General features: G+C 41.4%; 2 protein-coding genes, 1 non-coding gene and 1 pseudogene across 8 annotated transcripts; 2 read left to right on the top strand and 2 right to left on the bottom strand.

Moving 5' to 3' along the window:
• Positions 1–6,875: 6,875 nt before the first annotated feature.
• On the bottom strand, positions 6,876–6,982 carry LOC114229868 (U6 spliceosomal RNA). The gene has a single exon (XR_003615766.1). It is a non-coding gene; the product is annotated as a U6 spliceosomal RNA (small nuclear RNA).
• A 5,150-nt stretch (positions 6,983–12,132) lies between these two features.
• LOC103286764 (40S ribosomal protein S16-like) lies at positions 12,133–12,976 on the top strand (annotated as a pseudogene).
• A 37,413-nt stretch (positions 12,977–50,389) lies between these two features.
• On the top strand, positions 50,390–69,032 carry RBBP7 (RB binding protein 7, chromatin remodeling factor). Of its 2 annotated transcripts, none has more exons than XM_028130317.2 (12): positions 50,390–50,701; positions 51,513–51,657; positions 54,787–54,932; positions 58,383–58,529; positions 59,539–59,654; positions 63,364–63,524; positions 64,130–64,256; positions 64,368–64,445; positions 65,052–65,128; positions 66,810–66,867; positions 67,469–67,579; positions 68,573–69,032. In XM_028130317.2, the coding sequence occupies exons 1-12, from the start codon at positions 50,686–50,688 to the stop codon at positions 68,639–68,641; spliced, it is 1,251 nt and encodes a 416-aa protein (XP_027986118.1). In that variant the 5' UTR covers positions 50,390–50,685; the 3' UTR covers positions 68,642–69,032. The 2 variants fall into 2 exon arrangements, with proteins under 2 accessions (XP_027986118.1, XP_008153162.1); XM_008154940.3 differs by having other exon boundaries at positions 58,356–58,529.
• An 816-nt stretch (positions 69,033–69,848) lies between these two features.
• Positions 69,849–117,342, bottom strand: TXLNG (taxilin gamma). Of its 5 annotated transcripts, none has more exons than XM_054720578.1 (11): positions 117,188–117,253; positions 115,748–115,902; positions 95,998–96,301; positions 94,182–94,273; positions 90,853–91,023; positions 89,073–89,267; positions 86,461–86,580; positions 84,890–84,964; positions 76,412–76,504; positions 74,262–74,381; positions 69,849–72,915 (listed from the first exon to the last, which is right to left on the bottom strand). In XM_054720578.1, exons 2-11 carry the CDS (start codon positions 115,805–115,807, stop codon positions 72,583–72,585), a joined length of 1,563 nt encoding a protein of 520 aa, XP_054576553.1. In that variant the 5' UTR covers positions 115,808–115,902; positions 117,188–117,253; the 3' UTR covers positions 69,849–72,582. The 5 variants fall into 5 exon arrangements, with proteins under 5 accessions (XP_054576553.1, XP_027986111.2, XP_027986109.2 ...); XM_028130310.2 differs by having other exon boundaries at positions 115,748–115,869; XM_028130308.2 differs by lacking the exon at positions 115,748–115,902 and having other exon boundaries at positions 117,188–117,341.
• Positions 117,343–119,430: the final 2,088 nt, after the last annotated feature.

The following is a 119,430-nucleotide window of genomic DNA, read 5'->3' as shown; positions in this document are numbered from 1 at the left end:
AAAAGCCAAATATGAAAAACCCACAGCCAGCCGAAACCGGTTTGGCTCAGTGGATAGAGTGTCGGTCTGCGGACTGAAAGGTCCCAGGTCAATTCCGGTCAAGGGCATGTACACTGGTTGCGGGCACGTCCCCAGTGGGGGATGTGCAGGAGGCAGCTGGTCGATGTTTCTCTCTCATCGACGTTTCTAACTCTCTATCCCTCTCCCTTCCTCTCTGTAAAAAATAAATAAAATATAAAAAAAAGAAAAGAAAAACCCACAGCCAACATCATACTCAATGGACAAAAACTAAAACCTTTTCCCCTAAGAACAGGAACAAGACAGGGATGCCCACTCTCACCACTTCAACATAGTACTGGAAGTACTAGCATTGCGATCAGACAAGAAGAAGAAATAAAATGCATCCAAATTGGAAAAGAAGAAATAAAACTGTCCTTATTTGCAGATGACATGATATTGTACATAGAAAACCCTAAAGACTCCATCAAAAAAATTATTAGACTTAATAAATAAATTTGGCAATGCACCAGGATACAAAATTAATGCCAAGAAATCTATGGCATTTCTATACACCAACAGTGAACTTACAAAGAGACTAAAAAAGCCATCCCATTTACCATCACACCAAAAAAATTAAGATACCTAGGAATAAACTTAACTAAGGAGGTAAAAGACCTATATGCGAAAAACTATAGGACACTGAAAAAAGAGATAGAGGAAGACATAAATAGATGGAAGAACATACCGTGTTCGTGGATTGGTAGAATCAGCATCATTAAAATGTCCATACCACCCAAAGCAATCTATAGATTCAATGCACTCCCTATTAAAATACCAATGGCATATATCACAGAGCTAGAAAGAACTCTCCAAAAATTCATCTGGAATAAAAAAACTAAAAAAACAAATAGCCACAGCAATCCTGAGAAAGAAGAATAAAGTAGGAGGGATCTCATTACCAGACCTCAAGATGTATTACAAAGCCACTATTCTCAAAACAACCTGGTACTGGCACAAGAACAGACGTATAGACCAATGGAACAGAATAGAGAACCCAGAAATCGACCCAAACCACTATGCTCAATTAATATTTGACAAAGGAGGCATGAACATAAAATGGAGTCAAGACAGTCTCTTCAATAAATGGTGCTGGGAAAATTGGACAGATACATGCAAAAAAATGAAACTAGACCACCAACTTACACCATACACAAAAATAAACTCAAAATGGATACAGGACTTAAACATAAGATGGGAAACCATAAAAATACTAGAGGAATCCACAGGCAGCAAAATCTCAGACATATGCCGAAAAAACTTTTTCACTGATACCACTCCTAGGGCAATGGAAGCTAAAGAGAAAATAAACAAATGGGACTACATCAAAATAAAAAGCTTTTTTACAGCAAAAGAAACCATCAACAAAACAACAAGAAAGCCCACTGTATGGGAGAACATATTTGCAAATCTTTTCACTGATAAAGGTTTAATCTCCAACATCTAGAGGCAGTTTATACAACTTAATAAGAGGAAGATAAATGATCCAATAAAAAAATGGGCAACGGACCTAAACAGAATATTTTCAAAAGAAGACAGAAGGAAGGCCAAGAGACACATGAAAACATGCTCAAAGTCACTTATTATCCGAGAGATGCAAATCAAAACGACAATGAGGTACCATCTCACACCTGTCAGAATGGCTATCATCAACAAATCAACAAACAAGTGTTGGTGAGGATGCGGAGAAAAAGGAACCCTCGTGCACTGCTGGTGGGAATGCAGACTGGTGCAGCCACTGTGGAGAACAGTATGGAGTTTCCTCAAAAAACTGAAAATGGAACTCCCACTTGACACAGTGATCCCACTTCTAGGAATATATCCCAAGAAACTAGAAACACCAATTAGAAAGGATATATGCACCCCTACATTCATAGCAGCACAATTTACCATAGATAAGATTTGGAAACAGCCTAGGTGCCCATCAGCAGATGGGTGGATTAAAAAACTGTGTACATTGCCCTAGCCGTCTTGGCTCAGTGGATAAAGCGTCAGCCTGCGGACCGAAGGGACCCAGGTTCGATTCCAGCCGAGGGCACATGCTTGGGTTGCGGGCTTGATCCCCAGTGGGGGGTGTGCAGGAGGCAGCCATCAATGATTCTCTCTCATCATTGATGTTTCTATCGCTCTCTCCTTCTCCCTTCCTCTCTGAAATCAATAAAGAATATTTTTTTAAAAAATAAAAAACTGTGTACATCTACACAGTGGAATACTATGCTATGATAAAAAATAATAATAATAAGGAATTCTTACCATTTGCAACAGCATGGATGGAACTGGAGAGCATTATGCTAAGTGAAATAAGCCAGTCAGAGAAAGATAAATGCCACATGATCTCACTCATTTATGGAATATAATGAACAACATAAACTGATGAACAAAAACAGATCCAGAGACAGAGAAACATCCATCAGACCAGCAAACCTCAGAGGGAAGGTAGGGGTAAGGGAGAGAGATCAACCAAAGGACTTGTATGAATGCATATAAGCCTAAAGAATGGACACAGACAACAGGGGGGTAAGGGCATGAGTGGAGGGCATGGGGAGGGGGGATAATGGGGGAATAAGGACACATATTTAACACCTTAATCAATAAAGAAATTTTTTAAAAAGATGCATCATTCCAATCTCTTCCTGCAACTTCATATGGCTTTCTGCATGTCTCTCTGTATACATTCTCCTTTTGTCTTTTATAAGAATCCCTATCATTGGATTTAGAGCCCACTGTAATCCAGGATGACCTCATCTTGAGATCCTTACTTTAATTACATCTCAAAGGCCCTTATTCCAAATAAGGTTGCATTCTGAAGGTCCAGGTAGACATATCTTTTGGGGGACTCCATGCAACCCACTACACAAGGCCTAATCTGTCTTTTTGGAGGGAGACCCTACTTTAACTCAGACTTGAACTCGGGCTTATGAAATCCAGGACATTTGAGAAAGGGCTTCTTTTGAATCTACCATAGTCCCTGTCCAAGCTTCTATGTTATAGGGCAGTGAAAAGCTAGAAAAATTCCAGGGCAAGTGGAATGGGGAAACTGAGGCAGGAAAATTAAAACAAGGCCGAACAGTGTGGGCAATTTGCAGCTAGCTTGTAAATAGCAAGCCATTATCTTCCCCAGCCAAGGACACTTGAGAGAAAATGGTTAAAAGCCTCCCTACCCAAAGAATGCAGGAAAGGAGCGGGGGGGGGGGGGGGGGTAAAGGAAAAAAAGGGCAGTTTTACTCCCTAAGCAGAGAAGCCAGCAGTCTCAAGGCTTGGCAAGATAAAGTTGCCAGGTGCTTCTCGTGGGTTCTGGGAAGGCCACAACAAAGTTAAAAGGGACCTTGAGAATGAATCTGTACCAAAATATTTAGCCGAGACATTTTTGAAATTTATAGACAGAAGAGTATATAACGCCTCAAATCCCCACCCCACTTGCTCTTCAAATTAGTTGAGAGGCCATCTGCGCTACATAAGCCAGATGTATAGATTTGCTTGCCTTGCTTCTTTAATACAAGTGCATGCTTTAATTGCTTTAATCAAATCAGCTTCCTCACAATGCAATAACTGGAGTTTTCCCATCTAAATTCATTTAGATGAGAAAACAAGAAGGCAGGTTGGGAATAGCCCTCTTCCTCCAACTCAGGGGGCTGCCTGGTGTCTGTGAGAGGTGCCTCTTATACCTATTTCCCTATGAAAGCAAGGGGGAAGGTCCACTTGTTCCTTGCCAACCTCAGCTTCAGGGATCCTCACAGCGACTCCTGAGGTACATCACGGTCTGTCTTCAAGTATCCCTGTAGCCTCCCTGTCAGAGGAGGACAAAGTCCCTACCATTACTGACCCTTACCCCTTGGTCTTCCCAGCAGGCCTGGATATATAATTTTGGGACCCTGTGCAAAATGAAAACACCGGGCCCCTTGATTTAAAATGATGAAGAATCTCAAGAGAGGACCAGCAAAGCATTAAAGCAAGCACAGCTCTGTGCAACTACAGGGGTCATTCGCTCATGAAGCCACCCTGCTTCCCAGTCTCCAAGACGCCAGCTATCCCTCTGCGCTTAGCCAAATCCATTAAAATTCCCCCCTCCACTCCCTGTTCCTCTAGGATTGTGAACGAAAATAGAAGTTCTTACCTCCCTCCTTTTGGGGCCTGGAGAACGCAGTGCCTGGCTGGCCGTAATGCAGGCAAGGAGAAGGTTGTCTTAGCAGTTAATCTTTTTGATGAGTCACAGCACAAAAACCGGATAAAATACAAAACAGCATACAAATTAACAAAAAGATGATTTAAAAGTAAACATGTCTAGGTGTTCTGGGGAAGCTGGAAAACATTTGTGGGGGTCTAGACGGTAAGAACAAAGAAAGAAACAATATAACAAAACAAAGAACGCGTTCCTACCAAAATATCACATTACTTTATGTTCTCTGTGCAATTTAAATGACTTTTTTTTTAAGTTCTTAAATATTTGTCTGCCCTGGCCAGTGTGGCTGTTGGTTGGATTGTCCTCCATGCAAAGTCCCTACTGTGTGGCTGATTCCATTCCTGTCAGGGCACATACCTAGGTTTTGGGTTCCATCCTTGGTCGGGGTGCATACAGGAGACAGCCATATGTTTTCTCTCTCACGCTGATGTTTCTTACTCTTCCCCCCACTCCCTTCCTCTCTCTAAAGTCAATTTTAAAAAGTCCTTAAATGAGCTGTGGAATAGTAAAGTAACTGACCAAATTCTTCTGGATTATTTTTTAAAAACTGTCACGGAAGAAAATGTCAGTGTTGTTATAACTCTTAAAAGGTACCCGCTCTAAAGAAAATTGACAAAGTTTTAATTTTTCCACCTAAGTAATTATTCCTACATTTAATATGTCATGTCAAGCTGAGTTTTGGTTCTGTTAGGCAAGAGAATTATATATTTCTGCTTTCAGTATAAGTAATAACAGATCTTTTCCCCACAAAATTTGCTATGAAGTTTTCAGAATTTCAAGCTTGTTGTTTGCAAAGTAAATAAAACAAAATATATATGATTTGAAAACATGTTTGAGTTAGTCTTTTAATATATTCAATCCTACAACTGTGTTATAACTCAAATAAAAGTAAACTTATCCCATGAGAATCATGAAAGTATAAACATGTATATGAAAAAATGCTTAATATTACCACTTATCTCATGAGAAAAATGTACAAGTGATATATATTTATATGAAAAATGCCTGATTTTACTAATGATCTTAAAATGTACATTTTTTTTCTTTTTGTACAGTTTTACCAACTTTTTCCTATTTTCCCACCACCCACCACCCACCCAGCCCCTGGCAACCGCTTTTCTTTTTTTTCCTTTTTCTTTTTTTATTATTTTTTTAATTTCTTTATTGATTAAGTTATTACATAAAATGCCTGATTTTACTAATGATCTTAAAATGTACATTTTTTTTCTTTTTGTACAATTTTACCAACTTTTTCCTATTTTCCCACCACCCACCACCCACCCAGCCCCTGGCAACCGCTTTTCTTTGTTTTCTTTTTCTTTTTTTATTATTTTTTTAATTTCTTTATTGATTAAGTTATTACATAAAATGCCTGATTTTACTAATGATCTTAAAATGTAAATTTTTTTTTCTTTTTGTACAGTTTTACCAACTCTTTCCTATTTTCCCACCCCCCACCACCCACCCAGCCCCTGACAACCACTTTTCTACTCTCTGTTTCTATGGGTTTGACTTTTTCGTTTTAGATTCCACATATATGATACCATGCAGTATTTGTCTCTGTCTGGCTTACTTCACTTACTATAATGCTCTCAAGATCTATCCATGTTGTCACAAATGGCGGGATTTCCCTCTTTATTGGGCTAAATAATATTCCACTGTATATATTTACCACATCTTCTTTACCCATTCATTCACTGGTGGGAACTTAGGTTGCTTCCAAACCTTCCCTGTTGTAAATAATGCTGCAATGAATGTGGAGGTACAGATATCTCTTCAATATCCTGTTTCTATTTCCTTTGGATTAAATACCCAGAAGCGGGATTGCTATATCATGTGGTAGTTCTGCTTTTAACTTTCTGAGTCATCTCCACAGTGTTTTCCCACCAACAGTGCACACTGTTCATCTCTCTTCTTTTCCACAAAAGCCATTTTTACAGGTGTGAGGTGATATCTCATGGTGGTTTTGATTTGCATTTCCGTGATAACTAGTGATGTTGAGCACCTTTTCATCTACCTGTTGGCCATTTGCATGTCTTTTTAAAAAGTGCATTAAAAACAATTTATCCAAACATTCATCATCTAATAATTGCCAGCTAAGATTCTAGAGATATAAATACAAGAAAGATATAGTCCCTGCTTTTGAGAATCTTAAGAGTCTACAAAAAGGGAAACAGGCATGTTGTTAACAAGCGAATACTAACTTTATGTAGATATCAAATTAGAAATCTGTACATTGTTCTACGGAATCCAAAGAAGGAAAGGTTCCAAATCTACCCAATGGGCAGGATGGGCTTTCTTTTATTTTTATTTTTTTCAATATATTTTTATTTTTTGAAGGGAGAGGGAGAGAGAGATAGAAACAGCAATGATGAGAGAAAATCATTGATCGGCCGCCTCCTGCGCGCCCCACACGGTGGATCCCGCCCGCAACCGCTCACCCCGGGAATCAAACAGAAGGGAACGGTGACCTCCTAGTTCATAGATCCAGGGCTTTTTTTTTTTTTTTTTTACCATGTAAGAGGTTTTATCAAGGAGAAGACCACTTTGTCTTCCCCCGATGACGAACGCTCTGCTTTGCTTTATGAGGCGGACAGCAGCCCCAAACCACGGACAGGTTGGGACCTGAGCAGGCCTCAGGAACATGGAACGCTTCGCGAATTTGCGTGTCAGCCTTGGGCAGGGGCCATGCTCATCTTCTCCGTGTCGTTCCAATTTTAGTGTCTGTGCTGCCGAAGCGAGCACGAGAATGGGCTTTCTTAAGGACGTACACCCTTTTCTGTCTTGAAAGATGTTCCAAAATCAATGTGAGATTAGTGTGTGGGCCCTCAGAGTGGGTGACTGGACTCCAGTTGAATCCACAGAAGCAAAGACGTAAGGTAAGATATATAGTAAGGTGTGTTCAGATCATTATAAAAAGCTCATTTGCCTGGTACTGAGGTAGAGGAAAGGAACAGGTAGTCATATGTCAGAGCTGATAACTCTCAACTTTACCTCATAGGGACTCAGAAGATGCAGAGGGGGTATTAAAATCAATGTGCGCCATTATTCCCTTCTCCGCATCTATGCCTGGACTAGTCCCCTCCCCCTCTGACTCCGGGCTTGGCCTCCTGGCTTGCTTTGGAAAATGGAACAATTACAAATATGAAACTTGAAAAGTGTTCGCACTGTGGAAAAGTGCCGAGCCTCGCCCCTCGTTCCGCTGCCCAGCCGTCTGGCCCCGCCGACCCGAGACCTGCCCGCTCACTACTCACCGGCAGGTCTGCCCAGCTCCGCTCTCGCGGCCACCACGTCTGCTTCCTCCGACGTCGTCCCCGCTATGAGCCCTGGCCTTTGGGGGCTCAACCGTTAGAGCGTCAGCCCGCGCACCAAAAGGTCAAGTGTTTCATTCCGGGTCAGGGGCGCATCGGTTACAGGCTCGATCCCAGCCCCCAGGTGGGGAATGTGCGGGAGGGCGGCAACCAACAAGTGTCTTTCTCTCTCCTTCTCTCTCTCAAACTCAATGGAAAAAAAATATCCTCTGGTAGGATTAACAGAAAACAATGAAAAAAGAAAGTGCTTCCACAGTTCCGTCTGGTGCTAGGCAGATTTAGATTTGAAACAATTCCGTCTGCAGACTGCTCAAAATGACCCCCTGCCTACTGAAGTATCTTTAGCGAGAACCAATCCCTGCAGACCCCACAAAGTCTGTTCTTTTTTGTAACAAAATGAATCTTTGAAGGCGTTCTAAACCACTTCTCATGAGCTGGTGCAGAGAGCTCAATTTGAAGCCTGTGCAAAAAGCTTATCCTATAACATGTGCCATACTATACAAACTTCTGCTTTTGTCAGTCCTTAACACCGACCTCTCTGAAATTTTCATGAATTTCTATTTCACAAGGATAATTATTTTATATACACTGGCATCAGCACACAAATAAAATACACAGTATTAAAATACTGTCGGGCCTCTGGGGGAGGGTAGGGAAGGGTAGAGGTAAAGGGGAGAGATCAACCAGGGGACTTGTGTGCAGGCATATGAGCCTAACTGGCGGTTAAGGACAACAGGGGGGTGGGGGCAGGTGTGGGGAGGGGGGTGGGATGGGAATGGGGGGAACGAGGACAAATATGTGATACCTTAATCAATAAAGAAATTTTAAATAAATAAATAAATAAATAAATAAATAAATAAATAAAATAAAAAGAAAAGGAAAAGTGTTTGCACTTTGGAGCTCTCCCTGGGAACCATGCAGCCACCACTATGTGATTGAGTCCAGGCTACCTGTTGGAAACACATAACCCATTGCCCCGATTGCCCTAGCCAACACCAGCACCCACTCCAGACCTGTGAGTGATGCCATACTAGACCAATAGTTTCTCTTAATACATACTCATTAAGGGAAATCAGAAAATAAAAAGAAACATGTCACTTAGAGTTGTACTACCTAAATATAGCCATTATAACCTTTTTAAAGGATCTCTATTTCCAGTCTTTTTCTCTGGACAGATTTCTTTTCTATAAGGTGATAATAATTCTATATGGACAATTTTGCACTGTGCTTTTTATTTTATTTTATTTTTTAAATATATTTTTATTTCTTTCAGAGAGGAAAAGAGAGGGGGAAGGGAAGATGGAGAAGGACACGGGAGAGGGAGAAGGAGAGGGAGATGGAAATAACAATGATGAGAAAGAATCATTGATTGGCTGCCTCCTGAATGCTCCCTACTGGGGATCCCGAAATCCCAGCATGTGCCCTTGACCAGAATCGAACCTGGGACCACCCAGTCCGCAGGCCAACGTTCTATCCATTGAACCAAACCAGCTGGATCTGTGCTTTTTAAATTGTATTTTAAAGTAGGATTTTTTCATTTTTACTCTTCAAAACTACCATCTTTAATAGCTGGATAATAGTCCATCTAATGAATGAACCACAATTTAACTGTTGTCAAGCAATTAGGTATATACCACAATGGCTCTTTTCCTATTTCAGATTCTTTCCTTAGAATATTCACATTAACTAATTGGATCAAAGGATATGAATATTTTTTAGAGCCAATACATATTGACAACTATTACAAAGGATTTCAGACTAATGTACACACACATCAACATATTCTGAGTATCCATTTCACCAAAGGCTCAAAGGCCCAATGCAGTTTTTGTTGTTCATTTTGTTTTGTTTTCCATCTTTGTTATTTGGGTGAGAAATGAATTCTGGATTCCATTTTTAAAAAATTGTTTTTTAATATTTTTTTTTATTTCAGGGAGGAAGGGAGAGGGAAAGAGAGCAACAAATATCAATGATGAGAATCATTGATCAGCTGCCTCCTGCACGCTCCCTACTGGGGATTGATCCCGCAACCCGGGCATGTGCCCTTGACCATAATTGAACCTAGGACCCTTCAGTCCACAGGCCATCGCTCTATCCACTGAGCCAAATAAGCTAGGGCCTGGTTTCCACTTTAATTATTTCTTCAATAATTAATAAGATTGAAGAGTTGGAAAGACATTTCTCGGTGCCTATCACAGCACTGGGTTAATAGATTTCTCAAAGTAACTTTCTTCTTATAATCCACACAACAGCTGCTTGCAAATTTCTACAAAGGAAACTATCCAGAAGTAGCTATCTGTTTGAATCTGTGTTTGCACAGCAATTTACAAATACTGAGAGCATGTCAGTTGTCCATATCTAAAAACGGGCCTACCTATATGAAGATTAGTAGTGGGAGGCCTTAAATTTCCCCCATGCTACCTGTTGGTATTGTTAAAGGCAAAACAGGGCTAAATAGCAGTTAAAGTGGTAAAAACAGATTTTATTCAACTCTACTGCAATAGAGGCCAGGCCAGCGTGGCTCGGTGATTGAGCTTTGACCTATGAACCAGGAGGTCACAGTTCGATTCCCAATTCCTAGTTGGGGCATATGCCTGGGTTGTGGGTTTGATCCCCAGTGTGGGGTGTGCAGGAAGCATGTTTCTGTCTCTCTATACCTCTCCCTTCCTCTTTGAAATCAATATAAATAAGTTTTTTTAAAAAGACGACTGCGATAGAGAAAGGAGACCTCATATTGAATGGGGCTTGATTCTGTATACAGCATGGGTAAGTGGGAATCTATAACCAAGGAGCAGGGTGGGATTGGGGGAGATGGCAGGGGATGGGAAATTACTAAGAGGAAACATCAGGGTTAAGGAAGATTCTGGTTAAACTGACCTAACTGGATTCCTTGCTGAAGAAAAGCCAGGGTGATCAGACATCACTTAGGAGATGGTGAAGATGTGGGACCTGATTAGATATTGAGAGGGATCCGATGTGGAGGTTAGGAGATTCTGGTTAATCTGACTTAGCAAGGTTCTTTTTTTTTTAATATCTTACTTTTTTTAAAATATATTTTATTGATTTTTTTACAGAGAGGAAGGGAGAGGGACAGAGAGTTAGAAACATCGATGAGAGAGAAACATCGATCAGCTGCCTCCTGCACACCCCCCACTGGGGATGTGCCTGCAACCAAGGTACATGCCCTTGACCGGAATCGAACCCGGGACCCTTCAGTATGCAGGCTGACACTCTATCCACTGAGCCAAACTGGTTTCAGCTAGCAAGGTTCTTGCTAAAACTGCATTTTACAAAGAAATGCACAGATGGGCTTAGAAGAAGGTTCAGGAGCCTGATTACATTTTGATCAAGCAAAGAATCCTTGTCAGCATCACCGGGGAATTCACACAATATTGCTGTAATTTACAGGTGCGTACCCTAAGCCTTGGAGATTTTAAGAAACTTGCTCAAGTCCCATCGATATATAAACATTATAGAATGTAAATAGAATATCAGGGCAGGGTGGATGGGAGTCCTCAGTTCCCAGGACAAAACTAAAATGAAGTAGTAAAAAGAATAATATGTCATTATATCTTTCTCATATATCCAAACCACAGTCATCTCACCAGCACTACCAAAGTAGTTGGTTAACTAGATCCCCTGATCCCGCCCACGCTCCTCTATAGTTCCACATATCTCCTGAATATTTTAGCAATCTTCGTGTTTCCTTTTATTTTATTTTTTAAATATTTTTACTGATTTCATGCCCTAACCGGTTTGGCTCAGCGGATAGAGCGTCAGCCTGCGGACTCAAGGGTCCCAGGTTCGATTCCAGTCAAGGGCATGTACCTTGGTTGCGGGCACATCCCCAGTAGGAGGTGTGCAGGAGGCAGCTGATTGATGTTTCTCTCTCATCGATGTTTCTAACTCTCTATCCTTCTCCCTTTCTCTCTGTAAAAAAATCAATAAAATATATTTTTTAAAAATTTTTTTACTGATTTCAGAGAGGAAGGAAGAGGGAGAGAGAGATAGAAACATCAATGATGAGAGAGAATCACTGATCGGCTGTCACACACACACACACACACACACACACAAACACCCACTGCAGATCAAGCCCACAACCCAGGCATGTGCCCCAGCCAGGAAACCAATCATGACCTCCTGGCTCATAGGCTCAACCACTGAGCCACGCCAGCTGGGCCATATTCCTTTTATACACTTGTCAGACAAGTAAACTTGCATCGATAATTCTGGTCAGCCTCCTCTCACAACCTCTCAAAGGAAAAAAGAACGAAAAGTGTGTAAGCACAAGTTGATCCATCCTCTACCCGCAGGACTTAGACCTGGCCCATGCCTGGATGAGAACGGCAGCCTGACCATTGTCTCAGCCACCTTAAATAGTCTCCCTCACTCTCCTTGATCAATTCCAAGCCTGTCTCCATTTCATTTTTCTTTCCATAAATCTTGAGTATCTGCTATGGGACAGGTGCTGTGCTCTTTACTAGGGGCAGGACAGTGAACACGACACAAACGGTCCAAAAGCGCCTGCGCACACCCTGGAAAGCCGCCGGTGTGGCTTTGAGTTTCCCTTTTCTGGTGTCGGCGCCGCGGGGTGAGCATCTCCGGTGTACGCCCGCAGTCATGCCATCCAAGGGACCTCTGCAGTCTGTGCAGGTCTTGGGACCCAAGAAGACGGCCACAGCCGTAGTGCACTGCAAACGGGGCAACAGCTTCATAAAGGTGAACTGACGGCCCTAGCTGGTTTGGCTCAATAGAGCGTCGGCCTGCGGACTGAAGGGTCCCCGGTTCGATTCCGGCCAAGGGCACATGCCTGGGTTGCGGGCTCGATCCCCAGTGGGGGGCATGCAAGAGGCAGCCGTTCCATGATTCTCTCTCATCATTGATGTTTCTATCTCTCTCTCTCCCTCTTCCTTCCTCTCTGAAACCAATAAAATATATTTTAAAAGAAAAGAAAATGACAAGAGCACATAATTGGCCTGGTCTGGCCTTTTTTTTTTTTTTTTTTTTCCTGGTTTGGCTTAAAAAAAAAAAAAAAGGTGAATGGACGGTCCCTGGGGATGATCGAGCAGCGCACGCTTCAATACAAGCTGCTGGAACCTGTTCTGCTTCTTGGGAAGGAGCGATTTGCTGGCGTGGACATCCGAGTCCGTGTGAAGGGTGGTGGTCATGTGGCCCAGATTGATGCAATCCGTCAGTCCATTTTTAAAGCCCTGGTGGCCTACTACCAGAAATATGTGGATGAAGCTTCCAAGTAGGAGATCAAAGACATCCTTATCCAGTATGACCGGACCCTGCTGGTAGCTGATCCCCGTCGCGGTGAATCCAAAAAGTTTGGTGGTCCTGGTGGCCGTGCTCGCTACCAGAAATCTTACCGATGAGCTCATCTGGGTTCACCTTTCTAATAAACAATGGTCGTGGGATTTAAGGTTTAAAAAAAAAAAAGACACAAATGGTCCTAGTATTTTGGAGCTTACAGTCTAGCAAAGGACACTTTGTAAATAAAGAAAAAGTTCACACAATGAGATAAACACTAGGAAGAAAGCAGCATGTTATAGTCTATTAGAAAACAAGAGAGAAGGGGCTGACCTACGTGGTTGGCAAAAGTCTTCCTGGGAAAATGACATTTAAGCTAAGAATCTAAGAAAGAGAAGGAGGGGTGGGGTTGGGGTGTGGAGAGGCAGAAAGGGACTAAGTTCAAAAGCCATGAGGTGGAACAAAAGTTGGCAAGATCAGTAAACTGAAAGAAAACCAGAATGTTCTTGGTGCACAGCAAGCATAAAATTTGCCTGAGAGGTAATCAGGAGTCCAATTACGCATGACCTTAGAGACTGCAGTAAGGAGTTTGGATTTTATTCAAAGTACAATGGGAAGGTACTGAAGAGTTAATTAGGAAAGAGAAGTAATCAACTGTCTCTTGATGGTTTGTTGGAAATGGATTGGGATGGTTAAGGGTGATAGTGGGAAGACCAGGTAAGAGACTGTGTTTCTGGTTAGGTGAGGGATAATGGAAGTTGGAACTGGGCTGGTGGCCATGAATATGGAAAGAACTGGAGGGATCTAAAGATGTATTTTGGAGTTAGAATCAAAAGAAACTATTTTGGTTTTTTTTGTGTGTTTTTTTTTTTCTTTATTTCAGAGAGGAAAGGAGAGGGAGAGATAGAAACATCAATGATGAGAGAGAATCATTGATCGGCTGCCTCATGCATGTCCCACACTGGGGATCAAGCCTGCAACCTGGGCATGTGCCCTGACCAGAAATCAAACCATGACCTCCTGGTTCATAGGTTGATGCTCAACCGCTGGGCCACACTGGCCAGGCAGGAACTGCTTTTTAAAAATCCAGGGGGTGGGGGAGCCTAACTGGTTTGGCTCAGTGGATAGACCATCGGCCTGTGGACTGAAGGGTCCCGGGTTCGATTCCAGTCAAGGGCATGTACCTTGGTTGTGGGCACATCCCCAGTACGGGGTGTGCAGGAGGCAACTGATTGATGTTTCTCTCTCATCGATGTTTCTAGCTCTCTATCCCTCTCCCTTCCTCTCTGTAAGAAAATCAATAAAATATTAACCTTTTGCACTCGGATGTCCAGTGTGACTCAACACGGTTAGCATTAGAATAAAGGAATCGAGAAAAAAGCAAGCGAGTGCAAAGGGTTAAAAAGTAAAATAAAAATAAATAAAAATCCGGGGGAGGGGGGAGAGATCAACTGAAGGACTTGTATGCATGCATATAAGCACAACCAGTGGACACAAGACACTGGTGGGGGGTGGGATGAGGGCATGCGACAGAGGGTAGGGGAGGCTGGGGGAAGGTCAATGGGGGGCGGGGGGAAGGAGATATATGTACTACTATGTGTAATACTTTAAACAATAAAATAAAATTTTTTAAAAATCCACTCTCACCAAATAGTAATAAACTCATTTGTTTCATCAGTAATAAAAAACATGAAATATACCTATATCAATACTAGAGGCCTAGTGCACGAATTGGTGCACAGGTGGGGTCCCTCAGGGTGGCCTGCGGGCATCAGGCCCCAGCTGGCACCCCAGCCTCATAGCCCTGCAGCCTTGCCTGGCACCCCACCTTGGCCTGGTGCTGCCCCCTCACCTGCTCCACCATCCCACCTACAGGGTGATCAATTGGGCCAGGCCCCCTGCCCAGCTCCCTCAGTGCCTAGGAGCTGGGCGGCAGCCCCAACACCCCACCCTCACCCCCACTGCTGCCGCTGGTCAACATCTGCGGGGCGATCAGGCCCCTACTCACACCGGCCTTGGCCTGGAGCCGCCCGCTCACCTGCTCCACCATCTTGCCATGGTCCTGCTCTTGTCAGGGCCCATCAGGGCCGGCAGCGCCTCCACTGCTGCCCACTGCCAGCACTGTGTCACCAATGCCTGCCATGTTCTGCGCCACCCCCTGGTGGTCAGCACACCTCATAGCGAGCAGTCGAACTCCTGGTCAAGGGGACAATTTACATATTAGGTTTTTGTTATATAGGATGGCAAAAAATGTAGAATATTCTAGAAAGAAAAGTTAAGTTATATTGTCATTTATGACTTAGATATAAAGAAATTATTCTGGCCCTAACCGGTTTGGCTCAGTGGATAGAGCGCCGGCCTGGGGACTGAAGGGTCCCAGATTCGATTCCAGTCAAGGGCAATGTACCTTGGTTGTGGGCACATCCCCAGTGGGGAGTGTGCAGGAGGCAGCTGAATCGATGTTTCTCTCTCATCAATGTTTCTAACTGTCTATCCCTCTCTCTTCCTCTCTGTAAAAAATCAATAAAATATATTTTTACAAAGAATATATGGTAATGTTTAATTTAAAAAAATATATCCTGAAATGTGGTATTAAAACTCTATATGCCCCTAGCCAGTTTTGCTCAGCATTGGCCCACGGACCAAAGGGTCATGGGTTCAACTCCCTCCCCTTTACTCTCTCTTTAAAAAAATTCAATGGAAAAAATATCCTAGGGTGAGGATTTAAAAAAAAAAAAAAGAAAGAAAGTAGGCTATAAAAAACATCTCTATATGAACTATTGTATAAATGCCATCAGATTTGGGAAAACACATCATTCTAATTCACTTAAAATTAGAGGAAGTTATATTCAGGCACTTATAATTGGATGACTGATAACTCACAAAATGTTTGCTCATTTAAAATATTTTAAGCCAGTTTGGCTCAATGGATAGAACATTGACCACCGACTGAAGGGTCCCAGGTTCAATTCCAGTCAAGGGCATGTACCTTGCTTGCAAGCTCTATCCCTGGTCCTGGTCAGGGCACATTCGGGAGGCAACCAATCAATATGTCTCTCTTACATCAATGTTTCTCTCTCTGTGTCTCTCCTCCTCCCTTCCACTCGCTCCAAAAATCAATGGAAAAATATCTGAGGGTGAGGATTAACAAAAAAAGAAAAATTGCTGATTGAATTAGATGTAGAGAAGGTAGAATCAAGAATGGCTCCAAGATTTCTGGTTGAGCAGTCACTTGGTTGTATTGACTTTTAATGAGATAAGGACAACTGAGCAGGGCATGAAATAAAGGTTGTACAGAGGGATTAAAAGTTCAGTTCTGATCTCCAACACTTGTTATTGCTTGTCTTATTGATAATAGCAACTAACAGGTGTGCGGTGGTATGTCATTGTAGTTTTGATTTGCATTTGCCTAATTTCTGGTGAGGTTGAACATATTTTCTATATCTATTGGCTGTTCATATGTCTTCTTGGAAGAGGTGTATTTTCAGGTCCCCAGCCTACTTTTTTATTAGATTGTTTGTTTGGTGTTGAGTTTTACAAGTTTTTTAAAATATATTTTGGAAATTAAACCTTTGCCGGAGCTACTGTTTATAAATAAAATAAAATAAAATAAAATAATAAAATAAAATTAAAAAATAAAATAAAAGTTCAGTTCTGGAGCCCAGGCAGTGTGGCTCAGCCAATGTGGCTCTGTGGTTGAGTTTTGACCTATGAACCAGGATGAACTGATTGAGTTTCGACCTATAAACCAGGAGATCAAGGTTCAATTCCCAGTCAGGGCACATGCCTGGGTCTCGGGGCTTGATCCCTGGAAGGGGGCATGCAGGAGGCAGCCAATCAATGATTCACTCTCATCATTGATGTTTCTATCTCTCTCTACCTCTTCCTTCCTCTCTGAAAACAATAAAAATATCCTTTTTTTTAAGTGCAGGCCCTAGCCGGTTTTGCTCAGTGGATAGAGCGTCGGCCCACCAACTGAAGGGTTCCGGGTTCGACTTCGGTCAAGGGCAGGTACCTCAGTTGCATGTTCAATCCCCGCCTGGTCAGGACAGGTGCGGGAGGCAACTAATCCATGTGTCTCTCTCACATCAATGTTTCTATCTCTCCCCCTTCCTTCTACTCTCTTTAATAATCAATGGGAAAATATCATCAAGTGAGGATAAATAAATAAATAAAGTTCTGGACGTGTTAAGTTTGAGATGGGTTTAGTCTGCTTTCTTTTGAATTTTAATTTACTTTATGTTATTTTTCAAATACAATTATCCTGTATTAGTTTCAGGTATACAGCATACCAGTTAGAAAATCATGTACTTTACAGAGTGATCCCCCAATGTTTCAAGTACCCACCTGGCCCCATACATAGTTATTATGATATTATTGACTATATTCCTTATGATTTAATCTACATCCCCGTGACTATTTTTAACTACCAATCTGTACTTAATCCCTTCATCTTTTTCACCCAGTCCCCTAACCTCCCTCCCCTTTGACAAAAGTCTGTTCTCTGTTTCTGAGTCTGTTTCTATTTTGTTTGTTTGTTCTTTAGATTCTACATATAACTGAAATCATATGGTATTTGTCTTTCTCTGTCTGACTAAGGCCATCTGTGCTATCACAAGAGGTAAGATTTCACACAAGATGGTTCTTGATGAAAATAAATGTGACCTAAAATTACACAACAAATTGAGAACTAATGACAGAGAAAAAAGATGGAAATTGGTGTAAGACTTTCAAAAAATAAAAGTACCCAGAACTTTGTGTTCCTTAGAGAATTTATTTCAAACTTGTAAATAATAACACCTTATGAAGTAGATACAGGATTACTACTCTCTTATCGGTGAGTAAAAGTAAGGAATAGAAGCTTTAAAAACTCATCCAACTACTCAGAAAATAAGGGGAGGAGTTAGGATTATATAAATAGTAATAATTTCTGGTAAATGTAGGAAATGATTGCCTCATTTCTCTATGACCTATGTCAGCAGTTTTTGTCTCCAGCTCTAAAATCAGTCTTAGCCGAAACCGGTTTGGCTCAGTGGATAGAGCGTCGGCCTGTGGACTGAAAGGTCCCAGGTTCGATTCCGGTCGAGGGCATGTACCTTGATTGCGGGCACATCCCCAGTAGGGGTTGTGCAAGAGGCAACTGATCGATGTTTCTCTATCATCGATGTTTCTAACTCTCTATCCCTCTCTCTTCCTCTCTGTGAAAAATCAATAAAATATATTAAAAAAAATAATAATAAAATAAAATAAAATCAGTCTTATATTCTGGCTCTTGGAATCTGCAAACCACATCTCTGCCAGTAGGGGGAGCTAGAGCGAGAGACTGAAAGGCTGGAAAGGGAAGAAGAGACTTGCTTGCTGCACTCTGTTTGATCCCTACACCTTGACAGCAGCAGTTCCTCCACACAGCTGCATCTGAATCCATATGGCAGCTTTTCCAACATTTTCTGAGCCCACTTCATTGTCACTGCACCTTAACCCCAGAGAAAGCAGCCCCAGGGGGCTGCACCACTCCCCTGAGGTCTGGGTCCCAGTCCCCTCATCTAAATTTCTAAGTTTTAATAATTCCAACCTCTACCTTTTGTTCATTCAGCCATGACATCTTAGAGTCCTTTTTATCCTTTCCTAGTTAATGATTTTCTAAATGAAACTATTTTTATATTACAATCTTTATTTACTTTATAACTCAGAGTTATAAGATGTCCCTTTAACAGTGATTTCCCCAGATTATCTTAAAACTAAAGGGATTATTGCAAATTCTCAAAAAATTTATTGTATAAAAACTTTCTTTTGCCCAAATTATATAATACAACTCAATTTGGATTCCATACATAAAGAGAGCCCTCTTCCAAGTGATCTTTATTTTCCTCCAGAACTTATTTTGCATAACTGAAACTTAGTACCCTTTGACTAACACCTCCCTGTGTCCCCCTCCTCTTAGCCCCTGGCAACCACCATTCTATTCTCTGCTTCTATGTGTTTGACTATTTTAGATTCCACATGTGAGATCATGCAGTATTTGTCTTTTGCCTAAATATCTGATGTGGTTTCTGTCTCCTAACTAACCCTGGTTGATACAGGCCTGAAAAATGAAAATTACCAGCCAATGCCAGTTATGACTACACATGCTAAATCTTAAATAAAATTTTAGTAAAGTCAGAAGCAAAACAGCTAAGGTACAGTCTGAGGCCATGAAATGGATCCAGTAGGGCATGAATCATTAGCTAAACTATTCATTTAATATATTCTTATGGAGCACTGCCTATATTCAAGACATAATCAGGAAGAGGCCACAAGATTGGGAGAAAATGCTAGTAAATAATGTATCAGATAAAGAATTCTGTATCTAGAATCCTATATAATAAAAGGCTAATATGCAAATAGACCAAACGGTGGAACAACCGAACAACCAATTGCTATGACATGCGCTGACCACCAGGGGGCACGTGTGGAACATGGTGGGCGTGGGCCACAGAAGGATGGTGGAGAAGGTGAACAGGGGTGACAGACCAAGGTGGGGTGCCAGTCGCTGTCATAGGGTAAGCCTCTGGTGGTTACTGAAAATTCTTTGCTCCCATGCACCACAGTCCCACCCGGCACTCACACTTGCTGCCAGTGCCAAAGCCGCCACTTGCACCCACTGCTGGTGCCAAGCTATCAGTGCCATCAGTGGGTGCGAGCAGTGGCTGCCGGCCCCGATCACCCCTCAGAGCTTCTCCACCTCTCCTGAGGGGCAAGCAAGGCAGCAGCTGCCCCTCACACCTGCTGCTGGTGCCAGCCCCAATTGCTCCATGCCATCAGCTCCTTTCAAGGTGCACGAATTCGTGCACTGGGCCCCTACTATATAAATAATTCTTACAGCTCAATAACTAGTCAAATAACCCAATTTGAAAATGAGCAGGAGATCTGAACAGACATTTCACCAAAGGAGATAAATGAATGGCCAATAAGTACACGAAAAGATGCTCAACATCATTAAGGAAATGCAAACTAAAACCACAAGGACATACCACTTCACACCCATAAGAATGGCTATAATAAAAAAGACAGTCTTAGCCGGTTTGTCTCAGTGGATAGAGCACTGGCCTGTAGACTGAAAGGTCCCGGGTTCGATTCTGGTCGGGGGCACATGCCGGAGTTGCGGGATCAATCCCCAGTGTGGGGTGTGCAGGAGGCAGCTGATCAATGATTCTCTCTCATAATTGATGTTTCTCTCTTGCTCCCTCTCCCTTCCTCTCTGAAATCAATAAAAATATATTTTTTTAAAAGACAGACAATATCATATTGGCCAGAATGTGGAGAAATTGGAACCCCCCCCATAGATTGCTGGTGGAAATGTAAAATGCTACAGCTTTGGAAAACAGTTTGGCAGTTTATTTAAAAGTTAAACATAAACTTGCCATGTGACCCAGAAATTCTACTCCTAGGTGTGTACCCAAGAGAAATTAAAAACATGTCTAGCCGAAACCGGTTTGGCTCAGTGGATAGAGCGTCGGTCTGCGGACTGAAGGGTCCCAGGTTCGATTCCGGTCAAGGGCATGTACATTGGTTGCGGGCACATCCCCGGTGGGGGGTGTGCAGGAGGCAGCTGGTCGATGTTTCTCTCTCATCGATGTTTCTAGCTCTCTATCCCTCTCCCTTCCTCTCTGTAAAAAATCAATAAAATATATTTTTTTAAAAAAACATGTCTATACTAGGACTTGTATTCAAAAGTTCATAGCAGCTTTACTTATAATAGCCAAAAACTGGAAATAACAAATATTCACCAACCAATGAATGGATAGACAATATGCAGTATTCTGAGGTACAGTTCATTGAGGAAAGCTGGATAAATTATTTTTCATTAATTTGCCAGCTTTAAAAATAGTCATTTGATTTTCTAATATTCACCAAAGGTGACCAATTAATTTTTAGTGTTATTTTTTCAAGTAATCATGATGAATTCATTGATTAATGAATATTTGATGTGTTTAGTTTCTATTCTTAATAGCTTCCAAATTAATACCTGTGTATGTAAAATACAGACAAAAATTTAAAAAGTCACCTATAATCATATGCACCAGAGGCAACCACTATTAACATTTTGTTTTGTTTCCTTCCTGTCTTTTTTCTACACACATAGTTTTATTGGGTGAGACTGTACCAGATTCCAAATATTTAGCATTTCTTTAACACAAATGTAAACAATACCATTTGCTAGTAAGCACTAGGGAAAGGGTGAAAGGCCAGTCTTTAGCCTTCCAAGTGCACACATAGCACAGTGGTCCTATTATCTCAAATTGACAATAATACGCAGTCATTTTCCCATGAATCCTGTGCTCCAGAAGTCTGAATTCTAGCAGGGAAGAAAATCCTATCTAATAAAAGAGTAATGTGCAAATTGACCATCACTCCAACACACAAGATGGTTGCCCCCATGTGGTCAAAGATGACTGCCCCCATGTGGACACAAGATGGCCGACACAAGATGGCTAGCAGGGGAGGGCAGTTGGGAGGGACCAGGCCTGCAGGGGAGGGCAGTTAGGGGCAAACAGGCTGGCAGGGGAGCAGTTAGACATCAATCAGGCTGGCAGGGGATTGGTTAGGGGGTGATCAGGCTGGCAGGCAGAAGCGATTAGGGGCAATCAGGAAGGCAGGCAGGCGAGCAGTTGGGAGCCAGCAGTCCTGGATTGTGAGAGGGATGTCCGACTGCCCGTTTAGGCCTGATCCTATTAGGAATGGGCCTAAATGGGCAGTCGGACATCCTTTGAAGGGTCCCAGATTGGAGAGGGTGCAGGCGGGGCTGAGGAACACATCCCACCATTCACGAATTTCGTGCACCGGGCCTCTAGTATGAATATAAATAGCTAAAATTCAAAGTAAAAATATTAAGTGACCTGAAAGGAAAATTCTATGGGAGTTGAGAGGAAGGAAAGATGATTTCTACTGAACATGTTCCTATCCCAGGACACTGCTTTCCCCAGCTGAGTCACCTCTGCTCTATAGCATCTCATAAGATCCTATATAATAAAACCCTAATATGCAAATAGACTGAATGGCGGAACGACCATCACTATGATGCACACTGACCACCAGGGGGCAGACACTCAACGCAGGAGCCAGAAGCCAGGCTCACGGTGATGGGAGCCTCTCCTGCCTCCGAGGCAGCGCTAAGGACCCCTCAAGGGATGTCCGCCTGCCGGCTTAGGCCCACTCCCCCGAGGGGTCCTGGACTGCAGAGGGCACAGGCCGGGCTAAGGGATCCCCCCCCCCCAGTGTTGTGCACTGGGCCTCTAGTGTTGCTATAATAGTTGATTGCTAGATCTCTCATGAGAATTAACATTCTCCATAAGGACATGGGCCTGGTCAGTTCTGTTCATTGGTTTATCTTCATATCAGAGCAGAATAGGTGTTTACTACATAATTGTTGAATGAATGAGTGAATCAATCAGTAAATGGCAGACCAAGATGGATTTCGTGGAGTGAAAGGGCAATGCTTACTGATGAGACTTCCTGGCTGAGACTCTTGTGGTAAATTGGAAAAGATAACTCCACTTTCTTACCCTTCCACTCTAGCACAATTCCAGAAAACATCATGCAGCCATACAGGATTTTACATGGAGCTCTGATTGTTACTTCATATCATTATACAGCTGCTTATCTGCTAGTTCATGATTTTGACTTACCCAGCCTAGTTATATAATACGTATAGCCATTAGGTGAAGCAGAAGTTGTCCACAAGGGTTGCCATTGTTTGAGAAGTGAGTGAGAGTTCCTTTCGCACATATGTCAGTGTGGCTTCATGGACACAGAAGTTCCTGTGCTGGGGGCCCTTCCTGACCTCTCCCTATGTACCTCTTCATCTGGCTATTGATTTGTATGTTTTATAATAAACTGGCAAGTAAAGTGCCTTCCTGGAAAAAAAATTGGGGGTGAGATCAGCATTTTAAAAATTCCCCAGAATTTTTATTCCAATGTGCAACCAAGGTTGGGAATTGACTTTTATTGTATCCAAAACCCTCTGCTAAATTCTATGCAGTACTGTATATGGAGTACCAGGTATATACAGTACCTGTATATGGAGGCACTCGCTTTTTTAAATTTTTTATTTTTGTGGGTTTTTTTTAAATTTTTTCAATTATAGTTTACTTTCAACATTATTTTGTATTAGTTTCAGGTGTACAGCATAGTGGTTAGACAATCATATACTTTACAAAGTGTTCACCCTAATATATATACTTTACAAAGTGTTCACCCTAATATTTTCAGTACCCACCTGGCACAGCATTTCACTTTTTAATAGCATGCTATTCTTACATAAAGTAATTTTCTTGTGCATTTCTGTCTGTACAAGCAATTAAAGATAAACAGGTTGGTCATTTTAACTCATAACTATTTGTACCTTATTTATTGCCTACTCTAACAGAACTAGTGGAGTTAAGATGCAAATGGAAACTGCAAGTTCAAAGCTATCAGAAATTAATGATTTACCCTCCCTGTTGTTGCAGAAAGATGACTATTTGATAACACTTGTGCTTATTTTGAAAACAAAAGAGATGCCTGCTATAAATAATGTTCCAGTCTCCACTCCTCTAAGCTACAAGTTTGAAATTGTAGCTACCTTTTTAAAAATAATGTCAATACAAAATAATGTTTGATTGTGAAATAATTTCAAATTTATAGAAAAGTTGTAAAAATAGTACGAATAATTCCACACATCCCCTTCACCCAAATTCAATTGTTAACATTTTTCCACATTTGCTTTATCATTCTCTCAATAGGTAGATAGATAGAAGTAGATAAATGCAGGTAAATATAGTTTTGATCCTTATGAGAGTAAGTTTATCATACATCTCTACCCCCTAAATACTTCAGAGTGTATTTCCCAAGAATAAAAACATTCTCTTACATAACCACAGTTCAATCACAAGAATCAGGACACTTAATGTTGATATAATACTATTATTCAATCTACAGTTCATAGTCAAATTTTCCCATTGTCCCAATAGTGTCCTTTCTAGCACTTTTTCCAGTTCAGGACCCAAACCAAGAGCACTACACAAGGCATTTAGTTGCCATGTCTCTCCTGTCTCCTTTCATCTGAAACAGTTCCTCAGCCTTCTTTGTCTTTCTTGACATCGACAGCTGTGAAGAGTACAGGCCAGTTATGTTATGGGAGGTCCCTCAATCTGGGTTTGTCTGGTGTTTTCTCTCTTTTTTTTTTTTAAGTATGTTTTTATTGATTTTTAGAGGTAGAGGAAGGGAGAGGGATAGAAAGATAGAAACATCGATGAGAGAAACATTGATCAGCTGCCTCCCGCATGCCCCCTACTGGATAGAACCCACAACCTGGGCATGTGCCTTCATGGGTAATTGAACCGAGTTCTTGGTTCGTGGGTCCATGCTCAACCACTGCACAACACTGGCCGGGCTGGTTTTGTCTGGTGTTTTCTAATGATTAGATTGAGTTTGGCATTTTTGGATGGGGATACCACATGAGATCTTTAGCACGTTAGGAGGATCATGAAGTCAGCTTCTCCCATTCCTGGTGAGGTTAACTGTGAAAAGTGGTTAAGGTGGGGTCTGCTATCTACCAGGTTTCTCCACTGTAAAGTTACTAATTACCCCTTTGTAATATCCTTGGGGGCTTGCAGGACCAGGACTAAAATGTGGTGAGCATGGTGGGGCAGGCAAGTATTAGTCCAGCCCCTGATAAGGAGATACTAGTCTTCCTTTTTGAAAACACCTTGTCACATTGAAGCATAGTAACCTCCATCTTGTATTAAAAAACTGCTGTTTGAAACTCTCTGCTATTGTTAGATAGTCCCTAGTCCTGTAAACTCTGTCACTGAAAACTATGTCATTGTAAACTCTGTCACTTTAAGACAGTCTCTATTCTATAAAATGACTTTGTTTTTAGTTCGAATAATAGAAAAAGATAAACTTAACTGTCTGACCTTGCAAGCTAGCCATCCAATGTAATAAACTAATACTGATAATAATTATGCCAAGTACACACTCATTATGTATTCAAGTTTACAACTGTCTGTAACAATAACTCACACAGAGCCCTTTGTAATATCTGCAAACAAAGAGGCTCGAAAAGTATAAATACGGGAGACTTCCTGTATGTGTTGCTCAGAGATTTGGAAAAGACACCTCCCTCTGGGCCTCGCGCAATAAACGACTCCTAATTAATTGGCTCATGAAGGCGTCTTGTATCTCATTCATTGATACGATAAAACAACATAAGCGCCGAAACTGGTTTGGCTCAGTGGATAGAGCATCGGCCTGTGGACTGAAAGGTCCCAGGTTCGATTCCGGTCAAGGGCATATACCTTAGTTGCGGGCACATCCCCAGTAGGGGTTGTGCAAGAGGCAGCTGGTCGATGTTTCTCTCTCATCGATGTTTCTAACTCTCTATCCCTCTCTCTTCCTCTCTGTAAAAAAAATCAATAAAATATATTAAAAAAAAACAACAACATAAGCAATTCATCTGCCACCTTTTTAAAGATATATTTTTATTGATTTCAGAGAGGAAGGGAGAGAGAGATAGAATAGAAACATCAATGATGAGAGAGAATCATTGATCGGCTGCCTCCTGCACGCCCCACACAGGGATTGAGCCCTCAACCTGGGGTTGTGCCCTGAGCGAATGGGAATCAAACCATGATCTGGTTCATAGGTCAACGCTCAACCACTGAACCACACCGGCAGGGCCATCTGCCATCTTTATCAGGTTCAGGAGGCAATCTTGCAAATTTAAAATTATATTATCAAATTTGAAAAACAAAATTGAAATCAAAGTTGATCTAAATGAGAAGAGGAAGCAGGAAGCACAATCCGGGTGGATGAGGATAAAAACAACAAAAGCAAAGCAAATGGGAAAGGGTGTGTTGGGCAAAATGTCACTGGTGCTGGGAGCAGAAGGTTCAGGTCAGGATTACTGTGCAGGCCTCCTAACTGGACGCCCTAAGGCCATTGCTGTCCTCCATCCTGTCACTCCTCTTGTTCTGCAAGTGAAAGGCTAATCGCTCACCAGACCCTGCAGGAACCACCCTCACCCACGTGTCTGCCTTCTTCTCCCACCATTTGCCATAGATCACTGAGCTGCTCTGCTAGAACAAAGCAAGCTCAGCCCACTTGGCTGGGGGACTTTGGGCCAATTCCCTGGCCTGGGACATTATGTCCCAGATAGCCCTGTGGCTCCTTCCTGCCCCTCCTTCAGATTTGTGCTCAGCGGCCTCGGTAAGGTCTTCTCTGACCACCCAAAAAATTCCTCCCAGCACACTCCCACTCCCTAGCTCCCTTTCTCTGTTTTAATTTTCTCCAGAGCACTTATCACCATTACAAAAGTGTTTCTTTGTTTCATCTACTCCACCCTCACCACCAGGGGAAGGATTTTTGTCAGTTTTGTTTACTTCTGGACCCCCAGTGCCTAGAACATGCCTGGAACATAGAGCTCAGTAAGTGTGTGTGAGTGTGTGTGTGTGTGTGTGTGTGTGTGTGTGTGTGTGTGTGTAAGGTTGAGAGGTGGGTTGGAACTCGATGCTACTGACTCCACGACTCTACCAGGATGGATTTATCTTGAAGTTAATGAAGCTTAAGGAAAGGTCCTAGCAACGTGTTTGCATAGCCACATGTTTAAATTTGCAAAAGTAAAATGCTCAAGCTGCAATCAGTGAAAAACACCATCTCTTTCCATTCCAGTGTCCCCTCCCTCACACTTCCTGTAGTAGCTTAGATCTGCATCAACTTAGCTAAACTGGACTATGTTTTTTATCTTCCCTGTATCGTTCCAGGTTAGCACTGGCCACTGAAGACGTGTTGTGGGAGGCAGATGCGAACCAGCAGTCCTATTTTTGAAGTTCTGAAGCCAGTCCAGGGTGCCAGGCACCATGGCAGCTCGCACGCAGTAGTGTCACTGATCTGATCCCCCACTTGGATGGCACTGGGCTGCCACCAGATCTCCCACGTTCAGCTCTCCTCCCCAACTGCTGACTGTAACGACTTCCGCTCAACAACAGACACTGGCAGCAGCCCACAGCCTCGTCCAGCAGCTCCCACAGCTGCCAAAGATATGTCCCTGAGTGACATACTTCCCCTCGTGCTCAGGGGCACTGGAGTGGCCACAGGCATTTGGGGGGCCCAGCTAAGGGGAAGTTGAGTTGGAGATTCGTTTCACTGGGTTTCAGATATCCTTACAGGGTTTGCAATCACTTCCACAAATGGTTAGGTCACTGCCAGCCATCCCAAGCAGGAAGGGCTCCCAAGAATGTGCCTATGGCCCACTGCCAGCGGGCATATGGCAATATGATCATGTCTTAGGGCACCTGGCACCACAAGTGTGTGGGTAGTGGACAAGAAACAAGGTTTAAAATGTACAGAGCCGAAGCAAGTCTATGGAAAGTTCTTTCAAATGTATTATGTGATTTTTTTTTCAAATGTTGTGATGTTTCTGGTATTTGTCAGTTTTTTTTAACATTTGCAATTTGTTATGCTTTCTTTTCTCACTCCAAATAATTATTCCTTTTTGTACCCAATGTTGTATTATTAAGTGGGTATGACTGTTCTTAAAGAGGGCCCCCAAACTGCATAAGGATTGGAACCCATGAGATTTGGATTGTCCCCTGCCCTTAAATATCAAGCCAGAAAAGTTGGCTTTTATCCTGGAGGCAATCAGAAACCGTCCCAGGATTGTGGCAGACCTGTATACTGGAGCAGGGTTACATTGGCTTGAGAGAGCTGTCAAATTTTCAGGAATTTTACAAAGTGGTAGACGTCATATTGGTAGCTTAAAATCAACCACTGTGGGAGTATTTATACCACAGAAATTGACAACCGCTACAAATCAGGCCTTCCTCCACCCCCATTCCCAGAGAGCCAGTTGTAAAGTATAAACCAATACACCACTGGTACCAAGTGATTTCCTTGGTCATAAATCTTCATGAGAAAATATGCCCAGAATTAACTCACTCTCAAGTGTAGCTGATAGAGATAGGGGTTAGTGGGGGGGGGGGAGAGAAAGTATAGAGGGCATCACAGAGGAAATGATGCTTAAGAGCTTTGAGTACCTGAAGAAGATAATTTTTTAAAAAGGATGGGAAACTCTCAAGACAAACAAAACTGCATCCACCCTTCAACTTGGCCTAAGATTAATCTGGCAGATTTCAATTCGATGTAGCAGAGATTTCTGAGTTTGTGTGTTGCATGCCATGACTTGGCCACTTAAGAACCGATTCTGACATATGCAATTTAATATTCTAAACTGGATTTAGAATCACAATAAAAGGTCATTGTCCTTGCCTCTGGGGGATTTCAAAGTGTATATTAATATAAATATTTTCACTAATATTCTAAAATTACACAGACCACCAGTATGCTCTCCCTTGCATTCCATGTGAAACGTAGCGCTGAGCGACTGAGGCCGCAAGCGAAATGCCAGTGGCCGTGGGTCCCTATGGACAGTCTCAGCCAAGCTGCTTCGACAGTGTGATGCTGAGCTTTGTGATGGGTTGCGCCGTGGGCATGGCACATTTTCCTTTTTCAGGATTGAAATGTGGGTTCAGGAGCTGATTGGCAGCATTGGGAAAGCCATGATGCAAAGTAGCAGCACCTTTGTCATATTCATGGCTATCGAGATGGGCATCCAATGCTAATCAGAGCAATTGTTGCCCACATCTACCCCATCCCATCAGTCCCAACCCATGCACTATAATAAAAAGACTTGGAGTAAAAATAATCTATAATAATAGAAGTGTAATATGCTAGTTAGACCGGACAGCTGAACGACCTTCTGGATGTCCTTCCAGACAAAGCCGTGGCAGCAGGGGCCGAGGCAGAGGCAGTTAGGGGCAATGAGGCAGGCAGGCAGAGGGTTAGGGGCAATCAGGCAGGCAGGCAGAGTGGTTAGGGGTGATCAGGCAGGCAGGCAAGCGGTTAGGAGCCAGCAGTCCCGGATTGCCAGAGGGTGCAGGCCGGGCTGAGGGACACCACCCCCCATGCACGAATATCATGCACTGGGCCTCTAGTAATAATAATAAATTTAGCCCTAACCAGTTTAGCTCAGTGGCTAGAGCGTCGGCCTGCGGACTGAAGGGTCCCAGGTTTGATTCTGGTCAAGGGCATGTACCTTGGTTGCAGGCACATACCCAGTAGGGGGTGTGCAGGAGGCAGCTCATCGATGTTTCTCTCTCATCTATGTTTCTAACTCTCTATCCCTCTTCCTTCCTCTCTGTAAAAAATCAATAAAATATATTTTTTAAATAATAATAATAAATTTCAAAAAATAAAATTACACAGACCATATTTCATTTAGTCTAAGGGGCATGATTATAAGATACACCATTATCTTATATATACTAGTAAAAAAAATCTAAGAAAAAATGCTGCCAACTTTACTCTGAAGTGTCACTGACTGTCAAGAAGAAACCTGATGTTAAAATGTGAAAAATAGCCCTACCCTGTTTAGATCAGTAGATAGAGTGTCAGCCTGCGGAGCCAAAGGGTCCTGGGTTTGATTCCCATCAACGGCACATACCTCAGTGCAGACTTCTCCCCAGTGAGGCCCTGGTGGGGCACATGCAGGGGGCAACCAATCAATGTGTTTCTCTCACATCAATATTTCTCTCTGTCTTTCCCTCTCTTCCACTCTCTCTCTCTCTCTCTCTCTCTCTGAAAATCAATGGAAAAATATCCTTGGGTAAGGATTTTAAAAAAATTTTTTTCTCCCCCCCCTTAAAAAAAATTTGAATGTGAAAAATGTGAGTCTCAGAATCAGTAAAATTTGAAATAGCCCTTGGAGATATCCTAAGCTAAAAGCTTGATTTGAGAAATGAGGAAATTCTAGCTCTGGAAAGGCAAACCATCTACTTAAGGTCATAGGCCTAGTTAGTGACAGAATTGGAACCCAGTTGCCCCCCTACCTAGATCAGAGTTTACAGTGATAGAAAATGTCATGCATCAGAGATAGTGCTCAGAGTTACCCTGGAGGTTCCTTTCAACTCTGAGAACATGATGTGAACAAATGTACGAATCATCCTCAGATAAATCAGAAAATGCTACATTGGACAGAATGATAACATTTGCTAAAAAAGGTCCCCATATCAAGTATCGGTTCCTATTACAGATTTCCAGTGTCTATAATAGTGCCTAGATGGTATATTTATTGGTCCATTGTAGGTTCTCAAAAATATTAGATGGGCCGAAACTGGTTTGGCTCAGTGGATAGAGCGTCGGCCTGCGGACTCAAGGGTCCCAGGTTCGATTCCGGTTAGGGGCATGTACCTTGGTTGCGGGCACATCCCCTGTAGGGGGTGTGCAGGAGGCAGCTGATTGATGTTTCTCTCTCATCGATGTTTCTAACTCTCTGTCCCTCTCTCTTCCTCTCTGTAAAAAATCAATAAAATATATTAAAAAAATACTAGACGGGCATATCTGGCTCAACGACTATCTTGATGACTTTGGGCCAGTTACTTCATCACCCTGGAGTCTACTTCTTCACTCATAAAAGGGACACACTAATATCCATCTCTCAGGTGCCAGTAAGGGTCAAGTGAGATGGATCTAGAAGTATGCCCGGCACAGTAGCTGGTCAATAGTAGGAACATCAGTATTAGTTTCCTTTACCTCTTCAGTTATTGTTAGATTCAGTTATTTAAATGCCAATATCATGAAGCCATTCAGAAAAACCTATATTCCTATATTCTAGTACTCTAGACTTACACAGTCCAATATGGCAGCCACCAGCCCCATGTGGCTATTGAAATGTATCATCAAATTAAAACTTCAAATTAATTCCCTTGATCGCATTAGCCACATTTCAAGGGTTCAACACCCACATGTGGTTATCCAATTGGACAGCATAGACACAAAACACTTCCACGATCGCAGAAACTTCTATCAGACAGTGCTGCTCTTCACTAACTAGAGTACAATAGTGCTCATGGTTTTTCTTCTCAAACCCAAGTAAGGATCATCCCAAACATTTTATACAAAACTTCACTTGATAAATGTATTTGTGCGCCCTCCTGTGGCTAGAGATGAAAACTAGTCCTGTGTCTGTGGTGAAGCAGCACATTTCATAGCCAAGATAGTTCAGAAAGCTTTAGTAATGTGACGGCTAGAAAAAGTAACATAAAACACACGTATATGCATTATGAATTCTCTAGAGACTACTAAGGAAAATCTCTTTGAGAAGGTCTGATAGCGTAATCATCCTAAATCTCCGTATTTTTTGAACTACCCACATTTGCGGGCACTCCCTGTTTAAACAAAGGACAATACTGTATAACTGTTTCAGTGAGGAGAGACAAGCAGGATTATTCGATGAATGATCCCAGGCGCTCTCAGTGACAGCTGGCAATAAACAAGCTGGAACGTATGGCTCCCCCAGTGCAGATGGGGGGAGTGTGCATGCCTACCAAACTCAGACTCAACTTCCCACTGAAGGGGCGCCGGTTTCTGGGTGCCAGGCATGTGGTCCTTCCCAGCTGGCACCCAAGCTCAGCCTGTTTGGTTTCGGATCCCAAAAGTGTACTCCCCATCTCTCCACTCAGCATGCCAGGCAGTTCTCACGCTTGCACAATAAAACCCGAGACCAGTGGCGACAGGTGGGGCCTCCCCTGGAGCAGTTGACGCCAGAGTGCCTGGCCCAAGCACCCTCGCCACTGGATGCACAAAGCAGGGGGGGCCAGCGCAGCCACTGACTCTTCTGCACAGGGTTTCAGCTTCACAGGGTTTCTGCAGTGTGGAAAAGAAAGAAATTAGCCCTAACCGGTTTAGCTCAATGGATAGAGCATTGGCCTGCGGACTGAAAGGTCCCAGGATCGATCCCGGTCAAGGGCATGGACCTTGGGTGCCGGCACATCCTCAGTAGGGGGTGTGCAGGAGGCAGCTGATCGATGTTTCTCTCTCATCGATGTTTCTAACTCTCTATCCTTCTCCCTTCCTCTCTGTAAAAAATCAATAAAATATGAAAAAAAAGAAAAGAAAGAAATTAAACTCTTTGTAAAGACTTACTTTTCCTGAAGACAACATTAACACCCCCTCGCCCCCCCAAAAAAGTGACAGAGCTTCTAGGTTGGTGAACACGTGGAGATGCTGGGAGGGTTTCCCTCTGGGAGAGGTCATGGAAGCTCCAGGCTCCTTTCCCCACACCTTGCCCTACACATCTCTTCCATCTGACTGTTCCTGAGTTTTATCTTTTTATAATACAATAGCAATCTATAACAGATTATTCCTATACTCAGCTAGCAGTTTCAAATTATACAAAAGCATGGAAAACTCTCTAATTCATTTTATGAGGACAATGCAACCCTGAAATCCAATCTTAAAGACTATAGTGGAAGAAAAGAGAGACCAGAAAAACCAAGGTGCTAGATGAAAAACTATAAATAAAATAATAGATAATAGCAAACAGAACTCAATACATGAATAGAATCATTCACCATGACCAAGTAGGATTTAGCCCAGGAATGCAAAGAGTTTTGTTTTTCAGATCATTTTATTTAAAAAGAAATAAAATCTTATAGATTAAAAAAATCAGAAAACACAGAGAAGTATTTTAAAACAGATCATCCAGTGCACCTAGAGAGTATTATGTTAAGTGGAATAAATCAGTCAGAGAAAGACAAATGCCATATGATTTCACTTATATGTGGACTCTAAAGAACAATATAAATGAACAAACAAAAGAGAAACAGGCTCATAGACACAGAGAACAGACTGATGGTTGCCAGAAGGGAGCGGGTGGGAGGGTCTGGGTTAAAAAGGTGAAGGGATTGAGAAGTACATATTGGTAGTTACTAAATAGTAATGGGGATGTAAAGTACCACATAGGAAATATAGTCAATAATGTTGTAATAACTATGTACAGTGCCAGATGGGTACTGGAAATATCAGGGGGAACACTTTGTAAAGTATGTGATTGTCTGACCACTATGCTGTATACCTTAAACCAGTGGTCGGCAAACCGCGGCTCGGGAGCCACATGCGGCTCTTTGGCCCCTTGAGTGTGGCTCTTCCACAAAATACCACGGCCTGGGCGAGTCTATTTTGAAGAAGTGGCGTTTGAAGAAGTTTAAGTTTAAAAAATTTGGCTCTCAAAAGAAATTTCAGTCGTTGTACTGTTGATATTTGGCTCTGTTGACTAATGAGTTTGCTGACCACTGCCTTAAACCATATAAAATAATATTGAATGCCGACTGTAATTGAAAAAAATTTAATTTAAAAAAGGAAGAAAAGATCATTCAGAATCCTATCACCCAAAGAGAATCACTTACTAATACAGCTAAATATAAGGTCACACTACACATTATAGTATTCCCTTCCTCACCACACACACAATTTACTTAACTTTAAAAAAATATGCACTAAGCAATCCATGTGGCCAAAAAGCAGCTGCCTCCTGGGGTCTGGCCAGGAGGTCAAGAGAGCTTCAGCGTTCCTCCACCACAGGAAGCAAGCTCAGTTGCAAGAGTTGGGTTGACCTCCTGCAGAGCACTTCAGCTCAGGGAAGCCACCCCCTTGGATTCAGCACCTAAATGCAACTATGTTTGGTGCATTGTCTCTGGGAGTAAGTGCCAAGTCACATCCCCCTACTGCAGCTGCAACTCATCAATCAGGGGTTTCACAAAGAATGTTTTTGAAAACCAGGTACAAGCTGTGCAGCAAACAGTCCACACTTATCTTAGCTTGCCACATTCTACGGAGCAAATACACTTAGTGTTGCTTTTTTCAAAATAGCTTTGAGATACAATTCACATGCTGCACAATTTATCCATTTAAAATATATTATTGACTGGGTTTTAGTATATTCACAGGCTTGTGCAACTATCACCACAATCTAATTTTACAACATTTTAGTCTCCCTAAAAGAAACCTGGTCCCATTAGCAGTCACTCCCCATTTCCTCCCAAACCTCCCAACAATCACTAACCTACTTTGTATCCCTAATGGATTTTCCTGTTCTGGACATTTCACATAAACAAATCAAATCATACAATGTGTTTTTTTATGTTTGGCTTCTTTCACTTACCATAATATTTTTAAGGTTCATCCATGTTGTAGGGTGAATCACACTTCATTTCTTTTTATTGCCAAATAATATTCCACTGTAGCATAAACCACAATTTACTTATCCATTCATCACTTGGTGAACCCTTGGTCATTTCTACTTTTTGGCTTTATGAATAATGTTGCTATGACCATGCTTGTACACCTTTCTGAGTGAATAAGTGTTTTCATTTCGCTTGTGCACATACCTAGGAGTGGATAGTTCTGTGCTTAAGTTTTTTGAGGAACTGTCAAACTGTTTTCCAAAGTGGCTGCACCATTGTACATACCTACAAGCAATGTTTAAGGTGACGAGTTTCTCCATGTCCTTGCCAACACTTTTTACTGTTTTTGTCTTTTTTAAAATCTATCTATTTTTGAAAACATTACAGATTTTCCCCATTGCCACCCCCCCTCCAACCCCTTCCTCAGGCATTCACCACACTATTGTCTGTGTCCATGAGTTATGCATATCTTATATAATAAAAGCCTAATATGCTAAGTGTCAAGTAGACCAGTAGGCCGTTCAACCAATCAAAACATAATATGCTAATAATATGCTAAGGCCGCTCAACTGCTCACTATGACGTGCACTGACCACCAAGGGTCAGATGCTCCAACCGGTAGGTTAGCTTGCTGCTGGGATCTGGCACATTGGGACTGAGCGAGATGGGTCAGACACACCCTGAAGCCCTCCTGCGGTCCCTCCCCAGCTGGCCAACCTCCCGCATCCCTCCCTGGCCCAAATCGTGCACCTGTGGGGTCCCTTGGCCTGGCCTGCGCCCTCTCACAATCTGGGACCTCTCGGGGAATGTTAGAGAGCCGGTTTCGGCCTGATCCTACAGCCCAGGCCGAGGGTCCCCACTAGTGCACAAATTTGTGCACCAGGAATAGTATGTATATAAGTTATTTGTTTACCCAGCCTGCCAGTGTAGCTCAGCAATTGAGCATTGACCCAGGAACCAAGAGGCCACTGGTTCAATTCCTGGTCAGGACAGGGCACATGCCTGGGTTGTGGGCTCAATCTTCTGTGGGAGGCGTGCAGGAGGAAGCCAATTGATGATGTTGCTCTCTCATCAATGTTTCTATCCTCTATCCCTCTCCCTCTCTCTCTCTCTCTCTAAAAAAAGTCAATAAAAACATATTTTTAAAAAATAAATTATTTGCTTAATCTCGTCCTGCCCTGTTTCTGTCCTTTTTTATTTTAGCCCATATTGTGGGTGTGAAGTATCATCTTGTGTTTTTTATTTGCACTTCCCTCTTCATGTGCTTGTTGGTGACAAGGTTCAGGATACACTACCCCAGTTTACTATTCTTAGCTCATACCCTTTTTGTCTTATCACATTTTTCCATGACTCTACTCTTCATCAAACCTAGCATGAAAGCACTCAGGTTTAACTGCTTCTTCAGGTCTTTATTTCCTTATAAAAGCTCCTGTGTAATGCAAAACTTACATTAAATAAATTTGTATGCTTTCTTCTTGTTAATTTGTCTTTTGTTACAGGTCCCTCACCCAAGAATTTAAAAGGGTACAGGGATTTTTTTCCCCCCTCCTCTACATTGGTCATTTTTACATTTTCATTTAAGAAATTTCTATTCAGATCTTTTGCCCATTTTCAAATTGGGTCATTTGTCATTTATTATTGTTGTAAGATTTCTTTATATATTCTAAATACAAGTCCCTTATAAAACATACAATTTCCAAAATTTTTCTCCTCTTCTGTGGGTTATTATTTCACTTTCTTGATGGTATTATTAGCAGCACATAAGTTTTTTATTTTGATGAAGTTCAGTTTATCTTTCTTTGTCACTTGTGTTTTTGGTATCATATCTAAGAAATCATTGCCTAACCCAAGGTCATGAAGATTTATTCCTGTACTTTATTGAGAGTCCTACAGTGTGAATCCTCCAACTTTATTCAAGATTATTTTGGCTTTTCTGGGTCCCTTGACCTTTCACAATTATCCACTGTTTTTGTAAATGTACTAGAGAGACCTAGCTTGTTTGGTTCAGTGAACAGAGCATCGGCCTGTGGACTGAAGGGTCCCAGGTTTGATTCCAGTCAAGGGCACATACCTGGGTTGCGGACTCAATCCCCAGTAGGGGGCATGTGGGAGGCGGCCAATCAATGATTCTGTCTCATCATTGATGTTTGTGTCTCTCTCTCCCTCTCCCTTCCTCTCTGAAATCAATAAAAAATATATTTTAAAAATAAATAAATAAATGTACTAGAGGCCCAGTGCACGAATTCATGCATGGGTGGGGTCCCTCAGCCAGGCTGGCAATTGGGGCCGATCAGGGCTGTCTCGCCCAGTCCCGATTGATCAGCCAGCCAGGGGGAGGGACTTCAGGAGGTTGGCCAGCCGCAGGAGGTTGGCTGTGGGAGCACACTGACCACCGGGGGGCAGACGCTCAACACAGGAGCTGCCCCCTGGTAGTCAGTGCGCTCCTACAGTGAGAGTGCCACTCAGTTGACCGACCAGTCCTGGCAGCCCACCAGCCTGGCAGCAGCCACTCACTCCCTCAGTATTCCTGCAGGTCCACTCTCTGGAGAATAGGCCAGGCATTGACAGACCAGCACCGCTGGCATCCTGGAAGTTGGCCTCAGGCACCATGGCCACTTCTCCTCCCTAGACACTCTGCAAGGAAGAAACGATATAAAAGCAGCCCCCAGGTGGCTCCCAACAACCTGCGAGAATGTCAGCTGGATGGATCCAGATCCCAAGCAAGCAAGGGTGTCCCACTGCTCGCCCAGAAGGCCGATTGTGTCCTGCCCTCCTCCCCTCGGGACGGGCACCAGATGCAGGGCTCATGGCTGGCAAGCACTGCTATGGTGACATGAGCCTCTCCTGATCAGGACTGACTGAGTGTGAGCCCACAGCAGGCGCAGTGGGGCCGGGATGAGCAGGAGTGGCAGGCAGGAGCAGCCAGTGGCATTGGACTGCCGGTTTCAACCCAATCCCTGCAGGCCACACCGAGGGACTCCACCCATGCATGAATTCGTGCACTGGGCCTCTAGTTGATTAAATAATTAGAAAACATACTGGTCGTACCAAGATGAATCAGACATGTATCCTATTTGTGTGTTTTTTTAAATATATTTTATTGATTTTTTTTACAGAGAAGAAGGGAGAGGGATAGAGAGTTAGAAACATCGATGAGAGAGAAACATCTATCAGCTGCCTCCTGCACACTCCCCACTGGGTATGAGCCCACAACCAAGGTACATGCCCTTGACCAGAATCGAACCTGGGACCCTTGAGTCTACAGGCCAATGCTCTATCCATTGAGCCAAACCAGTTAGGGCCATGTATCCTATTTGTAAAAAAAAAAAAAAAAAAAAAAAAAAAGCTTTCCACCTAGGAAGAGAAATAAAGCATGAACATAACTGTATTCCAGGAGAGAGAGAGAGAGAGAGAGAGAGAGAGAGAGAGAGAGAGAGAGAGAGAGTGCTACCCCCCAAAAAATATTACAGATATGAGGAAGGAGGTAAAGCTTCCACACAAATATAGTCATTTAGCTAGACTAGAATTTCTTAACCTTAGCACTATTGACATTTGGGGCCTACTCTTTGTGGTGGGTGCTGTCCTATGCACTGTAGGATTCTTAGCAGCATGCTTGACCTCTACTCACTGGATGCCAGTAGCACTCCTCTCCCCCAGTTGCAACAACCCAAAATTTCTCCAGACATTGCCAGATGTGCCCTGAGAAGCAAAATCCGCCCTGGTTGAGAACCACTGAGTTAGACCTGACATCATTTTTAATGGCTGTGTAGTATATCCCAAAGATTTTCAACAATTTATGCAACTAATACCCTATAATTGCACATTCCTGTTGTGTCCAGTTATCCACTGTTTTTATAAATGTACTAGAGGTCTGGTGCACAAATTCATGCATGGGTGGGGTCCCTTGGCCTGGTTGGCAATCAGGGCCAATTGGGACCATCTTGCCCATTCCCAATTGGGGCTGATCAAGGCCGGCTGACCAGGGGAGGGACCGCAGGAGGTTGGCTATGGGAGTGCACTGACCACCAGGGGGCAGCTCCTGCATTGAGCATCTGCCCCCTGGTGGTCAGTGTGCATCATAGCAACTGATCGACTGGTTGTTCGGTCAACCGGTCGTAACGGTGGCTTAGGCTTTTATATATATAGATGACATCAGCTACTTAGGGTAAATAGCTACGTCATGCTAGATTTTTTTTTACTATAAAAGTTATACATGTTAAAATTATTTTTTCAATAAGTTTGGAAGATCAAATAAAAAGGCTCTATCTCAAAATCCCACTCCCCAGAAATATAGTCTGTAGCATGTCAATTGTGATTCAGAAGTGAAGTGGTAAAAGCCTTCTTTTAATATATTATTACATGTGATAGTGTGTTGTATTCACTCCACATTTCATCCAGAGCTCTCTAAACCACGTTTTTTTTTAAACTGCAGGTTTTGTCTGTTAGTGAAATAAAATTAGAGGATCATGATCAACATTGTTTTAATGAAATAGAATAGATCAGATCAGAGTGTACTACACATAAAAGAATAGGTATACTTTGTGAGAAATGTGTTTCAGTAACATAGAAAGATAGCAAGAGCCCTAGCCGGTTTGGCTCAGTGGATAGAGCGTCGGCCTGTGAACTGAAAGGTCCCAGGTTCAATTCCGGTCAAGGGCACATGCCCAAGTCGTGGGCTCAATCCCCATTGGAGGACTTGCAGGAGGCAGCTGATCCATGATTCTCTCTCATCATGGATGTTTCTATCTCTCTCTCCCTCTCCCTTCCTCTCTGAAATCCATAAAAATATATTTTAAAAAAATAAAGATAGCAAGATATGTACATATATATATGGACACAGACAATAGGGTGGTGAAGGCCAGGGGTGGGGGCGGGGTGGGCTAGAAGGGGTTAATGGGAGGGAAAGGGGACATATGTAATAGTTTCAACAATAAAGATTTTTTTTAATAAAAAAGAAAGATAGCAAGATAGATACATAGACGGGTACATATATAGATACATAGGTAGACACAAAAATAATGTGAAATGTATATGTTACTGTGAGTTGAAGCCAAGAAAAACTTTAAAGCCCCTGCTTTAAGCAATCTAAATATATATTTAACATTTTTTGCTATAATGAGAATGAAATGTTTGATGAGCAAGCATTTTTCTTGACTAGAAGCAAAACTATTTAGTATTAACAGTTACTCCCCAGAAAACCAAAATTGATACCCACAATAAATCAATATTTAATAAATAAACAATATTAATGTAAATTTAAAGTCATGGCTCCATCAATTAAAATTCCCCTGACTTCTTAGAAATTAAATGATCCAATAAGAATCATATACAACATTTTTATATGTTTGCAATTTAAGAAGCATTGTGGTATACATTAGGATAGTTGCCGATGTTTTTCAATCTAGTTCTCTTGTACGTCTTTCTTCACTCAGTTTGGTTCATTAAACATTATTATTAAACATTTATGAATACCCGTAGGGAACATGGCACACAGGCTTATATAAACGTACCTCCCCGCCCTAGCTGGTTTGACCGTCAGCCTGTGGACTGAAGGGTCCCAAGTTGATTCCAATCTATGGCATATGCCTGGGTTGCGGGCTCTACCCCCAGTAGGGGGCATTCAGGAGGCAGCCAATCAATGATTCTCTCTCATCATTGATGTTTCTCTCTCTCTCTCCCTCTCCCTTCCTCTCTGAAACCAATAAAAATATTTTTTAAAGAATTTTTTAAAAATGTAGCTCCCCTCAGTGCTAGAAGTCAGATTGGCTTTATTTCACACCAGGATAACACAATAAGGTTTGTGACCTGTCAACTTTACATCTCTATATATAAAAGGCTAAGTGACTGACCGTCCATCTGTCTGACAGACCGATCAGCCAGTAATATGACGCACATTGGCAATTTAAAAATAAATGTTGACTCGTGCATGCTCAATACATATAAAGCTATCACTGGCACCAATCACACATGTGTTTTAATTTTATAATACTATATTATATATACTATTTTGACATGTAATTTTTTGCAGTAACGTAATTATCGCACGAATCTTTCTTCTAATGAATTTCCTTTCAATGTGCACAAATCCGTACACCGGGCCACTAGTTATTAGATAACTCTTTATGTTCATTTAAGACTAAACTCTTGTGATATTTAGTTATAAGGCATGGTTAATGAAGAATCTCACTGAAATTATAATATAATCTAAGATTTCTCCCAAAAATCAGAATATTTACTCTAACTTGAAATGACCATCATATTTTCAAAGTCATTGAAGCCAAACTTGTAGACAAAATGGCTTTCAAACTAACATGGACAGGAAATATTTGATAGAGAAGGAAAAGTTTTTCCCTAAAGTTTTATTTACAAGTTCACAAGCCCTAGCTGATTTGGCTCAGTGGATAGAGCCTCAGCCTGTGGACTGAAGGGTCCCAGGTTCGAGTCTGGTCAAGGGCATAAGCCCAGGTTGCGGGCTTGATCCTCAGTAGGGGGCGTGCAGAAGGCAGCCAATCAATAATTGTCTTTCATCATTGATGTTTCTTTCTCTCCTTCTCCCTTCCTCTCTGAAATCAATAAAGATATTTTTTTTTAAAAAAATCACCAAGCCTTAGCCAATGTGGTTCAGTGGATTGATCGTCAGCCTATGGACCAAAGGGTCCCGGGTTCAATTCTGACCTAGGGCACATACCTTGGTTGCAGGTTCCTCCCTGGCCCAGGCCATGATAGGGGAACATGCAGGAGGCAACCAATTGATGTGTTTCTCTCACATCAATATTTCTGTCTTTCCCTCTCTCTTCCACTCTCTCTAAAAAGCAATGGAAAGCCGAAACCGGTTTGGCTCAGTGGATAGAGCGTCAGCCTGTGGACTGAAGGGTTCCGGGTTCGATTCCAGTCAAGGGGCATGTACCTTGGTTGCGGGCACATCCCCAGTAGGGGGTGTGCAGGAGGCGGCTGATCGATGTTTCTCTCTCATCGATGTTTCTGGCTCTCTATCCCTCTCCCTTCTTCTCTGTGGAAAATCAATAAAATATTTTTAAAAATAAATAAATAAAAAGCAATGGAAAAATATCCTCAGGTGAGAATTTTTAAAAATTCACCAAAAAGTCTTGATAAAGAAAACTTTAGACTTTTCCTTATGAGTCTATTCTTTGCCAGAACACCCAGAGCCAAGTGATGCCAGCTTGGCTGATCTATCAATGCGATCAATGAAAGCCACCTGGGTTTCACTGAAATCATTAAGTAAACATTTTGGGAAATGTAAGAAGGGGGGCGGGGGTTCATGTCTACTTGAAGGACAGAATTTCATTCTGAGATCTAGTACAACTCCTCACTCCTGAGACTTGGAGAGGATGAGATTTTCTTTAATTAATAGTCCTCCTCCTTCCCTCCCCCTCCTCCTTCTTCTCCTCCTCCTCCTAGCAGTTTTAGGTTCACAGAACAATTGAGTAGAAAGTACAGAGTTCCCATATAGCTCTTCAGCCCACCAATCCATTTTCTCCTGTTAACCTTTATTAATCCAATTCCCCACAAGTTTATCTTGCATTCCTGTGGTACAGTCCTTATAATTAATGAGCCAATATAGGTGCATTACTGTCATTAACTAAAGTCCATAGTTTACATTCGGGTTCACTCTTTGGGTTATACATTCTGTGGCTTTTGACAGACACATGTATATACCATTATGGAATTATACAAAATAGTTTCACTACCTTAAAGATTCCCTGCATCCCAACTATTCATCCCTTCCTCCTCCTGAAACCCTGACATCTTTTTTACTGTCTCCATAGTTTATAGCCATTCTAATAGGTTTGTAATAGTATCTTGCTTTTGGTTTAGTTTGCAATTCTGTAGTGACATGATATTGAGCATTTTTTCATGTGCTTATTTGCTATGGGTGTATCTTTTCCGCGAGATATATATTCCTTAAATAATATGTAATATTTGCATCAAAATAAGGAGGAATTGCCCGGCCAGCATGGCTCAGTGGTTGAGTACTGACCTATGAACCAGGAGCTCATGGTTTGATTCCTAGTCAGGGCATGTGCCTGAGTTGTGGGCTCCATCCCCAGTTGGGGGCGTGCAGGAGGCAGCCTATCAATGATTCTTTCTCATCATTGATGTTTCTTTTCCTCTTCCTCTCTGAAATCAATAAAAATATATATTTTAAAAAATAACAAGGGATGGCAGGAGTGAATGGGTAGATAAATGAAACACATTTGACCATGAGTTGATAATGATTGAAGCCAGGTGGTGTGTACATGGGTGTTTGTTCTGTGACTAGTCTCTTTTCTTTTGTGTGTGTTTGAAAATTGTCATAATTTAAACGTGTTTTTTTTAATCCACACATGTAGGAACTGTCTTTACTTCAGTTAATAAATGTAACAATACTAAAAGCATCACTAAGGTTTTCTCATTGTTCCTGAACACCATTCTTATTTTTAATTAAACATTTTGAGATAATTGTAGATTCACATGCAGTTGTAAGAAATACTATAGAGACATCCTGTGTACACTTTGCCCAGTTTCTCCATATTGCAAAACTATAGTATAATAGCACAACCAGGATATTGATATTGATATTGATATTGATACAATCCACTGATCTCATTCAGATTTCTCCAGTTTCACTTGTACTCATTTGTGTGTGTATGTATGTGTTAAGTGCTGTACAGTTTTACTGCCTGTGTAGGTTCATGTATCCACCACCACTGTCAAGATACTAAACAATTCCAATGTCACAAGCACAAAGATTCCTCATTTTGCCCCTTTATAACCACACTCACATTTCCTCCTCGCCCTCACCCCCTAATTCCTAACTACTGGCAACTACTGAACTTGCCTTGATTTCTAAAATTTTGTCATTTCAAAATGCTATATGAATGGAATCATAAAGTATGTAGGATTCTGGAATTGGCCTTTTTTCGCTCAACATAATTCCCTACAGATTCATCCAAGTTCTGTGTATAAATACTTTCTTCCTGTTTATTGTTGAGTAGTATTCCACGGTATGGCTGTAGCACAGTTTAATTATTCACCAGTTGAAAGAAATCTGCACTGATTCCAGTTTTGGCTATTACAAATTCATAGATGCATTTTTCATCTATTTTGTTTTGCTACTGGTATAATAATTTCACCGTTATCCACTAATCTTAGAAGATTGGTAATTCTGCAAACTTTACAAATAAATCTATACATTTGAAGCATGTGTAACCTCCCTTAAGTGAGTTATGAAGTATTTATTTAATAATATAATTAATTTCTCTGGCTGTTCTTCTAACATATATTGAAAACAATTTTCAACAGGAAATTATAAATGACCTTACAATTACAGACCTTCTGATGACTAAGTTTAACATCAATGCTGGTTTCCTCTTAGTTATAATCAAACAAAACAATCTTGCTATACCTCCTACACCTCATAAATATGTATTAGGAGACAAAATTTCCAATTGATACATCCATATGCCATCACTAAGGGCCAGAGAACATGTTACAGGTTTGAAGTCTGTGCCCTCAGGTCTTTCAGCATAAAGTATAATAATGATGTAATTTACATTCAGCCACAGATATATTGACATTTTCCAATTTACTAGGAAATTCTATTTTCAAAACCCATTACTGATCCTTTTAAAAGCAAAGCATGCTTTTGTCGTGGTTATTTACCTGCCATCTCTTAGCTCTAAGGTAACCCTTTTTTGCTCTGTTCTGTGATGCCAGGGCTGAGATTCTGCAAACTGCTTTTCCCAAACTACCAAGTCAGTTGCCTTCCTGGTAGGGTCTGTCAAAAGGAGCTTTTAATGGAAGATTAGGATGGAGAAGGGACCTCTGGCTGTCAGCTTCCATCAACAGCCTTACCCGCCCCACCTTCAACCCCACCCAATAACTTCAGCCTCCAGCTTTTTTTCAGGCTTACTAGCATCACTACACCAGGTCCCCACAGAGGAACCACTTTCCACCAGCCACGCCTTCCTCTGTGGTCAGAGCAGGGGCTGTGTGGAGTACCTCCACCAGAGGTCCATGTATCAGCCAGCATAGGAACTCTCCTCCAAGCTCCCAGGTTCTGGTAATCTCACTTCTTTCCTTTTGTTCCCCCAGCCCTAACATGGTAGCTGCTCTCTCACAGTTACTAATATCACTAAAGCACTAGGGGTACAGGAAGCAGTGACAAATATCTGGGTTACTTCGTTGTCCTCCCTTTTAGCCTTCTAGCATCCATGTACCCAACTTTATCTAGTGAATACACTGTACTGGAACAACTTGGCATGCTTTTCTGCTTTCCTGTAGCTTTTATTCAATTGCAAACAAAACTTTGCAACTTTTTTAGTATCTTATCTATTTCCTCTCCAACTACTAGGTCATGGTCCTTACAGGAGAATCTGTGGTTAAATTTGGGACTTTCGGGGGGAGGAGAAGGGTTAGGTGAACATCAGAGATTCTTTGGGAATAAACAACAAATGGACTCAGGCTAACATAAGCAAAAAGGGAATATATGGAAGGATATTATCTGCTCACAGAATCAAAGGAGCAGATTTGGAAAGGGCAGAAATCAAAGCCATTCCAGAGTTCTAGGAAGTAGGAACCAATGGAGGTACCTTGTGGTGCTTTACCAGCAGGAATCTATGGAATCCACATTCCACAAAGGGCGTGGCTAAATGACCCACTGGGGTTAGGTGCCTAACCTTTGGCCAGTGGCGAGCGGGGATATCCTGATGGACAGACCTACCAAACTGTAAGAAGTTTGAAGAAGGAAGAATGAGCTCACCCAAAAGAAATTCCGCGTGCTATTTCCCAGAGAAGAAAGAATGGATGAAGGCCAGCAATTACAACAAATTTTCACTGCAGTGAACTGCAGAAGAGGTCTTCACTTCAATTGTAAATTACAATGCATTGCATATTAAAACTTTGAATAAAAGAACAATGTGTATGTAATACTTTAAACAATAAAGAATTTAAATTTAAAAAATTGTTTTCCAAAATATTCACCTGTTTAATAAAAATAATATAACTATATCTTAGGTATCAACCTCTTTTTTTTTTTCCAGCTGTACTGAGTACACCATAGCTTTTTTTTTTTTTTTAAATCCTCACCCAGGATATTTTTCCATTAATCTTTTAGAGAGAGTGGAAGAGAGAGGGAAAGACAGAGAGAAACATTGATGTGAGAGAAACACATCGATTGGTTGCCTCCTGCATGAGCCCCGACCAAGGCCCTGCAACCGCCCTACAACCGAGGTGCGTGCCCTTGACCGGAATTGAACCTGGGGCCTTTGGTCCACAGGCCGACACTCTATCCACTGAGCCAAACCTTCTAGGGCCATAGCTATTCTTTAAGTGGCTTCTTAACTGACTTCTAGGAATTTAGTATCCTGCTTGAATCTGTGGCTATTCTGATAACCAAGTGCTAAGAGGTATGCATTTGTTTTTCAAAGTTATATTTAGATCAAAATATGTGTTCAAATAAATATAAATAATATGAAGGCTAGAATCTTTCTAACTAAGTTGGAAACCAGGGACTTTCAGAGAAGTTTCCATGAACTAGATTATTTTCCATTATAATCCTACTGTATCCATATTAAAAGACAACTTTAATAACAAAACAAACAAAAGAACAATGTGGTTGAGGTGGAAAACTCAGAGCAATTTTTCTAGAAGAAAGTTCTACATTTGAAGTCTTCTCATCACTGCTTATGGACTGAGACGAGAACAGGAGGAGTTTCCTATTCAATATTTTTCATTTGACAAATATTTATTTACTACGCCCCAGTGATTCTAAGTCTAAGCCCCAGAGATTCTGGTCTAGGTCATTTCCTTTATTCACTGTCACCAATGAGTAGCTTAAGTTGCTTAACATTAATAGCTAGCACAATGGGGTAAGTTGGCCTTTCAGAAATCCAGAGGGACACCCCACAAAGGTTTAAATATTAACACATTTATAAGTATAAAACAATTACTTCACTTTACCTAATAAAATATCACAATAGGAAATGAAAACAAAGTACAAGTTCAAACAAGCACAGTGTTACCTATTTTATAATAATTTCCCTTCAGCTCACTCTCATAATTGCATTAAACAATATTTTAAAAGAAATTACTTAGAATCCTATCACACTAAGATAACTCTTTTCATTTGTCTGCATTACTCTTCTACCATTCCTCTCCCTATATTTTTCTAAAATGTGTGGGGCTTTTTTTTCTGTTTATGAGTAATGCCTGTCCACTGGAGAAAAATTCTAAATAGAGCAATATATGAAGAATAAAAAACCATCATCCATAATACCAGCAACCAAGATACAGTGGCTACTAATATTTTTGTGTATTTTCTTCTGCTCCTAATGATTTGGATGAAAATGATATAGCAGAAACAAAATTGGTATTTTTAATATATATATATATTGATTTTTTACAGAGAGGAAGGGAGAGGGATAGTTAGAAACATCGATGAGAGACAAACATCGATCAGCTGCCTCCTGCACACCTCCTACTGGGGATGTGCCTGCAACCAAGGTACATGCCCTTGACCAGAATCGAACCTGGGACCCTTGAGTCTAAAGGCCAACACTCTATCCACTGAGCCAAACTGGTTAGGGCAAAATTGGTATTCTTAATGTGTTTTTATTGATTTCAGAGAGAGGAAGGAAGAGGGAGAGACAGACAGACAGACAGAAACATCAGTGATGAGAATCTTTGATGGGCTACCTCCCGCATGCCTGGGAGCCCCCGCAACCTGCAACCAGGCATGTGCCCTGACTGGGAATCCAATAGTGATCTCCTGGTTCATGGGTTGAGGCACAACAGCCAGGCAAAATTGGTATTCTTTGTAATCCTCACCCGAGGATATTTTTCCATTGATCTTAGAGAAAGTGAAAGAGTGAGGAAAAGACAGAAACATCTATCTGAGAGAAACACATCGATTGGTTGCCTCCTGCAGGCGCCCTGACCAGGTCCCGGGCTGGGGAGGATCCTGCAACTGAGATACATGCCCTTGATCAGAATCAAACCCAGAACCCTTGGGTCTGCAGGCCCACGCTCTTTCCACTGAGCCAAACCGGCTAGGGCAAAATTGTTTTTATGCTCCTTTTTTGCTTGTGTAAATTTCAGATTTTCTGTAATGAGCTTTGCTTTGTAATAAGCGAAACAAACAAGAAAGGGATGTATTAAAGAGCAGGCATTCTCTGTTTTGTTCATTCCAGGTATCTCCAGTTCCCAGAACATAGCTTGGCACACAGTAGGTGTTCAAAAACGTTTTGTTGTTGTTGTTAATCCTCATCTGAGAATATTTTCCCATTGATTTTTAGAGAGAGTGGAAGGGAGGGGAAGACACGGAGAGAAACATCATGTGTCTCTCACATTGATTTGTTGCCTTGGTTACCTTCCAAGCACGCCTGGACCAGGGCAAGGCCAGGGATTGAGCCGGCATCCAAGGTACCCGTGACCGGAATTGAACCTGGGACTCTTCAGTCCATGGGCCGAAGCTCTATCCACTGAATCAAACCATCTAGAGCTCCAAAACTTGTGTTGAATGGCTACGATTTTTACCAAAAACTAGTGAGACAGCGTTGCTAATGGAACACAGAATCACCAGGCAGCCACTTACGGGATTCATTTCCTCTCTCCTTCCTTTTGGTAAACAGTTCTTTCTATCACATAGAATCACTTTTGCTGTCTTCATATAAGACCAACTGATTTAAAATTCCAACTCCAACACACTAGCTATCTGACCTTGGCAAGAAACTTCACTACTCTGCCTGAATTTCCTCATCGGGTAAATACTGGCCCAAGTGCTGAGGATACAACAAAAGGTCCTGGTATCAGTTCACATTCTGGCTTAGAGGGAAAAGCCTATGAACAAACATGTCAGGTGGTGATAAGTGCTATGAGGAAAAAGAAAATATAGGCAGAAAGTGATTACCTGTGTTGCTATTTTATAAAGGGTTGACAGGGACTGGCTAGAGGTTTCAAAAATATCCTAGTGTACCCTTGTTTTTAAAACTTCAAGTTGTGACTAAGTGTGATCACAAAATCAATGTAGAGGTTAATCTGAATATTGTTTAAAATAAAATAAAATACCAGAGTGCATATTAAAGGTCAGCACTGTTTTGTCGTAACTTGTTTTGGTTTACCCACAAGTGTACTATACTAGTCTGTAAAACATCAGTATGGAGAAAATGGTGGCTAATATTATAGCAACGTTGAGGTAAGCAGAGAAAGATGCCTAAACAGGGTTTCTCTCAGTTAACAGCCCACACCTTGTGTGTGAATATGTTGATGCCTTATTTGACTAGTAGAAGGAGCTGAGTACAAAAGAGACAAAAAGACACAGAGAAAATAGGAGAAAAGCTTAAGATCAGAGCTAAGAAGTTGGAGGGAAAGGCAAAAACAAAACTGAAGTTAAGAAATTCAAAAGAGAAAATTGGTATTACTTTTTTTATATTTAAAAAAATGACCCTAAAAAGACCAAAAAAAAAACCCCAAACAGAATTTACAGATTAAATTTAGCAACAACGAAAACAAAACCCCCAAAGCTAATAAATTATGCTGTATATGATACTTTCAGATTAAGTATATGATAGTGCCTGAATATTTTCAGAAACTCCCAAATATCTGCTCCATCCTCCCTTCTCTTTCCCTCAGTGAGGTGGACAAAGATTTTTAAAGCCATATCGTCTGGGAAGATTTCTTTCAATCCTTTAAACATTTAACAGATTTTGGAAATCATGCCTACCTATCAGAAATAAGTAAAATATATTCAAGCAAGACTGGATATTGTCTGCCAAGCCTTCTCTTGCTGTGCACATGAGGAGTTCCCATTATTCCAGAACAAGGTGGGCAAACTACAGTCCTCCAGCTAAATCTACCCCTCTACCTGTTTTTGTATGACCCATGAGCCAAGAATGTTTTTTCCATTTTCAAGTGGTTGAAAAAAATTCAAAAGAATGTTTTGTGACACGTTTAAATTATATGAAGTTCAAATTTCAGTGTCTATAAAGTTTTACTGGAACGTAGGCAGGCTCACCCATATTTTCTAGGGCTGCTCTCTTTGAGTAGCTGCCCCCAAAGTCTGAAATGTTTCCGATCTGGCTCCTTTTAGAAAAACGTTGTTAACCAGTGTGGGCTGTCTTGTTTAAACACCCTTCCAACTCTCTTCCCTCTCCAGCTCCTCCCCTCCCCAGCTTTGGTCTCTAACATTCCAGGGCCCTACGGGAAGGCAGAGAGAGCTTTAATATGAATTGTAAGGTATACAAAAACAGAGACACCATACGGTAAATTTCTATATAAAGTAAAACGAGTGGCTCTGACACCGACTAGGATGACATCTGGGTTTGTTTCCCCGATTAGAAAAGTGGACATCACATCGGCAACTGCACGATTTCGTTTGAGAATCACCACGGTCACTTGCATGAAGACACGTGGAAAATATTAAAGCAGCAAATTTTCTGGGAGGTGCTTTTGCAAGGAGAGCCTCTGTCAGAGTCTAGATGTAGACTGAGGACCCCTTTGCACGTAGCACCCCGACCACGTCCCTCGACCCCGTGCCCCCTCTGCTTCTGGCCCTTTTGGCCTCGCAGCCCGCTTTCTCCTCACCCCAACGCACTCCTCAGGGGCTACCAAGTTCCCGGGCAAAGCGAGGCTCAGGCCAGCCCGGGTTAGCTTAGAGCAGCTCTACCCAGCTTGGGACAGCTTGGGGTGGGTTCGCCCTGCCCCCGCCCCCCGCCCCCCGCAGGTGATAAGAATGACTCAGCAGGGGCCGGGGCCTGGGCTGGGATTGAGATCAGAGAGCCAGTGTTTAGGGACGAAAATCTCCTGAAGATCAGAAAGACGCCGCAAATCGTGGTCTGAAGGACCCAAATGTGTGAACGAACAAAAATGTAATTCAAGTCAGCTTCGGGCCAGTTGGCGGCCTATACTAGCACAGGCCGCAGGTTTAGCCTAACAGGGAGGCCCAGCGTCTTCTGCAGTCTGAAAACGCCCACGGCCTCAGCAAAAGGTCCCCTTTGCCTCTGATAAAGCCCACCTCGGTTCAACTGGGTTCCAGGAAAGGCGAATCGGCGGGAGGGAAACCTTTCGGGGTGCACAGAACTGCACGCCCGTGATTATCGTGTAGACTTTTGAGGGCACAATAATCTCTCGAGACTAGAAACCATTTTCTCCTCTTCGAGATTTTGCTTAGCTAAGTGGCGGCAGCCACCCTGCCCCCATCCCCACCCCCTACCCCCACCCCCCACCGCTAGAGCTGCGGCGAGCAACCACGCCCCGCGGCTCCAGGGCTCGCCTCCGGGGGCTCCCAGCCCCCGCGCAGCTTGCAAGCTGAGCCACCATTTGCCCCACCCCCGCGCACCCCCCTTCCGCCCCCGCGCCCAGCCCTGGGAGCGTCGGGCGAGCCCTCGCGCCTGCGCCTCGCCAACTTCCTGCCGCGAAACGCCCCGCCCATCCTCCAGAAGCCCGCCTCCGAACGCCGCGTGAAACCTGCCTGCCGCACGTCATTGGTGGAGACAAAGAAGCCAGCGGCTCCCAGGCCCGCCCCCCCGCCGCCTCTTACTTTTCCCAGAGCGGATGCGCCTGCGCTCAGCTGCCTGGGCGGGCTGGAAGGCGCGGGTTGAAAAGTCTCGTTCCAAGTTTGGAGAGAGAGAAGAGCGCTTCAGTCCTCGGTACCCGCGAGCGGGGAGGAGGCAGGAGAGAAGGACGCAGCGTCTGGGGAGCACCCAGGCCTTGAGACAGAGCTCAGGCTTCGAGAGCTACAAGCGTGTGGCGCGCCTGGGAAAGGCAGGAGCGCCTGCGGTTGGGCTGCTCTTTACTAGAGAGGGGACTCTGAGGCGGCGGCAAGGGGCGAACGACCCGACGCAAGATGGCGAGTAAAGAGAGTAAGAGGCCCTGCGGGGCGGCGCGCGCCAGGGCCGCGGGGGGCGGCGGGCGCGCGAGGCCGCGGCACGCGCCGGAGAAAGGCGCGAATTGGCGTGCGGGGCAGGGGGCGGGGCCGGGCGCGAGGCTGGGCGCGCGCCTTCAGGGGCCTACGCGGGACGCGGCCGAAGCGCTCAGGGCTCTAAGCACTTCCGGAGCCGGGTGCGGGGCCGCGAGTTGAGCCCCTTCCCTCCCCCACCCCCCACCCTCCGGCTGCGGCGCTCCCGCTGGCGCCCTCGGCCCCCGGCCCCCGAGCGGAGGCGGCCTTCGCAGCCTGAAAGCGAGCACAGCGGCTGCTTTTCACGCGCGCGCGCCAATCGCCTCGGGGTCGCGGCCCTTGTCCGGGGGATTCTGGAACCCGCCGGCCTATGGCTGCCTGCGGCGGCTTCGTGGCAGTAGAGGCCTCACTCGGTGGGGGATGGGGGGAGCGGGTCGCTGGCTTTCTGCTACACGTGGTTTTGTCTCCCCGGGTGGGTCGTAGAGCCCCTCTACATAGGGGTCGTCATCTTAGAACAGGTGCGAACAGCTGTAACCAGCAAAACACTTTCGGTGTTTGTGTATACGCAGGCGGTATTGATCTCAAAGTGCAAAAAAATCCGCTTCCTGGTGTTAATATTCTCTGCACGCTCTGGAAGGGCGGTTAGTTGTTCGTGTTCAAATTAGAGGTAAAGAGAAAGAGTGGCTAAGGTGTGGCCATCTCGAGGTGACCTCCAGTGTCTGTGTACAGATTCTGACTTCGATCCCTCTTAGCCACTTAATTTCTCCAAATTCCAGTGTTTGAAGATACTGTGGAGGAGCGTGTCATCAATGAAGAATATAAAATCTGGAAGAAGAATACACCGTTTCTGTATGACCTGGTTATGACCCATGCTCTTCAGTGGCCGAGTCTTACGGTTCAGTGGCTTCCTGAAGTGACTAAGTAAGGGTTCCTGGCAACTTATTTTGCACAAATTGAACTGTTGTCCTGAATTTCCTTCTTTTGGAATGTTATACATACAACGTAAGCGTGTAATCAACTTAGCCCTTGGATGAGGGGACAGGTGACTTATTGTCAAAACTAACTTAAGTGGTTTTATGGGATAATTTCTGAGGTATAAGTATGATATTAAAATAGAATCTGTTGTGAGATTAATGTTTGTAGGAAGCAGCAGATATATTTGACATTTCTTGGCCTTCAATATAGAAGAGCATCTCTTTGAGCCCAGAGGAATGGGTTTCTTTTCAACTTTATTGAAAAATATCATATGTACAGAAAAATGCACAAATCATAAGCATATGGCTTGATGAATTTTTTACAAAGTAACCAGCCCCCAAAATGAATATATTTTAATTGGCAAAAGGAAAAAGAATTTTTCATTAACTGCAAAAGTGTTATTGGCTTATAGTATGAAATACACTTTGAGGTCACTGGTGGTCTTCATGAGCGTGTTCATTTCAGCTGTTTCTAAAATTTCTCTGGTAGTGATTGCTGACATTTACTAAGCTCTTAGAGCAGAGCCTGACACATCCATAGAGTTTTATGTCTTATTTTTTGGCTTACTATTTAAAACAAGTAAAAGGAGATATATGTACTACTATATGTAATACTTTAAACAATAACAAATTTTTTAAAAAGAAAATAAATTTCAAGCAAAAAAAAAAAAGCACTTTGATTACTTCTTATCCTTGTTTTACTGATCTGGAATTGGAGGCTGATATGTTAAATAACATGTCCGAGATCATACAGGTGGCAAGTGGTGGAGGGGACTTTCAAAACCAAAACGTATAGCCCCAGAGTTGAGACAGTCCCTGCACTAGACTACCTTTCTCACATATTTGGACTTTTTTCTAGTAGGAACTTGGACATGTACTTAGAAGTGCATTAAACTTCGGTATTATGAGCATATAATTTAATGAGGCTTAATCAAACTCTAGAATTGTTTCTCCATTTGGATTTCAGTGAAATCGCTTACTGACGTCTTTTTAAAATGTTACCTATAATGTGTTTTGTGTAAATATTTTGTAAAGATAATAGATGCATATGTTCATTGCTTTTATATGTAAGTAAGAACTTAGCAGGAAACGACTTTAAATTGTATGTTCCCTGGTGGTCTTTGCATACGAAGAAGTAGAACCTGGTTGTGGGACCTGCAGTGGCTCTGGGAATGCAAGACAATGCCAGCCAGCCTGCATTCTGGGATGTTGAGGATGGCTGTGTGTGCTTTGCAGGGTTCTGTTTGGGGTATGAAGGGATTGTGATTGTATTTTGTCCCTATACAAAGCAGTAGAAATGTTGGCTACTCACTAGTCTTCTGCAGGCTTAGGTGTATCCAGTATTGGAGGGAAATAGTGTAATAATAATTGGTTCGGGAAAATAGGCTTGTATTTTAAGGATGGGAGATGAAAAGATTTGCAGTGAAAAGAAAAATCCCAGTATAATGATTGAGTTGGGAAACCAGAATCGTTGAGCTTTAGAGTCCAGAGAAATTTTTCAGGTCCTCCAGTCCATCTTGGAGCTGTGCTCCCTTAAGAAGGGTCCTGTGATGTAACTCTTACCTGTTGATCTTAGTTTTTCTGCTTAACTCCATAAAAAAAAAAAAATCACTTCCCTTTTTTATTTTTATGTCAGCGTTAGCATTGCTCCTTGGTGACTCCTTTCAAGCATTCCTATTTATTTTCTAATGGTTCCAGTAAGATATGTTTAATTTGCTTTTCACGTTGAGCCACTATTCCCTGTAAAGGATTCATTTTATCTAAGTCCTCCTAAAGTACATTGCCTAGAGCCTAATTTTCTAAGTGTGGTTTTCCAGCAAAAAAATAAGTGGGTGAATGGTCATGCGCATTGCCTCCCCCTCCCCATATAAGTTCTTCTAAAGTGGAATTAATTTCCCTTTTTTAAATCTTTATTGTTGAGAGTAGTACAAACGCCCACCACTCCCCCATTTTTCCCCCTTGATGACTGCTTCATATTTTTGGCCACTGAGCATACATCAACTAAGATCCATGTCTTTTTTCCAGCAAGCTGCTATTACTTGGCTGTGGCCACCTTATTCTGTTCTTGGAGTTGTGTGTGTATTTATTGTTCTTTTTTTAACTTTAAAACAAATTTTGGTAAAATTTCATTTTGTATTTTTTAGTTATTACTAAATTACATGCCTAAAAGTAACTCTCAAACCTTTTTTAAAATATATTTTTATTGATTTCAGAGAGGAAGGGAGAGAGAGAGACAGAAACATTAATGATAAGAGAGAATCATCAGTGGGCTGCCTCCCGCATGCCCCCACACTGGGACTCGAACTGTGACCTCCTGGTTCATAGGTCAACAGGCAACCACTGAGCCATGTGGGCCGGGCAAACCTTTTTTTTTTTTTAATATAAACTACTGAATCCTTTGTACAACTGAAGTTGAGAAACAGATAAATAGCTTAATATGTCTAGTGTTGGGGTCCAGAGCCCTACTTCTCAGCCCTCCTCACTGAAGTGGAACCATGGGACACAGGTGAAAATTGCTATTCAGATAATACAAAGGGGAAAGCCATTGTTAATAGATACAGATGCAAAAATCACTGTTTGAACCAAAGTGGCAAGGGGTATCGGCATGTTCTTTAGCCTCAAATCGGTTTCCATAGAACTAGGTAATAAAGACACACCCCCACACACACACACTGTAAAATTGAGAAGGCCCATTTCATAAACTTTAGCACCATAAATAGGGGGTTTTCACATCATGCCATTTGCACTTATAACCTGTTTAAGTGAAGAAACTGAGGTCCACAGGGAAGTTGTGATTTAAGAAACTGCGTATAGCTAATTTTAGTTTGAGCCAAGATTTAAACCCGGTTTTTCTGACCCAACACCTTATTTCCATTCTTACCTTGTTGTCTCTTATTGGGAAATCAGAAACATGTAGTGTGTTAAAGTGGGAGATATTTTTTAGGTGAGAAGTCATTATTTACAAGTACAGGGATCAGTGATTAACTGAATTAAATGATTTTTTCAATTTTATCTTTATTGTTGAGACAACTGATTTCTTGTAGGATTAGTGTGACTTATTTTCTTTTCCAAACAGACCAGAAGGAAAGGATTATGCCCTTCATTGGCTAGTGCTGGGGACTCACACGTCTGATGAGCAGAATCATCTCGTGGTTGCTCGAGTCCATATTCCGAATGATGATGCACAGTTTGATGCTTCCCACTGTGACAGCGAAAAGGGTGGTAGGTATACCATGTATTCTAGTACTGCTGTCTTAAGCCTTTTTCCAATTACATGTTAGTAAAACTTTGTACTAATCTCTTTTGGCCCAGCAGTTGAACTGCTAGGACTCTAGTCTACGGAACTACTTGCCACAGGTGCACAAAGATTTTATAGTAGCATTATTTGTAGGATTGACAGAAATATTAGGATCAACCGAGCAAAACAACCCAGGTAGTAGTTCATAGGAAATTAGTTAAACACATTAGGGTGTATGTTTGAAATATTGTGCAGCAATTCTAAAAATGAGATAAATCTGTCTGCACCGGTATGGAAAAGTGTCCAAGATAAATCGGGTGACTGGTGTGTGCATAGAAAAAAGTCAGGAGGCATATATATCAGTCAAATCAGTTAATAGTGAGGATTTTTATGGAAACTGTTGACTTCATTGGTGTTTTTTTTACCTCCAAACATACATTCCCCTGCTTTGATATTCCCCTGACCACCCAAGTTCCAACCAAGTTCTGGTGCTTTTGCTGGGAAGACTCAAGACTTTAGAACAAATTATACTTATGGCTAAAGTTTGTTACAATAAACAGTACAGAACAGAAGCAGCAGGACAGGAACAAGATATGCATCAGGGAGTCCAGGGAGGTCTGTTACAAGTCTCCTTTAGGGCTGCACAGGATGTGCTTTCTCTCTGGCAGCAAATGACAGGGATACAAGCAGTGTCTCTGCCCAGGAAAACCCATTCTAATGTCAAGGTCGGAGGCTTTCATGGGGGGCTGGTTTCATAGGCACATCCTGTCCTGCAGGCAGCCAGCCATGACACTGAAACTCAGGACCCCAGTGATGAAACCAGAAGCGTATCGTCAATGTTGATATTTGTGCTCAGCAACCCTGACAAACTGGTATAGCACAGTCCATTGAACCAGGTGTGCACCACAAAAATCATCAATCCATCAGTGACACAAAGAACATTCTTAGATCCATGTTCCCAGCACTCAGTGAAGGGTCAGTCATGGTCCCAGTGTCCCTTAGAGCTTTGAGGGTTAAGCAGCCAGACCTGTTGCTTACTGCACAGCCTCAAATGATTTAATAGTTTTTACCATTTTCTAGTACTTTAGGTTTTTGTCTTAGTGAAAATAGTGCATTACAGCTCAAGTCCCATCACCCGTGTTCCATTCCTCCCTCTCCAAGAATTCACTGTCCTGAAATTAGTGTGCCATTTTCAACTGTTTATATTTTTATTACTTATGCAGTAGTAAATACACATAATCTTCTTTTGCAGCTTGCTTTTTTCATTTAATATTATTTTTTTTAAATTTCTTTATTGATTAAGGTGTCACATATTTGTCCTCATGCCCCCTTAATATTATTTTTAAGAATAGATACATTTTTTAATTCTCACCTGAAGATATGTTTATTAATTTTACTTAGAGAGGAAGGGGGAGAGAGAGAAATATCAATCGCTTGCCTCCAGTGTGTGCCCTGATTGGTGATCAAACCCACAACCTTTTTTATGTACTGGACAATGCTCCAAACAACTGAGCCACCTGGCCAGGCCATTCAATATTATTTTTTTAATGTGTGTGTATATCATGTTGATGTCTATCTTATTATTTTAATTGCTGTATAGTATTCCATTGTGATTAAACATCAGTTTATTCATTCTTCTAAGAGGTAGTTGGATTGTATCTAAAGGAGCTGGTAAACTTGAATATCTTGATAGAAGAAAGGTTAGAAGGAACGCTTGGAATCCATGGGGGAAGGGGCAGGTTTAGAGCAGTCTCTCAGGAGATAGGAGGTGAAATAATCTGGAGGGGTAGTCTTAGGAAGCAGGGTGGGGGCACTTTTCTCTTTGTTTAAATCTTTATTGTTGAAGGTTACTACATATGTCCCCTTTTTCCTCTGTTGACCTCTCCCAGCCTGCCCCTGCTCCCCACCCCAGGCCTTCACCACATTATTGTCTGTGTCCATGGGTTATACATATATGCATTAAAGTTCATTGGTTGAGCTCTTTCCACCCACCCTCCCCTGCCTTCCTTCCCTCTGAGGTTTGACAGTCTGTTCGATGCTTCTATGTCTCTGTATCTATTTATGTTCATCAGTTTATGTTGTTCATTAGATTCCACATATGAGTGAGATTGTGTGATCTTTCTTTGACTGGTTTATTTTGCTTAGCATAATGCTCTCCAGGCCCATCCATGCTGTTGCAAATGGTAAGAGTTCTTTGGCACATTTCTTCCATTGACACGATGGGCAGGGAAATGCTGAGAGTGAAATAGGGGATTTCATGTGGTTGTGTGAGAGGAGGAGTTGTGGAATGGGAGATGATTTTCAGCTACACAGAAATAGTAAGCTAATGTTTGCCATGGAGAAGAGTGGCTAAATTCTGGTATGAAGCCATGGGAACTAATGTTCATGAAACATTCCCACATCGAAAAAGCTGGCTGAAACTGAGAAATGGTTTACTGCTTTCAGCGTGTTTTCACCAGGTCCCACCCAGTCTGTTTGACTTGTTACCTGCCTGGCTCCATTGGGCATTTGAGTGAGTATTCTCTTGAACAGAGACACAGGGTGAGCTAAAAAGGAATGCAAAGAAGCAGCAAGATAGGTCAGGAAAAAATAACTATTATAATGTGAAGCCTCCCCGAACTTTCTGTGTCAGCAACTAATTCAAGTTTTTATCTATGAACACAAAAAAAGAAAATGTTCTTTTTTGCTATTATCTGCTTAAATGTTCTCTACTTGTATTCTTTCTGCTATCATCTTGCTGTTTCCCAGACATTACTTTTTATGTGGCTTTGTTACTTTTCTAGGGCCTTTACATAACTATTTTACACTATGGTCTTACCCCCACACCAGATAGAAAGGTTAAGCCCCCTCGTTTTAGTGTTGGCACTCTGCTAGCAGTTGAACCAAGTATGCTGGTGGAACTAGCATGTATGTGTTCCTTAGGTTTGGGTGACGGTTAGTAGGCATGGATATCCTATTTGAGGATATTTTTTTACTTTAGACTCAGGAGTGTTTATACTCCGGAGGGTGAAACCTTCCCTGTCTTGATGAAACCTAAAATGCTAATTCACTGCAGCACTTCTGAATTAGTTGTACTTGCACTAAAAAGCTGAAGTGTGTTTATTATGTGGTTATTTAAATTTTAGTGAGTAAGTACATCATCTTCAGAAGTGAAAGAGGGCAATTTTTAATTGTTTTGAACCCGAGGTGGAGCTGAATTAACTTGCATAAAATAGCTCTCAATATTTTCTAATGCAAATGGACGTTGAGAAGAAATTAATTCCAAGTGGCAAGTGAACCAATACTTTGGTGTTCTCTCTCATCAATTTGTGTTGTATTCTGTCATATTAAAATCTACTGGGTTGATTAAATCGATTTGTGGACTTTAACTGTAAGTGTATGTGTTTATTTCTTTCTTCTCACATTAGAATTTGGTGGCTTTGGTTCTGTAACAGGAAAAATTGAATGTGAAATTAAAATTAATCACGAAGGAGAAGTAAACCGTGCTCGTTACATGCCGCAGAATCCTCACATCATTGCTACAAAGACACCATCTTCTGACGTGCTGGTTTTTGATTATACAAAGCACCCTGCTAAACCAGGTAAAAGTCAAGCCATTGCTTGACCATTTTTACTTGATTCCAAATAACTGCTCTGAAATCATTCAAAATAGTCTACACTATAATGTTTCAAGGTTTAAAAATTGTTTTGTAGGTCCAATAACCATACTTGATTTCAGTGATTTAACAGAAGGACCTCACAGCAGATTATACTCCTGGCAGCAAACTGTATAAAGCAAAAGCAGAAGGAAATAGATAAAGATCAGGCATAGTCCAGAGAGGTCAGGCACATAGGCTTCTGAGTCCTTCCCTGTTGTGGCCACAGAGAGCATACATTCTCTGTAGCAGCAAACTACAGGGGCATGTGCTAATGTCTCTGCCCAGGGAAGCCCCTTTGAGTCTCAGGGTCTGGAGTTTTTATGGAGATCTGGTTACATAGGCACATCTCGCTCTATGACCAGTCACGGTAAGGGAAAGTCAGGACCCCAGCAGTGGTAATATCATGAATCTTGCTAAACAATCCTACAAGTCTTAACAAGCTGCCACAGCATGCCCTACTGCTCTGGGCTTATAAAACTTCGTTCTTAGCGACATGAATAATTTTGGGAGGGTCACATTCCCAGGAGCTGGCTAAGGGTCAGTCATGGTTACAGGCTATCCCAGATATATGCAAGGACTGAGCAACCAGACCTGTTGTGTTATCTCTCTCCTTACAAAAATATTTTTAAAAATTGACCCAGAGGTGAGGCGGTTTGTCGTTGCGCAAATTTGTAGAATAGCTATAGTTCTCAGTATTTTGTGTTAGAACTAGTACTAGGTTTTGCAAAGGAACCGGTTGTTTTATGGTCATGAGACCTGGTTTGCGTTGAGTATTTGGAATGAAGCACAGAGAATAGCTTTCCAAGGCAACTTTGGGTCAGACCAAGTCCTTGTGTGTATGCAGTGCTATTCCGAGCATAAATAAATGTTATGGCTTACTCAGGTGAGGCTTTGCTCTTACAGTTCCAGTAAACCGATAATTGGTAGTTAATGCATTTCTTTTTTTCTTTAGACCCAAGTGGAGAGTGTAATCCTGATCTTAGGTTAAGAGGCCACCAGAAGGAAGGCTATGGTCTTTCCTGGAATTCTAATTTGAGTGGACATCTGCTAAGTGCATCTGACGACCATGTAAGAAACCTATTCTTTCTAATCTACTCGTGTAGAGTTAACCTCTGTAATAGAAACTATGGAGTATTTGTGAGGCCTGAGTAATATAAATAACATTTTATTTATTTTTTGTTTGTGTACAGTTCTGTGAGATTTAGTGTATTCACAAATATGTAAAATCATCACTATATAGTTCAAAAACATTTTCATAAAATGTCACAAAAAGAAACTTCATACCCATTAAGCAGTCTTTCCTCATTCCCTCCTTCCCACAGCTCCTGGAAACCATTAATTTATTTTCCATCTCTATAGATTTGTCTCTCCTTAATATTTCATACAAATGCAATTGTAATATATGTGGCGATTTATGTTTGGCTTCCTTCACTTAGCATAATGTCATCTGTGTTGAAGCATATGTCAGTACCCCATTTTTATAGCTGAGTAATATTTCATCATATCGATATACTATAGTTTTATTCATTTATCAGTTAGACATTTGGCTTTCTTCCACTTTGGAGCTATTTTGAATCCTATTGCTGTGAACATTTTTGTACAAGTTTTGTGTGGACATGTGTTTTCATTTCTCTTGGCTAATTACCTAAGAGTGGAATTACTGGATCATATGGTAACTCTATGTTTAACTTATTGAAGAACTGCCAAATTGTTTTCCAAAGCAGCTGCACCACTTCACATTCCCACCAGCAATGTACCAGGGTTCTAGTTTCTCCATGCCCTCACCAACACTTGTTATTGTCTGTCTTTTTTATTATAGCCATCCTAGTGGGTGTGAAGTGGTATCTCATTGCGGTTTTGATTTACATTTCCCTGACGACTAATGATGAATACCTTTTCATGTGCTTATTGGCCACTTGTATATCTTGGGGAAAATGTGTATTTAAGTCCTTTGTCCATTGCTAAATTTTGTGGGGGGTTTTAATTGTTGAATTGTAAGGGTTCTTTGTATATTCTAGATACATGATTTATCAGATAGATGATTTCAGAAATTTTTCTCCTATTCTGTGGGTTGTCTTTTTACTTTTTTGATGATGTCCTCTGAAACACAAAAGTATTTAATTTTTAGTACAGTTTATGTATTTTATTTTGTCATTTATGCTTTTGGCATTGTATCTAAGAAACCATATATAACCCAGCATCAAAAAAAATTTACACCAATGTTTTTTAAGACTTATTTTAACTCTTACATTTAGTTCTTTGATCCATTTTGAGTTCATTTTTATATATAGTGTGAAGTAGGAGTCCAACTTCATTCTCTGAATATGGATATCCAGTTTCCCACCACCATTTGTTGAAAAGACAAATCTTTCCCTGTTGAGTTACTTCAGCATTCTTATTATAAATTGTTTTAACAATTAAAAGTACCTTAACAACTGCAAAGAGATCTCATTAATGTATTGTAGATCAATGTTTGTAGCATTCATGCCACTTAATGGCCCCATATCTTTATGGATTCCATACTGTAAGCAGAAAGTGTTTGGTATGACTCCAACCAGAAGCCAAGGGTAGACTTCTGGAGCTCATGTAATTTGGCCGCACTTTATGTCAGTTTTTTGAGAGTAGGTTTCTAGTCTTTCTTAGTATATCCCGATGCCTAGAACAGGGTCTGTCACATCACAGATCTTTACATTTCTGTTGATTGTAGTTTCTGTTAGGCTTTTTAAAATATTGAAAGTAGTTAATTGGCCCAGTCAAGATTCTTTAGTTAAAGCAATCAAAACTGACTCTGGCTGATTTAAACAGAAAAGGAATTTATCAGGAGGGCATTGGGTAAGGTACACAGAATTGCTATGATGGCTAGAAAATGGCCCAGAAAAGGGAGGGTAGGCCAGCAAATCAGGCCAGTGAGGACGTCACTCTTGCCATCTTGGAAAGTGTATGTTATGGCCCTAGTTGCTTTGGCTCAGTGGATAGAGTGTCGGCCTGCGGACTGAATGGTCCTGGGTTAAATTCTGGTCAACGGCACATGCCAGAGTTGCCGGCTCGATCCCCAGTGGGGAGGGGCATGCAGGAGGCAGCAAATCAATGATTCTCTAACATCTCATTGATGTTTCAATCTATCCCTCTCCTCCCTTCCTCTCTGAAATCAATAAAAATATATTTTTTAAAAAGTGTATGTCATATGCCCCCCCACCCACCCATCAGAACAGAGTCTCCCCTTTTTTGGTTCACAATTCAAAGTCCTGGTTGGACTGATGGGGAGCCTGTGTCACATTCCTGCTTTCCTCACAGTAGACAGGAAAGTCTCCCAAATAGGGAAGATGGGTTCTACTTAATTACTAGTACTTTTTGAAGACACCAGACAGTTGCCAGTGACAGTAATAGCTAACTATTCCTGAGGACTCTGCATGTGCCAGGCATCTTGCTAATCTTCCCAGGATCTGTCCTGAGGTGAGGATGGGGTGGTGGCAAGAGCTCCACCCATTCCTTTCTCTTCAGTGCATGTGAATTGTGAGTCTGAGTGTGTGTCAGCAAACTAAGGGCACGTGTATTAATTTTTTGTTACTTGGAAAATAGCTATTACTCCTGGGAAATGGCTTAGTTACAGCAACCCTTTCAGATAAGAAAGTGATTTAAAAACAAATGAAACCATTACCAGTGTCAGTTGAACTAGTATGAACATACCTTAATGGAATTACCTCATATTTTACACAGTTGGATGAGAATCATTGTCCTATAGCTTGTAGTATTTTTTTTTCCATAAAGCTTAAGACTTTGCTGTTAATTTTTTGTGTGATGGTTTGTCAAAAGAAGACTAATCTCCAAGAGCCTACTGGCCCCATGGCCTCTCCTTGGGTTTGAGGAGCATGTCTGTCTGCAGGCCCCAAGCTCTGGCCTCTCCCAGCCTAGTGGGGCTTTCTGGGTCCTTCACTTGTTGCACTTCCGATGTCTGCAGTGGTTCCTCCCATGAGAGGCTTGTTCAAAGACTTTTGCCTTTTATTGAGGCATGTTTTCATTTCAATTACCAGTCTCCCAACTTCGCGTGAATATTTAGGACGTGCACATCTGTTCAGTGGATACCAAATACTGGGTTCTCAGTGTTATGTAATCTAGTCTAGATGAATTTTACATACTTGACTGTATATTGGTAGAAATTCTGAGTGTTCCTTGCCTGCCAGTGTGCTGGTCTCCCCATGCATGCCTCTATTACAGTGTATTTTATTTGCCCTTTGCTTCTCAGATCATAGAATCTATACCTATACACTGTTGTTCATGAAGCTTCACTTTGGTTTATATTCCACTCCCTCATGTTTATTTCTAACTTTCATAGAGTTAATCTAGAGATCTAGTGCCCAAAATTCGTGCATGGGTGGGGTCCCTAGGCCTGGCTGGCGATAGGGGCCGGGCCTGCCGGGGCCTGCTGGCTGCCAGATGGAGCTGGCTGGCTGCCAGGCGGGGCCTGCTGGCGGTGGGGAGGGACCTTGAGAGGTTTGCCGCCTGGGGGGAGGGACCAGGGGAGGTTGGCTGGCCGAGGGAGGTTGGCTCTGGGAGCACACTGACCACCAGGGGCAGGTCCTGCATTTGAGTGTCTGCCCCCTGGTGGTCAGTGCGCATCATAGCGACTGGTTGACTGGTCATTCTGGTGGTTCAGTCCTAATGGCCGCTTAGGCTTTTATATATAGATAGTTTTGTTTCTAATGAAGTTATTTTAAATAAGATGTTAGCATTTAAATTCAATCCTTTATGGCTTCTGTGTGTATTTTTCCTTCTCTAGACTGTCTGTCTGTGGGATATAAATGCAGGACCAAAGGAAGGCAAAATTGTGGATGCTAAAGCCATCTTTACTGGCCACTCGGCTGTTGTTGAGGATGTGGCCTGGCACCTGCTGCACGAGTCACTGTTTGGATCTGTTGCTGATGATCAGAAGCTTATGATGTAAGGTTGAAAGTTCAGTGGGATGGTGTTATAGGAAGTCCTGAATGACCATCAGTGATTGTGGTGGCCCGTGGTTTAATTCCTTTTTTTAAAATTATGTACTGGCTTTTAAGAAAGAAAAAAACAGCTTAAACATGCTTGGTATGGAGGTAAATACCAAAATTGAGATCAGGGTGACTTTTGAGGATGAGGGAGGAGAATGATTATATCAGGGCATGGCCGCAGGGCTGCATTCAACAATCTAGAATGCTTTTTATCTCAAAGGAACCAATACAGGAGGTAAATAAGGCAAAATACTGAAATTAGACAAGTCTGGGTTTTAGGTATCAAATTGTTATGTTGTCTGCTTTGTCAATATTTTGTGTATGCTTGAAATAGTTGGTAAATTAAGACAGAAATGTAATAAATGAGAAACCAAAAATAATGGCCCTAGTTTATTCTCCATAGGTTTAGAATATATCATTTAGCGGTTGAAAGTCTAAATTGCCAACTCTAGGTGTGGTTGGTGTCTGAAGGGGCAAGTGTAGAGGTGATGTGGAGTTGATGAGGAAATGAGCTGGAGGGTTGAGTGGCCTCCTTGTGTGCCTTGTAACTTTGTGTTTTAGATGGGACACCAGATCCAATACCACCTCCAAGCCAAGCCACCTGGTGGATGCACACACCGCTGAAGTCAATTGCCTGTCATTCAATCCCTACAGCGAGTTCATTCTCGCAACTGGCTCTGCGGATAAGGTTTTTATGTTTTTGCATATAACCCAGTTGCTTTGTATGGTAATCAGACATTTTAAAACTCTTATGGAAAATGCAAAAATGAATCCCTTTTCACTTGTTATTTTTCTTCAGACTGTAGCTTTATGGGATCTGCGTAACTTAAAACTAAAGCTCCATACCTTTGAATCTCATAAAGATGAAATTTTCCAGGTACGTTACAGTTTTCTGGTGTCTTTATGTCAGGTTTTAGTAACTTTTTGGCAGGGGGGAATAAAAATTTTTTCTTCTTTTATATCACGGGTATGGAATGTTGCTTTTTTAAAAAAGCTCCTCTTCTGTATAAGTTAACTAGTGGGAAATAAATAACTTGGAGCTTTTTGAAAGACGATTAGTTCAGAAGTAGAAGAAAAAGTCTTGAAAAACAGATCAGCTTAAAAAGTGAAATCTAAGGATTCTTTAGGTAAGGTATGTCAGCTTGGTGGCTCCTCTAGTGAAACGATTTCTTGTATGATGTTTAAAATAGAGATTTGTATAGGTCAAAATACACTTCACTGAAAAGTTTGGGATAGTTATGGGGCTGAATAAGATCACTGGGCTCCTAGCTGAATTCCCCTATATTGAGGAGTGCATCCTTCCTGGGGGCAGGCCAGGGATATAGGCCATTTAAGAGCACTTGAAAGGATTGGACAAGAAGGGTGAGGGCTGTAGGCCAAGGAGAGGATACAGAACACATCATGGGAAAACAGTGAGGATTAGGACAGTATCCACAAACCTTAGAATGGATGATTTTTTACATTTTCAAATATGTATTGCTAGGTCCACTGGTCTCCACATAACGAAACTATTCTGGCTTCAAGTGGTACTGATCGCCGCCTGAATGTGTGGGATTTAAGGTAACTCAATCTGGTGATGAGAAACTGCATATAAATATGCTAATCTAAGATTATGTAATTTCATAAATTTAGAAGAGCAATTTGCTAACCCCAGTTTAATGAGTCTAATGTTAAATTTTAAGTACCTTCCTGAAGAATCTTTGTTCTGTAAGACATAAGTAAATCGGCAAATGAGTTGTAAAATAAATTTATGCAATGTTTTATTTTTCTATTGATATTCAGGATTAAAGTTGAGGGAGGTGTGCATTTGTGTTGTAACATCCAAATGATTGCATAGAAGACACTCTTGCTATAAAAAGCGGTAAAGATGTTAGCTCTTCAGGTCTCATGGGATCTCACATGCATCTGCAGGACTAGTCTTTCTCAGAGACTTTCCACCATTTGCTCTTCTCTGCTTTCATCGATTCAATAGGCAGATGAGCTTCTACTCTGGGTTGTGTAACTGCTGGGGATATACTTAGTGATAGGGATAAGCACAGCCCATGCTGTCAAGAGAGTTTATGTTCTTCTTAGGGCTCAGCTCATTGTATAGTTTTCATTTTTTAAAGTTCTTGACCTCAGAGTGGCCATTCAATTACCAAAGAAGAGCTTTATTCCTACCTGTAGTAAATGTGTTGTGTTGAAGTGGACTGAGTTTTTAGTGTATTAAAACCAAACCTGCCTTAATATGAGGCAGTATGAGGCAGTAGCCCCATCCTTCAGTGTACGGAACAGATAGTGCAGCATAAAATGCTGTTATTGTTATTTGAGTATGTTTGAAAACAATTTGAGTAGTAAAATTAGAAACATAAAACAAAAATATATATTGGTTGTATGAGGTGCTACAGCAAGGTTTAGAAGTCTGGTACCCTGGCAACTGGATTATCCCTAAAAGTGCCAAGAATAAATTTGCACACATTGTATAATTTCTTCTTAAAATTCATTTATGACTTGCTTACTGTTAAAATTACATTAGATAAAACTACGGATTAAAGTGGTCAGTTTTAGCAATTATACTCTTGATAGGGAGAGGAGAAACATTAATTGTCTAGCAGTCCCACATGTTTGATTTTTTTGCTTGGTTTTATGGGAAGGAAAAAAATATCACTTAGAAGGTTGTATGTTTTTGCTGTTTTTTTCCAGCAGTTATTATTAGCAAAGTCCACCTTTGGGCTAGATGTGATATGGGGCTGATCAGTGGTGTGTCACTTAAAAGTGATTTCACTATTGGGGCTGTTGGCATTTTCTACAAATTGAAAGTTTTAAGAGAGGGAGGGGGAACTTAACCTTTCCTTGGCTTATACATTCCATAAAGTTGCTTTGTTGTCATATCTTCAGATATGTGGTACTGATGTGTTCTGATTTCTCACTTCTGGAATGAAAAAGGCTTTAAGAGTGAAGTGTAGGTTCTTACATGCTTTTCACCTTTTAATTCTAATGTAAACACTACAATGAAAATACTGAGTGAATTTTAATATTAACAAATTATATTCTGCAGTTTCAATTATGAACAGCTCTTACCCATTTCCAGAAAATAAACAATCCACTCTCCCACCAAGTAATATAAAAACTAATTGATAGCAGCATAGAAATATTTTTCCAGTGTGTGTTTTAAGATGCGCTTTCTGGGCTGACACTGGTTTTGCAAACATTCATGCTGCAAGAATTTCAATAACAAAAGCATTATGCTCTTTCTTAATAGCAAAATTGGAGAAGAACAATCAGCAGAAGATGCAGAAGATGGGCCTCCTGAACTCCTGGTATATGTTTGCTTTCTTATGCAAGATACAATGTCATGCAGATTGGATTCTATCATTGATCCCATGTATATAGAAAATGAGTCAAAACTTCAAATTCTAGTTCTTAATTTCCAATTGGAGGTCTTGGAGGTTGTTGTAATTGGGGTTTGACATTTATTGAAAATAAGAAATAGAGCCCAGTAGGTTTTGGCCAATGTTTCATTAAGAATAATTCAAGCTCCTGGGAAACAGTGTTATAGTAACTCCTTATTGATTTCAATTATAATATTTCTGAGGGATTTTGGGGGGTAGGAGGGAGCAGATATTCAATTAGAAACACTTAACACTAACAGTGGGGAAAATTTTTAATGACTGAATTTTTTAAGTTCCCTGCCCAGAAACTAAACTTCCTTGATCTTGATGCCAATAGTGCCCATCTCCCTCCTGTTCCTAATCAAATTATCTTGGCGGCCCCTTGAAGGTTAAGGTTTATGTGGTGGTGCACTAAGGCTGTGCCCTCCCTCCAAACTGCAGGACAGTGACATCCACCCCTGCTGTGGCAAGACTGATGCTCTAACAAAAGATAAGAAACCAAGGCTTTTTTTGTTGTTCCTATTAACAGTTTATTCATGGAGGACACACTGCCAAGATATCAGACTTTAGCTGGAACCCCAATGAGCCATGGGTCATTTGCTCCGTGTCTGAGGATAACATCATGCAGATATGGCAAATGGTGAGCTAAAATATTTTTTCTCTTAAATGGCTATGTTGTAAAGGAGAGATTTACTGATATAAGTAATAGAAATATTTCAAAAATCTAGATGTATATTGTACCAAATATTTATAGAAAGGGAATAATTTTAAAAAACCCTTTTCCATTTTAATGACAATTTTTAGTTAAATATTCATCTGTCCAGTCAGGAGAAATCTCTGTGCGTATCTGTATATAAACAGATGTAGACACAGCATGTGCTCAGATTTTCATGATTACTTTTCAACTGGGCTCTTGACGTCATTGCTCTATGTCCAATGTCTGTTGTGTCATAGACATGGAGAATAAAGGAGGAGCCCCAACCAGTTTGCATCAGCCTGTGGACTGAAGGGTCCCGGGTTCAATTCCAGCCAAGGGCACATGCCCGGGTTGCGGGCTCAATCCCCAGTGGGGGTGTTCAGGAGGCAGCCAATCAGTGATTCCCTCTCATCATTGATGTTCTCTCTCTCCTCCCCCCCCCCTTCCTCTCTGAAATCAATAAAAATATATTTAATTTAAAAAAAGAATAAAGGAGGAAAATGTCAGTGAGTGCACATGATACTGAGCACTCTGAAGATAGCACTAAGTACATGACCGACATCTCTAAGGCACTGAGGTGTTAACCAACCCTCATAAACCTCAGGGATATCACTCCCTCTAAATAATGCTTGCAGTGCTTTTGGGAAACACCTTTTATGAACAATAATTTAAATAAATAGTGCTTGGGCATCTAGGGGTATATGTGGAATTATATATACACTGGCCTGCCTTTCCTCATTAAACGTATTAGAGTGTTTTGGGGCGGGGGGAACACAAGGAAAACTACTAAACTACTCTAAAGATGTGTCCACTTCCAACACTGAAACACATTGCCCCATAAATCCAAAAATCTGGAATAATAAATGCTATTTTTAGATAGTCTTATAAAAACCATGGGGAGTTATACCTATAAATTTATTTGGTTGTTATCTCCAGGCTGAAAATATTTACAATGATGAAGAGTCAGATGTCACAACATCGGAACTGGAGGGGCAAGGATCTTAAACTTGTATGAGAAATGTTTCTGTTGAATGTAATGCTAACATGAATGCTTGGTTTATCAAGCGCCAAAAAAAAAGCATTGTATAGTAGGAAATGTTAAGTGGGATGGCATATGGCGTTCTTTACCTTCTGATTCTAGCACTTTCAAGTGAGCTATTGCGTTCTGTATCATATCGTAGTTTTTAGGGAAGAAATGTTGCTAAGAACATGACAGTTTTAAAATACAAGTAGCAGGGTACTGCCTTTGATTCAAATATTTTAAGTTCTTGTTTTCTGAAACTAAGTGCTTGCTGTTCCCAAATATGCAAGAATAACTTTTACACTTTTCCCCTCCAACACTTGTTGATTGGCTTTGCAGAAAATAAAGTTTGAAAATAAAATTTGTTTTATTCTTTTAGAACTTGGGTAGGGATGTGTGTCTGTCTGTCCCCTTTATTGAGAAGAGAGAGAGAGTGTGTGTGTCTGTGTCTGTCTCCCTTCCTTGTGAGCATTTCCCGAATTTCTTTCTACAGTGCATGACAGTATCCTAAATCCAGAGGTGGGAGAAGTTAGGTGTCTATTTTGTGGTTGGTAGATTTGTAAACCTAGAGAACTACCTAAACCGTCATTTGACCCGCATCCTGTTTGTGCTTTAACTTTGGCAGTTTTAAAGAAACACTAGATTTTCCCCCCAAAAGAATGAAAGAAAGCTTGTTTGCTTACATGATGGATTTACAGAGGGGACAAAACCAGCTTACAAGTTGGCCCCTCAACCTGTATTGTATGTAAGGCCTGCCAGCTAGGAATGATTTTCACGTTTATTTTTTAAATGTTTAGACAAAAATATGTGACAAAAACCTTGGGTGGCCCACTATGCCTAAAATACTATTCCCGTGACTTAAGAGAAAATTTAATGTTATTTTTGCTCATTATAAGATCTTTCCTGTGTGTCTCTCTGTGTATACCAAATACCTATATATACTTAGTCCCTGTTATTTAAATAGGTACACCCTGAAATGTGCTAAGAGTAGCCAAGACTGAAAAGGTACAAACAGTGGTTTGGCTACATGAAATGGGTATTTTGCCACCCAGAGGATAAATGGTGCCCCATCCTTTATTGCTTAAATTGTACAATTAAAGTCCAAGAAATCAACTACCTACAACTTTCTTTGGACTTCATTGTTATATAGAATTAAGGCCATGTGGATAACAAAAGAATACACAGAAGCTGTTAAATTATCATACATATTTACTTAATCTATACAGAATTGAGTAGATAAAATCAGATTCACATTAGTGAAAAATCTCTACAAAATGTCTTTGAAAAGCAAAACAAGACTGCCTCAACAATTCGTATCCTCATGAAAGACGTGGGCTGTAAAAATAAAGCGGTGTGTTTAGCACAAACTAGAAGATATCTGCATTTTTTCACAGTTATTTCCATCTACAGTCTGAAAGAGGTAGATTTTTCTGCAACACCTGAGAATTGAATTGTGATAACCAGGTGTTTATAAGAAAGGCAGTTGCATACATAACTAAAAATACTGGTCTTAAGACCAAGAAATATACTCCTACAAGTCAGGATGAAATGGTCCGTTTTCTCTACTGCCACTAGAAATACACAAGATTCCGGTGGTGCAACAAATGCAATTGAAGTGAATTTGACATTATTTAACTCTTTTCTGGGCCAGCCTAGTAGCAGTACAGTGTTCTAGAATATATTAGGTACAACAGCGTGCTACAAAGCCACAACACTGGGCTGGTGAGGTGACTGCTTTAGGAGAGTGTCCTTCTCAGGGTCCCATATGTTTTTATTCACAGGATAATGGGAGGACAGATTCTGAAAGGACATCAAATGCATCCAAGACAGAATCTATATCCTTTAAACACCATGGTAGCATCTAGCTAAAAATACATAGTAAGCCAAAAGCAGCAGGCCAAGTACTGTTAATCACATTGCTTTATAAAGCCCTTGAAAATAGGCAACAGATCCAAAGATTTACAGTCTTCCACACAAACACCACAATGAGACGTGGTGGGCTACACAAATGGCTTAAAACATTAAGAGCTGTACATCCAGCAGAATTCTTGTGAAATGTGATTAGTACTAATTTTAAAGTAGATATTTCTGATATACATACCTTCATTTCCTCTGGGAAATGAGTCCAATATTTCATTTAGAAGCAGAGGGCAGGGAGGGGTATTTATTTATAAGAGGCTGTTTGAGGGAGGGGATGATTGTTTGTTTCCAACTCATTTTGACAGTGATTAGATAACCTACTTTGTGGATTTCTTTTCCTCCACCATCTGGCCCCTTGATTAATATGACCGATGGTGGAAGCTTAGATATAATCCTCCACTCCAGGTGCCGTTTCCTATCTACTGGACAATTTTCAATTCTTTCAATACAGTTTAGACCAGGCGTCCTCAAACTACGGCCCGTGGGCCACATGGGGGTGTTTTTGCCGTTTTGTTTTTTTACTTCAAAATAAGATATGTGCAGTGTGCATAGGAATTTGTTCATAGTTTTTTTTAAACTATAGTCTGGCCCTCCAACGGTCTGAGGGACAGTGAACGGGCCCCTGTTTAAAAAGTTTGAGGACCCCTGGTATAGACCATGAATGTGACAGGATTTTACAAATAAAATGTTAAAGAGTTTATTCAGTCCAGTAAGCAATTTAAGAAGTGTCAGTTTGGTAGCTTTGCTCAGTGGAATGTGCTAACATTAGTTCTACCGGAGCCTTTTTATATATTTCAATGCAAATTATACTAGGGACAAAAATCAAAACTTTAATAACTGTAGCTAAGTAATCATTTACTACATTTGACACTGTAAAGAATGATGATGTGCTTAATTTCAAAAGTCCCCCCATTCCAAGTGTAGAGACATTGATAATACTGTTTTTCTTTTAAAATAAAAACAGTAAGAAAAGGGTGAGAAACAAATGGAAAGCATTCGTGATACATCCTGATTAAACTGTGCTAAGTTTTCCCAAAGTTAAAAATGTTATTTCCAGTCTCTCTGTTTTGGAAATGAAATGAAATCTGTTTCAGTTGAATGGAGAACTTGGCTGATAGGACTGTTTTAAAAGTCGAACACCAATTTCAAATAGCCAGAGGTAGTGGAGGGACTTCTGCTTGGTGAAAGCTGCACATTAATTTACCCTCATTGTCTTAAAGGGCTATCAGTAGCTGCTTTCTGTGGGAAGTGGAAGATGTGTACCCAAATGGAAAACAAACCACCTACCCCATAATAAGCTTCTGGGTGGTCCAAATTCACCACTGGTTCTAACTAACCTGAAACTGAAGCAGTATGACTGTTACATAAACATTAAGCGTGTTTGTCCAATTATTTGCCTGCATATACTGCATTGTTTACATGATACAATAGTCTGCCAAAACTTGGAGGAATTTGAGGCTATGACCACCTCAGTTTGTCGAGTGATATATTATCAAAAAACTATTTTGAGTTAAATATGCTGTTTGTTTCTGTCCCAACCCTAGAGGGGTTTTTTACTTGGCATTTAAATGGGTTATTAAACAGAACTAATCATCTTGATTTTTTTAAAATTAATATTGATGGGGGGCCAGGATGTTTAAATGAATTATTGTTTTCACATCAAGGAACCATTATCAGAACCAACTTCTCTTGTAATGAATGGTCGGCCCTGTCTTGAGTGAAATTTTAATTAGTATGATTTTGTGCAAGGAGCAGTGAAGAAAGGACAAGGCAAATGACCACATGCATTCCAATGAAGGGAAACGAAGCAGATGTGCCACACAGCTGAGGAAAAACTATTCAAAACTGCTAAGCAGCCTCCTGTACCACCTAAGTCCAGTAGTTCTAAGAAAATACAGATATGGTAGAAAAAGTAAGAAAATTTTCACCACAAAACCAATAGTTACTACTAACAGAGAAAGTTATACACAAAATAGAGCTCTCGATACAGTGATCGCACTTCATCTCAGTCTACTGACTCGATGGTTGGCCCGGTGCCTAGGGACGCGGCCCTGTGTGTGGCTGGCTTCTCCTTGGCTGCCTTGGGCACGGCCACCATGGGGACTCTAGCACCGCTGTTCCAGGCAGTGTTCAGCTCCTTAGGAGAAGCCAGGGCTGCACAGGGCTGTGTCACACGCGGTGCTAGTTTTGCACCTGCCACTTTCCCCGAGACCTGCTCCTTTAGGACTTCCACCTTCTCGTTGAGCTCATTCCTCTCCGTCTGAAGAGCCCTGCACAGCTTCTCTAACCGTTCCAGTTTTATTTGAAAGGCCTTGTACTCTTTATCGCGGACAGTTTTCTGTAGGGGAAAACAAAAAAAGACAAGATGTATAGAACCTCACTGAAGACGAATTGGGTTACTGGATACCAAAAAAAGTAATCTGAGCCACATTGGAAAGTACTTGTTTAATCACCTCATGAACATGTTCAATTCTTCAAGCATCTAACATTCTAGCTCGCTTCACTGCAGATACATCTAGGAATACCACAGGCTATTTGTAATACAATATTGCTTTAAGGTGACAAAATTCAATTCCCTTTGTCATGTTTCTTAAAACCAAATACACTTTAACATTTTGTAGGCCCGGCCGGCATGGTTGAGCATTGATTTATGAACTAAGATCACAGTTCAATTCCCAATCAGGCCATATGCCAGGGTTATGAGCTTGATCCCCAGTGAGGATCATGGTGATCAATGATTCTCATCATTGATATTTCTCTCCCTCCCTATATCTTCCTCTCTGAAATCAATAAAAATTTTTAAAAATCATTTTAAAAAACCATTTGTATTGATGAAATATTCAGGAAATTCAAGAGACTAATTCATCACAAACTAATAGATGAATATTAAGGGCCTGATTAAAAACAGAAAAGGACTCATTTTTGCATAGATTTCCTTTCTACCAATTTTCAGGTGAGATAGAGGTTTGAAATCAAGTGTGTGTAAACAATACATTTCAGCTTTAGAAGACTGCCTTTTTGAAAAGACCAAGTTAAGACAGAAAGGGACCAGCCCTAGCTGGTTTGGCTCAATGGATAGAGCATCAGCCTGCGGACTGAAGGGTCCCAGGTTCGAGATTCCGGCCAAGGGCACATGCCTGGGTTGTGGGCTCGATCCCCAGTGGGGGGCATGCAAGAGGCAGCCAATCAATGACTCATCATTGATGTTTATATCTCTTCCTCTCCCTTACTATCTAAAAATCAATAAATATTTTTTTTAATTAAAAAAAAAAAACAAAGGGACCGGAGTTGTTCACCTGTTCTCTCACTGGGAGAGCTGACCAGTGCTGCTTGAGGTGGGGGCCCTGTGCCCACAGCAGGCATAGTGAATCAAACTCAGCGTGAGCCTAGCAGTCTGGGTCTGTAAACAAGCTGGAGTCGATACAAGCTCAAGTTTGAGAAACTACACGAAACCAAAATCAAGATGCTTTACAGCTTCTCCAACACAAGCCTGGGCTAATGCACTGTGGAGTAGCGGGCCCTACACCTACAAATGAGCTTTCTGCCAGGAAAGCCAGCACAGGTTCCACTCAGCAATCCACCTGGCTCTGGCCAGAGTCCTGAACTATAGCACTAGTGTCACAACACACACCCCCTGCCCTAACATATACCGAACTGTATGAGTCCCCATGACTAAAAACACACCTTAGTCACGGGAAACCACCTCACCTCTTCAGCCATCTGCAGAAGCGCTTTGTTATTGTTTTCCCACTTGGTACGCCATAATATTGTTTCTTTTTCCAGTTTTTTTATTTTCTTTGTCATCTGTGAATCAACACAATTGCAAATTTAAACTCAAAAGTGCCATGTCTTAGCTCAAAGTTCCTGTCCCACAACTTTTGAATATTCCTCCCCACCCCCATCACTGCACATGCCTGGCCCAGCTGACGGCTGTGCCTGAATGCTGGTAGCAGAGCTTATCTCAGAAGCTTCTAGGAACCAAGGCAGGGGTTTCATATTATGAGAAAAAGGTATCTGATCTCAATTTTTGAGGCAGCAGCACATGGAGGAAGCTGTCACACCACACTGAACTCAGGTAAGTTGGAGTGCACCTTTCATTCCAGCTGGGGGTAGTAAGAGGTGAGTGAGAACCCTTCTCCCCAAGTTGTATTTTAAAAAATGGCCATGTTGGTGAGTTTTCTGTCTGAATTGGGTAATTCATCTGATCCTTGGAAGGAAGAACCCCCAAAAGATTAAAACTTGGGTGCTCTACCACAACCTCTGAGACTACATCAGTTTCAGAACTAGAGGCAGCATAATTTAGTGATGACTCCAACAACCAAGGAAAAGAGAAAAGTAGTTAATCCTTAGCTTTGATCAACCTCACAACTTCAGGTTTTGCTAACAATAAAATGGGTCCAGAAATAAAATGTTTTTAAACCTATGCTATATGACCCCAGTTTTTAGAAGTTCAGAATGAGATATACCTATGCCCATCAATGAGCCCCATATCCAGGATTCCTTTATGCAGCACTGATTGTCCCCCAGCTCTGAGCCCAGTGGAGGCACCGAGCCAGGTGCTGGTAGCAAGGAACAAGGATTAAGAGAGCCAGCACTGCTCAGTGCATGGGTTATCCCCCATGAAACCACCACAAGGCCGAGTGGGACAAAGGCTGTGGAAGATAGTGTGAGAGATCTGGGTTGAGTGCTAACCAACAGTGATCTTTAGCCACTAGCAGAGAGGAAATGTGTTCCAGTCCAGAGGATTCTCCAGAAGGATCCTGAATTGGGGAGACCCCATCTTAAACTCTTTCACCTCAACAGTGCCCACTCGTTGGATGGAGCCCACAGCTACAGTGTTCGCTGTGTGTAAGAGTTCTCCCTTGACTAGAGCCTCATCTGAAGGGACTGGCAGGCGGAACTAATCTGCAGCTCACTGAATTCTACAGATTACTTGGTCTAAAAATACCTGAAGGTAGTAATTTGAGCACTTAACATGGCTAAGCACTATCTAAAATACTCTACTTTATGAAGGGAAGGTATTTTTGTTATTTTTAACAAGGAAGGACTAGAAAGGCACAGAAAGGGTAAATAATTTGTATACGGTCACACATTATATGATGCAGTAGGGCCATTAACCCAGAACCAAACCTAAGAGCTAGTAATAACCATGGCTAATACCTACAAAATGCTTACAAAGTGCAAGACACTGCTGTACTGCTCCCAACCCACCACCATTTTTAAAAAGTCCCCATTTTAAGGGGAATATGCAAATAAACTAAGGATGGATGGATGGATATGGATGTATTTTGGTTCTTAGTTGATGTCAAGGAAATCTCTTTCCTTAATGTAGGCAGGAAAATGAAACAAAAGCCAAACAACTGGTTTGGATGAGGGGGGAAAAATTCAATGGGAGTATAGATAACACAAAAGAAAAGCTAAAAAGGTAGGAACACCAATATATACAGATCAACTAACCAAAATAGGCAATTGCTGTTTTGGGCTTGTATGTCTTTAAGTAATTTAATCTCCAAGGACACAGAACTATGTGAAGGGGGAGTGGTGGAGAGGAATCACCTGAAATGAATAAAACATGACACACACACAAAAAAAAGAAACCACTTTATTTCTAACAAATGGTATTTAATAGAGGAATTTGCTTTAATAAAGACAATTTAAGAGTATAAAGATCACCAGCTTTGTGGGGTACACTGAGGGCAAAATGACCAAATATGATGTCACTGGAGAATCAGAAAAGATGGAAGATAGTACCATAACAAACTCATCCAAGTAGTGATCATGCTTATTATTCAAATTCCCTTTTAAGTAATATTCTACTAAAAATATGCAAGTACCTTTTCCATTTCCTGCCGGAAGGTTGTAAACAGTTCGTTGCTTTTTGCCATGGTAGTCTGGAATTCTTCAAACTTATCCATATAAAGAGAAAGCTACAGAAAAAAGTATAAAATATTCTGAGTTCCAGGTAAATAATTTAAAATCCCAATGACGTTCATAATGAACACATTATGGTTAAATGTTAATTGTTACACAACTGACAGAAATAAAAACAAATGCCAAAAATAGATGTGAATAAACGATTTTAAACAAGAATAAATGTGCATCAATCCTTGCACACTAGGCATAGAGGGCTGAAGTCCTAATAATCAACAGAAATGCACCAAAACTTAGGAAATCTGTTGATTTAACCATCTTTTCAGATATGTTAAAAATGTAAAAATATTTACTAACTTCATTCTGCCAATTATATTAAAAATTGAAGAACTGCCTGGGTAGCGTGGCTCAGTGGTTGAACGTCAACCCATGAACCAGGAGGTCAGTTTGACTCCCGGTCAGAGCACATGCCCAGGTTGTGGGCTCTATCCCCAATGGGGCCTGTGCAGGAGGCAGCCGATCAATAATTCTCTCTCATCGATGTTTCTCTCACTCCCTCTCTCTGAAATCAATAAAAATATATTTTCTAAAAATATATTTTAAAAAGAAACAAAAGAACTGAGGGATGTTGTATAGTTATAAATTTCATACAACTGATCCTTTATGAACTACCAGTCCCTGCTCCTTAAATTTGAAAAAACTGTCCTTGGGCCCAGGGGCCCAGCCGGTGTGACTCAGTTGTTGAGAATCGACCTATGAACCAGGAGTTCATGGTTTCATTCCCGGTCAGGGCACATGCCTGGGTGATGGGCTTGATCCCCAGTGGCAGGCGTACAGGAGATGGCCGATCAATGATTCTCTCTCATCATTGATGTTTCTCTTTCCCCCTTTCCCTTCCTCTCTGAAATCAATAAAAATATATTTTTAAAAGGAAAAAACTGTACTAGGAAAAGGATCATTCTTTTAGAATACTACCTGCACAATTCTTAGCTTGACATCAAAGGTATCTTTTTCCTTGACGTAGATAGGAAAATGAAATAAAAGCCAAAGAACTGGTTTGGTTGGGGAAAGAATTCAGTGGGAGTACAGTTAAAAAAGCTAAAAGGTAGATATACTGATTTTTCTTTTAACTCAAACTCTCAGAGAATTTTTATAGTAACTCATAAAATAATGCTAACCAAAAGGCCAAGCAGAATACAGAACATGGAGTCTCCTTCCTCTCCTAGAACAGGAATTCAGAGAAGGGGGCACACAATAGGGGTCAGAACAGAATAATTAGGGAAAGTTTCAGATGGGTGAGGCCTGACCTAGGCCTCAAGGGGAGGCTGAATTATTTTAAACCAGAAGGGAACTTGTAGAATCCATCTAATATGATTATTTTCAGGATGAGAAAACAGGCCCAAAGGAATACAATGTTTTTCTCAAGATCACACAATACATGTAAGCAAAGCAGAGAAAAGAAAAGATCATCAGAGTCCTAGCTGGTTTGGCTCAGTGGAGCACTGGCCCTCAAACTGAAGGGTCTCGGGAATAGGGAGTTCAATTCCAGTCAAGGGCATGTACCTCTATTGTAGGCTCGATCCCTTGGGGCGCTCCGGGGACATGTGGGAGAGGCAACCAATTGATGTCTCTCTCACATCGATGTTTCTTTCCCCTTCCCCTCCACTCTCTAAAAATCAATGGAAAAATGACCTCGTGTGAGGATTAACAACAACAAAAAGATCATCGGAGGCCAAAAAACAGCATAAGTGATGCCTTTTCACTTTTAGCAGTGCTGCATGAGGAAAATTAACCCACCATGTGAACAGGTTGGGGAGGGAGTAGGATGTGAAATTGACAGAACCAGCCCACCAGTTATCAGGTGGGATGGGCATACAGAAAGCACTTAGAAGCAAGCTCTGCTGTATGTGGGAGGGAGAAGCAGACTAAAAGCAGTGTTACCAGTGACAAGCTAGATAGCCAAAGCATGCCTGCAGAAAGGTGAGGGCTAGGGCAAGGATGAAGACATTTAAGGGAATATTGCAGAAGCGTGCAAAGGATCTGTGAGCAGTCTGTAAAGGGGGACACCATGACAGTGCCTCTGAGGCTGCTGGCCTGGAGGTGGGAACAGCAGCAGGCTCAGGCACAATAGGGAGTTCTGGCACTTTAGGGAGATAAGACGTTACGGCAGTTTTAGCATGCTCCATTTTTATTGAAGATGGCACACCCAGGTAGACTGCCCCATCTGAGAGGTCAATGCTGGCCCACTCTGGTAGTCAGTCAGTGGGAACTACCATGACACCTGGACGTATGTGGCTGGATTTACAAAACAGTGGGTCAAGATGCCTCAAGTCTGAGATAATCAACAAGTTCTGGAAACTGAAATGGTAAGAGCACAGAATGAGACCGACTTTTGGGAAGGACAGCCACATTTAGGGAGCAGGAAAAGGAAGAGGTGACAGCAAAGGAAACAAACTAATGCTCAGATAACATGACACAAGGTGACACAGATCAGACAAAAGTTGCACTGAGCCCGGCCAGCACGGCTCAGTGGTTGCGTGTTGACCTATGAACCAGGAGGTCATGGTTTGATTCCTGGTCAGGGCACATGCCCAGGTTGCAGGCTTAATCCCCAGTAGAGGGCATGCAGGAGGCAGCTGACCAATGATTCTCATCATTGATGCTTCTATCTCTCCCTCTCCCTTCCTCTCTGAAATCAATAAAAATATATATTTGGGGTGGGGGGGCGAGGGCATGTGCTGGGGGATAGGGGCGGTCGGGGAGAGGTCAATGGGGGGGAAAATGACTTATTTAATATTTTAAACAAAAAATTTATATTATATATATATATATATATATATTAACAACAACAACAACAACCATAGCCCAGCCAGCATAAGTTCAGTGGTTGAGCATTGACCTATGAACCTGGAAGTCATGGTTCAATTCCTGGTCAGGGCTCATGACTGGGTTACAGGCTCAATTCCCAGTGTGGGCCATGTAGGAGGAAGCCAATCAATGATTCTCTCTCATCATTGATGTTTCTACTTCTCTCTCTCCCTTACTCCACACACAAGGCAACCATAAAGGAAGATTGCATTAGGGAAAACCTAAGGGGTCTGGATTGAAAAATAGGGAGGCAACAAAGAAAAGCCCAGGCCCAGATGGCTTCATAGGTGAATTCTACAAAACATTTAAATGAGAATACCAATTATTCTCAAATTCTTCCAAAAAATTAAACAGGAGGGGACACTCCCAAACTTATTTTACAAAGCCAGAATTACCCTGATACCAAAGCCAGATAAGGATACTACAAGGAAGAAAATTACAGACCAACACCCCTAATGAACACAGATACAAAAATACTTAACAAAATACTACCAAACTGAATTTAATTTTTATTTTATTGATTTTTAGAGAAAGGAAGGGGGTGGGGAGATAGAGAGAAACATTGATTTGCTGTTCCACTTCTTTATGCATTCATTGGTTGCTTCTTGTATGTGCCCTGACCACAGATGGAACCCTCAACCTTGGAGTAGTGGGATGATGCTCTAACCAACTTGGCTACCTGGCCAGAGCCAAGCAAACTGAATTCAATCGTCAATGATCAAATGGGATTTACCCCAGGATGCAAGAATGGTTCAATATATGTAAATCAATAAATGTCATACACCAAAGATAAAAATCATGATTGCCTTGATAGATACAGAAAAGGCATTTGACAAAATTCAACATCCATTCATGACATAAATGCTCAACAAATGTGGCATAGAAGGAATATACTTCAACATAATAAAGGCCATATATGAAAGACCCACAGCTAACATACTTGACAGTAAAAGGCTGAAAGCTTTCCCTTTAAGGTCAAACAAGACAAGGGTGCCCACTCATACTACTTCTACTCAACACTACTGGAATGCCTAGCTGGATCAATTGGGCAAGAAATAGAAGCTATCCAAATCAGAAAGGAACAAGTAAAATTATTTCTGTATTGCTGATGATCTGATCTCATATATAGAAAATCCAAAGATTCCGCCAAAACACTGTTAGAACAAATTCAGTAAAGATACAAAAATCAACATATAGAAATCAGTTCTGTTTCTACATACTAACAACAAAATATTTGAAAAACAGAAATAAAAAACATAATCCTGTTTACAATAGCATAAAAAACGATAAAAAACTTAGGAATAAGTTTGAAGAAAAAAAAGAAAGATCTATACACTGAAAACTATAAGACACTGATGAAATTGAGGAGGACAGAAATAAGTGGAAAGATATATTCATGTATCAGAAGAGTAATTAGTACTATTAAAATGTCCATACTACCTAAAGCCATTTATATAGTCAATGCAATCCCTATCAAAATTCCAATGGAATTTTTTTTTTCACGGAAATAGAAAAAAGCAATCTTAATATTTGTATGGAACCACAAAGAACCTGAACAAAGAAATCTGTAGAAAGAACAAAACTGGAGGTGCTATGCTTCCTGATTTCAAACTATACTACAAAGCTAAAGTAATAAAACAGTATGGGACTGGCATAAAAACAGAGACATTGACCAATGGAACAGAACTAAGATCCAAGAAATAAACCTACACAAATATGGTCAACTAATATGTGACAGGGAGGCCAAAAATAAATACTCAATGGGGAAAGGACTATCTCTTCAATAAATGGGGCTGGGAAAACTATATATCCACATGTGAAAGAATGAAATCGGACCGCTATCTTAAACACCACTCACAAAAATTAACTTGAAATGGATTAAGAACATAAACATTAAGACCTGAAACCATAAAACTCCTAGAAGAAAACAAAGGTAAAAAGCTCCTGAAAGTGGTCTTGGCAATGTTTTTTTTTGGATATGACACCAAAAGCACAAACAACAAAAGCAAAAAACCACAACTACATGGAAAAGCTTCTGCAGAACCCAATTTAATCTCCTCTGCCTACCAACGAAGATGGGTGCTTTCTCTGCTGAAAGCCACATGCTTGGAAACTGCAAAAAGTGTATGTTCCAAGATTCTAATGCAGCAGTAAGTGTACAATAAGAAATCAGGATTTCTAAAACTTAATTATATGACAATATGGATCACCCTGAGAACATTAGGATAAGTGAGGAAAGTCAGGCAGAGAAAGGTAAGTACTGTATGATGTATCACTTAAATGTGGATACTAAAAAAAGCTCTTAAAAACAGAGTAAAATGGTGGTTACCAGAGGATGACAGGAGGGGAAATAGAACAGATATTGTTGAATGGTACAAACTTGCAATGAGTACTATGGCCATACTGTACTACTCAGAGATATTGTGGGTTTAGTTCCAGATCACCGCAATAAAGTGAATATTGCAATGAAGAGTCACAAACATTTTGGTTTCTTAGTGCATATCACGTTATGGTTACGCTATACTGTAGTCTATTAAGTGTGCAATAGAATCAAGTCTAATAAAATAATGTACAGCCTGGCCAGTTTGGCTCAGTGGTTGAGTGTTGATCTATGAACCAAGAGGTCCCTGGTTCTATTCTCCGGTCAGGACACATGCCCGGGTAGTGGGCTCCATCCCCAGTGTGGAACGTGCAGGAGGCAGCCAACCAATGATTCTCTCTCATCATTGATGTTTCCTTCTCTCCCTCTCCCTTCCTCTCCGAAATCAACAAAAATATATTTTTAATCAATAAAAATATTTTTAATCAATAAAAACTTACTTTAAAAAATGTATATGCCTTAATTAAAAAACATTTAGCTAAAACCTGCTAACCATCAAAAAAGAAGCAGCTTCTGTACAGCAGAAGGAACAACAAAATGAAAAGGCAATCTATGGAATGTGAGAAAATATCTGCAAACCATATATATGATAAGCAATTACTATCCAATTATATAAGGAACTCATACAACTCAATAGCAATAAAACACACAATCCAATTTAAAAATGTGCAGAAGTCGTGAATAGACGTTTTTCCAAAGACATCCAAATGGCCAAGAGGTACATGAAAAGGTATTCATCAGCCGAAACCGGTTTGGCTCAGTGGATAGAGCGTCGGCCTGCGGACTCAAGGGTCCCAGGTTCGATTCCGGTCAAGGGCATGTACCTTGGTTGCAGGCACATCCCCAGTAGGGGGTGTGCAAGAGGCAGCTGATCGATGTTTCTCTCTCATCGATGTTTCTAACTCTCTATCCCTCTCTCTTCCTCTCTGTAAAAAATCAATAAAATATATTAAAAAAATAAAGAAAGAAAGAAAAAAGGTATTCATCAGGGCAGCGATTTTCAACGGGTGCGCTACAAGAATTTTTAAAACATGCAATACCTATTTAGTCACGGGCACTGACCTCTTTTCCCTTAGAATGTCAAATAAAAATGACAACAGCCAACATAACAATAGCAGCCTGGTGTGAATGAGTCAAAATCATACCTTTTCTTTTTTGTCAGATCAGCAAAAAATATATTTTTGGGGTGCAGGAGAATTTTACTAATTAGTTTATATATGCCATGAGATGAAAAAGGTTGAAAATGACTGCATCAGGGTAATGCAAACCAAAACCACAATGAGATAGTACCTCATTAGAATGGTTATTATAAAAAAAAACAAAAAAAACTAGAGGCCCTGGTGCATGAAAATTCATGCACTGGAGGGGGGGTGTCCCTCAGTCCGGCCTGCCCCCTCTCATAGGCTGGAGCCCTCAGGGGCAGGAAGTGGCCCAGCAATCAGGGGAAGGTGACGCCCCCATCACACCTCTGCTGCTGCCACTGCCAGCAGCACAAGCCTCGGCCAAGCCTGGTTACCTGAGCCTCGGGAGGCCCTGGGCAGCCGCCATCCAAGGCTTGCCTGCACCTCGAGCTGGCACTGGGCAGCTAGGGGGCTGAGGGGACTGGACGCCACGATCTTGTGGCTGTGGATGCCGCCATCTTTGAGGGTGTGGCTGTCAATTAGCATATTCCCTCCTTATTGGCTGTGGGTGCCATCTTTGTGAGAGTGTGATGGTCAATTAGCATATTCCCTCATTATTAGATAGGATAGTAAAAAAACAAATGTTGATAAGAATGTGGAGAAAAGATAACCCTGTGCAGGGTTGGTGGGAATGTAAACCGGTAAAGTATGGAAGTTTCTAAAAAAATAAAAATAAAAATAGTGGCCAAAACTGGTTTGGCTCAGTGGATAGAGCGTCGGTCTGCAGACTGAAAAGTCCCAGGTTCGATTCCGGTCAAGGGCATGTACATTGGTTGCGGGCACATCCCCGGTGGGGGGTGTGCAGGAGGCAGCTGGTCGATGTCTCTCTCTCATCGATGTTTCTAGCTCTCTATCCCTCTCCCTTCCTCTCTGTAAAAAAATCAATAAAATATATTAAAAAAATAATAAAAAAATTTTAAAAATAAATAAATAAAAATAAAAATAGTGTTACCATATAATCCAGCAATCTCTTTTCTGGGCATATATCCAAAAGAGATGAAATCACTATCTCAAAGAGGTATCTGCACTGACACGTGCACTGCAGCATTATTCACAATAGCCAAGATATGGAAACAATCTAAGTGTCCATCAACAGATGAATGAATAAAGAAAATGTGGTGTATACACACAATGGAATATTATTCAGCCATAAATCTTACCATTTGTGATAACATGGATGTACCTTTAGGGCATATGCTAAGTGATATAATTCAGACAGAGCAAGACAAATACTGTATGATATCATATGTATGCACAATCTAAAAAGATAAACTCATAGGAACAGAGTAAAATGCTACTTGCCAGAGATGAGGGGTGGGGAAAATAAGGACATGTTGTCAAAGGGTACAAACTTTGTTATAAGATGAGTAAGTTCCAGGGATCTAATATACAGCATGGTGACTATAGTCAACAATACTGTACCGTATACAAAAAGAAAAGGAGAATAGGAAAAGCAGGGAGGGCCCCCATTAAAACCACCACCCCACAGCTCTACCTGGGAGTGGCACTGTAGGGTCCCAATGGGAAGTTTTTAAAATAGGTTATCTTCTCAGAGCTCAAACTTTCTAAGATTTTAGATTCTACTATGAGATTGACATTTTGTAGGTCAAAGAAGTCAAGTTTTAGTCAAGTTTCAGCAATTTCATGCAGTTCTACTTAATACAAATAAACTAAAATCTGAAGATTTACCCGTTTTTCTTTAATTGGAAATTAGCTGACACACATGGGAACAGACTGACCAAGGGAGGAAATACCTGGGATATTGGAAAGGGGACACTGCCGAGACCTAAGTGTTTGCTGGGATGTAGCACTTCAAGTACTAAAACCAGGAAAGTCCTATGCAAATGGGGACGAGTTGGTCACCCTAAATGAAGAGGAAAACTCTAGGAGGGACACGTGATCTACTCTCAGGTCTGGCTAGGAACAAGAAGAAGCATCTTAAGAGATTCAAGGTATATAACAAATGAACCACAGATTTTTCTTACGAATTCTATCCCCTGCTGTCAAGTTACCTGCTGTTTTAGTTGTACTTCTTGCTGTCTCATTTGTTCATATTTGTGCCTCGATTCTGTTGCTTCCTTTAACAACTAGAAAACAGAAACATTCTGGCAAAAATACTAATCGTAATTACAAATATTACTACAATGTGAAATGACCTGATAGGTGTAATCCTTCCAATCATTATTTTATTAAGAACCCCAAGTCTATAGGTGAAATGTTGTTACACCAAGTGCCAGTTACCTATATCTTTGATCTTTACCACTTATTAACACATAGGGATGTAGGAGTAATCTTACTGCTTAGAAAATGTACTGTGGAGGACTAATAGATTTATAAAATTCAGGATTAAATTATTGTGTTTTAGGTAAAAAATAATTAGAAGTCTAGTATTAGCAGAAAACATGGCTAGCAATCTTGACATATGGGTGCATTAGAAAGCCCCTCTATTCCACAGAGGCAAGATGAAAGGGTATGGAGCTAAGCAATGAAATCAGAGACCTGGTTTCTGATCACTTTTTAAAAAGCAGGGCGGGGGAGGGGGGGGGGCTTAATTTACTTGGGCTTCAAAAAAATTATATAATGAAGTTGCATAGTATGCATCTATGAAATTCAGTCCCTGAAGTAAAATGTCATACATAGGCCAAATAAGCCCCCAAAAGTTCTTAAACCAACCAGAAAACATATATGTGTAATGTGCGTGTGGGTGCATAAATGAAATTACATTCCAACTCTAGAAATAACACCCACGTTTTTAGTTACACCTGGGATAGCACTGTCAGTTCAGGCGGCAGAATCACGTTGTGTGAACAATGTGTCTCTCTTAACCCTACATGCACACTCAACGTGACCTGTTCACATCATGAGGGCCACTCAGGAACAAGTCTTCATGCCAGGCTAATTTGAGGGAAAGCTGGATGGAACAGTCTTCATTATCATAACCATTTCTCATTTTTATTTTATTTTTTGGTTAAGCACATATAATTGAATTGCCAGGTATTAATAATACATACCCACCCAATGAAATTCCACTGTATTCACAATTATAGAAGGCAATATAATCTAAGTATATACTCTGAAAACAATGCTGAGTGATTAGGGCATAAAGAATTTTGTTAAAAGTTTTATCAGAAAATTATACAAGTAAGTAAACAAATAGTTTCCCTAGTTTCAAGGTACTTTATTGAAAACAAAATGTAACAGTATTATATGAGACCCATGTTTCGTAAGCTTGATATTAAACTGAATTGCCAAATTTAATGTACTAAACACTGGTATTATTCTTGAACTTGGTGACCATTACCTAAAAGTGAAATAAACATTCTAAGCACAAAAAAGTCAAACAAGTGCAGGTCTTTCCAGTAATGTGGTCTAATCTCTCTAGTAAATCTTCTATACAACAAAATAGAAATAAAAAGCCAAATGCTTTCTAACACCAACATACCCTTCTCAATCTAGAGCAAAAAACCAACAACAAACAATTAGCATGACCCAGGTGCTACAATATATGTAGAATAAGTTAACATATTTTAAATGGCTTTGGTTACAATTAGGCAGTAATTTCTTTTTAAGAAACAGAACTTACAAACTCTCTCTCTCTCTGATGTTTTTCATCAGCTTCCTTTATCAGCTGTGAGGTCTGGTGAAGCTTGACATCCACAAGCTGTTGTTGTACTTCCTTATGTTTGAACACTTTATCAATATGCTGCAGGGAAAGTCAAATTCTCCCATCACTTAATGAAAACGGAACACAACAAGGAAACATAACACGAGTTACAATGCCTTGCTTCTTACTCTGCTTTCCCTGCTAATGCCACCAGAGCTAATAACTGTGTCTTTCTGACTGTCACCTCAAAAATGGGCCCTCTACTAACACCCCATTTCCTCTCTTTTGGAGGTGGGCAATCAAGCACTTTGGTAGCCACATGCCAGTACTTCCTATTTCTAAAATTGTTTTTAAAATATTTCTAGTGATGTTAGAGAGGAGAGGAGGGGGAGAGATAGAAACATTAATGATGAGAGAATCACCTATCGGCTGACTTCTGCACACCCCCTACAGGGGATCGAGCCCGTAACCTGGGCATGTCCCGACAGGGAATTGAACCGTGACCTCCTGGTTCACAGGTCAATGCTCAACCAATGAGCCACACTGGCTGGGCCATCTTTTTCTTGGTACAGTCTGAGCCTCATCATCATAGTAAGTAGATCAGAAATAGGAGGTACAGCCTGGCCAGTGTGGCTCAGTGAATGGATAAGGAGCTCAAACTGTTAACCCATGGACTATATACAGAATTTCTGGAGACTTTTTCTTCCTGTTAAATTTTTCCAGTTTCTTAGTTGAAAGAAGCATGCTGTGAAGGCAGGCATGACCTCAAGCAGATGCCCCTCATCCCTGCTGAATCCCAGTCCCCTACCTATGTGGGGACAGCCATGTCCACACTGCAGAGTTAAAAAAGCCAATCCAATGGCTACTTTTTGTAAGGTGTATGGGGCCCAGCACATAGTAGCCATTTGATAAAAGGCTGCTATTATTTCCTAGGAAAACTGTGATGTGGTTATTTATGTATAATAAAATGGTCAGATTATCCCTTCTCAGTTGCAGAAAGAGTAACTCTTCCTGACCAAGGAAAGAATATGATAATGTTCAAATTAATAAGACACAAAAAATTTATAAAAGGGGAGAGAATCAGAAAATTCTGGACAATGACTAGACATTTAATATTAAGTAATTATTGTTAATTTTTAGGTGTGAAAATGGTATTGTGGATAAACTTAAAAAAGAATCCTTATCTTTTTTAAAATATCTTTTCAAATATATATGAATGGAATAATATGGCACCTTGAATTTGCTTCAAAATAACCCAGGGGACAAAAAAAAGCAAACAAACATAAAACAGCAAAATAACCCAGGGGAAGGTGATAGGAATATAGCTGAAACTATGGTTTCATCTACTGAATCCAGGTGACATATTTTCTCTCTACTTTTGTTTGTTTGCAATTGTCCATAATAAAAAGTAAAAAATGATGAGTGATTAAAATAAAATCATGTTAAAAACTAACTTTTTGAAGGGCTATATGTAAAATTCTAAATTAATATAATCTAAGGTTTGTCTTAAAAACTGGATAAAGTAACCCAGAGCAGATGCCACAATCTTTTTTAAAATTTTAATCAACTATTTAAATCATTTTGTGTAAGGAATACAACACAGATAAAAGCATAACATTTTATTAACTTAAAAGGCAGGGGAGGCCCTGGCCTAGTAGCTCAGTTGGTTAGAGGGTCGTCCCAATACACTAAGGTTGTGGGTTCGATCCTCAGTCAGGGCACATGCAAGAATCAACCAATGGCCAGGCCGGTGTGGCTCAGTGGTTGAGCGTTGATCCATGAACCAGGAGGTCATGGTTCGATTCCCTGTCAGGGCACATGCCCAGGTTGAGGGCTCTGATCCCCAGTAGGGGTGCGTGCAGGAGGCAGCCGACCAATGATTCTCTCTCTCTCATCATTAATGTTTCTATCTCTTTCCTTTCCTCTCTGAAATAAATAAAAACATATTTTAAAAATAAATTAATAAAAAACCCTAACACCTCTGCCAAGCCTGTGTGCCTCAGTGGTTGAGTGTCGACCCATGCACCAAGAGGTTGCCGATTTGATTCCCAGTCAGCACACGCCAGGGTTGTAGGCTTGATCCCCAGGATGGGCGTGCAAGAAGCAGCCAATCAATGATTCTCTCTCATCATTGATGATTCTATCTCTCTCTCCCTTCCTTTCTCCGAAATCAATAAAAATATATTAAAAGAAACACACACACACACATACAAAACAACAACACACAAAACAAAAAAAAAACACACACGCCCAGCCTATGTGGCTCAGTAGTTGAGCGTCAACCCTACGAACCAAGAGGTCATGGTTCGATTCCTGGTCAAAGCACATGCCCAAGTTGCGAGCTCTGATCCCCAGTAGGGGGTTGTGTAGGAGGAAGCCAATCGCTGTTTCTCCCTCATCGATGTTTCTATCTATCACTCTCCTTTCATCTCTGAAATCAATAAAAATAAATTTTTAAAAAAGCGGCCCGCCTTCTACTATGCATACACAAAAGTTGTACCACACCATGTGACAAGTTTTACATGTTTAGTAGTGAATGGTGAAAAGGAATTGCTAATGAGAAGCTGTTCAAACAAACCAAACGCCTTTACCTCCTCCCTCATCGAGTACTGTTCGATGAGCTTCTTCAGCTTCTCTCCCAATTCAATGTTCTCCTGGCGGAGTCTGGCATTGTGTATGTCATGCTGTTCCAGCTGTGCCTGGATTTCATTTAAAGTAATTTGGAAGTGTGCGGTTGCTTCTTTCCGTCTTTCTTCCTCCTCTCGGGCCTGCTGCACATTTTCTTCCTGATTATGGAAAATAATTTGTTAATGGTATAGACCTATGGATAACGTGCTCACAAAAGCTGCTGCTACGTGGGTTCATTTACTGCTGCTCTGAAGTGATGCTTCTGAATTCTAATTCCTTCCTTTTACTTATGAACTAAAGGCTATCATTTAAAAGCAAGAAGCTTTTCTTAAGTAGATGGAACAATGGGAGAGATTTTGCAAACTGCCCTGCTATAAGTAAAAACCATGTGACCATCTGATATTCACTATACAGCTAGACAAGTAAGGAGCTTGTCCACCCAGCCAGCTCCCTCCATCTATGTTCCCAAGTACCCTCCTCACTGGTTCCACAAGGCAGCATCTCAAAGCAGCCTCAAGAGACAGACCCCTTCTTGGGACATACCTTCTACTTCCTAGGGGCAAGAGGACAAATGGAATCTGTACTTTAAAAAGCCTACTTCCAATTCTTGCTAGGATACACGTATTAAAAGACTTTTACATGTCTAAACAATTAACAGTCCAAACAAAATATTGATTTGCTATAGGGAGGGAAATACCACCTATTTTAATTAACATCTAAATCCAAAGATTCAAAAGCAAAGAGAAAAACATAGGCTCCCACATCAGGTGCAGATCCATCCCCTGAGTGCTCCTGTATTCTAGGCCTTGGGGGTGTGCTGTGGTAGGGAAGTCTGAGGAGATGCTGCTCAGTGAAAATCAAACTGAACTCTGTAAGAGTAGGGCCCGCCCTGTGTCTTTTTCCTTCTTCCACTGTTGGTGACAATTAATGTTTGGGTGCCTGCTCCCTCTTCCTTTATAATCAGCCAAGTGCTCTTCTAAAAGTACTCAGGAACTGGGTAGCTGGCATGGGCAAGGGCAGCTTGGCAAGGTAGCTGAGTAACAGCCCGGGGGGGGGGGGGGGGGAGCGAGCTCAGCACGTGCTTTCCCTGCCCAGGCTCTTTCTGCCTCTAGTCTGTTCCCACTTACTTCTCATCGCATGTCAGATTCTCATACGTGGTAATAAACTGCATCAGTGCTCAGCAGAAAACTGGCAACTTTGCGCTTCCTAAGCCATAGCTCCAAGCAGGAGAGCTTGCTTTAAATACCAATCTCATCTAGAACCCCATTAGCACCTTGGAGGGACCCTAAGCATCAGATCAAGGAAAATAGAAAGCAAGATGATAGCTCTGTCTCCAAGTAGACACAAGGACTTATTTTAAACTAGAGGCCCAGTGCACAACATTTGTGCACTGCGGGCGGGGGAGGGGGGTTCCCTCAGCCCGGTCTGTGCCCTTTCACAGTCCCGTTTCACAGTCCGGGAGCCCTTGAGGGATGTCCAACTGACGGCTTAGGCCCAGTCGGACATCCTTAGCCCTGCCGCGGAGGCAGGCCGCTGCACTCACTAGCCATCAGCCTGGCTTGTGGCTAAGCGGCGCTCCCACTGTGGGAGTGCACGGACCACCAGGGGGCAGCTCCTGTATTGAGGTCATTCTGCAGTTTGGTCGATTTGCATATTACCCTTTTATTATATAGGATAGGTACACGGTGATTATAAAAAACTGAGTTAGTCCCACCTGAAAAACAGAACAAAGAACCAACTAACCTTTAACGTCTTATTGTGACGCTGAAGTTCCCTGCAGAGAGACTCTAGTTTGCTTCTTGCCAAGATAGCCTTACTGTGCTCACTCTGCAAGTGAACTTTCTCTTTCACGATCTGGGCTTGCTTCTTCTGCAGAATCTTCATTTGCTTCTGAACATTCCTGCTCTCCTCCAGCTAAAATAATAAGCACTGCACATTTAGGAAGTACACTGAAAACCTTTGAGTTATGGATGGAAGAATTACAGTAAGAGTTATGAACACATTTTCAATATCCAAATATTGTAATGGAATATTTCATTTTCAATTAGTTCATGCCACTCTACTCTGCCAACCTTCTCTTTTCCAGTTGTGACAGGAAAGTAAGCAAACAATCTAGGGCAGGGAAAAAATCTTAACCTCTTTACTTTCTTACTAAAACAAAAATATGATGTTTGGGGGAAATTTTCAGGAATCAATACCATTGAGTTTTACTTTTCTGAAAGCACACATAGGCTACTTTAATGAAACGGCTCTCCGAATTAGAACTTAAAAAGCTGTGCTCAGCCGAAACCGGTTTGGCTCAGTGGATAGAGCGTCGGTCTGCGGACTGGAAGGTCCCAGGTTCGATTCCGGTCAAGGGCATGTACATTGGTTGCGGGCACATCCCCCGGTGGGGGGTGTGCAGGAGGCAGCTGGTCGATGTCTCTCTCTCATCGATGTTTCTAGCTCTCTATCCCTCTCCCTTCCTCTCTGTGAAAAATCAATAAAATATATTTAAAAAAAAAAAAAAGCTGTGCTCAGGGTTCTTGGTGAGTGAGGGGGGATCATTGCAATTTGCAATTTGGAGCAAATGATTCTATTTCAAGGTTAAATCAACACTAATGGATAAGATGGCAGCCTTTCACTAAAGCAAATGATGCTGTCATCATTTCAGAAACAAGAGTGACACCTTGTGGCCTATCAAAACATACCAAGCATCCTTACTGGCAATGTGCGCCTACAGCTATTAAAAAAAACCATTATGGAAATTCCTGCTGGAAAAGTAATACTTTTGTAAAGTAATCTCTCTGTGGCACAGTTCCAAGAGGCTGCAAATTCTGCAGACACCATCTGTAACTCCAGTGAGGACTGGAAGTCCCCCAGCCTTCCCAGCCTCAAGGTAACCACAATTCTGAATCTTGGGTTCACTACTCCTTTGCTCTTCTCTCTTTCTTTTATGTCATGTGTGTGTGGTCCTAAAAGAAATCATTTTGGTTTTACTTGTTTTGACTTTATTGTGGCTACTGCAACTGAGGAACAAAATTTTTTATTCTCTTTCATTTAAATTAATATAAGCTTAAATAGTCACATGTGACTATTGGCTGTTTTGGACAGCACAGCTATAGATTATATTGCTAGGAGTCATTCAGATTATTCACATGTAGCTATAGATCAGGGAACAGCAAACTTTGTATATATCCAGAAGGTAAATATTTCAGGCTTTGCAGGTCACATAGGATATCTGTTGTGTCATCCTCTTTTTCTAAACAACACTTTAAAAATGTAAAAACCATTCTTAGCTTAGTAAAAAACAGGCCTCACCAGATTTAGCCAACAGGTTGCATAATATTACACTTTTTAAAAAATACAAAACAGCCCTAACTGGTTTGGCTCAGTGGATAGAGCGTCGGCCTGTGGACTGAAAGGTCCCAGGTTCGATTCTGGTCAAGGGCATGTACCTTGGTTGCGGGCACATCCCCAGTGGGAGGTGTGCAGGAGGCAGCTGATCGATGTTTCTGACTCTCTATCCCTCTCCCTTCCTCTCTGTAAAAAATCAATAAAATATATTTAAAAATATATATATAAAACATACAACACGCTGTACTGACCCATTCATTTATCACTGAGCATTTGGGTTGCTTCCAGGTTTTATTACTCACAATGATATGAATATTCTGATGTACACACATGCAACAATTTCTCTTGGATGCAAACCTAGAAGTGGGGTTGCTAGACAGTGGTTTCTAATGTTCTATTTCATATTACTATGCCAAACTGTTTGCCAGAGTGGCTGGCAAATTTCTTTGCCCATCAATAATTTATAAGAAATCAAGTAAATGCACATCCTCTCCAAAACTTAGTATGATCTGGTCATTGACAAAAAGTAGTATTTATGAAATAGAATAACTGCTTTAATAGATGAAGCCCCACCGGTGTGGCTCAGCAGTAGAGCGTTGATCTAGGTCGGCAGTTCAATTCCCGGTCAGGGCCAAGGTTGTAGGCTCGATCCCCAGTACGGGTGTGTGCAGGAGGCAGCCAATGAATGATGTTCCTCTCTCATTGATGTTTTTATCTCTCTAACCCTCTACTTTCCTCTTTCTCTAAAAATCAGTAAAAATTTATTTTTTTAAAAACCAACAGATGAAAATACGTATAAATTGTCAATGATGAGTCACGTTAAGTATTTCACAAAAGGCGCTAATTTTAACATTTATATTAGAATTCTAAAAGCCTTCCAAAACCCTTACTTCAGAGGGTTCTATGACTTTTCCATGCTTTAATTCAAAAAGGATGGCAGGATTTTCATATTGAGACTGCTTTCTTAATTTTAAAAAGAGAATTAATGCTACTTGAAATAACATAGGCCCAGAACAAATAAGGTCAATTTCTTTGGAGGCAACTGGGAAAAAGGAATGCCTGGAACACAGTATATGGTAAATAAAAATTTCCTGAGATACAGTATTGTTTTAGTAGACTATTTCATCCAACTCACAATCTCAATCACAATGGCTAAAACCTTTAACTCTAAATCTCCCTTGGAAAAAGTTAAATATAGGAACCATTATACCCCAAATGACTAAAAGCATGACACAGGAATGAAAATACTGACTTAGACATACTCCAAACTGAGTTTTACAAAATGTATACCATATCTTAGCATTCTAATGTACTATATGTATCACATTATAAAACTGTCATACAAGCAACAACAAAAAACCCCAAGAAATCAGATTCTCCTCTTCAATTTTAGAATAAAACATAATTTAACATTTAAAGCTACACCAAAATCACATTTAAAAAAACTTATCAGCCCAGCCAGCATGGTTCAGTGGTTGAGCGTTGACCTATGAACCAGGAGGTGATGGTTCAATTCCTGGTCAGGGCATATGCCTGGGTTGCGGGCTAGATCACATTGTGGAGCGTGCAGGAGGCAAGCTGATCAATGATTCTCTCCCATCATTGATTTTTCTATCTCTATCTCCCTCTCCCCTCCTCTCTGAAATCAATAAAAATATTTTTTTTAAAAAACTTATCAACACATATCCATTTTGCTATATTTTATATGGCCCTTAACCCCTTGATTTAATACTCACAAGATCAGCATATTTCTTACAGAGAGCTGCCAGCTTCTCTTCTGGAGTTGAAAGGGTGTTTAGGGCTTGCATCAATAATAAAACTTCTTTACCTGATGATTAACAAGATAAGAAATAAGTCCTGGAAGAAGAATGAGATCTAATCTAACCTGCAAATTCTACACAGCACTTCCTATGTTCTGACACCCAGAATAAAATAATTTATGCCTATAACTAGAAATAAGAGATTTATCAACTAAATTAAGAAAGCTATTTTTAAATTCAGGATTGACAGGCACCTCTTCCGCACCCCTACCCCTAATTTCTTCACTCTTTAACACAGCTATTTGTAAGAACTCTTGCTGAAGGTTTAAAAATTCCCCTGCTTACTCACTGATGTCCAACTTAAGACAAAGAGCAAGTTACAAAGGGCAGAATATTTTTAAAAACTTTCTACTAACCAAGTACAAATATAGAAGCAAGTTCAAAGGGGATTTCAGTTGGTACTCTCTGCCTAAGGTACACATTTGTGACACACGTCTTTTCCTATGCACAATTTAAATAATTTCTGAATGATTTAGGAAGCATATTTTGTGTGTTAACCAAATTCAATGTAAATAAAAAGATGTCAAGATAGCTTTTCCCTTGGGAAAAAGATCTTAATACTATTTAAAGACTTTGGCAGGGAGAAGCAGGTGGCTGAGATACAAGGGGACAAATGGCATTTACAAATAAGTGATAACGTTTTATTTTTTTTTAATATATTTTTATTGATTTCAGAGAGAAAGAAAGAGGAAGAGAGATAGAAACATCAATGATGAGAGCATCACTGATCAGCTGCCTCCTGCACACCCCACACTAGGGATCAAGCCCACAATTCAGGCATGTGCCCTGACCAGGAATTGAATTCTGACCTCCTGGTTCATAGGTAGATGCTCAACCACTGAGCCATGCCAGCTGGGCCATTCCTTTTTATTGTTGAATAATATTCCACTGTATGAGCTGATGGGTAACAGGTGTTTTGACTTTTGGGCTATTATGAATAATCACATGGTAATGTTATGTGTAACTTTTAAGACTCCATCTACTGTTACACATATAATTGGGGCTGCTGACTTTTTGAAGAAATCTGTCTTGTTTGCAAGGAATTAAAATTATTTTTTATTATATTTCTATAAATTTTTAACGTTTCCAATTTACCAGAAAATGGATTTAATAAGAAGGATCATTCTAATTTAGCATATAGAAAACCACACAAATTAAACACTGTTAATTTTAGGTATAATAAGTTTAAAAAACTTAGGGGCAACCAGTAAAGCTAAAATAAAAGGGGATTTCAGATATCATAACAAGATTCAATGAATCACATCTTAGTCCTAAATCTCAAACACAGTAGGAGAAAGAAAACATACTCTTGAAAGCCAGTCTTAACCCACTTTCAGAACTGCAGATAACATTATGTCAACTCTAAATTGTTGTGACTAGTTTTTAAATAAAGTGATCAAATAAATACATAGTTTTCAGAGTGAATTTTGGTCAGACCACATTAAAGATGCAAACAAGGCAAGTCGAATATTAATTCCTTCAAGTTGGCCCCAAATTTTTTCACAAAAGCCAATTACTGATTATTTAGAGAGAATTTCCTACTCTGCTATCTTTGCCTCCTGCACAGAACTGCAGCAGACAGGCAGATGGACCACACTGAAGACAACAGACGCCAAACATCCACCCCAATACTGGCCACTACAGGCCATGCTCATAATCACCTGTGTAGCAGGAAATGTAAAATAAATGAGCTGCATGTGACAACATCCAACCACTGAGCAGAGATTATTACCTAAGGTTTTTTCTTTGTTCCTGTTGCACTCTGAATCTTGCTGACCATCAGGGGGATCTGTTCTAGCTTCTTGCCCAGGAATTTCCTCTCTTGGCTCTTGTGTACAGTAGGCTGGGTTCACCAAACTTCTGTTTTTTGTTATAAAGTCACTGCCTTCAGCCTCTTCCAGGGAATGCTTGTTACTTGTTCCACCACAATTTGAGTCTTGATGTTGAAGAATATCGTTTGATTGAGAAGTACACAACACATCTGCTTTCACCCCTAACCCGCACATTCCAGCTTCTTCCATTGCACCAATCACAAACTAGAGGGAAGGGAGGAAAAAAGATGAAAAGGGGGTTAAATCAAATGTAATCAATGTTTACTACCAATAGCACACCATAAGTTGACAGATTTTTTTCTTTCTTAGTGGTTTGTAAAATTGATGTAAATATTATAGGTAGTTTGTAAGTTTCACTGAGAGGTGACCTAACTGTAAAGTGTAAGAAAATAAAGTTAAAACAAATCACACACCTAAGTGGTACCAAAGAAAGCAAGACATGCCATTTAGTTGTAAGTCTAAACTTATTTTCCTATAAAACCTCCACTACTTAATTAGCACCTTAACAAATGTGAAATTATACCAAGTTAATGAACACAAGTTATTTTGGTCTTGATGGTAGATTTTTGGTGGGGATCACTTTGCTTTGTAGTGTACACAGATGACAAATTACAATGTTGCACACCTGAAACTTATAATGTTATATTCCAATTTTGCCTCAAAAAATTATTCTGGTCTTATCCTCAAGGAAATGGTACAGAAGAGATGGCTCACTAGGTGTCCAGCAAAAACCCCATGCTCTTCCAGTATCCTGCGGAGCTGGTACTGCTGGACCAGTGCTCAGCTAACTACTACGTCTCCCAGCCCCTTACATCTAAGTGGGATTCCCATGTGAAGTTCCCATCAATGGAATGTGAGCCCAAGTGATGACTGTCCCTTCTGCAACAAGATTTTTTATTCTTAGAAGCACATGTTCTTTCTCCATTGCCTCTTCCCCATTGTGGCTAAATGCAGAGGTCTCCAAGATCCTATGAGATGGCAGAGCCACAGGATGAAACCAGCCTAGGCCCCTAAATCCCATGTACTTATAAGGAAAGTCAACCTTACAAAGAACACCCACACCACTGTTATTAAAGTACAGTTTGCATGGATGAAGCTTGAAATAATTACCCTGTGTAAAAGAAGCCAGACACAAAAACCACAAATTGTCCACGCCAAAACCACTATTACAGGAGCAAGAAAATAAAGTTCTCCCATGTTAAGCCACAAAATTTTGAATATAATGTTTTAGCAGGTATGCCTACCCCAATATAGATGGCAGGCAACGGAGAGATGGCTTTATTCTAGTATTTTATTCTCAAATCAGTAATTTTACCATTTATTCATGGGTTTCCCGTTAACATTGCTTGTTCATGATGTGGCACAAACTTAAATTCTGTACAATTTCCTCTCTGTGTGAAAGAGAGCTTTTTTGTTTTTTTAAATAATACAATCAGGGGAATGTCTAATATCTTTCTTTTATCACAAATGAACAAAAGCTACTTTTCAAAGTTACTAGAACAGATTATGTCAAGTTATAATAATATCTAACTGGAGAACTAAAAATAATTTAAAGTATCAAAGCAGGGAATAGAGAGGTTAAAGGAACTATACCCTTATCTTTTACTAGAGGCGGGGGGCCGGGATCTGTGCCTGACCCGCGTAGCGCCAACCACTGGTTGTGTCCCCTGGGGTGGGGACAGGCGCTCCTGTGTGTTGTGTCTCCGCTCCAGCCAGCCCCCAACCTCCTCCCACCTATCTGAGCACACAGCTCCTCCTGAGCTGTCATGACACTGGCTAATTAACATATTCCCTGTTTATATATAGAGAAAATAGTCTAATTAGAGGCCTGGTGCATGAGATTCATGCACGGGGGGTGGGCTGTCCCTCAGCCCAGCCTGCACCCTCTCCAACCTGGGACCCCTTGGGGGATGTCCGACTGCCCGTTTAGGCCCAATCCCTGTGGGCCTACACAAGCAGTTGGATATCCCTCTCACAATCTGGGACTGCTGGCTCCCAACCGCTCACCTGCCTACCTGCCTGATTGCCTCTAACCGCTTCTGCCTGCCAGCCTGATCCATGCCTAACTGCTCCCCTGCCAGTCCGGTCGCCCCCAACTGCCCTCCCCTGCCGGCCTGGTTGCCCCTAACTGCCCTCCCCTGCAGGCCTGGTCGCCCCCAACTGCCCTCCCCTGCAGGCCCAGTCACCCCCAACTGCCCTCTCCTGCTGGCCTGATCACCCACAACTGCCCTCCCCTGAAGCCATCTTCTGGTGGCCATCTTTGACCACATGGGGACAGCCATCTTGTGCAAGGGCGTGAGGGTCAATTACCTCTTTATTATATAGGACTAATGACCCGGTGCACAAGATTCATGCACATTGAAAGGAAATTAATTAGAAGGTGGCTGGTGGGGCAGGACTGGGTGAGTCGGGCTAGACACACCCTGGAGCCAACCTCCCATGGTCCATCCCTGGCCGACCGCACCTAGGGTGGCACCGTGGCTCAAAGGGCATCTGCAGAATGAGCAGCGTACCTCCAGTAGATGGGATCCCTCAGCCTGGCCTGGGGGGATCGGGCCAAAACTGGCTCTCCAACATCCCCTGAGGGGTCCCGGAGTGCCAGAGGGCACTCTCGGCAAAGTTACTATCCTACAGAGTGTGGAATGCAAACACAAGTGTGCAATAAACCAGATTCGGGGCCGACAGTGCCCTAGCAACAACATAACCTATGGCCAAAGGTGGAATTGCACAGCCCCACGAGGAATCAGGCTCCCTCCTCTCTGGTTTCAGGGTGCATCACCCAAGAACCACCACTACCAAGTCATTGCATCTCAGCAGCTCTTGCATTGAGTGTCTGCCCCCTGGTGGTCAGTGCGTGTCACAGCGACCAGTCGGACAGTCAGACACTTAGCATATTAGCCTTATATATATACAGATGTTGACAAATCAAGTACTGTGCTTTTGAAAGAACAAGTTGGTACAGCTACTTTGAAAAATTCTTAAGCAATATAGATACCTGCCAACATAGTTAATTCTAGTCCTAGGATTTTACCCAAGTGAGTACATATGTGCAGCCAAAGGCCAAGAAATGTCTAGAGCAACACTATTTGATATTATCCCAAAATGAAATCAACTCAAATTTCTATCAACAGAAGAAGGGATCATTCTAACATGTTCAGACCATCCAGCAATGACAATGAACTACTACATGATACAGCAACACAGATGAGTCTCAAAGACAGACTGTTGCAAGGAAGGTGTCACAAGAATATATACTCTAGGACAGCAGTTGCCAACCTTTCGGACCTCACGGACCACCGGCTGGCAACCGCTGCTCTAAGAAATCATTTAATAAAGTTCAAACACTGGCAAAGCTAATCGATGGTGCTGGAAATCAGGATAGTGATTACTGCTGAGGGCAGGGCCTTCTGCAGGGCTTGGAAATATTCTGTCTTGATCTAGATGGGGCAACATGGATGCTCACTTTGTGAAAATTCATTAAGCCTTAACATTTGTGCTTTGTATACTTTTCTGAATGTATGTGTTACTCCAATAAGGTTTATTTTAAAATTTGTAATTTATATACTAGTATTATTCAAAATTGATGAAGAACCAAAACAGAAATGTTTTCCTCTACGAAGAGAGATGAAAGGTGTGTTGCTTTTCATGATACTTCTTTAATTCGTTCAAAAAAATATTTAATTTCACTTTTAGCCTAGCCAGAGTGGCTCAGTTGGTTGAGCATCATCTTGTGCACCAAAAGATTGCGGGTTCAATTCCCGGATAGGGTTTTGGGTTTGGGGTTCATATGGGAAGGCAAACCAATGTATCTCTCTCTCTTCAATGTTTCTCTCTCTCTCCCCCACCCACTTCCTCTAAGCATGTCCTCGGTGAGGATTTTTTAAATTTCACTTCCACATGTAATGCATTCTATAGAGCATTGTTTCTCAAGTGTAATCCAGAGGTATTAAGTTTATTTAAAAATTAATGATGAAGTTTTAAAAAATGTCCTTTGTTAAATTTCATTACTGCAGAAACTTCTTAAAGCCATTAATATGCCCCAATAATATACTTCAGAAGTAGTACTCTCAAACCAAATGCAAAGTGATCATTTTAACACTACATTATACATTTAACTACTAGTTCCTACCTCTACTTTATATGAGATAATAAACTGTCATATACTAGCTGGGCACATAATATTAACACAGACCCTTTACACAAAAGAAATACAGAGAGTGAAAAAAATGAGTACTATTAATATCATCTTCCTCAATTTTAAAACAATAATTTTCAAACCTATTCCCTGAAAACCATTAATATTAAGAACAGGGATACAAAACAACATGCTGGCTTTAAATATTGATGAAAGTCTATTCAAAGATAATTAAAATGAAGATTGTTTTAACTCCAACACATAATAGAATTTCTCAGAAGCATAATCATAATAAACCCCACATAATACCAGAAAGCATGTTGTAAAGCCACATCCAAATATAATGAGCAAGCAATGTGGAAGATGAGGAGCATAAATAATTTTCACCAAGGAAAACCTGAGGCCTATCCTAAGATCAATTTTAATAAGAAAGCTACCTGAGGAATGAAACTTGTTAATTTATAGTTTTTGTTTGTTTTATTGATTTGAGAGAGGAAGGGAGCATGAGAGACAGAATTCTCTCAACAACAATGATGAGAGAGAATCCCTGATCGGCTGCCTCCTGCACACCCCCTACTGGGGATCGAGCCCACAACCCAGGCATGTGCCCTTGACTGGAATCGAACCCAGGACCCCTCAGTCCACAGGCCAACACTCTTATCCACTGAGCCAAACCAGCTAGGGCAGCTTGTAGTTTTTCAGTTAGTTCTCTTAGTGATTTTTCATAACACTTTTACGGAGATATAATTGTACATCCTACTGAAAGTATACAATTCACTGGCTTTTAGTGTTTAGAGCTGTGAACCATCACCACAATCGATTTTAAATCACCTTTGTCACCTCAAAAAGAATCTCAGTACTTTTGCTATAAAACCCTAATCCTGCCCTAGATGGTTTTGCTCAGTGGCTAGAGCATCAGCCCTCGAACTAGAGGGTCTCAGGTTCAATTCCAGTCAAAGGCATGTACCTTGGTTGCAGGCATGATCCCCAGGAGGAGGCAATGATTGGTGTTTCTCTCTCATCGATGTTTCTAACTCTATCCCTCTCCCTTCCTCTCTGTAAAAATCAATAAAAATGTATTAAAAAAACAAAAAGAAATGTATTAATGGAGAAGAACTAGGTGAGTGGAACCAGAGCAGAAGTCCACTGGGCTTCACGGCATGCCTGCTTTTACCTTTCAAGTTAGGGACCATGAGTTACCTTCATAACAGTTTGTTTTTGTTTTTTAAATACCATACCAAGATGAACAGAGTTCTCTAATATAGTACCTATCATCAGGAAAAACAAGGAGAAAATGTTTATTTAATTCCCAACCTAAAATAAAAATAAAACCAACAATAAATACTTTCAAGATTAAATTTCTATGTGAACCTTTTCCTAAGCAAAATCATAAAAGTATAAAACACTTTCACTATGTTGATCAGTCCAGTAATAAGCAATGTATTTAGCTCTTATAGCTTGCAAGATAGTAGGGAGCACACCATTCAGCCCCAACCAAGTTTACTAGAACCCTAAACCCCAACAAACTCCCCACCCCGACACTACCCACCTGTCAAAGAACGCATTTCTCCATCTTCCTTCCACTGTCTCAATACTTGGAGCTAAGATGTCTCTTTTTTAAAAAAATAATATTTTTTATTTATTTCAGAGAGAAGGGAGAGGGAGAGAAACAAATATCTATGATGGGAGAGAATCATTGATCAGCTGCCCCCTGCATACCCGCTCCTGGGGATCCAGCCCGCAACCTGGGCATGTGCCCTGACCGGGAATCGAACTGTGGCCTCCTGGTTCATAGGTCGATGGTCAACAACTGAGCCACGCAGGCTGGGCCTAAGATGTCTCCTTAACTGAAGAAGAGTCTTTCAAAATGGACAGTCACCAGTTTATATACAACTAACTGCAGAAGCAATGAATAAGTATTACAGAAATTTTAACAAATGAACATGAATACTCTGTAGTCATCTACTACCTGTAATAGCTTTTTGGATCAACATGTTTGAAACTGAGCCTACATGGGATTTAAAAGCTTAAATGAAAAAAATTTAAATAAGTTTCTTTCCTGTGTACTCTGTGAACAAAGAGAAAGATGAATAATTCTAAAGTTTAAAACTTTCAGTTATGCCCTAACCGGTTTGGCTCATTGGATAGAGCATTGGCCTGTGGACTGAAGGATCCCAGGTTCGATTCCGATCAAGGGCATGTACCTTGGTTGCGGACATATCCCCAGTAGGGGGTATGCAGGAGGTAGCTGATGGATGTTTCTCTCATCGATGTTTCTCTCTATCCCTCTCCCTTCCTCTCTGTAAAAAAAAAAAAATCAATAAAATATATTTAAAAAACAACACTTTCAGTTATGCTCTTTCAAATAAGTGTTAAAGCTAAAGAACCATATTTCTTTGGCTAATTTTGCTTAAAGAGCTTAAATATTAGTAATGATTGTTCTTTTCTAAGACTTGTGTAAATAAAAAACAAAAGCTAACACCCACATTCACTTCCTAATTATTTCAACTACCATCTGCTTAAATGAGCTAGAATGCCTTCAACCAGTGCCAGGCACACTGAGAGCAGAAATCACTCAGTCCTTGCCGCTGAGGGCTGGGGTGGTTCTTCGGAGGGAGCTGGTGGGAAGCTTGTGCACATTTATGCATTTTCCTGGGGAGAGATCCTTAGTTTGCCTTGGGTTCCCAAAGAAACCTATCAAATAGATAAGGTTCCCAGAACCTTCAGAACTTGCAAGCCCTGTTACCCCATTTTGTTGTTGTTGTTAATCCTCACCTGAGGATATTTTTCCATTGATTTTTAGAGAGTGGGAGGGGGAGAGAGAGAGAGAGAGAGAAAGTCAATGTGAGAGACACATTAATTGGTTGCCTCTGCATGCACCCAGACCAGAGCCAGGGATCTAGCCTGCAAATGAGGTTTGTGCCCTTGATCGGAATTGAACCCGAAACCCTTCAGTCTGCTCTATCCACTGAGCCAAACTGGCTAGGGCCCTATTACCCCATTTAACCTTTCCCAGCCCGCTGAGAGGGAGATCTTATTGTTTCCAGATAAGGAAAATGAGACTTAGTAAGGTGAGGTAACTTGCCCAAGATCATATTAAAGTCAGTAAAAGGAGCCAAAAAAATTCAAAGCCAGGGCTGTCAAACTCAAGAGCCTATGTTCTCTCCATTGCACCGCTGCTCTCCTCACTTCATACATCAGCCTTGGAAAATGAAAGGTCAAAGTCAAAAAGATCTCTCATGCAGTCACAGAACATCTAAAAATACATAGCATGCTAGATATACCAGTATGAACTTAGGAAAACAATGGGAAAAAGCTCTATAATTTTTAGCAGTGATTAACTCAAGAGATTTAGAGGTTAGGTGAGGCAGAATTGATTTGGGGGTACAGATACCTTTAAATAAGTTGAAGTGATCATTTAAGGCACTGAGGTGTTTTTTAAAAAAAAAAAAAAAGAAAGAAAAAACAACTTATTTGTGCCCTAAATTATCTCTAAAAATCTCTTCAAACCTATGTTTCTAATAATTAACCCTAAGAGTTGTCAACTACCAAACAGGAATGTGAGGATAAGAGTGCATGCATGCTTGCTGGCCCAATGTGGGCACAGGGAAATACTGGTACCAAAGATACACAATACCTCTTTAGGACACCAGCTATTGGCCTTATTTAGTTTTATAAATATGAACCTCCCTCTTAAACATTTCCAGTATTTTAAGGGGCTTTTACATTTCCAAATATAAATTTTACAAACAAACCTGTTATAAAAATTACATTTTCATGGGCTTTTTTATTTTTAAATAGGTGGATGGAGTTGGGTTCTTGTGCTTTTTAAATTAGAAAAGTGACTTTAGTTTTATGAGTCATGTAAAAGAGTTTATATACTAAAGAATTAGTCTGGATAGCAAAGTTTTCCACACAGCTAACACTTTATCAATCCTTCATTTCAAAATTCTGTTTTAACCATTTTGGACCAAAGTCGTTAAAATATGTATTATATAACTCAATGCCTCTTTAAATAGTAGCCTGGCTTTTTGTTATTGTTTTTAAACCTATCTTTATTGATTTTAGAGAGGGAGAGGAAGGGAGAGATAGAAACATCAATGATGAGAGAGAATCATTGATCGGCTGCCTCCTGCATGCCCCCTACTGGTGTTCAAGCCTGCAACCCAGGCATGTGCCCTTGACCAGAATCAAACGCAGGACCCTTCAGTCCACAGGCCAACGCTCTATCCACTGAGCCAAACCTGCTAGGGCAATAGTAGCCTGTTTTATTGTGTTAGAACAAAGGAATTAAATAAAATTAAAGGGTTTTTATTTTTAACACATAAAATATTACTGTGTACTAGCATGTAATTAAATTCTGGTGTACATGTCTCTACAATATGCCTGTGTTTTGTTAAGATAATAAATCCTTAATATCTCAAAACATAAAGCCCCAAAGGTGACATCTTATTTTAGTCATGAAATATTTTTGAGACTTCCTAATTTTATAGATCTTCAAAAACAGACCACACAGAGCCATATACGGGAATTGACTATATTTAAAATGGTGTCGTCCAGCCAGTGTGGCTCAATGGTTGGGTGTCGGCTCATGAACCAGGAGGTCACATGCCCGGGTTGCAGGCTCGATCCCCAGTGTGGCGAGTACAGGAGGCAGCCGATCAATGATTTTCTCTCATCATTGATGTTTCTCTCTCCCCCTTCCCCTCTGAAATCAATAAAAATAAATGTATTCATATGTAAGCCAGTACATGGACTAAACTTTTCTATAAGGATATCCCCAAAACTGCTCACCATGATTACATCTGGAGAAATGAAGACTTATCTTTTTCATTTTGTACTTTTTGGTTCTACGTTTTGTTTTTTGTCATGGGAATGTATGACTTTCATTTATTAAAAAAGACCTTTACATGTTGATTAAACTTTAATGAAATTAATTTAGGGTTGATATCACAGTATTAACTTGTTCATTTTCCCACCACTACCCCAAGTTCAGAGTCAGAAGACTGCAGGAGTTTGTCTCATTTCATGTCATCTTTTCCGTTCACCGTGCTCTACAGACCTCTGGGTCTCCCACCCAAAATCTCTCTCTCTTTTTTTTTAAACTGATTTCAGAGAGGAAGGGAGAGAGAGAGAAACATCAATGATGATAGAGAATCATCGACTGGCTGCCTCCTGCATGCCCCCTACTGGGCGGGGGGGAATCAAGCCCGAAACCCAGGCATGTGCCCCTGGGCCGGAATCTAACCTGGGACCATTTAGTCCACTGAGCCAAACCAGCTAGGGCACCCCCCAAATCTTTACATTCACGTCTTCTACTAGATTACAGAAGTGGGATCTACTCACAGTGAAGTTTTGTAGCACTTCTCATTTATTTCCTTCTTAGAAAAATTATGAAAACTGGTTTGGCTCAGGGGATAGAGCGTCGGCCTGCGGACTGAAAGGTCCCAGGTTCGATTCCGGTCAAGGGCATGTACCTTGGCTGCGGGCATATCCCCAGTAGGGGGTGTGCAAGAGGCAGCTGATCGATGTTTCTAACTCTCTATCCCTCTCTCTTCCTCTCTGTGAAAAATCAATAAAATATATTTGAAAACTGAAATATCTCATTTAAACTTGGCCTCAATTTATAATTATGGCTAGGACATCTGCCAAACCACGAGTTTTTTTTAAAAATTCATTCATGCCCTGGCTGGTGTGGCTCAGTTGGTTGAGCACTGCCCCGTGCACCAAGAAGTCTTTGGTTTGATTCTTGATCAGGGCACATGTCCAGGTTGTGGGCTCAATCCCCAGTGGGGGGCGTGCAGGAGGCAGCCAATCAATGATTCTCTCATCATTTATGTTTCTCTCTCTCTCCCTCTCCCTTCCTCTCTGAAATCAATAATAAAAATGTATTTTTAAAAAAAGTTAAAAAGAATCATGATCAATGCCAAAATATCTATCAACAGATGAATGGATAAACAAAATATGGTATATACATACATTAGATTATTCAGTCTTAAACAGAAAAAATGCTGTCACATGCTACAACATATATTAACCTGGAAACCATGTTAAGTGAAAAAAGCCAGACACAAAAAAAAGGACCAACATTGTATGATTCCAGTTCCATGAAATACCTAGAGTAGTGAAATTCAGAGAGAGAAAAAATAGAATGGTGGTTGCCAGAGGCTGGGGCAGGGCGAATGGAGTAGAGTTTCAGTTTGGGAAGTTGAAAAAGTTCTGGAAATGGATGGTGCTGATGGTTGCACAACACTGTTAATGTGCTTAATGCCACTCAACTGTATGCCTAAAATGGTAAATTTTATGGTATCTGTATTTTACCACACACAATAAAAGAATAATGATGAATATATTTTGGTTTAGAATGTTCTTCAACCCTTTAGCAAATAAAGCCTACCTTTATTCTGGTCATCTGCCAGGGCTGACCAGCAGACCCTGAGCGACGAAAATATTCTGCTTGCTAGGATTACTGAATTATTCCATAAGCAAGATAAAGCAGTTGACTCAATAATAATTGGGATGCCACATTGCTAAGAACAAGTCTTAGGAAGAGGAAAAAATAAGCCTATTCTCTTCTGACAGCATGGTCTTGGGAAAGATGAAACAAGGAAAAGCAAACCCCTGATAAAACCTGGAGGCACTGCTTCTCAAGCTATGGTCTGTGGACGCTTCCAGGTGGTCTGCAAGCTCAAAAATCATGTTCATAACAGTACTGAGATGTTACCTGTCTTTTTGGTGTTGACAATTTGCACTGGTGATGCAAAACCAGAAGTAACATTGTTGGCTCCTTGGCACAAATCAAAGCAGTGGCACCAATCTATACTAAAAGTCATGTGGAAAAAGCAAGTTTTAATTTAAAATGCCATTGAGGAAGCAATAAAAATTATCAGTTTGTATTAAATGTCGCCCTTGCGTACACATCTTTCGGTGTCAAAACACAGAAAGTACACATAAGGCACTTGTACCACACACCAAAGAATGAGGCAGTTTCAAGGAAAAGCACTAATGCAGCTTCTGAATTATGAGCCCAACTGGCAACTTTTTGTACGTATTACCTTCTGTATCTTTTTTTTTTTTTTTTGGACAAACTGTGGTTGTTTATTCATACTTGCCCATTTATTTGGCCCTAATTTCCTCCCAACTATATGAAGCGAGCCTGTTAGTTCAAGGCAACTGACTGATGTTGTCAATGTAAAAATTGAGTTTTCAAAAAATTAATAATAAAAATTGAGTTTTCAAACAAAATTAAAAATGTTTAAAAACTATCTGCCATGCCTTAGCTGGTTTGACTCAGTGGACTGAAGGGTCCCGGGTTTAATTCCAGCCAAGGGCACATGCCCAGATTTCAGACTCCACCCCCAGTGGGGGGCATGCAGGAGAAAGCTGATCCATGGTTCCCTCTCATCCTGGATGTTTCTATCTCTTTCTCCCTCTTCCTTCATCTCTGAAAACAATAAAAATATATTTTTTAAAAAAACTCTCTGCCACCACCCTTCCCAATACTTCAAACACTTTTCTGATGAGATCAGTGGTGATAGTAACTAATGTGATTTTGTTATTTAGAACAAAGTGTGCCAATATTTGGAAGATCAACACAATTCCATAAACCAGTATTTCCCAAATAACTACAGGATGATGTTACAAAATGGTGCATGAGAAAAAACACCCAATCAAAATGCAAAACAGACCAATAGATTTTAATGTAACAGTACAAAAAGTTCCATATGGTTTCAGATCCAACACTGGCAACTAACCTTCAAGAACGACTACTTAGAAAAAGAAAAAAAACAAAACTACTACTTGCTGAGTTACAGGGTAGTATCAAAGAATTTCCACATTACCTAAAAAGACTATTAAAAATATTCTTCCCTGCCGAAACCGCTTTGGCTCAGTGGATAGAGCGTCGGCCTGCGGACTGGAAGGTCCCAGGTTCGATTCCGGTCAAGGGCATGTACCTCAGTTGCAGGCACATCCCCAGTAGGGGGTGTGCAGGAGGCAGCTGGTCGATGTATCTCTCTCATCGACGTTTCTAGCTCTCTATCCCTCTCCCTTCCTCCCTGTAAAAATCAATAAAATATATTTTAAAAAAAATATTCTTCCCTGTTCCAACTACATGTGTGAGGCCAGACTGTCTTCATGTACTTCAACTAACATGGCATACTGCCATAAATTGAATGCAGAAGTAGATGTGATAATTCAGCTGTCTCCTATTAAATCATTCATTAAAGAAATCTGTAAAAACTTAACACAATGCCACTCTTCTCACCAACTTTTATTTCAGAAAATCAGTTACTTTCCATTTTAAAAAGCCATTTCTTATGTTAATTGTGGAAGGCAACTCGGACATAGCCCCTAAAGGATCCCACTGATCCTCCTGGGGTTCAAAGCCTTGCATAATCCCCTCCCTTGACTGTGGGCTGGACCTAGTAACTGGCTTTTAAAGAATTTGCCCTAGCCTGTTTGGCTCAGTGGATAGTGTGTCAGCCTGCTGACAGAAGGGTCCCAGGTTTGATTCCAGGCAAGGGCACATACCCAGGTGGCAGGCTCGATCCCGTGTGGGGCATACGGGAGGCAGCCAATCAATGATTCTTTCTCATCACTGATGTTTCTATCTCTCTCTCCCCCTCTCCCTCTTTGAAATTAATAAAAATATATTTTTTAAAAATTTTAAAAAAGAAGAGTGCCATTTCCTTCTTGCTCAACTATACCTAACAATTTGGCATCTTTCCCCCTTTTGGTTATGTGATTAGTGTACCAACCAGTATAATTCACCTTGGGTAGTGAGGGAGAATTGGTATACATCAATAATTTGTTTTCATTTAGCAAAAATTAGTACTACTTTTACCTACCATCAATTTTTGCTCCCTTTCAACAAGGAACACATTTTTATTTGCTATCCTCAAGAAATGTGTTAAACCCTGGCTGGTGTGACTCAGTTGGTTGTGCATCTTCCAGTGCACAGAGAGGTTGCAGATTCCATTCCCAGTCAGGACACATGCCAGGTTGCGGGCTTGATCCCCAGTAGGGGGCGTGCAGGAGGCAGCCGATGAATGGTTCTCTCATTGATGTTTCTCCCTCACCTCTCCCCTCACTCTAAAAAAATAAAAAGTAAATCAATCATATATAGGAATATGTTTTTATTTTTATATATTTCTTTATTGATTTCAGAGAGAAAGGGAGGAGAGAGATAGAAACATCAATGATGAGAGAGAATCCTTGATAGGCTGCCTCCTGCATACCCCCTACTGGGGATCAAGCCCTCAACTCAGGCATGTGCCCTTGGCCGGAATCGAACCTGGGACCCTTCAGTTCGAAGGCCGACGTTCTATCCACTGAGCCAAGCCGGCCAGGGCAGGAATCTGTTTTTTAAAAAAGAAATGTGTTACAAGAGCACAGGCCACATGCAATATGGGTAAAAGCTGCCATTGAATATATCACTCACTACCTCCTGTGTGGCCACGGGAGATCAACCTCTCAATTTCCTTATCTCTAAACTAGGGGTATACAGTATCTACTTTCTAGAGTTGTAAGATTAGATATAATTAATATAAATTGCTAGAGTGCAGCAGAACTGTTACAGTAACATCTGAATAAGGATGCATTTGCAAACTATGCAAAATGCCTACATTCTCACTTTTATTATGGCCAACATGTCAATCCAAAAATCCTTCAAGAAAGTGCTTCTAAGCTACTGGCACATCTTCCTTGCCAAACCATTCTATTTTGACCTTTCTGAGAGTAAGGAAAGAAGAAAAACGAGCCCTAGCTGGTTTGGCTCAGTGGATAGAGCTTCAGCCTGCGGACTGAAGGGTCCCAAGTTCGATTCCGGTCAATGGCACATGCCTGGGTTGCGGGCTTGTTCCCCAGTAGGAGGTTTGCAGGAAGCAGCCGATCAATGATTCTCTTCATTAGTGTTTTTATCTTTCTCTCCCTCTCCCTTCCTCTCTGAAATCAATAAAAATATATTTTTTAAAAAAAGAAAAACGAAAAAGTGGTGGTTTAAAATTATTACTCATGGCCCTAGCTGGTTTGGTTCAGTGGACAGATCATCAGCCTTCGTACTGAAGGGTACAGGGTTTGATTCCAGCCAAGGGCACATGGCTGGGTTGTGAGCTCCATCCCCATTAGGGGGCATGCAGAAGACAGTGGATCGATGATTCTCTCATCATTGGTTTCTCTCTCCCTCACTCTCCTTTCCTCTCTGAAATCAATAAAAAAAACATATATGTGTATATACACTGAGTGGCCAGATTATTATAATCTCTGAACACATAATTTGGCCGTGTGTGTGTGTGTGTGTGTGTGTGTGTGTGTGTGTGTATTAGAGGCCCGGTGCATGAATTCGTGTATGGGCAGGGTCCGGCCAGCCTGGCCACGGAGAGGGGACATGGGCAGTTGGCCGGCCTCCCTACTGATCGAACTCCTGGTCGAGGGGACAATTTGCATATTAGCCTTTGCGTTCAGATATAATAATCAGGCCACTCAGTGTATATACACTAGGCACAGTGCACAAAATTCCTGCACTGGGGGGTGGGGAGGTCCCCTCAACCTAGCCTGCGCCCTCTCGCAGTCCAGGACCCCTTGGGTAATGTCCAACTGACGGCTTAGGCCCACTCCCCACGGCAGTTGGACATCCTTAGCGCTGCCACGAAGGCGGGAGAGGCTCCCACCACCGCCGCTGAGCTCACCAGCCGTGAGCGGCACTCCCCCTGTGGGAGTGCACTGACCACCAGGAGGCAGCTCCTGCGTTGAGCATCTGCCCCACCCCACCCACTGTGGTCAGTGCATGTCATAGTGACCAGCCGTTCCACCGTTCGGTCAATTTACATATTAGCCTTTTATTATATATGATGATTATTATATATGATGATGATTACTCATGGCAGATTACACAGTGGAAAATGGGAGATAATGGGGGTCATTCTGGGACATTTTAGAAATGTAACATAGAATGCAAATCAACACCCCGAGCAATAAATGCTAATGATAGCACAGGAGGACAACACTCATCATTTTATATATCTTTTTCACTCAAGTAATAAATTTAAGTAGTTATAGTACCAAGAGAATTTCAACTAAGAAATAAACTCAATCATAAAACTATACTCTCAATAGGGTGAAGGCCTGGGGCAGTGTAGGGCGTGCAGGAGGATAGAAGAGGTCAATGGGGGCGGGGGAGGGGGGGAGGGAGACACATATGTAATACTTTCAACAATAGAGATTTAAATAAAAAATTCTCCCTCCCTCTCCCCCCCCCCCCTCAGGGTTCAAACCCTTAAAGGATCACCTGACCTATTTTTATGTTTCTCTGAAAATGCTTGGGAAAAAATTAAACGTCGCTAATTCTCAATGCTGATGAATACTATATTAAATTCATATACTACTTTAAACATTTTAAGTACTGTCACATACTAAGAAGTTACTAATAATCAGGTTAGAACCCAATAAGAAGGAATTGGGGGGGGGGAGGGACAGGAAGAGGCAAAGGGATTTCTTTGGAATATGAGGTTAAAACTTACTAGGAAAGCCCTGGCCGGTTTGGCTCAGTGGATAGAGCGTCGGCATGCGGACTGAAGGGTCCCGGGTTTGATTCCGGTCAAGGGCACATGCCTGGGTCTCAGGTTCGATCCCCACTAGGGGGCATGCAGGAGGTAGCTGATCCATGATTCTCTCATCAATGATGTTTCTATCTCTCTCCCTCTCCCTTCCTCTCTGATATAAATAAAAACATTAAAAAAAAAAAAGAAAGAAAGAAAACTTACTAGGAAAGCAGCAACTGTCCATGCAGTACAATGCATCAATTACACTATCAATTACATCATACATACCACCTCTAGGCCAACATCACCAACTCTGAGCTATGTTATTTAAGCAAATTTTTTGTGGGTCCCCCACCCCCGAGCTTATCTAAATATCTGGGGAGAAAACACCTACTCTGCAGAAGTGAGGAGATATTAGAATGCACACACTTTTAAAGTGCCTAGCACAGTGCAGTAAAACAGTGAGGTCTCGAATTTCTTCCCTTTGAAACACAAATCTCTGAAAGTGTAAAATCTGAACAGCATATCTATTGAAAAGAAATGTATTATAATGGATCCTTCCTTAAACAATCACACGCACCCTGTGTTATGGCATCTGGATTTGATTTATGCATCCCTAAATGAGACTTCTCCAGTCAAAATCAATATAAATGACACGCAGAATAACATATAAAACACCTTCAAGTCACATGATAAGAAAATTTGGCATATTCTTGTCTAAAACCATAGTAATACAGGAGTGTGCTGTAGCTGGTCTGTTGTCATTACTGCTTTGCCTATTAGGTTCACGTGAAAATGAAATTTACCACAGCTGGATGACAGAATTAGACAACAATGTTGTAAATAAAAGATCACTTTGAATCTTATTATTTCCTCTCCTGCCAAAAGAGTGGAAATTCATCAAGACCACAATTGGGAAGAAAAACATGATAATAAAATGGTTGCTTCCTACCCCACCCATACTCTTGCCCCACCCTGAACTGATTTCTCCTCTAATCTATCACAGAGAGTCTGGGAAGGAAGAATACAAAGGTTGGAAGATGAGAAATGAATAACAGCAAGAGAAATGAATCTTTTATATGTTCTCCCTTTCAAACCAAGTAAAACTCTACCTGTCTGGCTCTGTGCTGAATGCATCACATCAACTCTTATTCTTCACAACAATCCTATGTGGTAGGTATTGGCATCTCCCCGCCCCCTTCACAGATGATGCAACTAAGGCTTGGAAAGATTGAGAAACTTGCCCAAGGTTATACAGCTAGTAAGTGGCAGAGCGCCAAGAGTCCTGATTCCAAAATCCATACTATTTACCCACCACTACACTACTTATTACTGTGGTATAGATGAAAGGGTATTTATTGGGTTCCAGACTCAGCTTCACCCCTCAGGCAAAATCACTTAACCTTGCTGAGCAGTTTGTCATCTGCAAATGAGAACAAAGACAGATGCCCAGCTTTCTCTAAAGCATCAAAGTGATGCTGAAAGAGTTAATGTGTGTGCAAATATGCCGTAAAAACTATAGGGCACTATGTAAAAGATTTTGTTAATTTGAGCCTCAGTTCCATATTATCTTTATCCTTCCAAGTGGTTTACTGATTGAAAAGTAAGTTTAACAATAGTTAAATCATTTTTAACATTCCCAAGCAAAAACCTAGTAAAAAAAAAAAAAATCAACCTTAGACATTCTGGAAAGGCCAAACTATAGACAGTAGAAATATTAGTGGCTGCCAGTGATTTGGGAGAAGGGAGGGGGGCACATAGAGGACAATGAAACTACTCTGTATGATACTGTAATGGTGGATACATGTGTCAAAACTCAGAATGTACACCACCAATGAATGCTCAATTTTTCTGTAAACCTAAAACTGCTAAAAAAAATTAAGTCTATTAATTTTTTAGGAATTCATCCTTATAAAAAAAATTCTGCCCTACCTGGTTTGGCTCAGTGGACAGAGCTTCAGCCTGCGGACTGGGGGGGTCACAGGTTCTATTCCGGTCAAGGGCACATGCCCAAGTTGTGGGCACGATCTCCAGTGGGCGGTAAGCTGGAGGCAGCCGATAGATGATTCCCTCTCATCACTGATGTTTCTATCTCTCTCCCTCTCCCTTCCTCTCTGAAATTAATAAAAATATACGAAAAAAAATTCTACCTAAGGGATTTAGGAAGTAATATGAATGAGCTTGGTGTTCTAAAACATGCCTGAAATACTTGACAATGTACATCCCATCTTTTCAGACCAAAGTTGTCCAGTAGAACTTGAAATGTACTATAATATTAACTTTAGAAGAAAATAGTTACTGCAAGAGACCATTCATCAAATGGATGTAGTTTTGAAACGCCACAATTATCCTAGCACAGTGGTCGGCAAACTCATTAGTCAATAGAGCGGCAAACCGCGGCTCTCGAGCCGCAGTTTGCCGACCACTGTCCTAGCAGATCAAGAGTCACTACATAGATGGTTAAAACACCAGGAACCAATAAAGCCCATCTCCAATTCTTTCTCACTTTAAGTCCCATAATGTAACCAAAGCAGGTCACTTTTCTTTTTTGGTTTGTTAATAGAATCTTTTTTTTTATTCAGAAAAAAAGTTTTTTTTCCAACCACACACAGGAGGGGTATGAGTAGGGGGAGGTGTCTTCCATCCAGCCCTGGCCCCTAGTCTATGTGGTTTTGGCAGCAATAAGGGGTTATAGGATAATGGCCCAAAAAATTAAAATGGTATATATGGGTCACTTTTCTTTTAATCCCTTCAATATTTTCAAAATAACCCAATTAGTTAAATATCACTTCTGCTTCTTGAAAAATAGGGCAGAGGTCAAGTTAGAATTACAAATATTTTTCAAATCAGTAACCTGAGAAAATAAAAAATTAAGGGTCATAAGGAATTAACTTAAGAGTTACTTTTGAAAAAAAAAAGTGACTTTTGAAGACATGATATTCACTGATTTTTTTAATTAAAATTCAAAAACTAAAAAAATAAAATAAAATTCAAAAACTCATATTTAACCATGTATTTCAATTTCATTTCATAGTCAATAAGAAATAAAAAGGAAAAAAGATGCCCAGAAAAGCATGAGTATCCCTAGCTGGTTTGGCTCAGTGGATAGAGCGTTGGCCTGCAGACTGAAGGGTCCCAGGTTCAATTCAGATCAAGGGCACATGCCTGGGTTGCAGGCTCGATCCCCAGTAGGAGGCTTACAGGAGGCAGCTGATCAATGATTCTCCCTCTTCCTCTCTGAAATCAAAAATATATATATTAAAAAAAAAAAAAAAAGCATGAGCAAAGAAGAAAGGTACATGAAATAAGTAAACAAAAATGAGACAGTACAGACACAAATGACTAATATCCAGCTGTTAACCTGAGGGCTGTCTCAAAGAGTCATTACCTCTTATCCTGGTGGCTTAAAATGCTAGTTGATTAAACTTCAGTTCCTAATCCAGACTTTCTATCCTTACCCCAGTGGCATAAAAGGGAACTTATGTCCTCAATTGCAGTGGCTTTTTATCAGAGTCCTCCCCTGGGAGACCTATGAAATCAAACACTGAGATTGGCTCTCCACCCTCAGGGAAAAAGTGAAGTGTCCAAAGTGACAGTATTCAGTCCCTGGAGTACATTCGGTTCACAGCTTCTTTTTCAGTCCTGCAAGGACTGGATCTTTCTTTTAGAGTACAAAGAGAGGGAGAGAAAGAGAGGTAATTGAGAAGTAGTAAAACCCTCATGCAGAGACGTGAAAATACCTGACTTTAGAAAAAGGTCTCCAAAAGCTAATTCTTGACACACCAAACCTTTTTTCTCCTTCTTCAAGTTCATGAATCACACTAGAAAAACATGGTTTCATAATTTCACACAGGAGGGATTCCTAAGAATACTCAAATGTATAATTAAGCACAGCTAACTCTTGAACAACAACACGGGTTTGAACTGTGCAGGTCCACTTATACACGGATTTTTTTCTTTTTTTTCAATAAATACCTGTACTGTTTTCCATCCCGGGTTGGGAGTCCATGGATGCGGAGGGCCGACTGTATGCATTGATCTTCGCCATTATATATAGGGGACTTGAGCATCCGCAGGATTTTGGTATCTGCGGGGTCCTGGAATCAAGCCCCCTCGATACCGAGGGACAACTGTGTAGTTAAGTGTTGGGGTAGTCAAAAGTTATGCAGGGGGAAGGTGCCCCTAACCCCACCCCCACATTGTTTAAGGTTCAGCTGGAGTATTAAATAGTCCTGAGTGACCAAGCCGGACTTCCAATGTTTCAAGATGTTTTTAACTGTAAGAAACGAGACAGGGGGTTTCCACCTTTCCAGCCCCTTTCCCTGCCGTTCTCCATTCCTGGGCCCTGAAAGCTCTGTTTGCCATTCGTTGTGCAATCATTTTCGAACTCCACCCACTGACTCCAGAACAAGTGGAATTCTCCCACTCCGAAGGTCTCAATTTTCCTGTATCCAGGGAGACATTGAAAACTCCTTGACGTGAGTTAAGTAAGGCAAGAGGAACGGTCCAGCCTCTTTCCCAGATTGAGACCAAAGGACAGGGGCCAGAAGGCACTCAAGTTTACGTTCACCAAAAAGGAAAAGACATTTTAAAACTAAAGGAAAGAGGGCAAAAGAAAAAATATAGCGGGGGGGGGACGGGACTGGATTAGGAAGACCAGCTATCACGCAATGCTGCTCCCAACTCTGCGGGACCCAGGTTCCCCAGCATCGCCTCCCTGTCGCCGGGCCCACGTGCACCCATGCCCGTGGTGCTCAGAGACGACCCCGGAGCCTGGGTCCCGAGACCACCGAACAGCCCCCCTCTGTCCCCGCAACGCCCGCCCGCGTAGTGTCGGGGAGCGCAGAGGGGCGGGGAATGGGGGCGCAGCGCAGACCCGGCTCCCGCGCGGTTATCTTACTGCGCAACAGCCTCGTCCGCGCCTCCCCGACGCACCCCGCAGCGCTCCCTGCGCACCTGCCTCGCCAGAGGAGGGCGAACTGGGGCCCCAAGCAGCGCCCCCCACCCCGAGGGCGGCACCCAGTGCAGGGAGCGAGGGGAACACGCGGAGGGGACTGCGAGAGCGCACACCTGGCGCCCGCGGCCCACAGGCGCCGGCCGCACGTGGCTGTCACACCTGGCGCGCCCCCGCCTCCCAGCCCGGCCCCTTCCCACCAGGCTGCACCCCCTGCCCTCCCTCGTCACCTCCGCCGTGTGCCCCCCAATTTCAATCTTCGCCCCCTCCCATCCCATCCATCTCGGTGGCATCCCGCCCCCCCAACACCTGCTTCCACAGTCGTCACCCCCGCGAGGGAAGAGAGCCGGATGTCCGTCCCGTGGCTAAACGTAACTGGGGAGCGTGAAGAGGTGGACCCCGAAAAAAGCTAGCCCGAGCATTCCCCCAGCCCAGAACAACGCGGGCGCCCCCAGACTGACCTTCTGCCTCGGGCTGCGTCGCCGTCCGCCCCGACCGGCCTCAGTCGCCTCCTCAGCGCCGCCGCCTCTTCCCCGCGCTGCCTCTTCTACCCGCGTCGCCATGAGGTGACGGCAGCAGCGAAACTAGCGGCTCGACCGGGGACACGGAACCTCGTAGGGCCTCGCACTCCGCCCCTGAACCTCCAGGGCCAATCGCCGTATTCCGTGTTCCCCACGTGACCGGAGGGGGTTGGCCCCCGAGGGGACGGAGCGGGATGGGGGTGGGGAGCATTGAGGCAGGGGCTGGGCTTCTGCAGGGCCGAAGGGCGAACGCAGGCCTTGTGAGTCTGCGCGGACGGAGACAAGGACTCTGAAGCGGACTACAAGACCCAGCAGGCTATTCGGCTACAGCTCGCAAGCCCGGATCGGGATTGGGTCGTGATGCGGCGTCCTAAAACAAGGAAGTAGCCACCGTGCTGCGCGTGCAGCCTACTGGGAATTGTAGTTTTCTGGGGGGCGATGTACCGGTACCGGAAAGCTCTCTTTATTATCCTGCAGGAAAAGTTTACAAATAGCCCAGGGTTTGGGAGGGAGCGGGAGCGGGGACGCAATGTTGTGTTTTTGTTTTTGTTGCTCTTCTTCGGAATTGAGCCCGACTGATGTTAGGTTAAGGGGAAATACGTCGTGACTTTCAAGGCAGGAGAGATGCAATGGCTTTCAGAATTTGAGGTTTCTGGCTAGGACACCTGCCCAAGTCTGGCTGCTCCACCAGAGCTCTCAGAACCCAGTACCTGTCCTGAGCTCCTGCGGGGTGGGGACTGCGTCCTAGTCACCTTGACTAACCAGCCCTGGCTTTTAGCATTGTTCTCCGCACTTAGTTGGCATTTAGTACATGTTGAATGTATCCTTTTTCTGTTACTGAATTTTTTAAACAAACTCGGATTGATGAATCGATTTTTTTTTTTTTATTTACACGATTGGAGCGGAGTGGAGTTTTCTTCAGAAATACTACGTATTTCCATCTGATGGAACCAGATCTCCAATAACGGAGCTTCTGCAAGTCACGGACCGTCATAAAATCCTGACAGTCTCAAATAATTCATTAAAATTTGTGTAAATACCATACCATTTTTGTATTAGAGTTGAATACAAAACAGTGGTAGCAGACGCCAAAAATTTAATAACATGCATTAGAATAAATTTCAATATTGGGGAAACTCCAGCTATTAATTTTAATTATTTCTGTAAATCTGAGGGAAGTAGCATTATTTTATTTAAAGGGCAGAATACCTCAATCCAGTTTTGGATGTCAAGACTAAAGCAATAGATAATGAACCCATACCCAGACTCTATATAAAGCTGATGGCCTCGGGCACCATGCTTCATCTTAAAGACAAAAGTCCCAGCAAGATGCAGAATCTATCAGCAATGCAGCTTCTAACGTGTCTAGGGAATTGAGTGTCAAAATGCACTGTAGTTAAATTGTGATACAATAGAACACTATACAGCTACTAAAAATGATAAATGCATTTTAAATTGACCTAGAAAAATATGTATAGCATAATGAGCTTTAAAAAATCCCATTTATATAGAATTGCCTGTGTGGGTATAAAGAGATGTTTAGAAGTATATTGACCAAAATGTTAACAGTGTTTTCCCCTAGGTGGTGAAATTTGGGAGTATTTTTACTTCATGATTTTCTCTATTGTTTGAGTATAACTATGCATGGAACAACAAAAAAAAACCCACTAGTTATCTTTATTAAGAAAACAAAAGAACTCTGCAAGTGACCTCAAGTCTTACGATAAATGAAAAATATTTAATTATATTTATTTATACACATTTCTATTTCAAAGGGGTTTGAGTGGCTTTTAAATATATACACAATATGCCATTACCTATGTGTGTGGTGTGTACATATATAGATATATAGAGAGCATGTCATTCATTCAGAGAGGCGGGGCGGGGGGTGGTGAGAAAGAAGAAAGTGGAAGTGAAAGTAGGATAGGGAAAATAAAATGAAGTCACGGGTGAATTGAATGTATAAAGCACATGCCTTGAGGTCTTGTACACAGCTAGAGGTGAACCAAATTTTTTTTAAAATATATTTTATTGATCTTTCACAGAGAGGAAGAGAGAGGGATAGAGAGCCAGAAACATCGACCAGCCGCCTCTTGCACAACCCCCACTGGGGATGTGCCCGCAACCAAGGTACATGCCCCTGACCGGAATCGAACCCGGGACCCTTCAGTCCGCAGGCCGAC

The sequence above is a fragment of the Eptesicus fuscus genome, chromosome 1 (assembly GCF_027574615.1).
Source record: "Eptesicus fuscus isolate TK198812 chromosome 1, DD_ASM_mEF_20220401, whole genome shotgun sequence".
Classification (NCBI taxonomy): Eukaryota; Metazoa; Chordata; class Mammalia; order Chiroptera; family Vespertilionidae; genus Eptesicus; species Eptesicus fuscus.
This window is presented reverse-complemented; position numbering and strand designations above follow the sequence as displayed.

Excerpts from the sequence above, each read along its gene's own strand:
- RBBP7 (XM_008154940.3), top strand. Across the intron at positions 51,658-54,786 it reads TGGCTTCCTGAAGTGACTAA|ACCAGAAGGAAAGGATTATG; the intron begins GTAAGGGTTCCT and ends TTTTCCAAACAG. Across the intron at positions 67,580-68,572 it reads TCATGCAGATATGGCAAATG|GCTGAAAATATTTACAATGA; the intron begins GTGAGCTAAAAT and ends TGTTATCTCCAG.
- TXLNG (XM_028130308.2), bottom strand. The coding sequence starts at position 117,289 with ATGGCGACGCGGGTAGAAGAGGCAGCGCGGGGAAGAGGCGGCGGCGCT. Across the intron at positions 94,274-95,997 it reads GAACAAAGAAAAAACCTTAG|GTAAAGAAGTTTTATTATTG; the intron begins GTAATAATCTCT and ends GTTAATCATCAG. Across the intron at positions 86,581-89,072 it reads AGTACTCGATGAGGGAGGAG|CATATTGATAAAGTGTTCAA; the intron begins GTAAAGGCGTTT and ends CTTTCCCTGCAG.